Source organism: Micromys minutus (assembly GCF_963924665.1).
Source record: "Micromys minutus genome assembly, chromosome: 19".
Classification (NCBI taxonomy): Eukaryota; Metazoa; Chordata; class Mammalia; order Rodentia; family Muridae; genus Micromys; species Micromys minutus.
Window position 1 is genome coordinate 11464270 of NC_137954.1, and position 121174 is coordinate 11585443.

The 121174-nt window shown below is 44.1% G+C and overlaps 2 protein-coding genes and 1 pseudogene across 5 annotated transcripts; 1 reads left to right on the top strand and 2 right to left on the bottom strand.

Moving 5' to 3' along the window:
• Positions 1–5323: 5323 nt before the first annotated feature.
• Positions 5324–91422, top strand: KIAA2012 (the record flags this gene model as incomplete). 3 transcript variants are annotated; one of them, XM_080933243.1, is made up of 18 exons in its annotated part: positions 5324–5425; positions 6126–6306; positions 7308–7450; positions 11289–11457; positions 13016–13237; positions 16809–16967; positions 19824–19934; positions 36805–36884; positions 61323–61395; positions 75596–75686; positions 77507–77666; positions 78199–78313; positions 79813–80153; positions 82056–82258; positions 82820–82992; positions 83659–83875; positions 85764–85918; positions 91119–91422. In XM_080933243.1, the coding sequence occupies 17 exons, from the start codon at positions 5324–5326 to the stop codon at positions 85900–85902; spliced, it is 2679 nt and encodes an 892-aa protein (XP_080789369.1). In that variant the 3' UTR covers positions 85903–85918; positions 91119–91422. The 3 variants fall into 3 exon arrangements, with proteins under 3 accessions (XP_080789369.1, XP_080789368.1, XP_080789370.1); XM_080933242.1 differs by lacking the exon at positions 91119–91422 and having other exon boundaries at positions 85764–86820; XM_080933244.1 differs by lacking the exons at positions 6126–6306; positions 7308–7450; positions 91119–91422 and having other exon boundaries at positions 85764–86818.
• SUMO1 (small ubiquitin like modifier 1) lies at positions 89058–118534 on the bottom strand. Its single transcript, XM_080933245.1, has 5 exons — positions 118405–118534; positions 105957–106031; positions 99092–99169; positions 96870–96941; positions 89058–89908 (listed from the first exon to the last, which is right to left on the bottom strand). The coding sequence occupies exons 1-5, from the start codon at positions 118414–118416 to the stop codon at positions 89840–89842; spliced, it is 306 nt and encodes a 101-aa protein (XP_080789371.1). The 5' UTR covers positions 118417–118534; the 3' UTR covers positions 89058–89839.
• LOC308432984 (ubiquitin-ribosomal protein eS31 fusion protein-like) lies at positions 91991–93131 on the bottom strand (annotated as a pseudogene). The gene is made up of 2 exons: positions 93006–93131; positions 91991–92443 (listed from the first exon to the last, which is right to left on the bottom strand). The product of its transcript is annotated as a ubiquitin-ribosomal protein eS31 fusion protein-like (transcript).
• Positions 118535–121174: the final 2640 nt, after the last annotated feature.

Genomic DNA, 121174 nt, shown 5'->3' on the forward strand with positions numbered 1-121174 from the left:
CTAGTGAACACGAGGAAGCAGCCCCAGTATTGGTTTTTCTCTGTTTTGTTTCCAACATGGATCTAGTTCTTGGGAATGGTAAGTGGGACTAATTGATCATGGGGCACCAAGAACACCCAAGGCACGTGAGAAAGGGTCCATGTCCTCTCTCCGAGCTTTCTAACCCCTCGCACCTTCCAACTGTCCACTTAATGTCTGTTCAAAGCCAGGACTACTGCGAGTTGGGGAACTTGTAGTTTCCCCAGAACTCTAGATTGGTTACCATGCTCGACATCAATAACTCCTGACCTGCCCCTCAGGACACATCAAGGATTCTGTGTTGCTCCGGAACAGTCAGCTTGGGATACCCAAGAATCTCAGGCCACAACAGGATCTTTCAGGTGTACCCCAAAAATACCACCTCCTGCCTGTCATCCCTTCATTTTGGATTCAGAGATCATCTTATGTACAAGGTACCTGTTGATTATTTTTTCATTTTTCATGTATGTGTGTGTGCTGAGATGTGCAAGTGCATATGCATGCTTGATTGTGTGGGGGCACTTGTGTGTGGGTGGGGTGCTCATATATATGTGTGTGTGCATGTGTGCTGAGGCCTGAGGCGAATGTTGGCAATCACTGTCCGTGGCTCATCCGCCATTTCCATGGAAGTAGGTCTCTCAATCAAACCCAAAGCTCACTGAACTGGTAGTCTTGCTAACCAGCTTGCCTTGGAAATCCCTTGTCTATAGCCTCTGAAGTTGGATTCTAACACGGCTGCTCTACCCACACAGTGTTTAAGTGAGTTCTAGGACTTTGAACTCTGATCTTGACATGTCTGGCACTTTAACCACTGAGCCATCTCCCCAACCCATGCCTGTTAATTTCATGATTAGTTCACAGATACTTGAATTATTTTTAACAGCTTAAAGTTTTCAAAAGCACTTAGGAGGCAGAGGCAGGGGGATCTCTGCGAGTTCAAGGACAGCCCAGAGTGTGTTCCAGGACAGCCAAAGCTACAGGGGGAAACCCTGTCTCACAAAACCAAAATAAAGCTTCACAGAATAAGATCCAGGGAAATCTGGTTCCAGCGTCTTCATTTGTAGGACAAAGGCCTCAGTCTGGATAGAGTGACGCCTGTGATATCCAGTAGAGTGGCCATTAATCACATATTTCTAGTGAGCGCTTGGAATGTAGCTACTGCAACTGTGAAACAGTTTTTAATTTAATGTTGATCCATTTACATATAGATAGCATGTAGCTACTGAACAACACAGGTATAGACCTTAGTGTTTAGACTTCTGAAGTTTATTCTATTCTAATATCCTTTTGTGTCTGCTGGTTGGTTTGAGACGGAGTCTCACTATAAAGCCCAGGATAACCTAAAACTCACAGTCCCCTGCCTCAGCTTTCTAAATGCTAGCGTTAAAGATGTGTGTCACCATCTAACACTCTGCTTTAAAACCACATACACTTCAGAACCATGAATCTGTTTTGCAAAGTCTCTTCATTGATTTGTGGGATGAAAGAGCTTGAACAAGTCAGCTAACCTCTTTGAGTTGAGCTTCCATTTGTCCATCTGTGTAATGGGCATGTTAAGATTACTCGGAACTACACAGAAAAATGGCCTATAAACTGTTCAGTAGTGTGGAGACTTTACCTGCTACTGCTTTTCTTGCGAACATGTGTCACTGAAAGAGCAGCTAAGAGATTAGAAGAGATAGCTCAGAACAGAGCTTAGCACCATATAAAGGTATTTTTCTGAAATCCAAAAGGACTTTTCCAGAAACAATGGCAACATCAGATTAAGCCCTCTTCTTGGGAAAGGATCTTGTCCAGATTAGTAGGGAGAGTGTGGAACGTGGCAGGTCCTCAGAGGCTGGGGCCACCAAGCACTCTAACTACACAGTCACTTGGACCAAGGCTCTAGTGCCACTGAACCTGTCCCACGTGTGGCTTGTCTATATAAAACACAGTGATCCATCGATTGCTTTCTCATAATATGTTTATACTTTTGTCTATAGCATAAGTCTCTATGTGCTTTGTGAACATGGGTATTCCATAAAGCAGTAGATTCTGGAACATGGATGAAACCAAGTTTCTAGACAATCAATCCATGTTCTGGGGACTGGAACCCACCTAGGTAATGTCATGTGGGGCTGACTCCACCCTTCCCTGGTGGAGGGCTACCTCGTCGGTGTCTCATGAAGTCTCTCCTCATACACAGTGCTGTCTCCAGTTGGTAGCCTGGGATTCTGATGCTCTGGGATCCAAGACAGTGGGCAGTGAATTGCAGCATGTTGGCTGGGGAGTGGGGGGTGGTCTCAAGACTTCAGAACTGTGGGGTCTGTGACTTCACTGACACCATCTACCATGGAGCTGCTACTACCAGGCAGAAAACAGAGACAAGCTACACAAGGACATGTGGTGCAGCATGAGATTCAAAGCTGTCTGATGTCGCTGGGCCTCAGTTTCCCCATTTATAAAATGGACAGACCATACCACAGGTACTTCATAGTGTGTATGTGGGAGTTCAAGGCGATAGTACAGTCCTTGGCATATAGCAAGTGCTCAATAAATGTTAATTACAGACCTCCCTAGATTTTTTTTCCAGCATAATTACTAATTGCATTACCCAATTGCCTGTGATTATGGGGAAAAGGGAAAAAAAAAAATCTATGTTAAAGGACTATATGGTGCTCAGAGGCTGACATTTGGACCCCACTGTTTTCATCGGTTTTAACTTTATTTCCCCTTAGATCCCTCTGATGGCCTTTTCTATTTTCAGAAGTTGGGAAAGTCCTGGCTGTAAAGCTCAGATCCCCAACAATGAGCTATTACCAAAGCTCTGCTCCCTGCTTCCTCAGTTTACTTGGCTGTAAAATGGGAGCAATGGTGTCTGCAGTCTTTCCCCTGTGTACGTTAGTGGAAAAAAATGATCAGGAGGGCTGGGGAGATGGCTCAGTGAGTAAGGGCACTTGCTGTGTCAACAAGAGGACCTAAATTCAACCTCCTAGTACCCATCTAAAAACTAAATGGAGTGCCTGGAATGCCAATGGTTAGGGATGGAGGCTAGTAAAAAACCCAGGGCTTACTGGCCAGTTAGCCCAATCAAGATGGCGTCTGAACTTCAGTTTCATTGCTATGAACAGACACCATGACCCAGGCAATGCTTATGAAAGACAACATTTCATTGGGGTTGGCTTATAGTTTCAGAGGTTCAGTCCATTACCATCATGGTGAGGATCAGGGCAGAGTGCAGGCAGACGTGGTGCTGGAAGAGCTCAGGATTCTATATCTTGATCGGAAGGCAGCCAGGAAGAGACTCTCCTTCCGTACTGGGCAGAGCTTGAGCACCAGGAGCCCCCAGAGCCCTCATATGCAGTGACACACTTCCTGCAAGACCACACCTTCTGATACTGCCGTTTCCCGTGGGCCAAGCGTATTCAAACCACCACGGCGGGCTTCTGGATCAGCGGGAGCCTGTTCAAAACCTAAAACAATAAAGGGTCCCAGAGTTAAAGGGCAGCCCTCTAATCCCAGTATTGGTGAAGCAGAGGCAAGAGGCTATTTGTGAGTTCAAGGCCAGCCTAGTCTACATAGCAAGCTCTAGAACAGCCAGGATTATGGGGAGAGATACTATCTTTTAAAAAATTTTTTTTAACTTTAAGAATTAAAAAGAAAAAATGTCTGGTGGAGGAAGACCCTTGGTAACATCTCCATGTCCAGGTGAGGGGGGTGGGGGAGGAGGGGAGGAGGAGGGAAGAGAGAGAGAGAGAGAGAGAGAGAGAGAGAGAGAGAGAGAGAGAGAGGAGAAACCATAGAGGAGGGCAAGGTAATAGCTCACCCACAGTTCGAAATTGCTAGCTTGAAGCACGTTTACTGGGATAGTCCCAGTCCATACTTGATGTATAAAGACAGGTAGCTTTGGTCCTGTTGAGCATTAATTAGTGAGCCAGGCGATACTGTGTGCTGAGAAATATTGCTCTCACATAGATTGAATCACATATTCAATCCCACTGTAATACAGTCGGAGAGCAACGATCTACCCAAAGTACTCCTGCCCACCTACTTCTGACCTACACAGCTGCTGAATGATTGTCCATCTGGCTGGACTTTTGCTTCCTCCACCCTCAGAAGTGTATCCGAATCTAAATGGATCTGACTAGGAAGGATACATCGTCTGCAGTCTGGCTTAGAATCAAAAGGTCATTCTAGAATTCCCCCAAAGCTCTTTAGTGCTATAGTCTCTGTCTGGAGTCAAGGTCCTCTTGTGGGTGACCTCTGGGCTATCCATCAAGTTCCCTGGGTCATAAAACCCAGGGAGAGTTCTGAACTTGAACCTGAGCTTGTGTCTTGTCTATTAACACTTCCAGCATCTCTTCAAACCAGAGCACCCTTCAGACAAAGGAAGGGGAGGGGAGAGCGGCATCCCCACCACCCCAGGCCAAAGATACTAAGGATGAGAATGACCAGGGCAAGTGAGGCTGGCTGTGGAGACGCACAGGAACTCCCAGACACCATTCTCCACCTCCCACAAGGCACCTGGAGGCTTCCAGAGCCCCTGGTTGAAAGACAGACCCACGTTGTTCCACAGCACTGCATGCTGGGAATGGAGGCATAGCTGCATGCTGGGAGGGGAGGCATTGCTACAGCTTGGCTCCTAACAAGGAAGGCTTGCCAGACTCTTTCGGCAATAAATCTACTGTGAGTAGGTGATGAAAACAGCCGCAGGACCCTTTAAACCATCGGTGAAAGATTTGTTAACTAGGCCACAGTCATCTGTTGACTCAGATCCTTCCTGCAGGCTGCAGACAGGGTGAATTCAGAGTGAGGCAGCTGTCTCACCTCCCTGCATTCTGACAGAGGGGTACCCCCAAGCAAACCACCAGGAGACACCCAAAAACCCTAAGGACAGGTTCCCATTCAGGACCCCAGTGGCAGAAGGTCAGGGCTGCAGGTCACACCACACAGCCACACCTCCACCATCACCACCACCACTGCGTCCCTTACACTTCACACAGAACGGTCACTGTCCTGATCTGACCTGAGGCCCAGCCAACTCTGTAAAAAAGCGAAGGCAAAAAACTGGGGTCCCATCTCACAAGTGAGGACACCAGACCTGAGGGGCCAAGCTTCCACCTTGAATCTTCTGAGAGCCAGGACAGCCCTTCGGCTGCCATTTTCATGGAGGCAGAAGTGAGGGAGCAAGACGGACAAGGGCCTGGGCCATCGTTGCTGAACAAAAGCCAGAAGGAAGGAGCTGCAACACCACGCCTTGTCTGAGGTCCCCAGCTGACCCACTGTCACCTTTGCAGGTCTGGATGAAGGGGAAGTTGGTTCATACATGGACCAGGGCTCTGTTGCCCACACCCACAGCAATCAGGATCTTCCTCATCTGGTGTGTCTCAGAAAGCAGCCATGGCAGGAAGATGAAGCCCGGGCCGAGGTACAGTCTCTGAGGGCTCCCTCTGCCCTTCATGACTTTGGAGGGGACTCTCACTCTTTATTCTCCAGAGATAAGAATGGTATTTTGACTTCAAATACTGTCTCCTAAACTGTCACCCGAGGACCCCTGACACTGCCAAGTGCTCCTTTTAAACTCGGGTTTTCTGCACCTGAGAAATGCTCTCTCTGTGCGTGCGTGCGTGCGTGCGTGCGTGCGTGCGTGCGTGCGTAGGATAGGAAGGGATCAGTGAGGGTGGGGGTGAGAGAAGGGTGTATGTGATACATACCTGTGTTAGTTTCTCAGAGCCATACAGTATCTATTCCTATATTAATAATCTTGTTTGGCTTTTCAAGTTCATTTCCAAGGAGGGCAGAACCATGGGAAAGAGCCACACTACAGATGGGAAAGAGGCGATTTTATGGTGTAAAGACCAAGGTTTAAGCACTTATATTCTGATTCTTAACCCCTCCTGCGACACCACAAGTAACACATGTCAGCTTACATGTGTTACCTGTAGCTGCATGTCATTCCTTCTGTGGTCAATAATGGCGCGTCTCATCGTAATAGACTAGAGCATGCTGCTGTGACCTCGTCTCCCCATTCCTCAGAGATTTCATCCTGGGATTCACAAGGTCTGACTGACAGAGAGCAGCTCATCCCTCATGTTTACACAACTGTGTGTCTGTCTGTCGTTCCCTAGGACACACTGAGGGAGAGTCACTTCCGTGTCCACGCTTCAGAGAAAAGTCACAATGGAAAGAATCAGCAAGCCTCCTGCAAGGTCCTTGGGCATGCCTCATTCAGTCACCTTCAGTTTCCTAGTGACAAATCCCTCTTCACCGTCTACTGTGGAGTCTCCCCAGATAGAAAGGCGGGGCCTAGTGGTAAGAAGCCTGAGGTCTCTGTTGATCCGAACACACCTAATGCAGCGTTCACTTGAGAACTTGGCCTTGTCAAATGTCACTTCCTGCCACTCACCCTTGAGAATAGCAGAGTCCACTTCGTGTGGAAAGGAGATTTTGACAGGTTCCCCCTTTGCCCGCTGCTTAACCACACGAAGTCTGCCATACAAGGACTGAGTATGAATGACCACCCACCTACCAGCAAAGTGTTCGATTTTACCGAGGCCATTTCTTATTCTGTGGATTGAGAGAACCCCGCTATGAGACTACGGAGATTGCATGGGTAGATACATATTAAGCACGGTGTGTATAATTCCCTTCCCATATTTAATTCTCAGGCCGCTTGGGTTACCATTGCTGTTCTTCTCACCACCACCTGATGCAGCCAGCAAGGGACCAGATAGTGAGACTGAGGGTCCCCTGCCTGCCATAACAAGGCCATGGCCATCTCAGTGTCCCCCATACTCATTGATTTTCTTCTCATCAGCCAAATTTTCTGTTTTCTATTCATCTGTATACATTAATTGCCTATTAGTTCTATATGCAAAAAAAAGGGCACTCAGATTAGGGTATGGTGGTCTATATTTGTAATCCAAGCACTTGGACTGGATCCCAGTTTAAGACCATCCTGCATAACATACTGAGTTTCAGACCAGCTACCCTGGGGCCACAGTATGGAACCCTGCTCAAAACAGAGAAACAGCTCAATGGTTAAAAGTACTTACTGATCTTTCGGAGGGCCCAAGTTCAGTTCCCAGCACCCATGTTGGATGGCTCACAACCATCTCAACTCTCTGTAACTAGATCCAAGGGATCTGATACTCCCTGACCTCTGCAGGAATGCAGCACGTATCAACACACGCTCACACAAATAATAAAAACCAATTTCTAAGAAAAGAAAAAAAATACCAAGAGTTAAAACTCAGAAACTCACCTCATCCCTACAACTGACAAGTTTTCAATCCTACCTGTTTCTACAGATAAACAAGGGAACATGAAACCCCACAAGGCCAGAGGCAGCTGCTTGTCACAGGAGCCTCCTGTTGAAAGATGCCTTTTTCCTCCTATAGCATCTGCCATTGGCTCAAAACAAAATACCCTTGGAGAAACAAAGAGAAAGAAGGTAAGGGGGTGGGGCACAGTGAGAGAGAGAGAGAGAGAGAGAGTGTGTGTGTGTGTGTGTATGTGTGTGTGTGTGTGTGTGCATCTGTATGTGTAGTGTCTCTGTGTATGGTAACTGTGTCTGTGTGTAACTGTGTGCATTTGCATGTGTCTATATGTGTGTTCATGCTTATGCATGTATGTCTTTATGTGTCTGCCTGTGTGTGTGTGTGTGTGTGTGTGTGTGTGTGTGTTTAATCCCTCCCTAGAAATAAAACACTCAGAGGGCTGTCTCTGAGCTTACAAGCTAGAGTTACAATGCAGGTGCTGTAGGAATTTACTGTTGGAAATCATGGAGTTTCAATGGCCCGAAATCATTCCTTAGAGTCGCAGAACCCTTTGCTCTGTTAGGAGCCAAGTAGTCTCTCCAAACAAGTAAGGGCAGAATTTGAGCTTGTGAGCAACTGGTTCACCACCAGTTAAAAGTGCCGGGGAAACCGAGTCCAGCAGTGCTTGCCTAGTTGAGGCTCTGTCACCTTGCAGTGTAAGGAGGGCAGTTTGTCAAGCGTGTGGACTCCTCTCAGGAGTCAAGAACAATATGGTATACAGCCCATGATGACTCGTGCCACCAAGCCTGATGACCTGACTCGATCCTGGGACTCAGGTGACAGAATGACAGTACTAACTCCCACAACTGTCCTCTGACGTCCACAGGCACATAGTGGCAAGTGTCCACTCACATATAAATAAGTAAGTAAACACATGTAGTAAACACTTGAGAAGTCATGAACACCTCTCCCTTAAGATGACTCTAGCCATCGCCAGCCTGACCCTGCCTCACAGTTCTGTACAGAACTGTGGTGTTTAGGAAGCATCAGTGATGGTATGTGGGCAGACCACGCACATCTTCTAGGCCACAGAGAGCCTGTCTGGAAGCAGATAATGATGTGAACCTCAGAGCTGACAGAAGGACAAGAGATGTACTTTTAGGACTTTCTTAAAGTCCAGTTGGAAAGCACTGAATAAGGGCTCACAGTGTCTTAAGAGGCTCTGTAGGACCAGAGGCCATCCAAGCATTCCTGGAGCCAGGAATGGATGCTGTTTTCATTCATTCAGCACTGTCTGGGTGGTCTTGAGTCTGAGCTGTCTTCTCCTGTTCCTTTGGGCCAGGAATAAAGAGCAGACCTGAACCCCAGCATCACCTCAGGTTCTACACAGGCCTGTGGAAAGCCTGAACGCTCCTGCCAGTCCAGACCCGTGCTGAGCTCAGAGGAAAGGGACGCCTTTGAATCCCATGCATTCATTAACATCGGAAAGCGATATTTTCCACTGTGTTAAAACCCTGTGTCAATTTCTAATTAGAATAAAGAAATTAAGGCTTGGCTTGTCAGCCATTCCCCCATGCAAGCAGTCTGAGTTCCCGCACAGCTTTCTCAATGCAACCCTTGTTAAACAGACCCTACAAGGTCTGTATTCAAAGCAAGGCCATTGGCAGGCATCACCTGCATGGGAGACTCTCCAGAAACAAATATGCTATGTGAGTATGTTTGGCTGATCATTTTCCTAATGTCTCAAAATTATAAATATTTCTTTGCATAAATGGGATAAAAATTTTCTTCCTCAATCAACCCCAAACATGTTGGATGCTTCTGTGTGTTTCTGATTTCTGGTTTTGTTTTCTTTTTTTTTTTTTTTTTTTTTTTTCTTTTCCTTTTAAGCACTAAGAGAAAAAAAGAGGATCTTTTTATTTTAATTCTTCTGAAATCAAACTCTCTGAACACCAGCATCTATACATCTCAGAGCACTAAATTCATAGGCCAAATGCTGCGAACATAAAGCAAAGTGCTCTGTTGTGTGTGGATGACTAGACACTGGAGAATCTATGGTTTCTGCCAACCCCCCAACATCTTACATACATATGACATCATCCTGCATGCACATATGTGTGTGTGAATGTATGTGTGTGAGCATGTGTGTGTGTGAGCATGTGTGTGTGAGTGTGTGTGAGCATGTGTGTGTGTGAGCATGTGTGTGTGTGAGCATGTGTGTGTGTGAGCATGTGTGTGTGTGAGCATGTGTGTGTGAGCGTGTGTGAGTGTGTGCGAGTGTGTGTGAGTGTGTGTGAGCATGTGTGTGTGTGTGAATGTGTGTGTGTGACTGTATGTGAGTGTGTGTGACTGTGTGTATAGCAAAACCCAAGCCAAATGAATTGTTAAAGCTAGCACTTAGAGATTCTTTTTGGTTGTGTTCATGTGGCAAAAGTGATCAGAAGCTCAGATTTTTCTGCTGGGGGGGGTCCAACTGGATATTAAATGCTAATAAGAAAGTCTTTTTTCAAACAAATATTTTAAATACCAAGTGTGGCGGGGCACACCTGTAATTTCAACATTCATGAGGCAAAGGCAGGAAAGCTGTGAGGTCAAAGCCTGCCTAGATTATATAGTGAAACTCAGTAGTAAAGTGTTTGTCTAGTACCCTCAGCAACATACATACAAACAAACACACACACACACACACACACACACCACAGATACAGATAAACCATACATGTAGACATACCGTATACACATATACACCACACATAAATACCACATACCACAGATTCACCATACATGCAGACATACACAAATATGCCACACACCACATAAGTCATAAAAATAATCCACATCCCAAACACTACATGTCACTACACGTTAAGTACTCCGTATCTCCTGGCTTGCGGCATAGGAAGTCTGACTAGACCCTTGTTTCAAGGAAGAAGTTGAGGCCTAGAAGTTATCCCAGGACACCAGGCACAATGACTAGTCCAGCCCTCTGCTCCTTCTCCCTGAAGCTGAAGTGTTTCACACCCTGCTCACTTTGCTAGTCTCCTTAATATATTTGGAGATTCTTCATTTATCAATAAACAGCAACCCCAGCCTTGTCACTGAGATCCTTGTCATTCTCCCAGTCACATCGTGGGGAGAGAGGAGTTTGGAGCAGGGTCTCATGAAGTGTAGGATGGCTTTGAATTTGCTGTTTCACTTTACAGGATCTAGAGCTCGTGATCCTCCTGCCTCCACTTCCCGGGTGCTGAGATTCTGGATGTGGACACCACACCTGGCTCTCTCTCAAAGACTTGGATTTATTGTGTTGATAAAACTCAGAATGAGCAGGAAGGATGAGGACATGCAGAGCTCCCTAGAGACACACACCACACACACCACACACACACCACACACACCACACACCACACACCGCACACACCACACACACCACACACACCACACACACCGCACACACCACACACACCGCACACACCACACACACCACACACACCACACCACACACACCACACACACCGCACACACCACACACACCACACACACCGCACACCACACACACCACATACCACACACACCGCACACACCACACACACCACACCACACACACCACACACACCACACACCACACACACCACACACCACACACACCACACACACCACACACACCACACCACACACACCACACACACCACACACACCACACACCACACACCACACACACCACACACACCACACACCACACACACCACACACACCACACACACCACACCACACACACCACACACACCACACACACCGCACACACCGCACACACCGCACACCACACACACCACACACACCACACACACCGCACACACCACACACCGCATACACCACACACACCACAGCAATCAGCTTGGCTCCCAGCTGATTGCCTTCACTTCTCCTTAGCAACTATTTGCACAAGAAGTGAGTAAGATGAGGTATCATTTCCCCTCGGCAGGCAGCAGAGTTTGGGTATCTGCCATGTTGTTTTTGTGTTTAAACTTTCTCCAGGCACCGAGGGCTCTGAAATTACCTCCTGTTTCAGAAGAACCACCCAGAGTCCTCAGACCCCTGAGGAGCCGGTTTAAAGGCAGTGAACCCCCAATGGAGCTCTTTATTTTCCCGATGGAGATTCATTTTCATGCCCCACAACCCACCAAAGAAAAGGACAGCAGAAGAGGTGGGTCCCCTGCCGATGGAATTTGGACAAGCTAGAAATGACTGAGAGTTAGGGTCCCTACCAGTCCTACCCATCCCAAAGTGTTGGGTGGGCTTCCTGGGGTCATCCCCAGGAAAAGAGGATCTTTTCCAAACAAAGGAAAAGCAGCAAAATATGTAGGTCTCTTCTGTTCCTTTCCAATTCACTTTTATAATTATCTGCCAAGCCCTTCATTATGCAATCCATGTTACTAAACTTAGAAAAGACATTGTATATGTATATGTATATATATATGTATATGTATATGTATATGTATATGTATATGTATATGTATATGTATATGTATATGTATATGTATATATATGATGTATATGTATATGTATGTCCTGGTACCATAGATATGTGCAAGAATGTTCAGGCAGCTTGAATATAATACTATAAATCAGCTAAGAATGAAATTGAAAGAAAAAAGTGCCCTAGTTAGAGTTACTTTTGCTTGTAACAAAAACACCACAACTAAAAGCAACTTGGGGAGGAAAGGGTGTATATGGTTTATATACACAGAGTCATTGTCCTGGAGGCAGGAGCTGGCCAGGGAAAGGTGTTGCTTACTGGCTTGCTCAGCCTGCTTTCTTATAGAACCAAGGACCGCAGGCCCAGGGATGGCTCCTCCCACTATGGGCTCAGCCTTCCCACACCAATCACTAATAAGAAAATGCCCTGCAGCTGGCTCTTATGGAGACATTTTCTCAACTGAGGTTCCCTCCTTTCAAATAACTCTGGCTTGTGTCAAGATGGTGTAAAAACCAGGCAGGGCTAAAGCTTTGATTAAAAATATTAGATATTGATGTCAGATAACTTGAAGTTAGTGCTTTAGGTAAACACTAGATTTATTTAACTCAGTTTCCTAGCAGCCCAGGTACAACTATTGGCTATTTGGACCTTCAGTTTATAACAAGAAAAAAAAAAAATGCCTAAAAGAATCCTTTTGGCTTTGAAGATTATCTTGTTGTCTAAAAGACGATCCCTACACTTTTTGTGAGGAGAAGGATTCCTAAGTTCTTCTGCTGGCTCTGCCTTGTGCAACATGGGTTCTTGGCTCCTGGGACTTCACTGCTCAGTCTGGGCCAACAGATGACTCCCATTTTAAGGGAGTCAGAGCTTTCTAAAAAAGGTCAACAGAAACTACCTCTGATTTCTTACAGAGTTTTGACTTCTAGAAATTTTACAGGAGGTTATTTTGTCCTGGGCTGTTTGGAATTCTTACAAAGTGTTTGGAATTCTTGCAAGGACAAATGCTGCATCCTCAGCATCACCCAAGGGGAGAGGGCAGGGACGAGGGGAAGGGGGGGCAGTTAGATTCGGATCATGTCCCTGCCCTGGAACCAACCATTATGGCTAGAATAATGAAGTCTTTTTAAAATCCAGGCTCAGCCACATGGCTACTCCTGTAGTCAGAGAATGAACACAGATTTACAAACCCCATAGTACAAGCAAAGGAGAGATAGGTCTCCAACAAGACAGGACACCTGGCCAAAGCAGGGGGGGGGGGTAGCTTAGCTTTCTCTTTGCCTTCTAGGTGTTCAGCACCTCGAGTCTGAACCAGAAGAAGCCACACCTTTATGGCGGCCTCCCATGAAGCATCTGTACTTAGAAAGGCCAAAGGGGATAACAGTGCATCTCCCAGTGGACAGCAGTCAGGACACACCCTCACCTCAAGGTAGTTCCTCTCTCCCTCCAGCATCCCACAAGACAAGGCACAGAAGGGTCCTCAGTGGAGAGAAAAGAGGCTTCCAGGCAGGTTAGTCCATCCCCAGCCTCCCAAAGGCAGCATCTGCCTTAACCCACATGCTTCCCTGCAGCTAACAACGCCTAGCTCCCAAAGACTTACCCACTGAATTATCCCTTCATAATATTGTCTGCTTACCGATGTAAACTGGCGCTAACTTGACTAAAAACTTGCTGCATGCCCTGTTACTAATCCTGTTTTTAAGCAATGAGATTCCATTTCTAATCTTGTATAAATATGTACTTACCCATTAAGCAATGAATTATAATATTGATTAAAAGTCTTCACATTTCTCAAAATCTATAGTCATTAGAAGTTATGTACCTAGGACCAGGTGTTGTACTGCACACACCTTTAGTCCCGGGAGGCAGAGGGAGACGTATCTCTGAGTCTGAGACAATCTGGTCTACACAGCAAGACAGGTAAGGGCTACACAGAGAGAGACCTTGTACAAAAATTAAAAGCAAAACTTTTAAAAATAATAAAGAAGTTATACACACGGGACACATGAGTATGTTAAATGTATCTTTTAATGCAGTAAGTAGGCTGGAAGTTATGAATCATATATTGAAGCCTGAGCCTTCTTCCAAAAGACTTGTGAGGATAGGTTCATGAGTGACAGGTGGTCACCGGGCACCCCAGAAGGAAGAGGGAGAGGTGCTCGTTGACTTGTACCGTTTCTCTCTGTGCCAGGCTCTGTTCTCCTTTTTGTTGTGCCCCTCACAACAACGCTGCCTTAATTTTACGGACCAGAAAATGGCAAGTCAAGAGCTAAGTAACTTACATGAGACCACATGGCTCCAAGTGGCCTGGCTAAGACTAGAGGCCAGGACCGCCCAGTGCTCAACTTCCTGTTTTGCCCTTTACCAAATGCTCTTAGAACAGATGCAGCGAAGAACCTAGGGCAGGATGCTCCTGAAGGGTATCGTCAGGATACAGGCTTATTTAATCGGCCTCTTATGTGAATGTCAATCACCTGCTTGGCAGCTTCTCTCGATCTAGGACAGGCGAGGGCCGCCCTCCATCCCTTTCCAGTTCACAGCCAGAGCCACAGAGATAGACAGCTCTGTGTAGTTTCCCATCGGCATTGCCCACCACGTGCTGCCCTCTACCCCCTGTGGCCTACAATATTTACCCACCGGGGGTTGAGAGACAACAGCTAGCCCATCTTTGGCCAAGTAGAAGTCTCAGACGAGTCAGGGTGGGTTAGTTTAGTGTATGACCCAACCTCATAAGAAAGGGAGCCCAAGGAAGGTCCTCAGCTCAAGGCCATCCCCAGAAAGTGGAGCCAACTCAGGAGGCGTGGAGAAGGCAAGCTTTTTCACACCTTATATCCCCACAGAGCTGCTACAGGGCATTGAGAGCTGGTGAGTCTCTGTCCCACGGCCACTACGGCTGCACATGCCCATTCTCTTGCTCAGCCCTAGAACACTTCCTCTTTAACAGCCTGGAAGTGAAGCCATATACCTTCACATAGCTACATATGTGCATTTCCCTATGTGGGGGTAAGTTGCAGATATTAGACATTCTATCAGCACAATATTCTCATCCCAACAACACACATTTAAGAACTTTAACATTGGTGCAGAAACGTTTTCCAATATAAAATCCTTATTCAAATTTTTCTCGTTATAACAATGTTCTCTGTCATTTTTGTTTTTTGTTTTTTCCCCCAAAACCAAAATTCAATTCAGGCCCAGGCATTGCATTTAGCTGTCAGCTCTTCTCGGGGTCTTTTAACCCTTAAGAGTTCTCTAGGCATGGTTTGGTGTTCAGGTTATTGTTGCTGCTTAGTTTCATTTCGTTTCATGTAGGTTAGGTTAGGTTTGGTTTGTTTTGTTTTACTAAGACAGAATCTCATGTAAAAATATAGCCCAGGCTGGGTCCAGACTCACTGTGTAGCTAAGGGTGACCTTGAACTTCTGATCCTCCAGTGTCTGTCTCCCAAGAGCTGGAATGACAGGCGGCCAAGGGTACTTCAGGTTCCAGGTCACTTTCTTATGACATCAGTGACAGTGTGTTCTAGGAGGTGATGCTAACTGCACTAGGCCGGATTTCTCCAGTGTGAAAATACTTCTGTCAGGTGAGGTGGCTCACACCTTTAAATCCAGCACTCAGGAGGCAGAGGCAGGTAGGTGGATCTCTATGAGTTCCAGGACAGCCAAAGCTATGTAGAGAGATACTCTGCCTCCGGAGGGGGATAGGACTTCTTTTTGTACTTTTCTGAGATTATGTATGAAGCCAGCTTTAAGCCCGAAAGGAATGCTTGGGTCAGATATAAAATATAGTTCATTGTCTCTGAAGACAAAGCCAGGCTTTTGGAGGTGATGTCCCAGGTCTGTCTTCTTAGGACAGAGGATGCTGGGTCTGAGAGGAGAGAGTGGAGGTGAAGAGTAAGAGGTGTTCTCTGGAGTCTTCTTTATCAGTCCTGTGGTCCTTTGTCTACCATCTGGGGGGGTGGTATGGTTGTCCCTCCTTCCCAAAGTGCTCACTCTACATTCACAGATTCAACCACCTACAAATCAAAAGTATTTGGGGGAAAAAAATCAACTGTACTAAACAGCCCCTCTTTGGGGGCTACTTTCCCCAAAACAGTACAAAATAACAACTATTTGCATAGTGTTTACATTGTATCAGCCATTATAAGGAACCTAGAAACAAGTATACATGGGAGTGCATGTGGTTATAAGTAAACACTATGCCATTTTATATAAGGAACTTAAGCACTGGAGAATGTATGTATTCACAGTCTGTCCCAGAATCAACAGGCAGCTGTATCTTAATACCCTGCATAACTTAAGAAGGGAATGTGATCATTAGCTTTGCGTAAAACAAAACCAAAAAAAAATTGCTTTATCAGAAATCTGTATCTTGGCTGGAGAGATGGCTCAGCGGTTCAGAGCACTGACTGCTCTTCCAGAGGTCCTGAGTTCAATTCCCAGCAACTACAGGGTGGCTCACAACCATCTATAGTGGGGATCTGATGCCCTCTTCTGGTGTGTCTGAAGACAGCGACAGTGTACTCACACACATGAAATGAATAAATAAATAAATTATTTTTAAAAAAGAAGAAAGGAAGGAAGGAAGGAAGGAAGAAATCTGTTTCTAGCTGGGTGTAATAGCATAGGCATGTGATCCTAGCATTTGGGAAACTGAGGCAGAGACACCACATGTGAAAGCCAGACTGGACTGTAGAATGTTGTCTCTAAAGAAAAAAACAAAACTGTCTCATAATCAAAATCCCCAGAGCCCTAGTACTCAGAGCCTTCATCCTGGGGCTACAGCCACTCGGTCCCGTTCCCATCTCTGGGTCCCATCTATAAGATGACAAGGGCAGCTATCACTTCTCCATCCCTCCCCACTCTGTGCAAGTCCTCAAAGGAAGGGTCATGTTCTAGCCAAGAGCAACGTCACTAGGCCGCTACCTACTCCTGAGCAGGTCTGAGAAAGAAGAACAGAGCAGAAAACAAGTCGAGTCATCATGTCTAACACCTGTACCGATCAGCCAGGCCAGAAAAGATACGCTCTGTCTTCCTGATTTACAGGTTTTTCACTCATGATTTTTCCCCTCATTTTGCTTTAGAAGATAGTGATATCCAGGCCCAGAATGTGAATCAACCCCTGGGTCTTCTGCCCCCAATTAAAGGAAAGAAAAGTCCAGAGATCCAAGGAGACATGGACAGAAGCAGGACATCAGACTTCAGTAGTCCCACGGGTCACCCAAAGGAGAGGGTCCCACCAGGTAACCACTCTGGAGTGCATGGAGACTCTACCTCACTGTCTTCCTATTGGCTTTCCTGTGGCTCTAGTACAAGGTTGCCAGGCAGCCATGAGCTAGCTCCTAGGGTGCCCATCACTGGGTGATGTAGACATACTTAACGCCACTCCAAGCCTGAACCCTCCCAGGGCACAGGAACCAGTAGACCTTGCAGGAGATAAAGTTAGCTGAGGGAAGCCATACTCCAGCCCAGGGCAGAACTGACGCCTCTTCACGGGAGGAAAAGGCTGTGTTCCTATTGGAAGATGAAACAGGGCAAGCCATGCCCTCTGTAAATGAACCCCACTTAGACACTGGCAGGCACCGAGGGACCAGGATCCAAAGCAACACTTTGAACACTGTGCAGTAGCCGCTGATACAAGGTCTCTGAACTGTAGGCAGTTCAGAAAGCAAGTGGCTAAGAATCTCAAGAAAGACGCCATGCTAGAAACTGACAGGCAGTTGTCAAAGTGTAGTGGGGGGAGGGGGAGTGGGCTCAGCAGTAAAAAGCATTTGCTCTTTCTGACGACTGCTGTTCCCAGCACAAGTTCACTCACAATCATCTGAATCTGTTAACTCCAGATTCAGGGAATGTGACGCCCTCTTCTGGCCTCTCCTTGGTCACTGGGCCGATACATAGAGCATTTGCTTCTGTTCATTCTTACAAACTCCCATACACAAAAAGTGAAAATAATGAATAATAGATATTAACCCATTCACTGCTCCTCCCCCCTCAGAGCCCTGAGCCACTTCCTCCTCTGGGGAGCACCACATGAAGGAGCTAGCAAGTGTGGAAGAGACAGGTTATGCAAAGCAAGAGGCGTCCCTGTTCACAGAACAGCCCGTACCGAGAGAACTGGGGACCCGAGAGCCTCAGGAGACAGCAGCTAGACTCCTTTCCTTTCATGCTACTGAGAAACAGGCTGCCGCTATTTAAATCAATCACACTCCCCTACCCCCACCCCTCTCCCCTTCCAGCTCTCATTCTGTCCTCAAAGCATGTGTGCCTAAGTTCTTGTGAGCATAAACTAAGTATGTAAGTCAATAACTCCATTCCGTGTTTGCAGTTTCTCTGTTTAGGGGTGAAGTAGTCAAAATCAAAGCCCTTCTTTCCCACCCCTCTCTTTCTGTCCCAGTGCCTTTGAGCATTTTCTCTCAGCCTCATCCCCCTACATGTGATACAAAGGACTCAAGTTTGACTAGTGTCCCTTCTTCAACAAGGGCCATCCTGGAGGTCAGTAGCCCTGGACAAATCACGGTACATATAGACACACAGTCTTGGGTAATCTCATAAAGACAGAATATAGTTAGACTTGGGTGGCTCAGGCAGGACGGAGACAAGAAGCCTCGAGTGTATATATTGGGGGTGTATGCATGTGTGCAAAAGAGTGACACACGCTCATGGATCTCAGAGTTGTGGTGGTATATGTAAGCTTATCTGTCCATGTAAGGACAAGCATGTGCTGTGTGTATAATACATCCCAGTACATGTCTAAGCATGTCTTAGCACATGCCTAAGATGAATTCAAGCCTGTGACAGAGTGCATGTTTCCGTGCACGTGGGCCATTGTTTATGTGTGACATGTATAAAAGCTTGCATGCATGCCTGCGTGTATGAGGTTGTGTATGTTAGTCTTTTGAGAGTATGCACATATATACACATGTGTACGTATCTTTATTCGTATTTATGTTTGTAAGCATCCACTCTAGCTGGAGGCCTGCCTTATTACTGCCCCTTTGCCTTGGAAACAGGAAACGTAAAAGTAATATAATATGAGCTACATTCAAGCCTCTGTCCCTGGTTTGTGTCCCAGACCTAAAACCCCGTGGAGTTTCCAGATAGAAGTGTCTCTTCTTACACAGAGGATGCCTCTTTGATACTAATGTAGTTTATGCTGATGACATCACAGGTGCTCGGAGAGGGCTCAGTGGGTCCCAGTTCCTGTGCATCTGCTGGCTGCCAGGCTGAGTTCCTAAGTGTCTGTGAGCAAGCTCTGCGAGCGTCCTAAGAAAGTATCAGACTCGAGGAGCGACTCGTGGGACCCCACTTTATAACTAGTTGGTTGGAAGCACAGACCACAAGTGGGGACTTGCAGTCCACTGCTGCAGTGGGGACAGCCCTGTGGAGCGGAGCCTCTAACCTGAGGACTCTGACAAGGACTCCAGGTAGCAATGTCAGCATTGAGCAGAAAGAAGTACAGGAAGCCCCACTGTTGTCAGCGACAGGTGTGTCTTGGAGAGAGGAAAACCTCCACACATCTGGTCACAGGCATGATTTGTGTTGAGACAGAGCAGAAAAGAAAAAAAAAAAAAAAAAACCTGTTTTTCTTTCATAGTAAGTTTACACAAACACCTTGAGTTTTTTCGAGTGACCAAGGGACAGACAACTTCCCGGTGCAGCCTGGGAGTTCCTGTGCAGTCTCAGGACTTGGTCCTAGTCTACACATGGAATACCTCACTGAGGCATCGGCCCAGAGAAAAGGCAAAGGCAAGGGGCACCAAACCCTGTACCCAGGGACTAGGTTGCACTTAACTGGAGATGGACCCCCCACTGGCTTAACCCCAGCTTCAAAATGCCCAGAGCTGCCACCTTCTCCAGACCCTGCATAGGTATGGTGTAAGCTCATGGAAGTCTTCCTTTCTCCATCTTGTCCTGACCCCCAGAGGACAAGGCACAGACAACAGAGCCCTCTCTGCCAAGTGCCTCTGATCTCTGGCAAGCATAGAACACACCAGCAGAGTCACTCCAGCGCCCACCTGGGCTTAGGGGAATGCAGCCAGGCTCAGCCTCCCTCCCCTGCACTGGAGCTAACGAGGCCCCTACTTGTGTTTGCTTTCAAGAAGACTCCAGAGATCCTACACTGAAACACAGCTTGCTGAGTCCAGACGGTGAAAACGTCTGCCTGACCCTCCCAGGGCTCACCGGAATAGAGGCACTGCCACTGGAACAAGGTAGGATAGCAGCAGCCTCGTTCTCAGAAGGGCAGGCTTTACCTTCAGTTACCGAAGGTTCCCAGCAGCAGCGGAGGCATCATTAAAAACAGACATGAAACAGCCAGGTTTTCCCACTCCCTGACACAGAGGTTCCTCTGTGGTCCAGACACAATAACCCTATGTTCGAGGAACAAGTTCTCTCTTGCAGCAACATCTGGAGACAGGAGTTGCAGAGGAATAGCTTGGAAGAGATCTGGTGTGCCAGGCCGGTGCCTTGATCAGGATGATAAAGCCCTTTTGGTATTTGCCCAAACTAAACACTGCCTTTTCTCTTCTTTCCAACCACACTCCTGAGGTGGAGATGGCTAATTGGTAATCCAATCGGGCATTCTTGTTATGTGAGTTGGTTTCCCTGCTATGAGTCACCTGGCTCCTAACAGACAGCAAGGCAGTTTCCAAAGTTTCCTTTTGGCACAGGAACGTTTTTTTGGAAAAGAGCTGCTGGCTCTGGACAGTAGCCATTTTGCAAAGGAGAAAAGGAATTGAAGTCGGAGGGTGATGAGTATCAACCACCCAGAAACCATCAGGATAGGCTTGCAGGAGCCGCACAGCCAGCAAGCCCCTTGACGGAAGATTAAAAGCTGTGCGAATTGGTTATGTCACGATTGGCTTAATGAGGAGGACCTGGATTCAGGGCCAGGTTTCCATAGCCTTGGCTCGTCCCCTGTGTGGACTGATGATGTTTCCTGTGTCCATGTTTCCTCACCCAAAATGATGAGATATACCGGGTGGGGAGGGTGTGGGGGGAAATCCCTTGACTGAATTTTATAGCCTGCATCTTTTGCTGTAAGTTCCCCCCACTATAGGGATTCTGGGGAATGTGATAAATTTGATTCTAAATCCAGCATCACCATTGGGTTAGACCAGAAGATGGATTTCTAAATGTCTTGGGTCTGAATCTGTTGGAGCAGGAATGAGACAGTTGGAAGGACTCTGTGGTACAGCTGGTGGGCCAGCAGGAAAGCAAATGGGACAGTCACCTGTCTCACATTTGTCTGTGCCATCCCTGAGGAAGTGGTTTTTCTTTGGATGATGTAGAAACAAGTAGCAGAAACAGAAATATTTAAGTATTGAGTTTGTCAGACACATCATGGTCTCCAACACCCATCACAGCTACCAACACATATAAATGTTCATGAAAAGAGTTCAGAGACAGGAATGGATGGTAGGTAGAGTGCCTGGCGTGCACAAGGTCCTGAGTTCGAGTCCCAAACCCCCGCCCTCCAAATTTCAGAGAAAGAGAAATAAAACATAGGCTAAATCAATGGAGAGTTACCCGCATCTTCTCCCAGTCCCAGGGATCACACACAAAATCCCACCTGCTTCTCAAATTCAAAAGCATTCATTGTGCTGAAGGAGTCAGCTTGGCATTCTCTCTCCGGCTTTTCCTTGGAACAGCTGCTTGACCGTCAGCCTGGATGGAGATGCAGTGGTACCTTAGAAAATGAGGAAAAATCTTAAACTCACCTCTTCCTACAATGACCCATAAAACAAGTCAACCTTTCTACGACGCTCCACTAATTGAAGCGCAATTGTTTTTAAATTATACTCATGTACATTTTTTTGTGTCTGGGTGTTTTGCCTGCATTCATGGCTATGCAGTGCCCACAGAGGCCAAAATAAGGATCATATCCTCTCTTACTGGAGCTTCAGAGAACTGTGAGCAACAGTAGGTGGCGAGTTCGAGCCCAGGCTCTCTGGAAGAGCAGCTGGTGCTTTCAACTGCTGAGCCATCTCTTCAGAATACCTGAAGGGTATTTTTGTTGTTGTTTTGTTTTGAAAATCATTTGTGGATTTAGGGGGTCTTTGGACCTTTGGTTTGATCTGACAGAGAGTATGTTAAAAGCCCCTTTGCCCTTTACAAAGGACCTGCTCTGCCACAACAGACTCTTAGAGCCGTCTTTTAGATTTTATTTCACTTTTATTAATTTTGGTGCTAGGAATGGAACCCAGGGCCTCTCACACACTAGGCAAGCAAGCGGTCCACGACTGAGCTACATCCCAGCCTCGGTGACCCTGCCACCGCTGTTTCCACACCCCCTTCCAGGATGTCTCCCATACATTCCAGTTCCAGTGGCTCCCCCTCACCCCCCAAAGTCTGGCCCAAATATTCAGCTTCATCTTCCCTCTCCTGGCCTTTCCCCGAATCATCCCCCATACATTTAGATAAACTCTGAGTTCATCTTTTCTATTTCGCTGAATAACTTTACCTCCCTCTGGACAACTGCCTAGATGTAATCTCACCCTTTCCTCTCTCTCAGCCCCACCTTTGGATCTATCTGCATCTGTTTTCAGTTTGGCTCCCTAATATATGAGTCCTAGGGAACACCTTCTCTTTATCGAACGTCCAAGAAATGCGTGTTGATTGACTGAATACCCCAGGTGCCACACACAAGAGTTCTTTGGGGAGCATAGCTAGGTTTTTTTTTTTTTTTTCCTTTTAATCTTAAAAGAAAAAATTCTCAAGTAAAAGCGGGAATATGATCTGTCTGATCTTTCTGAAACTTTAGGGCTCTGTCAACAACTATTTGGAAATAAATTCTTAGGCAATTAGGTCATGATAGTTTGCTTTCAAGCAGCAGAGGGAGATGGATATAACCTTTAGGAGAAGATGGGGAAGACATGAAGAATAGAGCTGGAATCTGACCCTCTCACTCAAGTCTGGCTATTGCAACACTCCCAGAATTCAAAGGCTTACGGAGGGAAACATTGGCTTGGGAAGGCCCAAGTCAAACCCCAGCTATGCTTTCTGGATCACTCACTCATTCCTGACACAAATCCTCGGCTTTTCTTCTCACCCCAGAGCCAGCAGCACACATTCCCTCTCAGGAGCTCGTCCATTCACAAGCCTCGCGCTGAAAGATGCTCAGAGATGTCGGTGCTGAGCATTGAGGTTTGGACGTCAGGGTCCACATTGGTTTGAGTTTCCAATCTCTTCCGGAGTTCTTAATTCCCAATCAGCCTTGCCCCAAATGGATCTTAACACAGTATTTCTCTGCTGCTCATTGTTTGTTTTACTCTTGCTGTTTTATGCTGTCATTTAATTAGCATCCTTAACCCAGCAACGCTTTCTGGGGTGGTGATTTTAATACGAGTGCACAAATTGCTTGATGAATCTCACTTCAAAGGGACATGGTGACGTATGTCTAATCAACACTGATGTGGACAGAGTGGTGAGGTATCTAGCTTTGGACACAGGGTCTGTCGTAGCCCACTATCTGTTTCCATAACGGAAGATGTGATAATGTGTGATTTGTAAGGAATAGAGACCTATTTTGGATCATGGTTCTAGAGACTGAGGAATCCTAGCAGCATCCTCAGCATCCTCAGCATCAGCATCCTCAGCATCCTCAGCATGTGCTGTTGGGAAGTGACTTTAGAACGAGGGAAAGGTACAACGGATGCAAGTTAGTAACCCACTCTTACAATGCCCTCATTCCTTCAAAAATTAGCCCACCCTAGGGGGGCAGTACTCCCCTTTACTCTCCGAAGGCAAAGCCCAAACACAACAGAGATCAAATTTCAGCTTATGTAAGACATTTTGCAGAAGGATTTTTTTTCCCCGGTTTGGTTTGGTTTTTTTTTTTTTTTTTTTTTTTTTTTTTTGGTTGGTTTGAGTTTCTGTGTAGGCCTGGTTGTCCTGGAACCCACTCTGTCGTCCAGGCTGGCCTGCTGGGATTAAAGGTCACTGCCAGGCAGAAGGAGTTTTCCTTGTTATTTTAATTTGGTCTCACTGTCCTGACTGGTTTGGAATTCACAAGGTCCTCCTGCCTCATCCTCCCAAAGGCCAGCACCCAGCTTGGCCTTTAGATTACAAACTCCTCCCTGACATTGCAACTGTAACGACTTTTACCAGAATCCCAGAGCCCTGTCACTCCTAGCTTCTCGCCCCAAATCTGATAAGAAAGCTTTCTTGCTTCAGCTAACTGTGGGGATAATTTATGTTGCAACAACAGATAACTAATTTCCTCTGTTGAGCCTGGGTTGAGCGAGGGGGTCTTTCCATGTGGGTGGATGTGCCACAGAGTGTGCTTTCCTTGAGTAGCTTATCTCTTAGCATCTGTTGTCATAAAGATGTTGTCGTAGAAAAGTAAGGAATGTCTTTCAGTGACTATGAGGAAAGGGAAGGGGCCCTGAATTAACAGCCGGCAATCTTGGGTCTTGTGACCAGCACTTACCACCTGTGGCTTTGGCGATCATGGGCAAACAATTTCACTCCTCTGAGCTTCAGCCTCTTTAGAGGAAAAGGAAAGCTGGTTTGACATCCAGTCCTCCCACACATGTCCCATGGGACACCGATGCCTGGATAAGGTATGGACGGCTCACAAAAGGGAAGAGTTTCGAGAGCCAATTTGGTCAAATGTATTTGGGAAAAAGAAATTAGAGTTAAGTAAATTCCTGTTATAGAAGCACTTGATCTCTGAATGACTTTTGGGTTTTTTATTTTGAGCAAAGTATCATATGGATCTAAATCATTTTTGAAACATCCTTTGGAAAATGCTGAGCTGATGGTTTCTAGGGTGCCTCCCCACAGTGTCTGTTTCTACATAAGCCGGGTCCCCAGGGGGCTCCCCCAGTGGGGCTGGTTCTGCTCTCTAAACCCAAAACACAGTCACAGCATTCACTGTTCTTGTTTGCCATCTGAAAACCTCAGTTCTGAATCCCACAATCCACAGAACATCTACCTCTGAGGAGAAGGCGGCAAGAAGGAGGCCCGTGTGGTAATAATTCACACTGCTCCTCCTGCCCAGTCAGTGTTTGCTAATGACGCGTAGGAAATGATGTCATCAGTTCTTCTGGTCTCAGAGTAAAAATCTGAATAGAGGGGCTGGGGAGATGGCTTAATGGTTAAGAGCACTGACTGCTCTTCCAGAGGTCCTGAGTTCAATTCCCAGAAACCACATGGTGGCTCACAACCATCTGTAATGAGATCTGCTGCCCACTTCTGGTGTGTCTGAGTGAGAGACACTGTACTCACATACTTAAAAAATAAATAAATAAAATCTTTTTTAAAAAAATCTGAATAGAGGAAAACAGGGCAGGATATGGTTGTGGGACCTCCAACGTTTCTGTATTGCAGAAGCTAGATGGGCTAAAACTACATTTCCCAGATAACATTTTCAGCAAGGGAGTTGAGTGTATATTGTGCTTGCCAGTTAACCTTGATCCTGTGGGATTTTGAGGGTGGAGGTGAGGCTGAGACATATGTTCAGGGGCTACTTATGTTAGCAACAAGCTCCGGAAAACAGCGTAGTGAAAGGCAATGTCGTAGAGTGTTATTGTTATAAAGAGGCAACTCTGTTGCTTTCTTCTTTTTGTTTTTGTCTTTTTTGGTTTGGGTTTCTTTCAAGACAGGGTTTCTCTGTGTAGCCCTGGCTGTCCTGGAACTCACTCTGTAGACCAGGCTGGCCTTAAACTCAGAGACCCACCTGCCTCTGGGCAGAGCCATTGGGCCTGACTTCAACTTCTAAAACCTCAAAGGCCCCTAGTGACACACTTACTCCCACACCAACCCAACCAGGTCACACCTCCAATAATACCACTCCCTATGAGTCTATGGGGGCCATTTTCATTCAGACCATCACTAGTGGGAAGTTTCAGCCGGTTGGCAACTTTGTTTCTTCCCAGAATCCCCGAGTAGTTTCTGCTGTTTGGAGAACCCTAGTTCTTACAGAGACTACAAGAAATTCCCATCGGCTTCAGCGGGCGCTGAACCAAACCGTTCGTCTCTTGTTCCACCTTGTTGAAGGCATCAGAGGGACAGCTGTACAGCAGTCTGTCTGTTCGGGTTTCAGAAGGAAGCTGGTTCCTTTTCTCTCACTATCAAGAAACCACTAAGGGGCTGCAGAGATGGCTCAGCGGTTAAGAACACTGGCTGCTCTTCCAGAGGTCCTGAGTTCAATTCCCAGCAACCACAGGGTGGCTCACAACCATCTGTAATGGGATCTGATGCCCTCTTCTGGTGTGTCTGAAGACAGCTACAGTGTACTCATAAGTAAAGTAAATCAATATATATTTTTTAAAAAGAAAAAGAAACCAGTAAGGCCTTCACAGCCACAGTGACCAGCATCAAAAATTCCTGCAGACGCTAAGGTCTTTCCTGCCTTCCTCCCTTTTTTCCCTTTGTTCCTGTTTTTCTTTTTTAGCAGGGTCTTAGTTCAAAGCAGGCCCTGAGCACTAGATCCTGCTACCTTAACTCCCAGTGCCAGGACCGCAGGCCTGAGCCACCACACCTGGCTGCTTCCTCTCATTTGGCAATGGTCTCCATCCTTCTGTAACACCCAACCGAAAAAGAAAAAAGTCAAAGACAAATTTAATGTTTTATTCTTCTGAACCTGCTAAAAATGTTATTTACTGTGGTTTTAAAATCTTGCTGTGTAGCCTGAACTAGCCTCAAACTCACAGCAAACCCTCCATGTACTGAGATTACAGATATCACCACGAGACCTGGCTCAGACATTCCTTTTTTTTTTTTTCAAATTATTTATTTAATGTATATGAGGTCACTGTCTTCACACACACTAGAAGAGGGCACCAGATCCCATTACAGATGGTTGTGAGCCACCATGCGGTTGCTGGGAATTGAACTCAGGACCTCTGGAAGAGCAGCCAGTATTCTTAACCACTGAGCCATCTCTCCAGCCCAGAAATTCCTTCTTTAAAGAAAAAGGACATTAAGTGCTAAAGCACGATTTTCCTGTGGCTTTTTAGTTTTGGGCTTAGTTGGTTGGTAGGTTGGTTGCTTGGTTGCTTGGCTTTGTTTTGTTCCTCTTCTGCAGATGACAGCACCTGTGTCACTTTTTGCAGAGCCGATGAGAGCACAAATTCTATCTCCCCTGCCTTCTGGAGTTTCTAAAGTTAAAGAGAACTCTGCAGATTACCATCATCAACATTTATGCAAAGGAAGCACTTAGTGAGAGAACAGACACAAGCTGAGTTTCCTAAGGGAGGTCGACTTTGTCCTCATCCCAGTCCATCCACAGCTAACTCTTCCCTTCCTCAGTTGGCTGGATTGCATTGCACCCATGCTAGGCTGCTTGAGCCCAGAAAAACAGTTTGAAACCCTCTCATTTTAGATTAAGAGAACTGGGACGTGTGTGTGTGTGTGTGTGTGTGTGTGTGTGTGAGTTTTTTTTTTTTCCAGTTATATAACTTCTGTGTGGTAAATCTGGACCACAATCTCCTATACCCTGTTAAGGCAAAGTTGTTTTTACTATATCATGTTGCCCTCACCCCCACCTTCTGTTTTGTTGTTTTGTTTTTGAGACAGAGCCTTGCTATTTATCCCAGGTTGGCCTTGAACCTACTATCTTTCTTTCCTGGGTACTGAGATTACAGATGTGTACCACATCTGCCTCACTTTCTGAATTTTCTAGACTCTTGTTCTTTCCTCTTTTAGAATTAAAATTCCCATGGACAAGTTTCTCTGATCTACTTCCGAACATTCCAGAAAACAGAGGTCCCCCTACAGAAAATGATCATAAATATTGGTTGAAGCTATAATCAATCATAGAGCGTTCAACTTTCCCCAAATGTCCATTCCTCCATTGTTAATTAGAATCCTAATCCCTGAATGTTACTTGGATATACAGACACCAAATTGATGATGATATTTCCCAGCATGCCTTGCCCCTAGTTCCTGCTGTGTGCTAATTGTGAATGGAAATTATGTGTGTGGCTTCCAAGTCATTTCCCTGCTCTCTCTTCCTTTCTTTTTTACCTTTGCTGCGATAGCAAAATAGTTTCAACCCCGGGGGAAGAAAACGGTATTCTACAGGATGACCAAGCAATGTGTTATAAGAACCAGGTGCTCAGAAAACATCACTGCAGCAAAGCCACACCGATTCGCCCACTTAACCTGTGGACTCTCATGTTTTAGAGAAATAAATGAGTATCTCCAGGACACCACATTGTTCCAGAGCCCTCCGCCTTCCCCAGTTACACACCTGAGGGCTGACATTCTCACTTTCCCGGTTTCCCAAGGCTCTGGACCCAGCACTGTAGCTACCACATCCAGGTGGAAAACAGACACATAAGCAACTTTGCTTCGAGGCAGAAGGAATCTAGACCAGAGCAACAGGACCCGAACGGCATTTTGCACATGGTGGGATTCCAGTTTGCGTGGTCCCTTGAGACATCAGTAGACGTGAGGAAACAGAGTCGTAGGGGATATACTGATGGGGAGCTTGCATGAACAGGTAGGGAAGCAGAGAGCACGTGGTCCACTATATTTGGACTTACAACCTGGTCCATGATGATTGCTGGGACTAAAGGCTGGCCAGGGCCAGCCCAGAGAAGGTCTGTGTGCCAGGCAGAGCTGAAACGCTCCTTTCAGACGACAAGGAATCACAGATGATTGAGGAAGGACCCAATGTGTGAGTGTCAGCTTTCATGGGGAAACCACAGGGAAGAAGCAGAGGGCTCCAGCCACCGTTCATGCAGACAGCAGCCAATGGGCAGCCGGTCAGAAGGCACTGGGCAGAGAGCCCCACATGTGAGGATGAAGCCTAAGCAACCAGAGACAAGCCTGTTTGTAGCGTCCACAAAATTGACTACAATTACCCTCTCCTGTTTTTACTTTCAGTTAAGAAATTACCAATGTGGGGTGGGGGTGCCGTATGTCTGGTATATTGTAATTAAGATAAAACAATTAAGGCCTGGAGCCCACAGTGTGCAGCCCCCCCAACCCCCGGCAGCACCCACAGGACCACTTGATGGCTTCCTTATTCCTAGTCACATTCCCCGTAGCTCAAGAACAAGCAGGCCATGTGCGTGCTGGAAATGCAGTATAGTTGGGATTTTACTGCAGACTACGGTCTGGGCTTCCCAGCAGTCAACTGTGTCAGTAATGAAGTGTCCTGAGAGCAGATTTCTTAGGAGACAGAGACAAAGGGAGCATAACGGAAAGTGGTGTGTGTGTGTGGGTGTGTCTGTGTGTGTGTGTGTATGTCTGTCTATGTGTCTGTCTGTCTGTGTGTGTCTGTGTGTCTGTGTGTCTGTCTGTCTGTCTGTCTGTGTCTATGTGTGTATGTGTGCATGTGCGTGTGTCCGTGTCTGTCTGTCTGTCAGTGTCTGTGTATTATGTGTCTGTGTGTGTGTTTATGTGTGTATGTATGCATGTGTGTGTGTGTCTATGTGTGTATGTGTGCATGTGCGTGTGTGTCTCTCTGTGTGTTTGTGTGTCTATCTGTGTGTGTGTCTGTCTATGTGTGTGCATGTGTCTGTGTGTGTGTGTGTGTGTGTTTATGTGTATATGCATGCATGTGTGTGTATGTGTGTATGTGTGCATGTGTCTGTCTGTCTGTGTTTCTGTGTATGTATGTGTACCTGTGTGTGTGTGTGTGTGTGTGTGTGTGTAGTCCTCCTGCATCCTCCCACCCCAACTCCCACAGAGGTTTCTCTTTCAGGACTATTCTAGCCCCCTTTTCCCCGTTCAACCACCGGACCACTCAATTCTAGGAGGGAAAATTAACATTCATTATGCAATTTATCTCTCTCCTTTTAATCCAGAGTGTCTGTCTCCAAGGTCCCTACTCAATAATTAATGTTTGTTCTCATTTTCCATTCTCCAGAGTATCTATTCTTGAACTAGAGGGTCAACAATTAACACTAATTATGGCTTTTCCCTCCCTCCACCGTTGGCTCTGTGGATTCCAGGTTTGCTTTCTCAGCCTGGGTTCTGGGCGTGCCCGTGACTGCTTGTGTGTGCTTGCAGCAGACGCACAGGAGCAGCACTGCAGCTGAGCAGATCCGTGCCGCCCATTGCTTGGCAAACTCGGGTGTACCTGTTGTCACTCACAGATTAATGAAGCAAGACGAACTTTAAAGGGGAAGCACTTGGAAATGAGTTTGGGTGGGTGATCTACCTGGAAGATATGCCTCTTCACGCTTAAACTTTCTTTTTTTTTTAATTTATTTTCTGTATATGAGCACACTGTAACTGTCCTCATACACAGCAGTAGAGGGCATCCGATCCCATTACAGATGGTTGTGAGTCACCATGTGGTTGCTGGGAATTGAACTCAGGACCTCTGGAAGAGCAATTAGTGTTCTTAACCACTGAGCCATCTCTCCAGTCCAAGCTTAAATTTTCTAAGCTGCTCTTATTTTATTACTTATTACTATTTTATTCCCCTCATGACTCCCACCTCTTCCCTCCCCCCTCCTGCTCCTCTTCCCTCCCTTTCCCCCACCTCTGTGCCTTCAATCTCAGGTCTGCCATCTTTATCGTCTTCAGACACCCTGGGTGACTATAGCAGATTGGAAAAAAGAAAGAGAGAGGAGGAGGGAGGAGGAGAGGGAGAGGAAGGAAGGAAGGAGGGAAGGAAGGAAGGAAGGAAGGAAGGAAGGAAGGAAGGAGGGAGGGAGGGAAAGAAGGAAGGAAGGAAGGAAGAAAGGAAGGAAGGAAAATCTGTGAAAATGTCTGTCTCTGGGGCCAGAATCCCTCTTGTCTGCCCTGGTCCCAACCTCCTTTGTTTGGAGGCTGTGGCTGGAGACCAGGGCCTAGGGCTTCATCACACCCTAGTAGCTTCCAACACATGGCCAACATCAACCAGTTCTCTTGCTCATCAAAGACTCTCTGATGTAGTTTCAGCACCGTGAGTCCTGCATTGGCTTTTGAATCCTAGACCAGCCTTCTCTCCACAAACATCCACACGGTTTCAAGGCTACCCGACCCACTGGACTTACATTTCCCCCGATGTAGGGTAAAGAAAATGAAGGGGTTTTTTTCCCAAGTGTTTCATACTCTTAGATTCTTTATTGGTTTTCAGTCTGTGAATCTGTCCATTCTAATCTCCATTAACCCTGAAAAGTCAGCTTTCTCTTTTAAAAGTCACCCCGGCTTCTCAGTGCCGTTCGACTCATGAACACATTATGTCATGCCTGGACCACCAGAAATACAAAGTCCTCCCAAATATACCACTGAGTAGAAAACTTCGGTGAAGATAAGGTGACTGTTGCCCCCTACAGTGGGGCACAGTTCACTTGCACAGCTACAGACTAAGAAGCTGTATAGAAAACCCTCTGTAGCTTGTGTTTTAACTGGAGAACTGAGGGAAATTCTGCCTCTTCTAAAATTCCTTTTCTGTTTCCTTCTCCCACAGGAGAGATACGAACCTTCGAATCTCTCCCTCCACCCACACGGCTGCCTGTTTCAGACCAGGGTGAAGGGATGATTACACACAGGCTCTTCTCCTAAAAATAGTCTTCGGTGAAAAGGAAACCATGTGTGGTCTTCCTTGTTGTCCATCTGGGGGAGGCAGTGATGAGTCCCGGGTGAGGGACCTGCTGTATTAACAGGACGCAGCAGCCTGAAGCGAGGACACAGAGGAGTAGGAGGGATTGCTTTTCCTAGGGCTTGGGAATGTGAGAGAAAAGACACAGTCACGTCCTCATGATGGCGAGCTCTACAAGCAGGAAGCTGACTGGGTCGCTGGCCCCATCTACACTATCTCTTGCCAGCGTCCTCGGTGGGGAGTTTATTCAACGCTTACACAGAAGTGACCGACACAGCTCTTAAATAGGAGCCCTGTCCTAAAATGACGGAGATAACTAAGGTGATGGTGACGGTGCTCATAGAATGGTTGTGGTTACAGGTTTCTGATGAGCCACACACTGGGGCCTCTCTCTCATTGTTCCCCTTGTTCTCATCCAGTACCAATTCTGGTTTTCAGAGCAGGAGAGCTCTGCTTGGCTCCTTGATTTGCTCACTGACCATAAGAAGTTCTTATCTTTTCTGGTGCCTGACACTCGCTACACGCTTTGTTTTTAAGGAGGGGGAGAGAGAAAGAGAGAGAGAGAGAGAGAGAGAGAGAGAGAGAGAACACTACCCTGAGACTAGGAGATGCTCTCTGAACTGATTGCAAAGAAAAATGCAAAGCATCCGTTGTTAGTCATCTATAACATTGTCATACAGTTTTGGTTTTCTTGGCACTTTGTTTTAATGACAATTTTTAGATTAAATGGATAGGATTCTAAAAATAGTACACAGTCGAACACAGTCGACGGGCTTTGTGGGTAATTTATACACCAGAAAGTCAGTTTCAACTCTTTCAAACTTAAAAGTCAGGGACACAGTGAGCAGCAATAAAAAATAAAAGCGTACACAGTAAGACAGGCCAGGGACATTATTATTGAATGATAATTATTCTTTAAAGCATAATATTAGAAAAAAAGTCAGGATCAGGCTGTGGTTTTCTCACCTAGCAGTAAATAGAGCACCCATGGGTGCAAGGAACCCTCAGCATGGTCCTTCCCGGAACCTGGGATGAACCTGGGATCTGCTGTGCTAGCAACACCAATGGACACAAGGGATGGGACCCACAGAGAGGAGAACTTAACACTATGTTTTAAGGCTCACATAGATTTTGAAGAGAAGGGAATTTCTCTTATGATAAAGTTTAAAGCATTAGCTTTTCTTTTGCTGCAGTGACTAAAAGTTTTTACTTTCCTTAGCCAGAGATCCATAAATACCGCTTTCTGTTCCATTGCCCTTTGGGACTCTGTGTGCCTGGAGCAGGAGATTGCTCTGGGTTGCTCTGTCTTTGAGGGTCCCTTGTCCTCTAGGTCTCTGTCTTTCCTGCTTCTTCCTTACGTTGATTCCTCCACAGTTCCTCACTTGAAAATCAACGTAAGCACCAACATAGGAACATGTTCCACAAAGAGTGTAAGTACGGCTATTTTACAAGGCACAAAGAAATTGCTCATTCATTAATTCAGCCAACACCACATGACATCCGCTAGCAACAAATACCATGCCAGGTACAACAATGTAACTGAGACAGAGCTATGCCTTAAAGGTGACCAGTAGATGAATGAGTTGGGCTAAGCACAAACTAAGATGTATGGAAGTTGTTGCTTTTGGAAGGGAAGAGAAAAAAAAACATAGCAGGGTTTCTACAGATACTAGTTCCATAGGAAGTAGCCAAATGGAAAAGAAAGGATTCTAGAGGAAAAGAGACTTCAGGAGTGTTAGGGAACATAGCAGAACGGAAAAAGTATGAGCGAGCAACTTGTAATGCCTGGGTAGCAGGGTACATGGGGTTGGGGGGAGGGGAAGTGAGAAATAGACCATTCCCAGCAACCAAAGACAGTATCCCAGAACATGCTTAGGAGTCTTAAGACAAGTCTTCACTAGAGGGTTTTGTAAGTCGTTGATATTTATTGCCACACAATTGAAATTTAAATTCTATAGTGCAGTTTGGATCCTTTTTAGGCTTGGAAAACTGCCTTGAGCCTTTGGACTTCTCCATAAAAGCAAAAATTATGAACTTTTGAAAGAAGTGCGTATTCCCCGGACCAAAAGCTAGACTCTGTGAGACTGAGCTAGGTCTAAGAACTAAAAGGACCCACATCCCTAATCAGAAGAAAAGCACCACTCTCTCATTTGCAAGGCACATCCTTATTTAAATTCTAAGTGACTCATAGTTTCTAGACTGGCTCCTCAGCTGGACCTCCCGGGGGTGTCTTTGGCCTGAAGGCCTTCTCAGGTCCCTAGCGATTGTTTAATATGCCCGCCTCACTCTCCTTCCCAGCCAGAAAGATTTAAAAGGAAAGTGTGCAGCATAAACAAAGCCTTAAATCTTATCCTCCAGATCTGATAACAGCATCACCAACAAACAGACTTGAAATTTATTATCCCTCTCCATAGGTCATAAGCATCCTGAGTCACATCATATAAAATATTTTTAGACATTTTTAAGGAAAGGTCAACCACACTACAGTCTCTCCTTCCTTTTATAGTTACGTTTACCCTGGGAAGAATTTTTTTTAAATAATCTGGAATTTGCATTTGCATTTTCCATGTATGACCAAAACACAAAACCTTGATGGTACCGGGACTGACACAGGGGCTTTCTCTTTCTGGTTTCTGCTGGGGCCAGCAAGGCTCTGCACAAAGCTGCTGAAGGCGAAGGCACTCTGAGTCTGTGTAACAGCAGATACATCACCTGCGTGCCGATGACCCTATGGGATAGGAAGGAAACGCTATGACAGCAGGCTGGTGATCAAAGGGTGTGCTCTTGAGAAATGGAGTGTGGAAAAGGCCCTGAACAGATTTCAAGAGGCTCCTGCCAGCACCTCCAACAGCTTCTACCCTGGTAACCATTTGGCCACTTCGGAGCCTGCAGGGCCAGTGTTTACCAAGCCCAGACACGTACGCATGAAGAAGGAGCCAGGTGGCCCACCTGTCCTGATAAGGCAGTTCCTTGGAGTTAGGTTTCTATTCTGCTCCCAGATGAATCCCATCAGAGTTCCTCCCACTCTGGAAAATAAGCACTCTTCAGCAGTAGGGAGTAAATGTAATTGTATTTCATTTTTATTTAAAACAGCAATTTGGGAATTAAACATCGTCAACGCAGATTTAAATAGACAGAACTCGAAAGGCACCAAGTTCCACACTAAAATCAGATGCTCTCTCCAACCTTCTGGTGTCTGAGTGTTCAGAGAAGACAGAAGGGCCTGAGGATAAAATCCGTCTAGGCAGGGTTACCTCTGAATAGCCTAGTTATCTGGGGAGGAACGCTATCTCCTCACTAAAAGCCGGCGGTTAGATTAATGGGAGCATTTGAAATATCTGCTCAGTCTTGCTGGTGGGCAGCCAGAGACTGTGTTTTCTGTTTACATCTATAGTGGCAGACATGTTCATCACAGAAAGGCAGTGTGTGATTTCAAGCAGCCGGAAAGTTAGAGCTGAAGTACTATGAGGCCTTTGGTTGTACTTACCAGCTCCAGAAACAGGAAGAAGGCCCCACCCTCGGTAGACAGCCAGTAGCCTGGGTGGCAGAAGAGGTAGATCTCCCCCTTGTTGCCCTAGAAGAGAGTTTTACCACCCCCAAGCCCCCCATACCCCTATTGCTTTATCTCACAGGAATGCAGCTGGAGTCTCAGCCCCTCCTCAACAGCTTGGACCTCAGTAAATTACCAAGGTCTTGACCCAAGAGATGAGAAGCCCTAAGTGATTTTTCAGTCTCCTATCTAAAGATGTGTTTACATTTCTTGAACTCTGGCTGACTGACTCACTCTCCTCCTGTTGCAAGAACTTCCCTTATGCATCAGGATTTATACATTTCATCTCTAAAAGGCCCAGGCTCCTTTCCAAGCCACTGTGAAGTGAACCTCATCACAACACAATTCTGCTGGGTGGCTCTGTCCAGAGGATGGGTCCCGGCCGGGCAGCTGTGACGTGGCGTGGCAAGGCTAATAAGAGGCGGTGTCGCATGGGAAGAAAGCACAAGACACAACTCAGGACATCTGGGGTCTGGTTTTAAGGTGTAGGCTTGAAGTTACAGAAACCCATTCTTGGGCCTCAGTTTCCCCAATCTGATCTAAACTTAAAATATGTTTTAAGTTTATGCATGAGCCATTCTCAAACAGTTCAGGAAGAAAACAATAGCTGAGGAAACACAGAAAAAAAGATGAGCCTATAAGATACAGATACTGTATTAGAATTTTTTTTTTTTTAAATGAGGAGGAGGGGGCTGGAGAGATGGCTCAGAGGTTAAGAGCTCTGGCTGCTCTTCCAGCGGTCCTGAGTTCAATTCCCAGCAACCACATGGTGGCTCACAACCATCTGTAATGGGATCTGATGCCCTCTTCTGGCACACAGGTATATATGCAACCAGAACATGTACATATAACAATTAAATGAATCTTAAAACAAAAAACAAAAAAAAACAAAACAAAAAACAAAAAAACAAAACAAAAAAAAAAACACTCATCAGTAGAGCCATATGCACAGCTAAACTTCACTCCCTAAATAAACATCTATTCATGAACATTACCATTACCCTGTCTCACAGCACCATAGAGTTCGAATCCACAAGGTCAATCCTTCCACAAAACTTTGCCAGTTGGAAGCTAGGTATGGTGGCAAGTGCCAACAGGTTCAGCACTTGGGGAATAAAAGAAGGAGCATCAGGAATTCAAGGTCATCCTTGGCTACACATCTAGTTTGAGGCCAGCATGAGCTACGTGAGACCCTGTCTCAAAACACCAAAGAGGAGGGTGAAGGGGATAGAGAATGGTCAGTGGTCATCAGAAGCACTTGCTGCTCTTATGGAGGGCCCAAGTTCAGTTCCCAGCACTCACATCAGGTGGTTCACAACTGCCTATAACTCCAGCTCCAGGAGGGTCTGACACAATCAGACCTTTGTGGGCACCTGCATCCACAGACTCAGACCCATGAGCATTGGCGCGCACACACACACACACACACACGTCCATCAGTTGTATGGCCAGTTGTGCCTCTGGGGTCTTAGCTTGCACAGCTGTGGTAAGCTGTGACAGGGACAGGGACAGATATTATAGGCTAATGCCATGTTGGTTCCCGTGGCGGGTGACATCATGCCCCAGAGCCACAGTGGTCATTTCCTCTCCCTGCTGCATTGTCTAGCTATCCTTTTTGGCCTCCACCTCTGAGGAGCAGGGGAAATCTCTAATCTCTCCCTGGAGGCTTTCAAGAGCATTTTTCTATTTCAGCAAAGTGTGATCATACAAAATTTATATTCAACAGCATCAGCAGTTTTTCCCCATCAATATTTCCTTTTTAATTTCAGCTTTATCTGAATTCCAATAGCACAAAGAGTCTACTTTTGTTCTTTTAAATACCAATCAAAACAAGAAAGCCTAAATTTGAATATAAAGCTTAACCCCACTCAACAAGGTGTTTAGACCTGTCTCCGGAGACTATGGTGGGCGCGCGGTGATGCCGTAGGTGTGTGTTTCTCTTTAATGCGAGTGAGCTGGGCAGGTATGAATATGGGTCTTAGCTTGCACAGATGAACATTCCTGACACCTTGATGCCCTTTCTCTCTGACTTTCACCATAGCGAACACCAGAGCCAGAGCCTGTCTTCATGGGAATCTTCATGAAACCTCCTCACGTTTGGCTCAAGCAGCTGAGAGTCAGGTACAGTGTTTACCCTGAGTGAGCACAACCCTGGGAGTCAAGACCTGCCCGGGGTTCTTGTCCTAACTTGCCGTGTGACCCTGGGTGAGCCTCTTCATCTCCTTGGGCCTCATTTGTCTCATCAGTAAAATGAGCAGGTAAACCGTACCGTCACCAGCTTCCTTTACTCTCAAGCTTGGAATTTGGATTGTGTTGTGTGTGTGTGTGTGTGTGAAAAGTCAAAGCAGACTTTTCCCAGACTTCGGCCAAGTCAGAAGGAGAGTAAGAATGCAGCCACCAGCCAGAGGATCACATTTCCTTCCAAATCGGGAGAGAAAACACGATGCAGTTTCTTGTTGCTTGTTGGTTATAAGTCATCGAGGACAGGAGCTGGGGTTCTGGCTCCGTCGATAAAGAGCCTGCCATGTAGGTCTGAGTTCAGATCCCCAGACCCCACATAAAAAGCTTGACCGGTACAAGGGCGTACATCTGTGACGGTGGCTCTGTGGGAGGTGAGCAGGAGACAGGCGGGTCCCTAGAGCTCAGTGGGCAGCCGGCTGAATGGACGAGCCCCAGGTTCAGGGAGGGAGCATTTCAACAAGTAACACAGAGGACGGTAAAGGGAGACACCAGATGTCAACCTCTGGCCTCCATACACGTGCACACACACCCACAAGCACATACTCCACACATGCACACACACACACACACACACACACAAGCACATACTCCACACATGTACATACATACCCATGAGCACATACACCACACATGCACACACACACCCACAAGCACATACACTACATGCACACACTCACCCACAAGCATATGCACCACACATGCACATACACATGAGCACATACATCACACATGCACACACACATGAGCACATACATCACACATGCACACACACATGAGCACATACATCACACATGCACACACATGAGCACATACATCACACATGCACACACACATGAGCACATATATCACACATGCACACACACATGAGCACATACATCACACATGCACACACCCACAAGCACATACTCCACACATACACACACACACACAAGCACATACACCACACATGCACACACACACCCACAAGCATATGCACCACACATGCACATACACACAAGCATATGCACCACACATGCACACACATGAGCACATACATCACATATGCACACACACATGAGCACATACACCACACATGCACACACACATGAGCACATACACCACACATGCACACACACACACACAAGCATATGCACCACACATGCACACACACCCATGAGCGCATGTGCACACAGCTAGGATAATTCTGAAGAAAGAAAGTGATAATTTGGATGCTTGGGAATATCTAATGCTTCAGGGCGTGTGTGCAGAGTTACTGGAAGTGGGCCTCTGTCTGAAGCTCTGAGGATGACATTCTCTTCAGTCTCAAGAGAAGCTAGTCCAGAATTCCTAGAGCTGAATCCAGGGACTTCGAACACCTGAGGCAGATGCTGCAACGCTGCTCCTGGGGATACCCACCCCCCCATGTCTGGCAGCCTCAGGGATACCCAGCCCCCATGTCTGACAGCCTCGGGGATACCCACCCCCCATGTCTGGCAGCCTCGGGGATACCCACCCCATGTCTGACAGCCTCGGGGATACCCACCCCCCATGTCTGACAGCCTCGGGGATACCCACCCCCCATGTCTGACAGCCTCGGGGATACCCACCCCCCATGTCTGACAGCCTCGGGGATAGCCACCCCCCCATGTGTGACAGCCTCGGGGATACCCCCCCATGTCTGACAGCCTCAAGGACAGGCTTTCCACTCCTTTATCTCCAACTTCCTGCTGCTGCTGGCCTTTCCTCTCTTCCCAACTTGTTCTAACAATCAGAGCAGACATGAGTCTGTTTGCAGATATGTTTAAACTGAGCTCTCAGGTTAAAACGCCAGGCCCAACCAAGTCAGGCCTCCACTGAAGCAAAGCATAGCTAGGCCTGAAAAACCACAGAAACAACACACACATACACACACACACCTTAACTACTAGACATGTGTGTGTGTGTGTGTGTGTGTGTGTGTGTGTGTGTGTGTGTGTGTGTGTGTTGTTTGCCTCCAGTGAAGAAACTCCTCATAAAGGGTCTGAAGACCTTAAGTAATATCAGTAGCAATAGGAGAACTGTGACTGAGAAAATACATTTTGGAAATACCACAGCTCCAAAGGCCATGCAAATATCGCGGTATTCCCCGCACCGCCCAAACTAATGCACCCTATTATGGCTTTACTGGAGAAAGCTTCAAAGAGTGACCCAACCACAACAAATTAACTATAGACTAAATTATGAACTTTGCAGTCAGACTGAACTGTGGGTCTTAAGCTCCAACCCTGGTTCATCTGCAAGGCCTTGGTAAGTTCACGAACTCTGGGAAAACCTTGTGCCTCCTTTGCAACATGGAGAAAGGATTCCCTTCTGAGCTTCTTGGTTTGGTGGTGTCCCCATAGCCTGCCTTCCTTTGAAAAGAACCCCGAGAGGAGAAGCCTTATGAGGAAATGTCTAGGGAGCCCCTGCTAGCCCCCAAGCCAAGAAAAAAAATAGGGTGTAGGGTACAAGGGACCCTCTTTCCTCTCTCACCCTTCCCCCTTCTTCTTGAGGCTAAGGGCCCTTTATTAGGTTAATCACTGCCTCGGATTTTAACTACTTCCTCAACCTACTCCACATAAATGACTAATTTTATGTTTACTATAAAGCATCTGGAAAGGATTTAGAAACAAATTTCTACCCAGCAGACTTCAGTTACCTACCTTGATGGGCCATCGGCCCAACCCGTGGCCTCCCTGCCTCTGCTGGGGCCTTTCTTGCTCTGAAGCACAAAACTGACTTGCAGCAGCAGCTGCAGATGCTGCAACAGAAGTAGCAGGAGCAATTAAGCCCTTCTTTCTTTTCTATTAATCCCTACTGAGTCAGCTCTTCCTTTAGGGTCTGGCCCTGTAAGTTCACTCACACAAAATACGTTGTGTTTTGTTGGTTTGGTTTGGTTTGAAGTCACTACCTGAGAATCCCAAAGGTGGAACCTTTTGGACACAACAGACCTTTGAGAAGTCACAGGCCTAGACTAGGAATTCCGTATGAGGGAGAGGAAGAATGCCAGGTATTGCCTGCTGTCCAAGTTCAGCCCTGGGGTCCGGAGGCTGCCCCCGTGCGCCCCCTCCCGGCGGTACTGAGAAACCTCCACTCCGAAAAGCCAGTGGCTGCCTCACTAATGGCGGAGCCTAGAGAGTGGGGCCTCCTGCCTCCTGGTCCCATTTCCAGGAAAAGGCACCGAGGCACCCTTTCTACCCCTAGCCAGAGGGCCCGGGCCTCAAAGCCAAACCCATCAGTAAAATGAGCGCTGCAGCTGCCATCAGCAACTTTCTTGGAGTTAGAAGAGAGGATAAGTCAGAGGAGAGGCGACTACACAAGGGGGGGTACCGTGGAGATGAAAAGAGAGATGAAAAAAGAGGAAGGAGACAAGCAGACATGTTTCAACTCCAAGCTCCCATTTCCCCTTTCAAATGAACGGCCTCCCCACTGTGAGCAGAATCAAGTATTTATGAAGGCATTTTTTGCATATTAATAACTGTGCAGGGGATGAAGCTGTACCAGCTCTTAAGTCCTAAAGGTATGGTGGCCTTTTGAAAATACAGGTCTTTCCAGCTCCTCAGAGAATCTGGTTTTTTCCTCAGATTTATTTCCCCTTCTGCCTGGTGGGTCCTCCTGAGGCCCTACAACTGATTAAGAGAAATTAGTTCCTGGGCTGCCTTCAGAGCCCAAGACCGCTCTTCCCTCTGCGGGTCGGCTGACATCAATCGCAGGCGCAGGCTTCTCCTGTTCCCCAGGGCCTCTAAGGAGAGCCTTGAGGGTGGGTGAGGTGCCCAGCACCTAAGAAGAACGTTAAAACTGTAAATGAAACTTTCAGAAGGAGATACTAATTCATCCGTGTGGTGAGAGAGAAGAAAGTAAAAAAGAAATAAAAAATGCAATCATTTCATTAATGTTCACAGTACTGTCTGTCCTCGGTGGAAATTGCATTTCATTTTTAAAATGAAAACATAAGAGAGTTAGAAACATAAGCAAAAGACAAAACGATTTATATAAAAATAATAGTAACAGGCAAGAATGTGGGCTATAGTTTATGCTTGACTACCATAGGCATGGCCCTGGGTCTGATCTGGAACACCCCCCCACACACACACACACAGAGGCACACATACACAGAGGCACACAGGCACACACACACACACACAGAGGCACACATACACAGAGGCACACAGGCACACACACACACACAGAGGCACACATACACAGAGGCACACAGGCACACACACACACACACAGAGGCACACATACACAGAGGCACACAGGCACACACACACACACACACAGAGAGGCACACAGGCACACACACACACACAGAGGCACACAGGCACACACATGCAGGTACATACACACAGACACACACACACACACACACGCACACACACAGAGGCACACACACAGAGACACAGGCACACAGGCACACACACACACTCGGGCACACACCCAGGCACAGATGACTAGGGCTTGGGGATGTAGTTTAGCTGGTTGAGATCTATCTTAGAATACACATGGCCCTGCATTGGATCCCGGGGACCACATAAAACCAGGCACAGAGACACACAGCGCAGTGGCAGCCCTCGGAAGGTAAGGCTCAGAAAGTCAAAATGCTGCCCAGGTTCCACTCGCTGTGTTCACTGTGACAACCAAAGTCTTTCCACACATTGCTAAATGTTCCCTGGGAAGCAAACTGAACCCATCCCCTCTCTTTTTTTCTTCCTCCCCCTCTTTCTCCCTCCTCCTTTCTTTCTTCTTTTTTGTAGGTATTATTGTGTTTGAGACAGAGTCTTACTGTGTGGCCCAGGCTGGCCATCCTCCTATTTCCATCCTCCGTCATAGGCAAATGCTACCACAGCCTGTTTGACTGAGTATCGAAAGTGCAAATCAAAATCAGAAGTCAATCGTGACTGCTTCTATGGTTGTTGATTTTTGTGTTTTTTTTCTTAAGCATCCATAATGGAGCTCAAGATTAGGGTGCTCTGGGTTCAAACTTCTCTTCCCTGGGGTTGTTGTTCCTGTTCTCCTAGTTTTCTTAAAGATTTATTTACTTTATTTTTATATATAGCTGTCTTCAGACACACCAGAAGGTATTGGATCCCATTACAGATGGTTGTGAGCCACCATGTGGTTGCTGGGATTTGAACTCAGGACCTCTGGAAGAGCAATCAGTGCTCTTAACCACTGAACCATCTCTCCAGCTCCTCCCATTCTTCTTTATTCTATGAAAAAAGGACAGATAAAGAGTTTGTTAATTTTCAAGATGACGGTGACATACTCATGTAATCTCAGGACACTGGAGGCTGAAGCAGGGGAGTTATCTACTTCAAGACCAAACTGAGTACCTGAATGAAAAAAAAATTTTTAAATAAAATAAGTAAATACGTTTAATTTTTTTTGACAGGGCCTCACTATATAGCCAACGCTGCATGCACTCTGACTCACAAAGATCTGCCTTTGCCTCCTCAAGTGCTGAGATTAGAGGCATGACCATGCCCAGTTAAATAAATAATCTATAAGACCGGAGTCCCCATGTCCTGCCCAGCAGGCTCAGCAGCAGCAGCAACATCTCTCACCACTGTCCTTTTAACAAACTGAACGCTAACCTGACTGATGCTGCGCTGTTAAATAAATAAAATAATAGGGATCTCAGCACCGACCTCTCAAGGACCTCAACTCTTTCAACATCTTAGCCTCCTAAGACTCCGAGAGTCAATGAGTTTGTCTCCTATTCTCAGGTATGAACTTCTCTCACCCACTGAGTTCCACGTAGATGGGGCAAGTGGGTCTCTAAGCTCTGGCCTCACAGAGAAGCCAGAGAGGGTGCCAGTAGGTTATCAAAGAACAAACTGAAACCTTAACTACATTTCCCAAGAATCACTGCATTCCTTTGTTTTAAATAAAACAGCCAGGCTTGGCAATGCACACCACTAAGCCCAGCACCCGGGAGGCAAAAGCACGAGGATCTCTGTGAGTTCAAGGCCAGCCTTGTCTACATAGTGGGTTTTAGAACAGCCAGAGCTATGCAGAGAGACCCTATCTTAGACAGACAGACAGACAGACAGACAGACAAACAAACAGACAGATGCATGCATGCATACATACATAAATACATAGATAGATGCATAGATACATAGGTACATAGATAGATACACAGATATATAGGTAGATAGCTAGCTTGCTTCACCAGTCTTTTCCTTACTCAATTTCCTTCCTCTATTCAAACCACCTCCAACTTAGAAAGAGCAAGGGCACTTTCTCACATGCTGCTTCTTGGGTATATTGGTCTGGAGTCTTGTTGTTCTCGCCTTGTAGCGATCAGAACTTTGGAAATGCCTTAAAAGTCTCCTTAATCTGAACCGACGCCCCCTTCCTCACACCACAGAGTCATCTCTATTTCTGCCTATCCTCACCTGAGCCTAGCTTAGGTTTCAAGAGTTTACTGCAGAATGAATTTGCATTGCATCTTATGTGCCTTACGTTTATCATTTGAGGATTTCAAAGGGTAGCCTGTCTCATTCTATAAAGGGATTTGGGTAGAAAGAAGACTATGTGTGCCTCATCTGTTTGAGGCATGTCTGAAGTTCTTACTAGTCTTCCTCCTTCTAGACAATAAGCCCATACATGCACCTGTAGACACACTGTGTTTTGTACAGGGGTTTGAAAGAAACCTTTTTTAACAGGGTCCCACTCAGACACCTCATATCTTGTCTTCTGGTTAATGTTTTAGCTAAGATTCCAAGCTTTAGACCTGATTTATCTTTAGTATTCTGTTGTCTCACACAACCCACATGAAAGCCACCGAAGAGCCTTCATTGGCGTGAAAAAGTTTGTGTCACAGAAAACTCATAGACCGTAGAGATACACAATTCATAGGAAAAGCCCACAGTCCTTGGAGGAGAACTCCAAGGTGCGCTTGTTTTACCTCCATGATAACAAAGGTGGACCACCGTTGTCCCACACCTCCTACAGCCTTCAGAGCTGCAGGATGTCAGCAGCCATTTGGACTTGGTGTTTATGCTCTGGCAAAGCTCCTGGTCATGTGCACATCTGGAGATGCCTCTTGGCATCCTCCTTAGAGATCCTCATGAGAACATAAGATGAGTTCTCGCATTGGTACCAACAATTAACCATCTGTCGTTCCTACCGAAGGAGGAGGGAACATCCCTCCCCTCTCCCTCTCCATCGCTCTCATTTTTTAATAAATAAATCTTTGGTTGTGGAACTTGATTCAAAGAATCTCTAAAGGACCTAAGCAAAATTCCTTTCTGGCCCAAGTCTACCCAAATCTGCCCACTCCCAAATGCCCTAGACTGTTCAAACATGATTTCCTAGAAGGTCTTACTTTCTATTTTTATTACAAAACCAAAGTTTTATGTGTTGGATTTATGTGGCAATCATTATTCTAATAATTCTGTATTTACTGACCTCTTGGTTGTTGGTGGCACATAATACCTGCCTACTAAAGGCCTTGTTCTTTTTTCTGTTTGTGATGGACAATTTCAAACATATGTAACGTGAAGGGAATAATGCAGCAAACCTCCACGCTGCTGCAAATTTGAACAATTCTCTCCCCGTTATCTTGAGAGGGTCTTTCTGAATAGTAAGTAATGGCAGCCGCTAGTGTGGGGGTTCATGGGAAGGACTTAGGATTATCTCCCTCAATCTTTATAACAGTTTCATGTGGGTACAGTTATGGTCTCCATTTTACACACAAGGAAATGGATGTCAGGACCACCAGGGCCCTGTTCACACATGACCTGTCCCCTCCCCCAGAGACCTGGCAGATTGGGGAACCAATAAAGCCACATTTAGATCCCATCTTCTGCTTCCTGGCACTGTGGTCTGAGGCAGGTTCCTTAACCTGAGACTCAGTTTCCTTCTGTGTAAAAGAGTGTTTCCCCTTTGGGGTCTTGCAAGGATTATAAGAAATGGGAGAGTTTGTACAGCACTGGGCACAGGAGGCCTCTCAATGGATTAGAACTGTTACTGTTTCATTCCCCTGTTGTCTGCCTTGAAAGCTGTTACCAGCTAGGACTTGGAGCTTAAGGAAGGAGGCAGGGAGCTTGGGGACTATAAACAGATTGGGCTCCCTACCCCAGGGCAAATGCTGCCAGGGAAAACTGAGAACTTAGGGAGAGTGGGCAGGAGAGGAAAGAGGACAGTTTTTGTTTTCTCTCTCTTCTGTCCCACCATTACTAGAGCTAGTTCATCTTCATAGCCTTTCTAAATTATGGGCTAGATAAGCTTTTATGGCCCAATCTGGGACTCAAAGCACCACGGGTAACTTTATCTCTCTAGTGACTGATTTTAAATGACCCTTTGATAGTGGAATCAAGTTGAGGTCCCCTGTCAGTTGTCAAAGTGGAGAAGTCACCCCAGTAAAACAGAGTTGGGGTGGAAGTCCCCAGTTAGAAGGAACTGGAGGGGGTAGTATCTGTTTCCATCCCCTCCCCCATCCTTCTAGCTTCTGTCCAAGGCACACCCACCTAGACACCCCCTCATGGAAAACATTGGGCTCCACCTCCCGGGGTAGAGCAGATTTCTCTTTTGGCTCAAAAGTTTTCTCCTCCAGCTCCAGCTAAGCCAGATAAACAATGATTGTGTTGTGTCAACAAAGCACTTAATTAAGCTGAGGACAATATCAATTAGAATTCCTGGGATAAGATTTGCTTCCAGATAATGGAAGGCCTGGAGCTGAAGTGCCCTGTGGTTCATTACTGGAAATCCTTGAGAACAATGAAGGGAGCACTTTTATGTAGGTGGGGAAACTGAGGCACAGGAGGCTTGGTGACTTAGCAAAAAATAAATAAAGCATCGAATTAACCCTCACAAAGCTAAGGACCAGAATTGCTGGGTTTCTCCTGGACCAGGGCTAGGTAGCTAGTGAGCTAATTTCATACACACTGAGGAGAATGCCAACAATTGTTATAGACTTTAGACATGAAAAGTAGGTAAAGGATTTGGAGAGAGCCTTGCTTTGCCTAGCGTGCTTGAAATCCTGGTACGAGCCTTACCCTGCAGGAATCAGTGTGGTGGCACATGTCCTAACCCCAGCTCAGGAAGCAGAAGTTCAAGTTCATTCTCAGCTATGACGGGAATTCAAAGACCTCATCTCCAAAAAAGGAAGGGGAGAAAAAAGTGTGGGGACAAAATTTTTAACAAGGAAAACAAGGTTCCTCTTTAATGCCTAAAGGCCAACTGTCCCCAAACCTGCCCACTGCTCCTAAAAGTCCCACACCATACATGTTGTCAGGCACATACATACACATACATACATACATACATACATACATATACACATATACATATACACACATACATACACACACACACATACACACACACACAGCAGTAGCACCTCAGGTGGCAGAATTGAGTGAGACGAGGTCACATCCCAGTGAGAATGCTAAGCACATGGGTGGTGAGTGAAAACAAGCTATAGGCTGCAGACCCTTTGTCCCCTGGGAGGCTGGGGATCTTAGGTAAGATCTTCCGGGTCCTCTATGGCCTGTGCATGAGACTGCGCTCCTCTCCCAGGCAGGAGAGACCTGGACAGAGACAGGTAGAAGCACTCAGGGGCAGTGGGAGGTAGTTGGCAGTGTCTGCAGTGACCACAGCCCTCACAGATCTCTCTTTGGAGAATCCAGATCACCAGGGGCTGACAAAATTCCAAGGGCAACCCAGCCCTGCCGCTGTTCCCAATTCTACCAAACTTTAGTGCCATAGGCTTCCAAAGGAAGAAACAACTAGGCCCTAGAAGGCAACACTCTTTCAACTGCACTTCCCAGTCTCAGGATTTGGTCATGGGGAGGGAGGTTCAAATCCCAGCCATTCTCCTGTACACCTAGTGACTGAGTCTCCCTCCCTCACCAGGGTCCAAAGCTCCCAAAGGGTAGGAGGCTAAAGCCATGGAGGGTGTGTGGTGGTCAGGACTCTCACTTTTGTTTGCTCACAGGAGGGGACAAATGCTCCTAGTGCACAGAGGTTTGATGGGACAACCTAAAGGGCTCCACAAGGTTTTAACAAAGGCATCTCCGCCACTCTGATCCCTCTGTTAAGATAATGGTGGGGTGTGTTCCCCCCTCACACCCTTCAAATCTTGGCTTTCCAGGCTCTCCCTCCCTCTTCCTGTTCTTTCCCCAAAGCTCAGTTTGCCCACAGGTTCCCAGAGACTTTTGGCAACCGGCTCTCAGGCAGAGTGGAGCTGTGAGCTGCGTGGGAGGTGAGGCAGTTAGACACCAGAGTGTTGCAGCCTACTTAATGAGGGACAGCAGCTCCTGTTGGAGTCATTAAGCGGCAGCTACAAAGGTGGGGAACCCCAATTAGAAAGGAGTGGGAGACATCAGGAGGCCCCGCAGGACAGATCCTGGTCTTGGGTGACTCTGTGGGACTCATGGGTGGAGGAGACGTAGCTGTTTGGGTTCACAGTGTCATTTTAAAGGGACATATCCCAAGGTGTGTTTGTAGAGCAACTTGTAATGCTTTAAGAAATCTCAAGGGAGGAGGAGAAATGACGAGGGGGTGGTTCTCCCTGAGTCTACAGTTCAGATATTACAACCCAAGAGTACTTACAGAAATGATAAGGTATTTACTTAATGTTAATGAACATCCTCTTTCAGTTTGGCTCGTGTGAGTTCCTATGAATATTTGCATTCAGCCAAGAGCTCCCTTCTGTTGATACCTCAACCGAATCGTATTATGTTTACAGCAAGATAGTAATCCTGGATTTTCCATGGCTGGTTCTGTCAGAGTATAAGATTAGCTCTTGAATTCATTACCAGTCCGTCTCCTTTTAAATGTCAGATAACTGTTTAAATGCCAAGCGCTTTCGCAATGCCTTCTGTGCAATTCAAATCAGCTTTACCAAATTAACTCATTCGTCTTTATTGTTTCGGTTACTGCAGAGTAAGGCTCCCAGGATTTTTAGCAGAGCCTCAAAATAGTCAAATATTTACAGTACAACTCAGGGAAAGGGGCTTGGTAAATTGTGATTTTTTTTTTCTCTGAAATATGTCACCTTTCCATCCGTTCCACCAAAGTGTGCACACGAAAAACAAATCCAGCTTTGGGCCTCTTCTTCGTTCCAGCCCCACCCCACCCCTTTCCCTTCCTTCTACATAGCCCTGAGTTTTCTTCTCCTTCCTGACTTTTAGAGAAGGTGACCCCGGGTTTCTCTCAACATACCCTAGAGCTACAAGGACCAGTTTTGATTGCTCTACCCTGCAAACACAAAGGGTCGGGGTGGGGCCCAGAAAGCAGAGGCAGAGTGGGTTTTCAAAGCAGGAACTCTACTTTCATTTTCAAAGACCCCCTGCCTGAGTTGGACCTCCAAAATAATCAGACCATGGAGGAGATACAGGCTGTACTGAGTGGGAAAAGCAGGGTCTGCACCAGGCTGGCGGCTGCTTGCTACCCTGTGTGGGCTCCACTGTTGCCTCCTCCGAGAGGCCCCCCCTGATTGCCCCAAGACATATTGCCAACTGCCCCACATCAGTTGCCAGTCTATTACTATTACAATGTCTTCATTGATGAGTCACCAGCTAAAATCACCTGCTGACCCATGGTGGCTTATCCGGCACAAGGCAGCCATTATAAATACCCATCTGATGAACAGACACAAACCACCCAAGCGCATGGCCTGCTTTTCTGCTTCTAGCTCTCTGATTTTTTTTTTTCTCCCGCTTTCACCTCTCAGAATAAGCTTTGTATGTTTAATGCTCTTTGCTCCCAGTTCTCTCTTTTACTATCATCCATTTTTGCACAACCGCTTGAACATCATCATCGTCAACAACAGTACTTCTGACAGCATCCCATCAGGCTACAACTGGTGGCTCTTAGATAACAGAGCAAGGAGCGGAGTGGTCACAGGGAACTCTTAGAGAGAGAGAACCATGAGTCAAGAGGTGTGGAGGAGCTTTTCTTGAAGGCCCTGACTCCCAACTCCACACAGGAGTTGAAGCAACTGCAGCCATTGAACCTAGTCTTGGCTGTGCCCTTGTCTATGGTCATGAAGGACCTTGAGGCTAGACTGCTGGAATCCTGTCAGATCTAGCTTGAACCAGAAGCTTTCACTGGAGCTAGAAGAGAGGCAAGAGAAATCTCTGCCTGAGAAACTGAGCAAATATATGTCTGAATGGCTAACATTTAGATAAATATTTTTCCAGGAAAAAAAAAAAAAAAAAAAACAAACTTTTTCTTTAGGCATGTTTCAAAACAAAGGAAGTGGATGTGGTTGTTCACTGGAATGGCAGCCACGCGTGAGGACTCACTGACTGTTAATTCCTCATAAATGCTTACAAATAATGTAAGTGTTATGGGAGGGATGGTTTATGGCTGCCAGGAGAGACAGACATCTGAGAGTTGGCCTCCTAAAAATATGGAACTGATCAAATTCCCACCCAGGGTGATCTCATAGCACATTAATGTGTATGACCCCGGCAAATTGGCACACACACCCCAAATAAATAACTTTTCTCCTTGCAAATGAGGGACCAGTGCCTTGGGAGGTCAGGCCTGATGGGGTCAAGGAACATCTGTGAAGGTTGCTTCTTGTCCCCTCCCCATCTGAAGTGGGGTGGTCTGGACACACTGTTTGTCACTCCTCCATTCCTCACTCTTCGGCTCAGTAAGTTGTACAAGGATCATTCCCAGTCTCAGAGCCAGGCATTGCTGGGACAGGGGAACAAGGCAGCCTTGGCTCCTGCCCTCGAGGAGCTCATGAGGAGCTCACTGTCCTGCTGGTGCAGAAGAAACTCCGCAGCCCCCACATCATTGCAGGCTGTGGCTGAGAGTGCTTGATCCTCATCCCTGAGAGTCCACAAGGATGCAGGCAAACCAGACCTGAGGATGAAGAGGAGTCAGAAGTGAAATGGGGGTCCCCAGCAGAGCTTGGCCCATGAAGGCCCCGCTGCAGGAACAACCCGTGTTGACCGGAATCCTCAGCTGCCCTTCAAAGCCCTTCTGCTGCTTTTTCTTCAGATGGAGGATGAATCATACTCCGGCATGGCCTCCATCTTTATTCTTTCTTCCTTCTCTGCACACTTCAGTGTGCTCTTCATGGAGGGAGGTGTTGACGTCATCTACACTGTCTCTACCTACTCTGCTGTGCACAGAAAAAGACACCCAATAAATATTTGTTGAATGACAGAAAGAAGCCAAATAGACCAGCGTCAGGCAAGAAAAGGGCCTCGTAAACGTTTGAAGTTGGTTGGCCTCCCTTCATTCCAAGGGCAATGGCCTTTGAGGAAGGGCGTGGTCATTTCCGCTTAGATCACCCAGGTTGTGGTGGGAGGCATGGGCTGGAAAGGCAGCTTCAGACCGAACTTGCAGAACTCTGAAATGTGACACCACTTGCTCATTTTGGTGACCACAGGGAGGATGGCCCAAGAGATCATAGAGCCCTAGGGGTCTCCCAGACCCCGATCTTGGCCCACACTCCATTTCCTCTTTCATGTTTGTTCAAATAGCTCTTCTCTTCCCAACACAGCAAACACCATCTTAGCTTGCAAATAAAACCTAACTCTTGCTCAATTATACATATTGCAAGACAGACTTGATGACCATTTATGGGAGTTATGGGGATATTTATTTTTAATCACATTTGATATGAAGGTGTTGGCTTATCACCTACCCCAACACTTTTGGAGAGTTTGAGGTCTGCTTGCATTACACGGTGAGAGGCTGTCACAAAAAGAAAGAAAGAGAGAGAGAGAGAGAGAGAGAGAGAGAGAAAGGAAGAGAGAGAGAAAGAAAGAGAAAGGAAGGAAGGAAAAGAAAAAAGAAAGAAAGGAAGGAAAAGAGAGAAAGAAAGAGAAAGGAAGAGAGAAAAAAGAAAAAGAAAGAGAAAAGGAAGGAAGGAGGGAAGGTAGGAAGGAAGGAAGGAAGGAAGGAAGGAAAGAGTTTTATTTTGGGCCATGGTCTTAACTCTGCCAAATGCCATCTACCTGGCTTTGGACAAGTTGGTTCCCAGCTTCGTGATATGGGGGCAGCCAGACTCGCCTCCCAGGGTTGCTAGGAGTGGTAATGAAATAATTGCCAACCTGGGAAGGTCCATTTCCCCATGTCTCTGAATCCTATTAGCTAGTCTGATTGTTCTCTACATGTATGTATCCCCGGTGTCTTCAACAGTAAAAATAGATGTTGCTATTAGTGTTGCCATGATGAAAGAAAATGTTTTTTATAAATATTAGGGGGTTTGGAGCAGCTCTTGTTGCCCTGTGTATCATTCCTCTGAAAGTCGGGCTTTCTGCCTCTCACAGGGAGCCCCACAGTCCTTGGAGGCGGCAGCTCAGAAGACGGGAGAGCCTCAAAGTTGTATAAATAAAGGGCTGATATGTTCAAACGAAAAAGAATTTTACACACGCAAGCTGCACATCGACATGACGCCGTTCCTGAAGGTGATCTCACACTGAGAAGACAGGGGGTTTATAGACACATACACAGGAATGCTGGTTAATACACTTCTGCATGCTACAAAAAAACAGCTCAGAAGTCCCTCTGCGCTCTTACTTTATCAGAAAGGACAGAAAATAGGCAGGTTGTAGCAGATGAAGAAAGAACAAATTAGGACAGTAATCCCAGCCAGCCATCGGGGACAAACCAGTTGGGTGTCTGGTTCAGGTGGTGGGGAACAGTAGAACAGAGAGGAGAAGAATAACTTTGAACTGCCTCATAAAACAGGTAAATGGGGTTCATTTCATCTTGACTGCAGCTAGCATAATTGCTACTGTTTGCTACCTATAACTTGGTAGAGTGATGGTCCTAAAGACGCTGGTTCTTGGGTTAATTATTTCAAAGTTAGCTGTGGATTCTCTCTCGGATTGTGTCTCTCATCTTCTAACAGTCCACTGATCTCCCAGGCTCCGTTTTGCTTCTGGTTTAAGGGCACTGAGCACTCCTAAGGTGAGGTTGTGGTGGGTCCTCCTTTGCTGTGCTCCCTCCCACTCCAGCATGTGGCAGAGCCCTGGCCCATGGATGGTGTTCCACAGATGCTCCAAACGTTAGCCCACCCTTTCATCCTGTAGCCCTTTAGTTTAAGACCCTTTCCCAGCATCTTCTTTGCCCTCTTCAGAGTACATGGAACTGAAAATTGGCCACAGAGTCAAAGAAACTGACCAAGAACAGAACCAAGATGGCGCCAAGGACTTCAGATTTTTCTAACTAGCCTAGCAGACTCTATCCCAGACCCTTGGTAAGAAGTGACAGGGAAGACAGGCACAGGAGAGAACAAACACTTGAGAACTCATGAGGATATGCTATCTACTGTTGTGGGGACTGGCAGGAACTGGGAATGTCATGAGGACCACTGTCCTAACCTCAGCTAATGCACGATTCTCAGGCCATGCCTCTGTGGGCTTCCCTGAGCTCATTCTGCAAGGTGGGACTTTGACTAAGAGCCATGCAAATAGTTGATGATGTGCGCATGCTTGGAATCTTGGCGACTGGGAAGCAGAGGCAGGAGGATCAGGAATTGGACATCAGTTTCACTATATCGAAAATTTGATATTACCCTTGACCACGCAAGACCCCATTTCCAAATCAAAAGCCAGTTATGTTTATGCCAAACATAGAGCTATTTATTTCTACAGCTTTCCTAAGCTTCATCCTAGGCTCTTGTATTGGATGTAGTAAGATAGCTACTGGCTTTTTCTCCTAGAATCATTTTAAAACTAAAAGATCCAGCTTGAATAAGGTGTTCTAAGCCACTGGTCCAGCCTGGATCCACAGAGAGGGATGGTGAAGAAAATCATGTCTTACAAGGTATTTAAATTACAAGACAGGAAGGTGATTTCTGGACAAGAGATGTTTGCTAAAAGCATCAAAACAACAACAGCAACAAAGGTTTGCCAAGCTGTTAACCTATGTGAGTGAAAAGATCCCTATTCTATTTCCTTTCACGACAGGATTTCTTTGTATAGCTCTGGCTATCCCAGAATTTGTTCTGTAGACCAGACTAGCCTCAAATCTGGAGATCCACCTGGCTAACTCCAAAGTGTTGGGATTAAAAGCTTGTGTCCACCACTCCCAGTTTGAAGCGATCTCTTTTCTTCTTAGCAGCAGTTTTTTCTTTTTCTTTTTCTTTTTTCTTTCTTTCTTTTTGGTTATTTTATTTATTTACACTTCAAATGTCCCCCTTCCTGGTTTCCCTTCCTCGAACCCCTCTATCCCATCTCCCCTTCCCCCTTAGCAACAGTTTTGTGTTTGCCTTAGAGCTTAAAGAATTATGGCTGATACCTTCTGAAGCAGTTATTGATCACTGTTTATCCATTTGTTTAATTAATATTTTGAGTGCCTACTATGTGCTTGGCACCTTCTGAGTATCTAGGCTACATCCATGAACAAAATCCAGATGGGCTGGGGATGTAGCTCAATTGGAGAGCACTTGCCCAGTATGCACAAGGTTCTAGGTCCCATCTCCAGCACATGGGGGAAAAAAAACAAAAACAAAAACAAAAACAAAAGAAGTCCAAGATCCCTGCTCTATTCCAGAATAGTGCAAGGGAAGAAATGCTAACCATGACAAATAAGCAAAGATGTCGTGTGTCTAAGGTGACCGTTGCTAAGGAAACGAAGTGGAATATGTGTTTGGAACAACTGAAAAGCACAGAATTCAAAGTGGGGGATTTTGAAAGTCTAATCTAGATGTGTGCAGAATGTACCCATACTAATCGCTGACCTAAAAGCTCATTTGTGCTCCATCCAGAAGACAGAGAACAGATAAGAAGCTTCCACTCCACAGCTGCTGCAGCCTGTTAGCAGATGGAGCTCTCAAGCCCAAGGTGACTGAATACTAGCCCAAGATCAGCCATGCCCAGAGTTAGAGCAGCCCCCACCTGTACAAAAGCTGGCCCAGGCTTTGTTCACATAGGCAGATACATCCCATCACCCAGAGCCTGCTGCAATCACATCAGAGAATGCTTCTGTGAATCCAGTGAGGGTAACAAGAAAATAAGCAGTGCTTAGGACACTGACCAAAGATGGAGACCGCTACCTTATGAGGTAAGGCCTCCTCCTAAGAGTCATTTCAATGTGCTTTGTTAAAACTTGCTAGGGGTAGGGCAGAGAGACCGCACGCCAAGCTCGAGATACAACAAATGCATGGGGTTTGGATGATGTTGCCAGGAAACAGATTTAGGATGGCAACTGTTGGCTTCCCAAGAGAAAGAAGCAAGATCAGGATGAATAATCATAATAAGATGTCAAGCCAGTAGTTGTCGAGCCCCAGGTCTTCCATGATCCCGAGTGGCCTCTGGAACACCATTTCCTCTCTGCAAAAGGGAGATGATAAAAAGTCTCTCCCACACCTGCTTCTCAACCATGAGGTGAGAATTACACAAAATAACAGTTTTATAACTATGTTCACAGCTGTTACAGACTCAGCCCAGGGGAGCAAGGAACACTCACTGGTCCCTGCTAAGGCCAAGCCTCTGGCCCATTGAACCTTGTTTTAACTTCCCACCTGCCTTTCCAGCAGGTATTCAGATCCCCTCACTGAAAGGGGGAGGGCTCCCAGAGGCCCCATAGCACGGAGAGCTAGGATGAAAAGCTACATAGTGTGATAGGTCTCTCCATTCTGCTTCTGTGGAGAATTTAATTTCACATCTTTGCTCTAGCCTCAGAACCCGAGAAAGGGCAGCAATTCTATAATTATTTCAAAAGTATCCGCAAAATAACTTTATGATTTTCACAAGTTAAATTTTTATTTTTTTAAAAAAGGACAGGGTTTTTGTTCCATTCAAACACTTGTTATTACATGTATCTATTTGGTGTGTGTGTGTGTGTGTGTGTGTGTGTGTGTAGTGCACCCCCCACAGAACATGAAGGTTAGAGGACAACTTTTCAGTCAATTCACCCTTCTACCATGCGGGTTCTGGGGATCACACTCAGATCTCCAGGCTTAGCAAAAACTGACTTAACTGCTGGTCACTCAGTAGCCCCCTTATTATTTCTATTTCTTCTTTTTGGGTTTGTTTGTTTGTTTGTTTGTTTGTTTGTTTGTAGCCCTGCCTGCTTGGGGCTGCAGAGATTTGTCTGCCTCCCAGATGGTGGGATGGAAGGCATGCACCACCACGCCTGGCCCTTGGGACATTTTTGTCTGTGCCATTGTTTTGCAATACTGGAAATCAGAGACAGACCTGTGTGCATGCTGAGCAAGTGCTTTATCACTGAGCTACATCCTGGACCCTAGAGTCTTTGTAAAATGCCAGAAATACCGGACTATTTTAGAGGTTGAAAAGTCAAACAAGAGACTGACTTTGGAGAGTTGCTAAGTAGGAGCACGTGCTGCTCTAGCTTGAGAATCTGAGTTTCCATCTCTAGCACATTTTAAGAAAGTAGGGCAAGGTGTGTATGAGTATTCGCACACATGCGTGTGTGTGCACGCATGGTGGGGGGTAATTGCTTTTCTATCATTAAGAAAGTGTTGAAAGAGCCAAGACGTGGTAGTGCAATGGGGAGACGGGGGCAGGTGGATCTCTGTGAGTTCGAGGACAGCCTGGTCTACAGAGTAAATTCTAGGATAGTTGGATACATAGAGAAGAGAAACCATCTTGTGAAAGAAAGAAGAAAGAGGTGTTGAACCCACAAGGTGTCCAAAAAACATGTGCAATCCAATTCTAGGGTGTCTGATGCTCTCTTCCAGCTCCTGTGGGCCTCAAAAATTAAATATTCTGCTTTGGGGTATCGTATATCGCGTTTTACGAAATCTCCAAATGTATTTTCCAGGCTGAACATTTGGAGGACTTTATGTAGCTTCTCTTTATGTTTGTTTCTTAGCAAGGTCTTTTGCCGTACAGTAACCTTGAACTGAGGATGGCCTTAAATTTCTAATCCTCCTGCCTCCACCTCTCAAGTGCTGGGACTTAAGTGTTTCCCCCACTGCCCAGCTCGCTCTGTGTATTATTCTTCTCGTCTCTGTGACAGAGGGCCAGAGACATGTGACGAGATGTGAAGAAAGACAGAGCCCCTTCCTACTTCCGCATCCCTTGCTCCCCATCTTGTGGTGCCCTGGAGAAGCCTGGTGCTGCTTGGGCATGGAAGCACCTTGCCCAGATAGCGTGCCCAGCCTCAGGGTGGAGGTCTGGGCTGCTGGAGGTTTCCCAAGGATACGTAGTGGAAGCCGAGGCTCAGGGGTGTTAGGTGGTTCCTGGTCTGTAAGTCACAGGGGCTGCAGCTAGGTCTTGGGAGTCAGCTTTGGACTCTGCTGACCTGTGTGCCATTGGGAACTGCCTCACACACTGTCCCAGAACTGTCTGGGAGCTTACAGTGTTTGTTGTTCTAACCGCTTCCCACCCAGGCCTCTATTTCCACAGCGCTGCCTTTGCTCTGTCTAAAGACAGCACCAGTTTGCTTGAAAACTTTTACCAGAGCCACACAGACTAGTCCGTTGAAGTCTTTCTTGCTTTTGAAGTTATATTTCTTTTACAAGTAGAAAAGTATAACAAATTCGGTTTCTCCAAAACTCTGAATTGTTCCATGCAAGATGTGCCCTCTATCCAATTTACATAGTCTGCCACCGGGCTCCACCCTAACCAACACACACTGCTCCCTTTGCTTGGAACTGCCCAGCCTCCCCTCTCCTCCAAGACTTCACACTATGCCCACTGGTAAACAAACCGCCCGGCCCAATTTAGCTTCACCTCCCTTGAGGTCCTGAGGAAACCTGTTACAATCTATCACAACATTTACACTCTGTCTTACAACAGGTTTCTTGTGAGGTTTGACATTTTCCTACAAGCAAGTGAGCTTACTACAAATCGATCCCCAACCTTGTGTCCCCAGTTCCCAGGGCAGTACTTGGCACATGGCAGATAAAGTCACTAACTGTCCTTTGCAGAAGGAACAGAAGACAAGCAAATGACTTAGCCAGCGTGACAGAGCTAGGATGTGGGTTTTCATCTGTCTTGCTCACTCAACAAGATGAGTATCTACAGTCCCAAAATGTGAAATCCAAAATGTGAAATCAGAAACATTTTTGGATAATGGGGGGAAAATGCCATAAATAGAAAAATTCTACATCTGAGCTTTATGAGAAGTCCCAGTAAAAACGCACTTTAAATGTTGTATAAAATTATCCTCTGGCTATGTGCATACGACATACGTGAATTTTGTGTGGACATTTGAGTCTGGTTCCCAGGATATCTCACCATTTGTATGCAAATATTCCAAAATCGAAAACATGTGTGTGTGTGTGTGTGTGTGTGTGTGTACTTGTATTTTGATCACCCAACTTAGTACAAACGTGTGTGTTTTTGTATTTTATTGCTGTCTGTCTGTCTGGGTTCTGTAGTATTGGAGATCGAACCCGGGGCCTTGCATGCTAAATAAAGGGCCACTGAGCTGCACCCCTAGTTTTTGGTTTGGAGTTTTTCAGACAGGGTTGAACCTAAAGCTGTTATAGTTAATCTCGAATGGCAATTTCATTGGACGGAGAAGAGCCTAGGAGATGAGTAAAGGTTACATCCAGTGTGTCTGTAAGGACATCCCCAGGGAGGATTAGCTGAAATGGGAAAGCCTGCCCTGGTGTGGTGTGGGTAACATCTATCTCGGCTAAGAGTCTGGATGAAATGAACAGGGGACAAGCTCTGCCTCTGAAAGCACAGCCGCAGGATCTGTCTGTCTACTCCCCGGCCGCAGGGATGGGAACTGTTCTGCCCCATGCCTTTCTGCCTCAGTGCATCTACTCCTTGGAAACTAGGAAGCCCTATCTTTTCTCCCTTCAAATTGTCTCTCGAGGGCCTTGGTCACAGTAACAGAAGTTTAGCACTCTTAAGGCCTGGGGGGCCGAGCTTCTCTGGGTTAGCCTCCTGTACCAGGATTGGTTTTAGTTTTCAGTTCAAGTTTTGAATCTGAAATGCATGAAGAAGACTTTTAATTATTTTCTGGGGGCTGATAGGAACGGGATGGTGGCTTCACACCCCCTGTGCAGCTAAGGATGACATTGACCTTCTGGGGTTACCACCTCCGGAGTGCTTGGATTACAGGCGTGTGACACTATGCCTGGCCCTGCGTGCCCTCACTGACATGTAAAAGACAAGGCAGATAAAAAGAAAACTGGATTATCATGGAAATTGGGTGTGTGACTACACATTGCTTGAAGTCGTACTCTTAGATTTCTTTCCTTTCTTTCTTTCTTTTTGGTTTTGGTTTGGTGTGTGTTTTGTTTGTTTGTTTGTTTTGGGTTTTTTTTTTTTTTTAGTATGAAATCAGTTTTTTTTTTTTAGCTCAAAATAAATGCTTAACATTTTGTCAAAATCAAACCAAACTCCACAAAACCTCAGCCACGCTGCCACCTGAGGGTGGTACCCTCGCCTCACCGATTCTCCTTAGGAAGGGTTTTATCCAAACAGGTTAAAGGGGCCTGGTTAAGTCCCTAGTCCCTGTTGCTCTGTAGCAGGACAGTTATTTGTGGTTTTATCCTACCAGGGACAACCCGACAGCCGTGACTGGCAGTAGAGGGAAAGTTTCAGGGAGTTTTTTATTGTTTCTGTTTTTGTTTTGTTTTGTTTTTTTTTAAGACAGGGTTTCTTTGTGAAGCTCTGGCTGTACCGGAACTCACTTCGTAGACCAGGCTGGCCTCAGACTCAAACATCTGCCTGCCTCCCTCCCAAGTGCTGGAGTTAAAGGAATGTGCCACCACTGCCCAGCTGCTCTTCGATTTCTTGGAGTTCTATGTCAACTCAGTTACCTTGTGCTCCCTAAATTACCGTAATGACCAAATCCAGCTGATAGGCCAGGTGGGCTATTTCCAACCCACTGCAACAATGAATGGCCTGAGGTTCATTATTTCACACGTGCTCATGTGTTAAAATGAGAAAGGCAGAGTCTTGGCACTCCTCAGTATCTGAACGAACTGAATTTAAAAGTAAGTTGGTTTCTCTAATAAGGATTCACTCGAAGAGTTTCCAGATCACCGACTCTCCCTGCCTCCACCTTCCCACCTCAGAAATGGGAAGAATATTTCTCACCCCCTGCAAGCATATGGGTGCATGTAGTTGAGACCAGCCATCTTTCTGCATTTGAAATTCTTCCAAATCGGGAAGCTTGTTTCTCTCTTCCCGTCTAATTTCCTGTTAGATTGGAAGGTTTTATAAACAAGGAGGCAAAAACATACTGTTTAGCCTTCTAACTCAGTGATTTATAATGACTTAGGGAGGGTTTGTGCAGTGTTTTATTTGCTTTGGGTTTTTCCAGATTTTGGGTGACTTTTGTTTGTTTTTTTTTTTTTGTTTGTTTTTTTTTTTTTTTTTTTCAGCTTTTCTCCTATTCAGGGGCAATTTTTAAAACTTTTTACATTTTAATTTATTTTTACTATACTGGGCACATCCGAGAAGTCCAAAGGAAGAACAGTTATTAGCTCCTTTAGCATTTCATGTCAGCAGATGTCACCAGCTCTAAGCACTATGCCAGCAAGAAAGAAACCCAGGACAAAGCCAGCCGGTGAAGAAAAACACAAAGGATATTGAGAAGAAAGCCTTAGCACGGTGTTTGTCAGCCTTGCTAACACTGCAACCCTGTGATACAGTTCCTCCTGTTGTGGTGACCCCAACCATGAAATTATTTCATGGCTATGTCAAAACTGTAATTTGCCACTATTATGAATTGTAATGTAAATACCTGTGCTTTTCGATGGTCTTAAGCAAACAAACCTGCGAAAGAGTTGTTCGACCCCCAAAGGGGTCAAAACCCACAGGTTGAGAACCACTACCTTGGCCGGGCATGGTGGCACAAGCCTGTAATCTCAGTAGCTTGGGAGGCTGGGGCAGGATTGTGCTGGAGAGAACCACTACCTTAGCAGATGATAAATTTCCTCTTCCCAGCGTGGGCAGTTTGATAACAAGAGGACTAGTGCCCACTAAAGGGTGGGACTATCGGAGGGACTTCCAAGGCCCCCAACATTCAGTGACTCAATCCAGCTATGTGGCTGTGGGCTTTTTCCTGTTCGTTCTAAGTCCCACCATGTGGTTGGTTACCTCTCCTCAGTTTCAAGCAACTGTCTTCCTCAGAGTTTGGGGGTTGGGTGTGTGGGGGAGGAGTCCTCTGGTGTCTGATCTATCCCAGAATCCCAATCTTTCTACTGAAATGTGCTACCTTCTAATCCTGCCTCAGCTCATTGGCCATCAGGTTTTTATTGGTAGGCAATGCTTCCACACAGCGCACAGAGATTTTCTCTACACAGCTGTACCACTGACAATACAATCCCCATGACAGGCTGGGGCAAAGGCCGGGATCCACCTTACAGGGTTTCTCCTCCCTTGCCAACTCCACATGCTATGGCTTTTTGGTTGCTAAGGGGCTGCCCTTCGGCTGTTAGAGGACAGGGGTTCTTGATCCAACCAATTAATGGACAAGATGCCTTAAAAACCCACTACCCCACAGAGCCCGATTTTGGTTGGTGTTAAATCCTGCTTCTTTTGGTTTGGTTGGTTTAAATTTCTTTACCTCTTCAAGTGATTCTGGTGAGTAGCAGCTGAGATTAAACAGCTCTGTGAGGGGGAATTTTGGACAGTGAAATCGCTCATGTGACTCAGGGAAAGAGGGAAGAGGGTAGCAAATGGGAGAGCAAACCCAACCCATGGTAATCCTGGGAATGCTACCAAAAGCCAAGCTGACCCCTTGACTTCCCGGCTTTTCCTCAGTGGCATCTCTTTGTTGTCAAGAGAAAGGCTGGGCGGCTGTGACTCCTCCTCAGCCTGCCCCCTTCTCTCAGCCTTCACTCGCTCTTACTCTCGCCAGCTCTGCCAAGTCACAGAGGTGCTCGGCGCCCGCCCAGCCGCTGGCCTTAGCAGCGCCACCCTTTGCACCCTCTCTCAGTAGACTTCACAACGGTGCCAGGCACTGAACGCTGCACATTAAATACGGCAAGGCAGCGTCAAGGTCAGTGGGACAAAAGCTCCCATCTGACTCCTTAAAGCTCGTCTCTACACACTTAGGCTGAAGGAAGCTGACAAGGGCACAGGCTGGGATGGTAACCCTGCAGCAGAGCGCCTGCCTGTCATGGAAGACATCCTGATTATAGACCCAGCCGCCCTGGCCAGTGGTGGCACAGGCCTTTAATCCCAGCACTCTGGAGACAGAGGCAGTTGGATCTCTTGAGTTCAAAACTAGCTTGGTCTACAGACTGAGTTCCAGGATAGCCAGGGCTACATAATGACACCGTCTCAAAAATCCAATAATCATAATGATAGTATTTTCCAGCACCACTAAGAAGAAAAGGAGGTGGGGGAGACAGCCAAGGACACTCCAGCCCACTTTAATGGAAGGGCATAGACAGAGAGGGGAGTTTGCATTTATTTTGTCTCATTATTCTTTTGTGTGTAAACCCAACAGGAACGTAGAGACGAACTTGCCTCTCATGAAGAACCACAAGGGACCCGCAGAGGAAATGCCGAAGACAGCCAAGGTAGATCAGCTGGCGATTCGTGTAAGCTGTCACTGACTGCCCAGATAGAGCTCGGTGCTGTTCAGACCCATTAACAGGGAAGTCTTCCCATTCCCCACAGACTGTGAGCCGGAAGTTTAAAAGCAGGGTGCTCCTACTGTCGCAAGCAAAGGCTAGCCACGTGTTCTCTGTTCTTCCCTTACTTGAAGATTTCTTCCCTGTTGTAGACTGCAGACTGATACAATAGTAAAGACTTCAGGACACACACAAGCCCCACCCCCACCCCAAGCATCTGCAATTCTCTGTCTCCTGCTTTCACAGACGTGTGAATCTGCTGGTGAGGAGGCTGGGGGTTCTGTGCCTACTACAGACATGCTGGTGTGAGAAAGCAGGGCCTCTCTATTGTCTTTAGAGACCTAGCTGCTTCCCTGGCTGACAAAAAAGCCTTGATACGCCTGGCACTCAGGAGATAGAGACTGGTAGCTCTCTGGGAGTTCAAGGCTAGCCTGGTCTACTTAGTCCCAGGACAGCCAGCACTACAGATAGATCCTTTCTCAAACAAACAGTATGCCTTGGTGGTGGCTTCCCTCCAAAACAAGTCTATATTTGATTGTGATGGGTGGTGGTAGTTCATTGAAATACTGAGCCTGGGACCACTGGGTGTGGAGCATACACAATTCACAGCTCAGAGGCTGAATTAGACTCTAAGCTCTTTTGTGGGCACCTGGCCATATTACTATATGTAGTCAACTGGGGCTCTGGCAGCTGAACTGTTCTTTATCCTTGTTACTTCTAGTTTTGATTTGGTTTGGGTTGGTTTTTAGATTTGCTTGTATGTTTTAAGACTCAGTGTGTGGCTTTGGCTGTCCTGGAACTCACAGAAACCCCCCTGCCCCACCCCCGCCTCATACTGGCATAAAAGGTGGGTGCCATCTAGCTGTAATCCTCATTTCTTCTTGCAGAAGTGGAAGTGGAAACCACTTACATTTCTAAGAGTGGGTTCCAGGCCAGACTGAAGCCATGCTCTGTACTGAATACTGCTGCTATACTGTATACTGTACAGCAGAGGGCGCACGCGGGCTGAACTTCAGCCAGGGCTCGGAAACCTAGGCAACGTGAAGCACAGAGACACTTTTTCCCTTACCTGCCCCTTAAAGTCCCAAGCGAGCGCACTGCCCAGGCAGACAGCTGCGGGTCTGTGCTACTAAACTGAACCATGTGGTGGACGACAATCACCTTCACCTCTCCGAGCCTGGCATCCTTTTCTGCCTCAGGGGCTGGTAACAGAACCCTGCTCTTTCAGCGGTGATGATGAAAAAAAAAAAAAAAAAAAAAAAGAGGTCCTTTAATGAATACCAATCTCACGTTGGCATTACAGCAACCTAATATCTGCCCTCTTGTGGTCACTACCAAACTGTAAACAGCACTGACTCTGTCCTCTTAAGAGGAAGGTTTTGATCTTTCCTGCTTCTCCTTCCACTGTTTCTTTCCATTGACATCCTACTCAAAAGTAATTTTATACTGATTTTATTATTTCTAAGGATGTATTCATTTCTATTTTCCATGTATGGGTGTTTTACCGGCATGTGTGCCTTTGTACCATGAGGCCAACAATGTCGGATCCCCTGGGATTGTACTTACAGATGGTTGTGAGCCACACTGTGTGCTGGACATAGAACCCAGGGCCTCTGGAAGAGCAGCCCAGGTTCCTAACCGCTGAGCCATCTCTCCAGCCCCATACTGATATTTAATGTTGTCATTCTTTGTGGGTACCTGACAAGAATACATCATGGTAGTGTGAGGCCTAGGCTGGTCAAGATTTAAAGCAAGGATTCATCTAACATGAGGCCCTCTCACCTCTGTCCCCAAAGCTGAGTGACACTAGCCAGGAAAATGTACCCTGACCTTCAGATTATTCCTATTGTAAATCACTGATCCAGAATGTGAGCCCTGACAGGCTCCAGCGTCTGGGCCATGTGCAGCGGAGGGCTTCAGACACCACAGGGCGAGCTCAGCAGTGCTGAATCAGTCAAAACAGACTTCCTGTCTCATGACGCCAGGGCAGGCTCCGGCCGAGTCCTCGGAGGCTGGCCAGACATTCTCGGTGCAATGAAATGCCACTGCAGACAGTCACAGGAGGCCTTTGCCTGTCTCAATGACAAATGTTAATTTTCAGAAAGGCTTTCCGGTCTTGGAAGGCAAGAGGAAGGAAATACCGAGGAAGTGCTTTTAGCTGTTTAAAGAACAATTTTCCCCTTTGGTCGTGATGGTCATGTTGTGCTTCCTACTTTAAATTCAGTAGTGACCTGCGTGGTTTATTAGAAGGAGTGAGCCAGAGAGAGATGATACAGAGGGGCCCTGGGTTCAATTACCAGAATTACATATATTACACACATATACGTAAGTAAATTTTTTAAAAATATGAGTGAGGACTTAGACTTCTCTTGCAGGTTTCCACAAGAGAAGGCCCGCTGGTAACCTCCAAACCTGGGCAGACTAGGGAAACAGCTCTTGTCCCAAAGTCCAAGAAAAAATGAAAGGTCAATTCCATTCCAATGGTTCTTCCTAGACCTCTGGGTCTTAAACGTTAGTGCACCTCAGAAGCACCTACACGGTCTGTTTTGTTTTTAAGACGGTTTCTCTGTGTAGCCCTGGCCATCCTTACATTCATTCACTCTGTAGACCAGAGATCCACCTGCCTCTGCCCCCTGAGTGCTGGGACTAAAGATGTGTGCACCCACAACCCCCCGGAAGCTTTGAGAAAGGTTTCTGGTGGCACTTGCCTGGAATTCTGGCATTTGGAAGGCTGTGGTGTGCAGCATGCAAATTCAAGGCCAGCCCTGGGCTATAGAGACAGACCCTGTTTCCAAAATTAAACAAAGAGGGTTAGAGAGATGGCTCCGTAGTTCGGAGTGAGATTTCCAGCGCCCACAGCAGGTAACTAAACGACAGCCTGCAACTCCAGCTCCGGCATCTCTGTCGCCCTCTTCTGGCCACCAAAGGTGCCCACACACAGCGTACATTTACAGACACCTGTATAAATAAAAAGAAATCTTTAAAAATGTTTTTTAATTATAGGAGACAAAACAAGCAAAACCAACAATGGCGGAAAAAAGATTTTTTTTCGCTTTATTTGGACCTGGGCCAAGGCCTGGAAATCTGGATTTTTAATTAATTTCTCACTTGATGCTGGAGGCCCGGGTCCACACCCTCAAGCCACAGCCCTGAAACTTGCTTCCAGTCTTATTTCTCTGAATTTTGCGGGGCCTTACTTAATCTGTTCTTTTAAAATAGAACAGGGGTTGGGGAAAGGATCGGTGAGCAGGCAGGATTTAGAATATGCTTGGAATACCTGTCTCAGGGAGCCCAGGCCAAGGCTGAGTCAGTACACTGTGAGGCCAACACCAAGGAGGATTCGGTCCCCAGCGCCTCACAAACCAGGTGTGGTGACGGTGTGGTGGCACTTGTCTATAATCCCCGTTCTCAAGAAGTGGAGCCAGGAAGATTGGACCTTCAGGGTCATGCTGTCTACATAAGAGTTTGAAGCCAGCCTTGGACAACAAAGAGAAACACCTGCCACACAGCACAGGCTAAAGAACAGTTGGCTATCAGTCCATGTTTTAAGTTTTATTTTTAACTTTGTGTGTGTGTGTGTGTGTGTGTGTGTATGAGTGTGTGTATGAGTGTGTGTGTATATGTGTGTGTGTATGTGTGTGTATGTGTGTGTGTATGTGTGTGTATGTGTGTGTATATGTGTGTGTGTGTGTATGAGTGTGTGTGTATGAGTGTGTGTGTATGAGTGTGTGTGTGTGTGTGTGTGTGTGTGTGTATGCACACACATCTGGGTTAGATATACGCATATGAATGCAGGTACCCACGGAAGCCAAGGTGACTCAGGTCCCCCTAGAATTACAGAAGCAAGCAGGTACAAGCCGCCCAAAACGGGTACTGGGACTCAAACTCGGGTCCTCTACAAAACCGTGAGCACTTTTAACTGCTGAGTGAGGTCATCTCTCCAGGCCCCACTCTGTCTTGTCAGAGCCTTGATTATTTAGCCATAATTTGTATCCTGTCAGATGCTTGCAAAAGCATTTCTTTCAACCACGAGGGTACTTGTTCTTTGATGGACTTACTTTTCTACAGAGCTCCTTCTTTAGCTGAAGTCCAGACATCACTGTGATTAAGAACACAGAGTCTTACTTCCTGGGTTCAAATCCTCACCCCACCACTTGCTAACTGTGTAACCTTGAGGAAGTTACTGAATTTCTCAGGGCATCTTCCCTGGCGTGGTTGTGATAAAGAGGACTTGATTGGACAGTCTTAGACAAGTAGTTATCCCAGATGGGATATAGTATATCCCCAGGATGTACTATTAGCAACTTTCTTTAATTTGTATACTTTGGGGTTTTGAGATCTAGGCTGGCTTCGAGCTCCCTGTGCAGCTTAGGATGACTTTGAACTCCCTGTTACTGTGCCTCCCAAATGCTGAGGTTATCAGCGTGTGCCATCATGCCCAGCAACCTATTTAAAAATAGACAGAAGAGACACCTTTAATTACATAGCCATAATTGGTGTTAATACCTTATCAAGAGAGCCTTGTGCTAACGTGATAACGACTTTCCAAGCCGGTCTCCGAGGCAGGGCGCTTGGTATTGAGGATGGGGATCCTGAGATGAACGAGGCAGCCTCTGCATTCCGTACAGAGGGCGCAACACCACTCCTGGAGAGTCGTTGGAATCCCGGCGCACAGGCAAATGGCCACATAGATGGCTAACCTGATCTAGATAGTGAGGGCTCTGTCTGAAGAAACAAACGAAAGCATTTCTTAAAATGTGGTAGAGTGCTTTAAGATTCATGCCACACAAGAAGCTTGGGCCCTCGTGCACACTAGGCGAAGCCTTAAGGTAGTCGGAGAAAGATTTCATATCCCGCATGGAAAACGAGCCTAGAATAGTAATGGAGGGGAACCTCAGAAAACAAGGAGCCACTTCCTTAACTTTATTCAGGAAGAGAAGGCCCAGGGCCTGCTACCTCATCAAGAGATATGTGGGGGCGGGGGCTGGAGAGATGGCTCCGTAGTTTAAAAAAAAAAAGCATTGGCTGCTCTTCCGGAGTACCTGGGTTCAATTCCTAGCACCCACGTGGTAGCTCACAACCACCTGTAACTACAGTTCTAGGGGTCCAGTGCCCCCTCTGGCTTCTACAGGTACCAAGCGTACACCTGGTGCACAGACAAGCGTGCAGGCAAAACACTGTACACATAAAATAATAATAGAGAAGAGGGATGTGCAGTCCAGCCCTGCTGTTCTAACAAAGAGAAAACATAAGCAGGATGGAGGGCTCCTTTACTTCTGCCTTGGGAACAAAGCTGACAGGCAGGTAGGGGGCAAGGAGTTCCACACGAGGCTTCCAGAGCCCTGGGTTCCTCATCAGTACTTAGAAATTGGTTCCCTGTGCAGTTATCCTTAAACATGGCGTATACATTGCCCTTATACATTCAGTGCCTTTCTCCCTCTACAGGTCAGCGGAGGAAGCGTTGGTATCGGGTGCACTGCCACCTTTAAAAAATTGTATTATTTGTTTATTTACTTACTGACTTACTGGGGGGAGCCGTGGCACATGCCACAGCATGTGTCCAAGTCAGAGGACAACCTGCAAGAGTCACTCTCTCCTTCACCACGTGGAGTCTAGGGATTGAGCTCAAACTGTCAGGCAAATTCCTGTTTTAGGATTACTATTGTAATAAATACCAAGACCAAGTCCCTGGACCCACCTATAGAAGGTGGGAAAGTCGGTCTTGCTGGCTGAACCAAGCTAAACACAAGGGGGCGCTGCTACCCACAGGCAGAAGCAGGCATGCGTACACTGAACCAAGCTAAACACAAGGGGGCGCTGCTACCCACAGGCAGAAGCAGGCATGCACTCAGAAGGGAAGAGCATGGCAGTTCCTGCTCACTGTGTGGGGCACTAAGTACAACATCCTTCACAGAGTGTCCTGCTCTCTCCACTTGTCATTCCTTCTTCACAGAAATGGGCAATGGAGAGGCCCCAGATCTAACTGGCCTTCCCAGGCTCAGTTTGACTCATTTCCTGGTTGATAACAGCCATCCGAAGGAGAGTTCACAGGTCCAAGCTCTTGGGTAGAAGAGGATAGAACAGAAAGGTACACAAGAAATAGGAATTCACACACACACACACACACACACACACACAATTCCAAATAGACAATTAGAATGAGGAGATCCTTGGGGTTGTCTCTTCATTTTGTTTGGTACTGGAGACCAAACCCAAGGTCTTGCACTTGCCAGACAAGTGTCCTTCCAATGAGCTGAATCTCCATCTTCAGCACAGAGCTCAGGCCCCATTCCCCCATCCGTCTTTCCCTTTGAGAAACAAAGCAGCGTGGTTAGTTAGACCTGTCACTGGAGGTAGATGGCCCCGGAGCACAGGGTTACAGCTCCTGATAAAAAGACAAGCCCCCGTGGGGACTTCAAGACCCCAGGCAGGAGTGTCCCTGTGGGCTGGCTCTCTGCCTTTTGTTTTCTCTTAGAGTAGCCCAGGATGCTCCGTGCTGGGACCACCTATGGATTTCATGCAGGTGGACCTAGGAGACAAGGCGAGGGGCAGATGAGCCACTAGGACAATTCAGATTTTTAAATTCACACAGGTTTTGTTTTGTTTTGTTGGGGGGTGGGGGTCTGTCTGCCACACCATCACTGGAAGAGAGGAGAAACATAATTTGAGGCATGTCCGGTATTTTGTGTGTATCTGTCTCGTTTTAACCTCATCATAACTAGAATATCTAAAATTTTAATCCCTGCTTTAAAAGGTGAGAAAGAGGAAGCTCTGCGAGGAAGGGGAAGAGCTGAAACACAAGGCATACAGTGCAGCTTTCGACCAGGCTCTTGAGTCTTAAAGCATTGCAACCATCCATGTGTTCTGGATAGAGAGAGTAAGAAAGTCAGGACACATGCCTCCACAAGCACACATGCGCACACACGTTACACGCACACACAAAATGTAGCCTTTTTTTTTTTTTTTTTTTCTCCTAAAGCCCAGCATGAATCTTGGAGATTGTTTAGAATCCTGGGAAATTCTTTTCTATTGCACGTTAAGGAGGCTGTCCAGAGTTGTACAGTCCCTGCTAATTCATAAAACCACGGTCTCTGGAGCTTGTGGGCGTCTAGTTGAGTTCCAAAGGCTTTTCTGGCTACAGCTCCGGCTTGCAGGAGCAAACAGCAGAGAAAGAACAGAGCCATGCTGGGAGAGGCTGCTGGAGGAGAGGGAATGGCTCCCGCTCAGCTATGACGGTGGGAAGTGCGAGCTTGGGAGCCAGGATGACTTGAGAGTCTGAAAAGAGGTGGACCCATGCAAGAGCAGTCTCTTGGTCACCAGACTCCCTGCTCCCGGCTGTCCCTGTGGGATCTGCAGACACACATTGCCAGATCCTGCCACCTGTGCTCAGAAGATTCGAGATGAATAACACACCCCCGACGGCATTCTACTTCATAGTGGGAGCGAGGGCACAGAACACCCTGAAGGCTGTTTCCTGCACACTCCCACTTGGCCCTGTGTGGGAACCAAAAATGTCCCCAGAACACAGCTGTTGCCTTCAAGTCTGAAAACACCTTCACCCTCTAGAAAAGAACACTCATTTCCCACAAAGATCCTACATTTGTCAAAACAAAGAGCAGCTGAAACTAGAGGTAAAATCAGCATAAGAAAAGAAAACCATCAGGCATGATAGTGTAAGTATAATCTCACTACATTAGAGTTGAGGCAAGAGGATTACCAAATTCAAGGGTAGCCTGGGCTATATATAGCAAAACACTACCTCAAAAACTGGAGTGGTAGGAAGGCTGGCCAGTTTTATAGTCAAAGATGGGTAATCCCTAAGACAGTAGTTAATTGAATACTTACAGTTAAATTGTAAAAATAATAATAATGATAATAATAACAATAGCAAAAAACCAGTAACTGAAATCAATTTATCATAGGAATTCAAAATAGCTAGCTTTGGGGAAAGCCAGGCTGGGGGTATAGCTCAGTGGCAAAGTGCTTGCCCAGCCCACGTGAAGTACTGGGACCAGCACTATAAAAACAAATTAATATGTATATAAAATAATAAACTCTGGCTATCCTGAAACTCCCTCAGGAGGCCAGGTTGGCCTCGAACTCACAGAAATCTGCCTGTCTCAAAAAGACAGCCTAAGCCACACATAGAAATCCTATCTTTAAAAAACAAGAGGGGGGTATTGAAAGAAAGAAAGAAAGAAAGAAAGAAAGAAAGAAAGAAAGAAAGAATGGAAAGAGAAAGAAAGAAAGAAAGAAAGAAAAGAAAGAAAGAAAAGAAAGAAAAGAAAGAAAGAAAGAAAGAAAGAAAGAAAGAAAGAAAGAAAGAAAGAAAGAAAGAAAGAAAAGAGCAAGATAGGAATAGAAGAGGAGGCTTCCTGATCCGGATAAGTACTATGAAAGCTCTCCGGTAACTGTGAAGGATCACACTTGAGTAAAATTTCAGAAACTATCTCATGCAGACACCCTCGGTCACTGACTCATCAGTATTGCAAGGAAAAGAGGCAAGAGATGGCCAGAAGGAGGAGATAGTGAGTGGACCGGAAGGAAAAGATGGTGAGTGGACCCGAAGAAGTAGATGGTGAGAGGACCGGAAGGAGTAAATGGTGAGCGGGCCGGAAATAAAAGATAGTGATTGGACCGGAAGGAAAAGATGGTGAGTGGACCGAAAGAAGTAGATGGTGAGAGGACCGGATGGAGGAGGCGGTGAGCGACCAGAAGATGATTCTCAGTACTCCAGATGATGTTATCACTTAGGACTGTGCCGATCTTCGGCAGTTTTGTGTCAGTGATAAAAAATCAGAAGCTTTAGTTGGTACTCAGTTGCAGGGGGTTCAATTCCTGGTCACATGTCTCTTGCTTTGGACTGCAGAAAGCAGAACATCATGGCAGAGGGCGTGAGGTGGAGCAGAAAGTAGAGAGAGAAAAGAAGCAACAGGAATCTCAATGTCTCCTTCAAAGGCGTCCCACTTTTCTTCCACTAGGCGCAAATCCTAAAGGTACCACTACCTCCTAATATCAGTACAGGCTGGTGGCCAAGCCTTTTTAGCACATAACTCATGAGAAGCATTTACTAACCAAATTATGACAGACAAGACATGAAAAGCTATACACGGATTTTAAAAATCGATTGGATAGTCTTTCAAGACACAAAATGTAAATGAATTACTTGCCCTTTGCTTTGTTGTTTTATTTTGCTTTATTTCTTTAAGACAGGCTCTCATGTTCCCCGGGCCAATTTGGAACTTACTATATAGAGGAGAATGACTTTGCCTCCTGCCTCTGCTTCCCAAAATCTGGGATTACAGGTGTGTGTCACCAGGGTGGGTATCTTAGGGTTTCTGTTGCTGCAACAAAATACCACGACCAAAAAGCAAGCTGGGAAGGAAAGGGTTTATTTGGCCTACACTTCCATGTTGTGCATCATGGAAGAAAGTCAGGACAGAACTCAAACAGGACAGGAGCCTGGAGGCAGGATCTGATACAGAGACCTTGGAGGGTGATGCTTACTGGCTTGCTCCCCGTGGCTTGCTCAGCCTGCTTTCTTAAAGAACCCAGGACCACCAGCCCAAGGACAACTCCACCCACAACGGGCTGGGCCCCTTCCCCTTATCACTAACTAAGAAAAGACCTTCAGCCAGATCTTTTGGAGGTATTTTCTTAATTGAGGTTCCTTCCTTTTAGATAACTGTTGCTTTTGTCAAGTTGACATAAGACTAACCAAGACAATAGGCATAAGTTAAATTTAAAATTAATCATTGTTATGGAAAAGCATAAGTGTTTACAAAGGCACCAGAACAGTTCCGAGAGTAGTGCCCCATTGGAGAATAGCTCAGAGAAGCAACACTCTCATTGGCCAACATTCTCCATAAGACACCAACTCCATCCTGTCTTCCTTATCACTTTTAAATTGCTTCCAGGCTTCTATCATTTAACCCATGTATACCCACACGGTTCTAAAAAATAAATAAACAAGAAAGGACTCCTGACATAACTGTGAGGTAATTTTTCATGGCTAGTTTCATCTCAGCTTGACACAAGCTATAATCGCCGGAGAGGGGGGATGTGAGTGGCATTTTTAAATGTTATTTAATAACTATTAGTTATTAATATGACCTGGCCACCTTAGCACAATTACACCTAGTCTATTTTTCTATACAATAGACTGCTATCCCCCCCCAGCTGTGCTCCCCAAGTACTTGCTGTTTGAGTCTTGCCTGGGTTATTTTCTCCATCAGGGAACATATCATTTGGCCATGTGCTCCTAGTCTATCTCATCTAATGTCTTCCTTTCTCTTCCTTCATTCTCTTTCTCCTTCCTCCTCCTCTCTCCTCGTGGTCCCTACTTGAGACCCTCAACCCAGGAACCAAAATCCACCTACCTTTATTTTCCCCAGTAATTATCCGTAGTTCCTTTTATTTAACCAATAGCTTTAAATTGGGGAGCAAGGTTTGCACAACAAACGTATGTGAGAATCTGCTCGCCAGTGGCAACCAGGTCTTGGGGTTCAGAATTTGGCATTTGTATACACAGCACCAGACCAACTCTCAACAAAAAATGCCTCCATAAAATCCAAGCCTATAGGGTATTTTCTTAATTGGTGATTGATGAGAGAGGGCCCAGCCCATTGTGGGTAGTGCCATCCATAAACTTATGGTCCTGGGTGCTATAAGGAAGCAGGCTGAGCAAGCCAAGAGGAGCAAGCCAATAAGCAGCACCCCTCCATGGCCTCTGCATCAGCTCCCGCCTCCAGGTTCCTGCTCTATTTGAGTTCTTGCCTTGGCTTCCATTATGGATATGTAATAGACTCAGGATATGTAAACCAAATAAAACCTTTCCTCCCCAAGTTGTTTTTTGATCATGATGTTTCATCACAGGAGTAGAAACATAACTAAGACATCATTGCACCTAAAAATCCAAAGACTTCTTAAATATGACTGATGTTTTCATAGTTTTCAAGTTCTTAATTGTTTTACAATTGTAACTTTTGAATTGATTATAATTAATTAATATGACTTTTATGTGTCATTTAAATTATAGGTTCCACTCTATCTCTGAAATTTCCCTTTTAGTTTATGCTCAGAAAACGAGGCCACTTGGTCCTGTTTCTGTTTGCCATGGTGTTGATTTTGCTGTGTGCTCCTGTTGTGGCTTCTTGTGTTTCATGGCTTTTCTGTTTCCTGTTCTTCAGTTCTCGAGTCTAGAGACTTAATCAGATTCAGGTTTCATTCTTCCGTTTGGAAAGGCCAGTCCTGTGTCTCTAAGGACACAGGATGTTCACTTGTCTCTTTATAATGCCGGTAGTCATTGTTCCATCAGTCCTGGGGTTGGCAAAAATGATGTCAGATGGAATTCTATCAATATTTCCTCAGTTCCTAGTTGGGAAACTCCAACAAAGAGTTCCCCTTATCCAATTGTATAGTTCACGTAGGGAGGCAGGACAATTGGTCAATCTTTCCCTTTATGGATCAGTTTTCAATGAGCTGGTTCCCCAGAAGCTCCCTAAGAGATCTAATTTTTGAGAGTATAATTGCTAATTATTAACTTGTGGACTTTTACATGGAAAAATATAATTTAAGACAGTATATAAAAGTGATTTTATTTTAATAAATAAAAATAGACATGGATAAATATAATCTATATAGCCCTGGATTTAGCATCCACAGACAGGAAGAGCTGCTATCATAAAGATGACAATACTAAACAGGGTGTAGTGGCATTTGGGACCAGCCTGAAGAACCTAGCAAGCTTCTTTCTTTCACTATTTTTATTTAGTTCGTGTTTGTTTGTTTGTTTGTTTGTTGTTTTGTTTTTCCAGACAGGGTGTCTTTGTGTAGCCTTGGCAGTCCTGGAACTCCATCTGTAGACCAGACTGGACTTGAACTCACAGAGCTCTGTCTGCCTCAGTCTCTGAGTGCTGGGATCAAAGATAAGCCACCACAGCCCAGCTGCAAGATTCTTTCTTAAGAAAGGAAGAAGGGGGGCTGGAGAGATGGCTCGGAGGATAAGAGCACTGACTGTTCTTCCCAAGGTCCTGAGTTCAATTCCCAGCAACCACATGGTGGCTCATAACCATCTGTAATGGAATCTGATGCCCTCTTCTGGTGTGTCTGAAGCTACAGTGTACTCATAGGTGTAGAATATATCTTTAAAAGAAAGGAAGAAGGAAAGAAAGACAATGATCCATAAATTAACCTATCAGTTTGAAGCAATCTTAAAAGTCCCATCAGATGTGCTGACACACGCCTTCAATCCTGCACTTGGAAAGCTGAAACAGGAAGACTAAGTTCCAGGCAAGCCTGGGCTATACATAGACCAAACCAAAGGCAATTCTATCGCAGGGACACCTTGTGAGAGGCTCAGTGTAGTTCCCTCAGTGGGTCAATTGCCGTGAGAGCAGGTTGTTAGAAATCATATTCAGCTTTCCTGGCTTGCTCTCTTGCTGCATAATACCACTGGCTCTTCTACATGTCTCTACTTCTTCCATAAATAAATACTTCATTTCTTCATTGGGAGAATGTGAATCAAGTATGGGAGAGAATTCAGATCTCACACGATTAAATGGGAAGTCCCTGGGTAATGAGGACACAATGTTTTTGTTATACATTCTGCATAGTTATGATCTTTAATAGATGTCAAAAGTCAATGCCTAAATACCAAGTTATCTTACTAAGGGAAAGAAACCTCCTTCTCTGCCTCACACAGCCATTCTAAAATTCAGTTCTGAGCACTAACAGTGGAGTAACACCAGCAGAAGCCTCCACTTCTGAACAGTACAATTGCTCCCTCTCGTGGTCATCTTGTGCTCTGTACCCAAGTTACTAAAATAGTACAAGGCAGGGCATCACTTGAGTGAGAATGTATCATGTCCCATCCTGACTCCTTCCCTACTCCCGAGAGGCCATGTTCAAAGAAGAAATTCCCACAGAGAATGTCACACACAGAAAGCAAAAGAAACTCTCAGGTATATTCCTCAGTCCCATTGGACATTAACAGTCTCCCCACTCCAAAGCCTGGAGGTGATGTGTAAGAGTGCCACCTGGGCAGTGCTGAAGTCACTGGTGGCCTGGACCCCACACAGGTGGCAGGCAAGGCCTTGCTGGAGGCCCCTCAGTAGGGCTCAGGTTCCCATTGACCAGTTTGACCCGGTTTGAATAAAGCAGCATGTTTGGATCAGGAAAAAAGAGAGAGAGAGAGAGAGAGAGAGAGAGTGTCACCTGAATGTGTGAGAATGGCTAAGGGGATCCCCGTTACAGCGGGGAACATGATCAACTGGAGGATGCTTGGCCATGGTATTAGAAGGTTGGCAGTGTGGTGGTGCATAAGCCTCCCCTATAAGGATGAGATTGTTTAAAACCATTTGCTTTTAGTGTTATAACCACACTGGGCTTTTAAAAGAACAATTTAAACATACTTAAACCTTCTATTCTAAAGTAATATTCTCTTGTCTATTTTCTCTTCCAATCCTTAGCCATCTAGATTTCTGTGATTGTTGTTTGATTTTTGAGACAGGCTCTGAAGGGTACCTCTGGCTGGCCAGGAGTGTGAAGCAATCCCTCTGCCTCCTCTAGAGTTTAATGAGACCCAGCGTTTTTCTATAGTCTGTTTTATTGTTGTTATACCATAAATACTTTCCATACTTTCAGTGTTTATCATTTTAGCCATAACTTACTTCCTTTTTTCTATTCTTTCCTATGAGTGGTACCAAGGTTTGAACACAGAGAGAGAAGTTCTCCCTCTGTTCCTATGATAGCCCTTACCTATGATGTTAAGTACCACAGTCATGTATAAGGAAGTCACTTCAAAGTCTGTTAAACTGTCTCTAATTTTTCATTGCCAACAAATAAATAAGTTTTTCTAAAAGTTGACTTGTTCTTTTGGATTGTTTCCATCTGATAAATACCCAGGTGAGAGTCCTGATTAAAGGCTAAAATAGTTTTCTGGGTCAGACACATATGGTCCTATCACTGTCCTAAAGGATATTGTAGTAAGTTTAATGTCACTTGCCACAAGCCAGCAAGGGTCCCCACACAGATTTGTCACTCTCATCTGTATTGCTCACAGCTTAGTGTAGACATTTCCCCTTGCCTGATTTCCTTCTGGGAAAACTGCCTGGATCATTTGCTGATGGAGTCTCTGTTTTCATAGACCCAGAACCAAGGAACATGACCCTTGACCCCTTCAGTACTTCTCTGGCTGAGTACAACCAGCCCTCTGAAGCTGACACCTTAAAAAACATGTAAGTGTGCAACTTGTAGTGACTTGGACTTTTGTTTCATTAATGTGCTTTCTGGTTTGTGTTTCTTTGGCTTTGGTTTAGTTTCATGAGATAACATGCTGATCGTTGAGTTTAAAGAAAAGAGGCCCCTGGGTAGATTGCACATTGGTAAGTGAGCACATTCCCCATCTTGGGGTGGGGGGTAAATTTTAACCATCTAGAAGCAGCTTTTTTGTGTGACCATGCACCTGAGGTTTACTGAGACTCTGGGAGGCTTTGGACAATCAACTTGCCCTGATTCCTCCCTTCAGAGTTCATTAACTCTGGGTAGACTAAAGTTGGCCAGACACCACTGTGACTTCTCACCCCTGCCAACATGGGAACACCCTCCTTATGTGCTTACCATGGGCTCATTGGCCAACATCCCAAGCAGCCTGGCACAGTCTTTTGTCCTCAGTCACCTTTGGTTGTGCCCTTTGCTGTAGACTTCTTTGCTACCAGCTGGAACTAGACCATATTGTGGATTCCAAGAGCCAGGGTTGACTTGAGAGCAGCGGTATAAAGACTCTTAGAGCAAAAGGGTTTGCACAGAAACAGGAGTGAAAGGAGGAGGGGGCTGTGATGGTCAAGGTAGCTACTAAAGAGTTGGTGTCAGTTTTTGGTTAATTTTCTATCCCTTTTCCCTCAACATCTTTTAAACAGCTTGTTATAACTCTTCTTCCCCTAGCCAAAACCAATAAAAGAATCAAACAGAATTCTTTTTTTAATCAAGAGGACAATAAAAAGGATAAAACACTCCACAAATTTCATCACAGTTATTGTGACTAAAATTCAGATTTAACACAGATTCCCAAATGAAACAGAGAAAAGCAGCAGTGCAGTCGGGTCCACGGTGTTCATTTGCAGCCTGCTTATTCCTTAGGGAAAACAGGTTTCCTAGCACCAAATCCTAGTCCAGACTTCTGTGAGCTTTTATAGAGTGGCACTGAGTGATTTAAAGACTCATGTATTTACAGGAAATTCTGTCTACCTCATTCAACAAATATTTTTGTAAGTCTCCACAGTAAAGCCCTGTGATAGCAAACTGCAGTAAATACATTGATTTAACTAAAAAGAAAGAGACTGGGCCAAGCACCCAGCAGGCACACAGTATGACTGCCACCCACAGGCATAGGTCAGTGATAGCAATGACAACTGGGGCACACAAGACAGGGCACACACGACCTTGTAGTAGCTGAATCCCATTAAGAATGAAACTCGGGGATGCCAAGGGAATGACTGGGACACTGCATATTTTCAAGCTCATCTTTCTGAAAGGCCACCTCTCCTTTTCCAGCCAAGCCTTTGATGGAAGACATTTCAGTTGTGTGGCTCTGTTGTTAATTAAAGGCATAGAATGTGAGTGTGATCTGATTTTGACACATTGCCCACTAACTGATATTCAGGGTTGATTCAGTTGATCTGACTGGCTAAGTGGGTGTTCCCTTCCTCCTTCACTGTTCCATGTGTAACCCTCCCCAAGCTGCCAGACCCACTACTGAAAACAACTTTCCCCCAATAGAGGAGAGTCTGTTTTTCTTTGGTCAAGGCTATCCAGGAGTCACACTTGAATTTCCCCGCTAAAACCTCCAGACAAGCTCTCAAAAGTGTAAACATACAGTGAAAAGAAGCAAACTATTTTGCTGTCTATGTTTTAAGGCTTATGCAGGAGCAAGTTACCTGCGTATGTCAAATATCCCAATAGCCCATCACAACTGCTTGTGGGAGATTGTTCACCTGCCCTCTTTGCTCCCACTTGGCTTTCTCCATTCAACTCATCTGCTGGCTTGCTCTCTTCAAAGGGACAGAGATTACGATGTGCACCACCAGCACAGAGAACGTCTAAAACACGAGCCTACAATCCCAAAGAAGTTGGGTTCTGAGACTACATCTCCTCTTCCAAGACAAAAGAAAAGGAGGCCAAAATTGTTCAACCAGAAGACTCTAGTTGCCATCAACCATGTGAGTGTGAGAATGAAGAATCCGGCTCCATGTAGATGTGTGCAGGTTGGCTTAATGGATAAGAGCACCTGACTCGAGGGGCAGTGAGGGTTGAGGTCCAGCCATGGTCTGCTCACCAGGCCCTGCACCTTGCACCAGGGCTGCATCTTCCTGAAGGACAGGGGCCCCAATGCCAAACAAAACTGCAAGTGGGTAACCATGACCCCATTCTGCCATCTTTTTTAGGGAGGACCTCCATGTTGTTCCCATCCCACAGAGAGAGGTGAAGGCTGGCATGGCTCTTGCTGCCTGCCTGGGCTTGTCTCAAAGTTAGCACATGATTTAGGGTCTAGTAAAGCTGGCTGTGATTTCTGTCAGTGCTGCACTGTCTCACAAACATGAAAACAACTTCCTTTGCTTCAAGCTCTGCAGACCATGACTTAACATCAAAAGAGAAGGCCACAAAGGCCTTTTCTTTATTTTTCTACTCTTTTTCTCCTCTGAAACTATTCCTATGTGTATTATAGTCCTCTTCCTAAACTTCTTCCTTTAGGGAAGGGATTTGGTTGACAAAGCTAAGAGGAAGAAAAGAACCAAGGCACACCAGGCCAAAGCTCCCAAGAAAGAGAGGGAAGGAAGGAGCCTGGAACAAGCAGAGGCTGGTGGAGGTAAGAAAGTATGCCTGTGAGGGACAGCCTGTGAGCGACAAAAGTGTGTCTGAAGCATTGACAAATTGCATACTTAGACTTGAATACTGTCCCCAGGGCTTTATATTATACACATTTCATATATGTATAAGTATTCTAAAATCAGATATTATCCCCAATCTGAAATGCTTCTTGTCCCAAACATCTCAGAAAGAAGATGCTCAGGTATTGTGAGCATTCAGAAAGGGAATCGGAATGCTTCTGACACCTCCCAGTCCTTCTGCACCTCACAAAGATACTTCGGAAGTCCTGTTAGCCTAAAAACTCACACCTACCCTTTGTTGCTCCCAAGGTTCAAAGACCCTTTAAACAAGTCACGTTAATTCAAGGGCAGCACTAGATACATCTCTGGGGTCGATCTGGTTTTAAAGTTTGCTTTTTAAACTCTTGCTGAATCTACATTTGTCTAGCCCTTAGCATTGGCAGGAATAAGGAAAACAAGTGCCTGGACTGGAAAGATAGCTCAGTGGTTAAGATCATTGACTGCTCTTCCAGAGGTCCTAAGTTCAATTCCCAGCAACCACATGGTGGCTCACAAACATCTGGTATGAGATCTGATGCCCTCTTCTGGTGTGTCTGAGGACAGCTCCAGTGTACTTATAGATAATAAATAAATAAATCTTTAGAAAAAGAAGAACAAGTGCCCTTGACCCTCAGAGAATTAAGCTGTGACCTCAGGGCAGGACTTTCCAGTATGCTGAAACTCTCCCCTGGTCAGGGTGAGATGGGACCTTTCTTTGCTTCTGGGGCTGGGATTTGTAGGTCAGGGTGAGATGGGACCTTTCTTTGCTTCTGGGGCTGGGATTGAACCTAAGGCCCTACTTACTAAGCACATGTTCTGTCACTTAGCTGTATCCCCAGCCAGATAGGCAACCTTTGCAGTAGTAAGAGACTCTGCTGAGTGGTTGAATCTTTTTTTAATTTATTTTTATTTATGTACATTGATGACTGCCTGTATATCTTGGCGAGGGAGTCAGATCCCCTGGACCATGAGTTACACACAGTTATGAGCTGCCATGCGAGTGCTGGGAATTGAACCCAGGTTCTCTGGAAGAGTAGCTGGTGCTCTTAACCGCTGAGCCATCTCTTCAGCCCCGAGTGGTTGAATCTTTATTGATCTAAATATATTGTTGCGACGCTTTTCGTAAATCATTATTACATTGCAATTCTATTCACCCATAATCTGGGGGGGGGGGGACAGTGAGGGGGATTCAGGAATATGCACACCAACGTATCCTACTGTATGCTTAATCTTAAACGTTATTAAAGAGCTGGGCGTGCTGGCACACCCCTCTGATGCCAGCACTTGAGAGGCAGAGGTATAAGGATCTCTGTTCGAGGCCACTCTGGCCACCCTGAGCTAGATAAAGAGACCCTGTCTCAGAAAAAGTTACTCAACAGAATTAGTAGAGGTCATACTTCTACTCAGCCACCACCTCTGTCGCAATTGTTTCTCCCAGGAAAGCCAAAGCATTCAAAAAATAAAAAGAAATCAGAGCTAACTCCAAAAGAAAAGAAGCTGGGAACGAAAATGAAAAGGGCGCGTAAAGAAAGGAACGCGGAGCTGGCAGATGTTACCAACTCCAAGGAAGCAGGTGTCAGCTCACATCGAGGGCTCCTCCGCTCACACTCTGCCGCTGGGCGACGCCACTCACACTCTGCCGCTGAGTGGCTTTCTCTTGAACTCGATGCTCTGGATAGTCAGGTTGCTATAGATGGAAGATTATCACCCACCCAGGCCATAGATGTCACTAGTGACATGGAATCTGAAGAGGAGAGAAGCCATGGAGATCCTTCCAAGGTGTGGACAGGTTTTCTTACCAGTTCTACCCTCACTTGGCAAAAATGTCCCTACATAGTCTGTAGTTTCTGAAACAGCCCTATCATGTGGTGATCTTACATGTTCTACTTTGGTACCTTCTGACCGTAGTTAGAAGCGAGACCAGATCAAAGACACAAGGAAAGAGGCTTCAGCTCTCTGAAGCAGGTGAAGCATTTTTGTTATGCCCCAAATTGCTAGGGAATGTGTCCAACTCTAAAGAATAGGAGGAAGGTATGGCAGCCATCTGTGTGAGGTACAGGTCTCACTAGGACAGAGAACAGTAGACACACAGGCCATATCCTCACCTTGGCCTGTCATATCACAAAGGGTATGGTACACAGCGGGACCAAACAGTTCACTGACAGCTCTCACAGGGTGCTTTCTATGAGTTGCTTTGTTCCGGTGGCCTTGATTCTAAGGCGCAAGTTTGAATAGAAAATTTGAATGAGGAAAATTAATCTTGGGATTCTCAGTAGTTAGTCAAAAAGAATGACATCCAGATACATCATCTCTCAGCCCTTGTTTCTTCTGCTGTTGGAATCTTCAGGACACACAACTGCACTTTACAGCTTTTGTACTCTAGAGCACGCAGCCTCTATAAGTACACACAGTAAACACTACTGCGCCTCATTCACCTTCACATCTGCATTTATGAACCAAGTGTGATCAGCCTCAGTTTGCAGACCTAGAGACCAAAGCTACAAGTTACGTACGTGCCAATTGCTAGATGCTGCACAGCCATTCAGTGGTTGAGTCAAGATTTCACCTCAGGTTTGTTGATTCCAAGTTCAAAATTCTTGTCACTATTTTAAATAATTGCTTATTTATTTAATAGCACATTTCCCCTCCAAAAGTTTCAGACTCCTTTTCCCCTTGGTATCCTTAGACTTTCTCAGCTAACCATAGAACAGAATTCTGTTCTGCGTCATGGATGATGATTTTGGTCTGTGAGCAGAATTTTCTAGATCATTAAAATTTGTTAGATTTGTTGTCAGTCCACATAGCATACTGAGTCTGTAGAACTCGAACTCGGCAGAACTGGAGTTTGGACTCCAGTTAAGACGGAGTTCTATGGAGGTGCTGTTTACCTGTGCTCCCCACCTTGAAATGTGACTGAGTAAGGGAGTTGCACTGCAGAGAAAGAGAAGATACACTGTATAAGCTGAAAAATGAAAACTTTTCACTGGATGGTAGGTAGGTCAGCTGAGTCTGACTTCTCTTGCCAGACTAGTTAAAACAGTCTCTCATCGGGACCCTACCCTCCAGCCCCAGCTTTAAATTAGGAGTTTTTAAAACTCCAGGAGCAGCTCCTCCCCTTCCACCCAGAGATTTTTATTTGTTGCACCAAGTGGAGCTCTGGCATATTTTAAAGATCCTTGGGCAGTTCTGAAATGCTGCTCAAGTTGTAAAGGCCAGAACTTCTGATACACTGGACATTGCGTTGGCACATTTGTTATCCCAGTGTGTGGTGGGCACAGCCCACAAGGAAGACTGTACCAGAAAAGCTGTACTCTTGATTTTAGGTCAGTCCAACCCCATAGCCAGGCAGACAGAAGCAGTTTATGCCATTGAGGTGGTGATGCGGAGTCAGCTTTAGGATTCCATCTCCGATTAGAAAAAGACGGATCAGGGCTGGAGAGATGGCTCTGTGGTTAAGAGCACTGACTGCTCTTCCAGAGGTCCTGAGTTCAATCCCAGCAACCACATGGTGGCTCACAACCATCTGTAATGAGATTTGATGCCCTCTTCTGGTGTGTCTGGAGACAGCTACAGTGTACTTATATATAATAAATGAATAAATCTTTAAAAGAGAAAAGAAAAAACCCGATCCAGCCTGCATCCAGGTCTGCCCCTTACACTGATATCATTCTGGTCTCTTAGGCCCTCCAGGATAAGAAGCAGCAGGAGAAGGCTTCTCAGGACAGACTTCGAATAGAGAGGGCACAGATGAGGTGGCTGGAGGTGGAGCGGAGGAGAAGGGAACAGGAGAGGCTGACTCGGCTCCATCAGGAACAGCTGGAGAAAGCAGAGAAGATGAAGAAAGAGCTGGAGCTGGAGCAGCAAAGACGCACTGAGGAGATCCGGTGGGCCAGCAGCCCAGAGATTCAAGGCAGGGCAACCCTTCCCCAGGGGCACAGCTCAGAGCTAGGCTCACGACCTGACACCAAATCACGGGAACAGCCTGGACCAGAGATAAGATTAAGATGCTGTCTTGATCATGTGGGTTACTCAAAATAGATGCTTAGGGGGAATTCCTGGAAAGGCTTTAAGGTTCGGCCCAGTCTACCAAGCTCCTCCCACTGTCTGCACTGAACTTGTCCTTTCACTGACCTTCACTCTAACTTTATCTCTACAACCCCACAAGGCAAGAATTTCAAAATCCACACTTTAGGAAATGTTTTTTTAAAAGAATAGATAAAGAAAGTGCAGAGAATTTAAGGCTTTTAAATCCTGGGCAGCAGTGCTAAGCTGAAACTTCTAGGTTTCTTTTCCTAGACCCATCCTTGCCTCTTTGCAGTTCAATCCACACTGTAAAGAATCTGTTCTCTGAAGGGGCACTTCCTGGGGCCTGAAGGCTCTAAAGTTAATAGGCAGTTGGTTTGACCAGTTTTCTGCCATTCCTCTGACACATCCTGTGTTCTCAGCCTAAGAAAGCAGAGGCTGGAGGAAGAACAGCAGCAGCAGGAGGAAGCAGAGAGAAAACGGAGGCTCCAGTTGCAGGCAGCCCGGGAGAGAGCCCGACAGCAGCAAGAGGAGCTCCGCAGGAAACTGCAAGAGACGCAGAGAAAAAAGCAGCAAGAAGAGGCAGAGAAGGCTGGTGAGAGAATTCCTGAGCTTTTTGTATCTCCCATCCCTTGGACCAAAAATAATTTAAACCCAGTTCAAGCAATTTTATTCCTATCCCAGGGCTTAGTACACAAAGCACTCCATGTGTAAGCTAAGTTTCATTCCAGAATAATGATTACATCTGGACACAGTGGGTTGAAATAAAGGGATGGAATATGAATGGAAGACTCATGTGGAAAAACTTACAGGGTAGGACTCCTGCTTCAATAGTTGCCCTTGTCAGCTCAAACTTCTCTACCTGCTCCTTCCTCTTGCACGTACAGACAATCACAAATATCTGAGAGCCTCAGACATAGCTTCAGGTGTGGATCAGATAATCTTCCCGCATACTTTTCAGGATAAGGGTAGATGGTTCAGCAGATGATGCTGTGTCCATTCCTGGTATTTCCTCTAGAGAATCTAGTTAAGTAAGCACTCTAGACGCTGACCTGATACTCCTCCCTACACAACAGCACACTATCCCGTGAACTCATGACCCCGGAAAAATCTTCCCTAAGATTTTAAATGTACATTGGTGCTTTGACAGGGGACTTGGATTAGTAAAGCCACAGAGGATCTAGCAGATTAAAAGGGTAGACCAGAAATATCAGCTGCTCTAGTGATGCCCTGGCCAAGCCCAGCTCTTTCTATTCTGCAGAGTCAGAGAAGCAAAGGCAGAAGGAACTGGAGATGCAGTTAGCAGATGAACAGAAACGCCTGATGGGAATGGCTGAGGAAGAACGGCTGGAGTACCAGCAGCAGAAAGAAGCAGAAGAGAAAGCTAGGCAGGAGGCTGAGGAAAGAAGGAAACAGGAAGAGGAAGCATCAAAGCTAGCTCTGGAAGAAGCCACAAAACTAGCCCAGGAGCAAATCAGGTACTTGGACAGGGGGACAACTGCTTCAGGGGTTGTTCTGAGACTTGAAGGTCCAATGCCAATGCTGACCACTGCCTTTAAGCAAGCCGTTCTCTCAACCCCTACATGGCTAGAATGATTACAACACAGCCATTCTTCAGGTACAACAGTGCAGGGTTCTGTCTTAGTTTATGGAATTTGTATTGAAGCTTAACGGAAATTTAGAGATCATGTATCTTGATCTTTTGGTTTACAGATAAAAGTGAATCCCAAATCAAAACAAACAACAAAAAACAAATACCAGGTCTAGTGTACAGCAGGGTGGTAGACTCTGCATTATATGCTGAGTTTAACTCCCCAGTGAAAGAAAGATCTCTATCAGGTTGAATAAATGAGTTATGGCCAACACCAAGACCGATTATGCAAATTATAGACTCTAGGAATTTAGAAGTGGGTAGCTACATTCTCAGGTTCTGAATGAAGAGGTACTGAAAAAGAAACTTTTCCTTTTTAACCTAGCAACAAAATGCTATGCAGAACCACTTTACATTGTGACAGGAAGCTTATTTTAGATTGGTAGCCCAGAGCAAGGCTATGTCATAAAGGGAATGTCATAAAGGGTGAGAGTTTAATAACACAAGAGTTAACCACACAAGAACGGAGGTAAGTATTTCAGGGAACAACAGTAAGTGAACAGTATCAGAAAAGCAGTGAGACTCAACACTGATGGATATGAAGCTCAGCCTTGCTGGAATGAGAGTGAACAAGGGTTCCTTGGGTGAAGAAGTCAGGGAGGCAGGCAGAAACCACACCTAGTGAGTTCTTATTAGGACAAACTATACAAAGTTAACTTACCTGGGGACAAAAGCATTTTCTTAATCTGTTCCAATCATAAACACTGGAAGGTAGCTGGGTGTGGTGGTACAGGCCTATAATCCCAGCACTTGGGAGGCAGAAACAGAAAGGCTCTTTACTTGGAAGACTACTGGGAGAGCCACAGTAAGATTCTTTCTCAAAACTGACAGAAAGATAAAACCTCTTGAAAGATAGAGGGACAGCCTGCAAAATCATGTTTCCCACATAAAACATAAACACTTCTCCCCTTGAGTTATAATTTTCTACTAATTAAACTATAATATTCTTTAAGAGACTTTTCATTAAGCTTGAGTTGTTCATTCCTTGAACTTTCTTCAGCTGTTACAGGAATTACAAAATAGACCATTGGAAGAATCCTAATTAGGCTTTAACAGTTCAGACAGCACGTGCCCTGACAGTAGTAGTGAGACAAAAAGCAAGCCACTAGAACCCCAACTTTCCAAGAAAAACTGACAGTCGTCATGGAGGTACTGAAGTGATTATATAAAACTAGTCCAGGTAGCTGAGAAAAGGAAACCAAGTAACTAAAGGAACAGTGGGTGGTCTCACTCCACAAGGACTAGAAATCAGTACCAACTGACTTTCCTTCATCTGCATCTATGACACCTGTCCCTGTATGTTAACTGCTGTTTCCTCAACTCTGAAGCAATCTACTTTAATCCCAGCACTTAGGAAGCAGAGGCAGAGACAGAGACAGATGGATCTCCATGAGTTCCCAGGCCAACTGGTCTAAATAACAAGTTCCAGGACAGCCAGGTTTAGACTGTTTTATCACAAAACAAACAAAACTTAAAAAAAAAAAAAAAAATAAAGCAAGCAAGTCTCTTCCAGCAACACAAGTTTAAGAACTGAAAATTATGTCTTCCTTTTTACTTTTCTAATAGGACTCTCATGATGCCCCCAAATGACCATCCACTAAAACCCACAACCAACAGCCTAAATTCAATAATCACCCAACCCAAATTTTAAACTACCAACTTACAATTCTGGATACTTAATCATTTTTTAATTTGGGGTGGGGTTGTCTCCTTAGGCAAAAGGCTGCTTTAGAGAAACACCTTCATTTTCATCAAGAACTCTTTAAAGAAGCCAGTGGGCTACAGTGGACACAGAACATTTCCAGACCATGGGTCTACTCGTATTTCCAGTCCCCACAAAGCCCCAAGCCGTAAGACTAGAAGACAAAAAGTAAGTTGAGAAGTGGTGACAGAAAAAAAGCTATACTTCTGTAATAAAGCTCCAGCCCTGAGTGGTGGCAGTGGCACATGCCTTTAATGCCAGCACTCAGGAGGCAGAGGCAGGTGGGTCTCTGAGATCGAGGCCAGCCTGTTCTACGACAGCCAGGTCTACGCAGAGAAACCCTGTCTCACAAAAGCCAAACCAAACAACAAGAAGGCAGCAGAAGCTCCAGCCCGAGCTCTGTTAGTTCCATTTCATCTCAGCCATACTAGGACTTTCTTTACCCTGAAACCTCTATTCCCAGCATCTGTGCACTCCACATACTGATCCAATTAACTTTTCACTTACTTAAGTCATTTTGTTTTCTTTAGGACTACATAATTTCAAAATGGTGTCTCAAACTACTGTTACATAGTTCAGTTGGAGATACTAAGTCTTAGGATATTCTCTGTGTTTCAGTGTGTTCAAGAGTTGATGGTAAATAAAAATTGTCATGCAATAACTCTGAGTAAGAGAAGTTAATCATATTCCTGTATAAGGTAAAACCACAACTTCATCCTGAAAGTCTAACACAGACTTCAAAGGCATGTTCAGAATCACTTGAATCAAGTTCAAGTAACCCAAATGAGCTGTTCTTCTGAAGAAATTCTCTCAGACCTCACAGTGCAGATCTAGAGCAGCATGTCTGAGTAAGGGAGCCACTGCTAGTGTGTAGCTGTTAAAGCTAAAACATTGTTCCATCATACTAGCCATAGTTAAGTGCTCAATGGACATATTTAGTTGCTGGGACTCCATCTGCAAAGAAATAGAACTATTTCATCACCTCAGAAATTCCATCATTTTTATGACCCTTGAGAACAAATGAGATTTTATTCCCAACTGTGCCTTGAAGAACCTACTCATAAATCTGTAATCATCCTATCAGAATTCTCAAGTCATTTAACAATTCTTATGTCTAATAATCATCTTTTAACAAAGCATCACAGGATGATCATTAGTAGACTGTTAGAAATAAAAAAGGATGTTAAATTAAGCAGTTTTTGGTTGCTGTTTATGGTTTGTTTTGTTTTTGGTTTGTTGAGACAGGGTTTCTCTGTGTAACAGCCCTGTCTTTCCTTAAACTCTCTTTGTAGAACAGTCTGGCCTTTGACACCCAAGGGTTGGGACTAAAGATGTGCACCACCACGCTGTTTATTTTTCCCAACTTTTAATCCACACTTAAGTCTTATTACTTCACCGAAACATACATACATACACATCTATAAAGTAGCTGGTCACACTGTATCAGTAGTCAGGTAAAAGATGAATGCTGATCCCTGTCTCACTTTATCCTTTTCACTCAGTCCTGGACCCCATAGAATGACAGGGCCCACACCCAAGTTAGGAATTCCCACCTCAAATCTTCCTAAACACACTCAAGTCTTCCCAGAGTGATTTTAAATCCAGGCATTTAAATTTTCCATTCTATACTGCAGGAATTGAGTAACTTCTTGTTTCATGTAAAATAGAAATAAAATAGCCAAATACTATAGATAAGACCTGTGAACTTAAATATCACCCCGTTTTCTGCTTGCCAACCTATTTGCAGTCAATAACACTTAGCCAGACAATCAATACACACTCGAGAATCCACATGCAAGGAAACTGCCACTGCTCATTTTCTTCCTTCTTTTGCAAATCTAGGATGTTGCACTCATACACCACATAGAATGGCTACTAAATATTACTTAAGGTCCTTCCCAAATATCATCTATTAAAGTTTACTTCCAAGTGTCTATTTTAACAGCATTAATATATTGATTGAGCATATTTTAGGCCAACAGTCAAGTGAAATTACTTTAGAAGCACCCCACCTCCACACACAGAAAGTTATTTCTACAACTTAACTCCACTACCACTAAATGCTGAGACTTCACGCAAACAAAATTATAATGCTTAACTAATACTCATGAACTCTGGATAGCGCAAATAACGAATCAGTTCTGTTATTTGATCTTGACAAATGATACAACTCAAAATTTTTCTACAATTGAACCTACCAGTTAATATTTAAAATTATAATGATAAATGCCAGGTGACAGTCTTAAAAAACTCCAACTTGTACAATATGAAAAACTTTAAAGCTAGAATCAAATGTGTTTCTCAAGGCCATCTGCCTTTTGAGCAAGTTACCTGAGAAGGGTATGTAAGCTTCCTGGCTTATTAGAGAATGGCATAGTCCTATTGAACTCAGAATGGCGAGAGCCTCCCCAAAGAGTCCCTCACCCCTTAGGCTCTAACTCCTGGCTCATAGGAAGACTGGTCTTAAAGGAGATAGAGTCCTAGCCTCTTAAGATAGAAGCTTTAACAGTTTATAAAATGTGCATGCAATAGGTTTTACTTGAAGTAGTCAGATGGCACTATATTTTGGACACCAGAAAACTGGATGTGTACATATATATACTAAATTCTGTGAGTCACTGGGACTTAAAAAGTACTCTAAGAGAAAAATAAATAAAACCAGTAATGATATCCTATGTTCTTTCCCCCTAATTGATTAGAATACAAGACACCAATCACTGGGTGAGGAGGCAGGACTTATGGGTCCGAGATTGGAAGAAGGCAGGAGGGGACTTTGCTTTTGGACTGCGGGAACAAGGCGACATGATCTAGGAGGCTGGAAGCTGTTAGTTGAGGTGGCAGATCCACCACCGTAACATTTCTAAAATAGATTAGTTGATAAATTTAAGATGCCAAGGTTCTGCACCCAGCGACTGTGTTATCTGTTAATTCTAAATTAAGATTATCTGTTGTCTTCCTTCTTGTAGCAATTCAACTGAACTCCAGGGAAAAGTAACCTCAGCAGAATGTGTTTTCGAGAGTGCTCCCCAGCTAGCTGCAGAAATTTGGGAGTGCTGAGCAGGTTCGGCAGTAGCCAGTCACAGGGTGGAGAGAGCCATTTCTGGACTCTGGAGAGGCAGAGCTTGGTGAAACAGGCTTTGGCAAGGGAAAACATTTCGTCTTGGGATCAGTAACTGGCTGGAAACAGACCAAGACCAGGCATAGCACAATCTAAAGATATAAAACAGTGAGTTAAATACTAATGCAAGAAAATCCTATCTGGGGCATTTTCACTTTTCTCTCTCTACATGGCTAAAATAAAAGGAGCTTTTAGTACGGTTTTTACAAATATTGTTTATTTTAATGAAGCTGGTACAGACGATGTCCCTTGAAAACCCATGTCCTAGGCCAAAAAGTACAAACAGAATCAAAAGGAGCAGTGTCTGTTGCGTACATTTCTGTATGAGTAACTCTATTATTAACTGCTGATGAAAATTAGAACTTTCCTGGGATCTTCTGACAATACTGTCTTGCTCAAGACACTTTCTTTCTCTTCAGTGAAGCCACCTTCGGAGTTGGCTGTTACTCTCACTGTATCTGTCATCTTGACTACAAACATGATGTTCTTCTTTTGGTCCAGACCCTCAGATTTTAAAAGTAGCTTCAAGCTGAGGAAAGGTCATTTTCCACATTTCAGTTCTCTGAAAAATTTCCATCTGCCACTGAAAATCACAGTCCAGGAGTGAAGCAACCACATGCTGGAACTTCAGGGCCAACTGAAAGGTCATAGGAAAGCTCCCACTGGTCGATCTTTTTATCATCACAAACCTGAAAATGCACAGTCCTGGAAAGGGTGGCCTCACTGCGCACACATGAAATTTCTTAAAAGAAGGGCAATATTAAGGGAGCTGAGGTCTGATCACCAAAAATCAGCACAACAAAAACAACCAATAATGAATATTGAACACTAGAATTCAGATGACCAGCTGTTCTAAGAGATGGAGTGCCAGTGTTCAATTCTCATTTCAAACACCACATTACAAAAGAACTAGTTTTAAAAATAAAAAAGGATTGAGGGAAAAGGAAAAAATAAAAAATAAAAAGAATTATCTAAACCGTCGAGTGGCCCCCCGTTTGTTCCTGATAAACTTCAATCACATCTTCTTCCTCCATTCCCAGCTAGAAGAAAAAAAAATATGTTAATACTAGACTATAAAAGCATTGTTTTTATACTGGCTGCAATTATGTGGTCACTATTTTAAGGTACAAAAAGAAATATCATCTATAATTAATATCTTGTTCTACTATGCTAACACCTGGGCAGTTGAAGTAAGAGGATAAGTTCAAAGGCATCTTCAATTAGTTCCAAACCAGCCTTGGCTACATGAGATTGTCTCAAAAAACTGGAGAAAGCCAGGCATGGTGGTGTGTGGCTTAACCCCAGTACTTAAAAGGCTGAAGCAGACAGGCAGATTTCTGTGAGTTTGAGGCACCCTGTTCACACTGTGAGTTCCAGGGCAGTGCAGGCTACATAGAAAACACTGTCTCAAAACTTAAGAGGAACAACAACAAAAACAAATACAGGCAAACAGAAAAATAGGACTTGCATAGCATGTAAAGCCCATGAGATTGTCCTGGCACAGACTGTAAGGGAAGGAAATGAGGGAGAAAGGAGGGCAGGAAAAGGAGAGGAGAGAAGGGAGGTGAGAGGAGCAGGGAGGGGAGAGAAGAGAGGAAGAGGAAAGGGAAGGATGTGAGGAAAGAAAGGGGAAGGGGAAAAGGAAGGAGGAAGGGGGGAAGAAAGGAAAGAGAAGGGGAAAGGGAGAGGGAAGAAAGAAAGGGGAATAAAAGGGGGAGATAGGGGATGGAAAAGATGAGGAAGGAGAGAAAGGGAGGAGAGGGAGGGAAAAGTGAAAGAGGGAAAGGAAAAAGGGGAAAGGTTAAGGGGACGCACTGGCTGGTTTTGTGTCAACTTGACATAGCTGGAGTTATCAGTGAAATGAGCCCCCAGTTGAGGAAACGCCTCCATGAGATCCAGCTGTAAGGCTTTTTTCAACTAGTGATCAAGGGGGGAGGGCCCAGCCTATTGTGGGTGGTGCCATCACTGGGCTGGTAGACCTAGGTTTTATAAGAAAGCAGGCTGAGCAAGCCAAGGGAAGCAAACTAGTCAGTAACATCCCTCCATGGCTTCTGAATCAGCTCCTGCTTCCTGACCTGCTTGAGTTCCAGTCCTGACTTCCTTTGGTGATGAACAGCCATGTAGACAGTGTAAGGTGAATAAACCCTTTCCTCCCGAACTTGCTTCTTGGTTGTGATGTTTGTATAGGAATAGAAACCCTGACTAAAACAAATTGATACTTCTGTGGCAACCTGACCATGTTTTGGGTAGGACTGTGGAAGGACTTTGGAACTTTGAGGCAGAAGAACCATTGGATGTTAACAGCCCTATGGAATGTTCTGTAGAAGCTTGGAAGATAATGTTGAGAACTGCAAAAGATGGAGGCCTGGCTTGTGAGATTTCAGAGGGAAGATTAAAGACTCTTATCAGGGCTGTTGCTATTTTGATTGTAAAGATTATATGGTTTTGGTTAGCTGGAGCTGAAGAATCCATTGTGATTAAAGATACCAGAACTAATAAAGCAAAACCTTTGCATTACTGAGACTATTGATGCTGGTCAGTTGAAGCTAAGAAATTAGTAGTGATTAAGAAACCAGTATCACTGAGGTGAAATCTTCTGGGAAGTGCTTTCTGAGAGGACAAGAAGCTGTGTTCCAGAGATAGCCAAGGTTGTACCTCCTGCTGTGGCTGGACTTGGTAATGTGTAAGAGTCACCCAGGTGGTACGGGTTTGAAGGCATGAAAGGGTCATAAAGAACAGCTAAGGCTCGGCACTGTGAGAGGTCATGGAAAGCCATTTGCAAAGGTGCAGCCTCAGTTGCGATTGATGGCCCAGGACTGAAGAGGTCATGTAAGGGAACTGAGACTTGGCACCATGAAGAAAGCCTAGAAGAGGCTACTGGTAAAGCCTTGTTACAGTGTTAGACAGCAGTGACTAGAGATGCCAGTGCCATGAGATGACCACCAAGAACAGCAGCGGTGGAGAACAGGCAGGTGGAGCCTAGAAGACAAGGTGTGTGCTACAAAGGGCAGAGCTGGAGAAGTGACCCAAGCCCTTGGAGGAGCCCAGAAGTTCATGAGTGGATCCCAGATATTGGACGATTAGAGTTTGATTTTGCCTTTTTTTTTTAAAGTTCCTTTTTATTAAAACATACCCAACTACTTGTCTTCTGGTTTGTTAATGCAGTAAGTCAGGCAACACTTGCCACAGTAATGCCTGTCAAAGTGACTACCCATGAAAACTCCAGCACCACATTCATCAGAAGGACATTCTCGATGAAGTCGGCTGATTCTTTCATTTTCATCCACCTTATAGTATTTCATCACAGCCAATTTAGCCTTTTTCCTCTTATGCTTATTCTCCTTGGGAGTAGTGTAAGACTTCCTTTTTTTAGCACCACCATGAAGTCTCAACACAAGATACAGAGTGGATTCCTTTTGTAGTCAAAGTAGACATCTTCTAGCTGCTTACCAGCAAAGATCAACCTCTGCTGATCAGGGGGAATTTCTTCCTCATCCTGGATCTTAGCCTTTACACTTTCTATAGTGGCCGAGTGTGATGGTCTTTCCTGTAAGCATCTTCACAAAAACATGCAACTCCACCCACAATGGCCAATCAAAAAGCTAATTTTGCTTTTGATTGTGACTGTTCCCTGATATTTTTCCCTCTTGAAGAAAGTGGAGCCCACAGTTAAGAGACTTTAAATTGAAAAAAGACTCTGAATTTTAGAAGAGATTGGATGTTTTAAAGGGATTGCAATTTTAATATGGGAGATTTTGTAAAGACTGTGGGACTCTTAAGGTAATTTGGATCTTGGGAATGAGTAAGAAAGTACGGGTTGATGCTTAATAGTGATGTGTTTGTGTGTTTAGTTGACAAGGAGTTAACTGTACTAGCTCATTTTGTGTCAACTTGGAGCTATCACAGAGAAAGGAGCACCAGTTGAAGAATTGCCCCCATAAGATCCAGCTGTAAGGCATTTTTCTTAACTAGTGATCAAGGGGGGAGGCACAGCCCATTGTGGGTAGTACTATCCTGTGGGGCAGACAGGATGTGTTTGGAACCCTGATTCTCAAATGAGACCTGTTGAAAGCCCCAGGAGTGAAAAACAAGACAGAAGAAGCTCCCCACATTCTGAGAGATATCAGAAATCCTCACATTGCCATAAGTAGTACAAGATCTTAACACTGCCACAAGCAGTGCGTGGCCCCACAAGGCACTGGCCACACCCAAAGTCCCGCCTCCGTAGGAGAACATGACATGTACCCCAGCCAGATCAGCCATGCCCCAAGTCCCTCCGCTGCATGTAGATGTGACTGCATGTAAGCCTTAGGCAAAAGCAGGACCACCGCAAAATATGTAGAGAAGCTCTTCCCAAGCCCTGAGGCCAAGCCAATACGAAGCTGGTTGTCAGACCCCAAACCATTTAAAAAACTGTACTTATCCGAAGGCTGAGCGAGGAAGTAGGGAGATGTGTGTAGAAATCATTCCTCCGCCTGAGTTCCTTTGTTATAAAGGAGCTGATAGCACTTCTATTGGGAAGAGATTTCCTCTCCCATAGTTTCTTGCATCCTGTACCAGAGCCAGCTTGGTTCAGGATAGTGGTGTTCCGCCAAAGTCTGCCAGAATCAGCAGCAGAGTGCTGTTCTTAAGAGCCCAGGCCAGAGTTCCCACTCCGAGCTTTGTTCTCATGTTTCAAAGCCTGAATTTGCACACGCCAGCCAGATCTAGTCGTTAAAGTAGCAGAGGCTACCTTTCCCCAGACAAAGACCTGTGTGGGACTCCTGGAACAAGGTTCCACATTATTCCTGGGCTGGTAGACCTGGGTTCTGTAAGAAAGCAGGCTGAGCAAGCCAAGGGAAGCAAGCTAGTAAGTAACATCCCTCTATGGCCTCTGCATCAGCTCCTGCTTCTGGACCTGATTGAGTTCCAGTCCTGAATTCCTTTGGTGATGAACAGCAATATAGAAGTGTAAGCTGAATAAACCCTTTCCTCCCCAACTTGATTCTTAATTGTGATGTTTGTGCAAGAATAGAAAGCCTGACTAAGATGGGGGTTGGGGGAGAGAAAAGGGGGAATGGATGAAAGACAATGTAAGGAGAGGAAAAGGAAAAGGGAGGGGAGGGGAAGGAAGGCACAGGCACAAGGTCTTTTCTATTGTTTTGTCTAGTCAATTATTCATTTTACTCCTGAAACACTTTCACACTCCAGTTTATTCATTCTACAGTACAGAAATGTTTTAGCAATCTTTAAAGCAGATGAAAAAAATTTAAGTTCAATGGCATTTTTAAAAACACAATTGTTAGATGCAATTGATACTCTCATTTAATAATAACAACAATAACAAGAACAACAATGATGATCCCAAATATATAGTTTTAGTTAGATAAATGCTGCCCTAAGGATCCATTCCTAAGTGGAATTTTGTCATCTACAATTCTTTCTGGCATCTAATCTGTGGTTTGTTTTTGTTGTTGTTGTTTATTTTGAGGTTTTCTCTACATAACCCTTTTCTAAAACTCATTCTGTAGACCAACCTGGACTCCAACTCAAGAGATTAGCCTATCTTTGCCTCCAGAGTACTGGGATTAAAAGTGAGTACCACCACCACCACCTAGACAGCTACACATTTTCAAGAAATCTTCCCTGTTGCAGTAAATATTTACAAAGACCCACCAACCCTCGTTATCATCAGCACCATAGAGCCATATGGCATTTGCAGGGTATTTTCATCTCAGTTAGTGGGACTCGCAGATTCTCTGGCTCTTGAAACCTTTCCACCCAACTCGCTAAATTCCAGATTTCCATCCCAGTCTTTCCCTGGCTGCTTTTCGATCCCAGCAGTAGCTACCTTCCTGCAGACTCTTATCACAATAAATTCTCATTCCACAAAACATCCCCACAATAAACTCAGCCAATTGATAATATCTGCCCACCTAGATGAGACAAATCGCCCCATAATAATTCATTCCTATTAAGACATTCATAGCTACCTATGGCTATCCAAAGCCACACAGAGATGAACCATCCTCTTCCATCCTGGCTTTTCTTTCCTTTTGGCTTTCTCTGTCTTTCCAAAACTCTATCCCCACCTATCTTTTTCACTGCCCCATCACAGCCCTTGCCTTATCTTGTGCCTGGCTTCAGCTGCATATTAACATCAACACTTCCCAGGTCACTGGTTAATCCAAATGGAAAGGGTACTGTGGTGGCTGTTCTTGGTTGTCAACTTGACATCTGGAATTTACTAAAACCCAATCAGCCAGCAACACCTGTGAGATTTTAGTCTTCTGAAATAGTCATTTTAAGTCTTTAATCTGGATCTTGGTTTGGTTTTGATTTTTGTTTTGCTTTTAGTTTTTTTCCTTTTCCTTTTATGTGTATGAATGTTTTGCTTGTATGTACACCTGTGCACCGAGTGGAGGCCAGAAGGAAGTGTTGTAGCCCTTGGAACTAGAGATTATAAGGCTCCACACAGGTGATTAGAACAAAACCTGTGTCCTCTGGAAAGCAGTCAGTGCTCTTAACTGCTGAGCCATCTCTCCAGCCCTTGTTTATTTTTTGAGACAGCATTTCTCTATGTAAGCCAAACTGTCCTAGAACTTGCTATATAGACCTACACTGGCCTCAAATTCAGAGATCGCACTATGTCCGCACTATGCCCAGCTTAGCTTAATCTGGATCACTGGAGGTAGAAAGATCTACCTTTAATATGTGCCACACCTTCTGGTGGTACCTCATATAAAAGACATAGAAGGAGGAAACTTTTGTTCTTTGACTGCTTGCACATGCTCCCTGTCAAGTTTATTCCTTCACTAGCATTAGAGCCCACTTGTTCAGAATACTCAAAACAAGCTGAGATATCCAGCCTTATGGACTGAACAATTACTAGATTTTTGGACCTTAGACAGCCATTGTTGGAATAGCCAGACCACAGCCTGTAAAACACTATAACAATCTCCTTTACATCTGTATTTCTTAACAACTCCATTCATCTAGAGAACCCTAATACACAAAAGAATCTGTCAATCATCATTTAACTGTGTCAACAAAGTTAATATTACTCTTAATGGAAGGCAGGGGTAGGGGTTGAGGAGCAGAGGCAGGCAGATCTCTGAGTTCAAGGCAAGCTAGGGCTCTAGAGACCCTGTCTCCAAAAACAAAAAAAACAAACAAAAAACAGTGGTGACACACGCCTTTAATCCCAGAACTCAGGAAGCAGTGGCAGGTGAATCTTCTCAGTACAATGTCAGCCTGGTCTACAGAGTGAGTTCCAGAAAAAACCACCCCCTCTCCCCCGCCCCGTGTGTGTGTGTGTGTGTGTGTGTGTGTGTGTGTGTGTGTCTTACCTACATATATGTATATGTATGTTTGTGCCTGGTGGCCAAGGAAGTCAGTCAGAAGAGGGTATCCGATCCCTTAGAACTAAAGTTACAGATAGCTATGAACCATCCATCATGTGGGTCCTGGGAACTGAAACCAGGTCCTCTGCAGGAGCAAAAAGTACTCACAACCTCTGAACCCCAAGGGAAAAATATTTTTTTTGCTCATAGGCTATTGATATAGGCACTGAACCTACGCTCAGGATGCCCACAATATAGAGAAATGGCTCCCACATATGCATCATGACCCTTATGGACTCCATGTGTGCATTTAGACATATATACACATTAATAAAACTATCAAATATAAATTTTAAAAACTTTTAACCTTTTTTGGTGCTAGGGATCTGTACACATGCATACTTAGCACATGCTCTACCACTGAGCTAGAATCCCAACCCATTTTATCTAAAATCTTTTTTTTTTTTTTTTGGGTAAGATTTATTTTAATCATGTGAGTACACTGTCTTCAGACACACCATAAGAGGGCATGAGATCCATTATAGATGGTTGTGAGCCACCATGTGGTTGCTGGGAATTGAACTCAGAACCTCTGGAAGAGCAGTCAGTGCTCTTAACCGCTGAGCCATCTCTCCAGTCCCTTTAATTAAAATCTTATTTCAAGCTTTTTCATACTTACTTCTTTCGGAGTATGATTATCAGCAATCCTCTGACCTTCAAAGAGAAACCTGAGTGAATTCATTGGAACTCCCTAAAAGAAGGAAAAAGAAAGTGTGTATAAAAATCTTAGGTTATTAGTAACTATGATAAAACCAAAAGAGGGGGGAAACAAAAAGCATGAAACATAAAAGGTTTTAACAAGCCTCATGTACCAAGTGAACATTTATATAATGTTCTTCACAAAGATTCAAGAAGGTTATCTCCTCATGTTCATTTTACAAGTAGGGAACTTAAGGCCTATAAATAAGAGGTGGCCAAGAAATACAGCTCGAAATAATTGATAAGATTATTCTCTTAACCACGACTGTGTTCATTCTCCCCTTAAGTCTGAGCTAACATAAAAGAAAATAAGGACCTGGATATGGATATGTTTTCTGGCTTCTAACTGTACATTCAAAACTGATTTTAAACATTAAATCCAAAGAATTTGGTAATGCAGAGATATCTAGATAAGACACAATAATATATATGTACACACACACCAGGTTAAGCCTAAATGCTACATATGATGTTTATATTTTTTAACTATTTTAATGATAGCTAAGGGGAAATGACTCTTTAAAAGAAAGTAACTTCACAAGAAAGTATGAATCAAGAAGGGCCAGAGAAATAACTCAGTGGTTAAGAGCACTGGCTGCTCTTTCAGAGGACTCATGTTCAATTCCCAGCACTCACATGCAGCTATCTTAATTCCAGTGTTGAGGGAATCCAATGCCCACTTCCAGCATCTGAGGGCACTATGGACATAATACAGACATACATGCAGGCAAAACACCGTAAGTAAAATTTAACTAAAACAACAAAAAACCTAAAACTTTTATCTGTGGATGTTTAAACACTATAACTGAACAAACTACAAAGAAATTAAAATATGCCAAGCATGGTGACAGTCAGAACCCAGGAGGCAAACGCAGAAGGATATCTGGGTTCTGGGCTAGCTTGGTCTACATAGTGAGTTCCAGGACAGCTAGGGCTATGCAGAGAGGCCCTGTCTCAAAACAAACAAACAATTCAACCTTGGTTATCTCTATGTATTGTTTTTAACTTATTTTTATTTTAGTTTTATGACAGGATTTCATACAACTCAGACTGGCCTCAAGTTTCTTATATAGTAAAAGATAACCGAGATCTCTTGACCACATCACCCTATCAGTGTTGGGATTATAGGTGTATCCCACCACACCCAGCATAAATTACATTCTTACATCCAATTTTATTCACATATATATTTTTTATTTTATTTATATTTATATCTATTTATGTAATGAGACAGGGTCTTACTATATAGCCCTGACTGTCCTGGAATAGTTTATGTAGCTAAAGATAATATAGAACATTGTACCCAATTTTTATTAATTATTTGTAAGTATAAAATGTGTGAATGTTGGGCTAGAGAGTTGGCTCAGTGGTTAAGAGCACTGACTGCTCTTCCAGAGGTCTTGAGTTCAATTCCCAGCAGCCACTTGGTGGCTCACAACCATCTGTAATGAGATGTGATGCCCTCTTCTGGTGTGTCTGAATAGAGCAACAGTGTACTCACAGAGAAAATAAATCTTTTCTAAAAAGTGTGAATGTAGACAAGTAAACAGATACTTTTAAAGGAGTTAATTCCTAGAAATTATCTTGAAATATTTGAAAACATGATATATAATTTGCTGTGATCTATAGTATGTATAAAGAAAGTAAATACTTTGTGTGTTTTGCCTGCCTGTGTCTGTATACCATGTATGTACAGTGCCCACAGGAGGCATCAGATCCTTTAAAACTGGATTTGCAGATGGTTGAGAGCCACCAAGTGGGTGTTGGAAATTGAACCCAGGTCCCTTGGAAGAGCAGTCAGTGCTCTAAAGTGTCGATCCCTATTTCCAGCCCCGCCCCAAAATATATTAATTATAGATTTACATTTGAAATGTGGCCTAAAGCTCATGGTTAGGAGAACACGGAAATTTCACTGTAATAACCTAAAAGGATTACTTTACAGTTGTATACCAGATGCAAACCATCCAGACAAAAATACTCATCTGAGCAGTCAGTAAAAATGAGTTACTTTCATACTATTTCTATGTTCTATTAATTCAAATTCTGAAATGGGTCACAACATTAGGCTTTTTCCTTAAGTTCCTAATGGTGAAAACAGAACTTTTTGGCAAAGCATTATATTTAATGTCACAATATACAAACCTGTCTTTGACAGTATGATTCTTTGAGTTTCTTGAGATGTGTTGTCATTTTCACTTTGAAATGTATCTCACTGCTATCCTAAGGAGATAAAGGGAAACATTATTTGTCTACACTACTTAGTTAACTTGAACCAAATTATTTAATTATACCCTGTCAATTAAAGTTTTCCACCAAAATATTCTTTCTAGCATTCCTAACTAGTTCCGTTAAAGCAATCTAATTAAATTCCAAGTAACTTTTTAGCAACCCATTATAAAAAAATTAGTAAAACAGAGATGTTTTGGTATCAAATTATTAATATAAATTTGTGTTTAAAAGAATGCATTCCTTCATGACAGCATATCCATCAAAATAAATACTGTAAAAATAAAAACGAACCATCACAAACCCTCATAAGCAACCAAAACAAAACATACTCTCCCATTCATACCAACTAGTATCCCTGAAGGTGGTCAAACCTAGAAGAAAAATGTAAACTTTAAAAATAACATAGAAAACCTTTTTCTACTCTGAAGTGAATCACTGAAACTGGTTTCTCTTTGTTATTTTGTCTTTTTTTCCTCCAGAGCTGAGGACAGAACCCAGGGCTTCACATTTGCTAGGCAAGTGCTCTCTACCACTGAGCTAAATCCCCAATCCCAGTCTTTTGTTATTTTGTCTTTTTTTTGGGGGGGGGAGGGGGGAGCTGGTTTCTCTAACATGAATAAAAACTTTAGTAATTCAAACTGAAGGTTTGGGACTAAAGCTGCCAAGTGGAATACTTGTCTTAGATTCAATCCCCAGCATCTTTTCTATTGAAAATACTTTTCTTCTATCCAGATTGTCAAGCAAATTATCAGAAAAAAAATTAGCATTTGCCTTATCATAAAATTTCAAGACCAATTGAATGCACACCACATTCACAAATGTATGTTGTTAGCATATTTAATATATTCATAATAATTTTATAAAAAGATAAAAATATTTACAGCATACCTAACACAATATAATTCCAAACTAGACATGATAGTGCATGCCTTTAAACCCAGCACTGGAAGGCAAATGCAATTGAGTTCAGTGCAGCCTGGTTTACAGAGAATTCTAGGGTAGCCTGAGTTACACAGAGAGATCCTGTCTAAAACAAAACAAAAAACAAAACAATTTCTTGAAATGTAATACAATTACATCATTTTTCTCTTTTCTCCATCCAACCTCCCGTATACCTCAAATTTATGTCCTCTCACTTTTTTTCTTTACAACTTTATTTTAAAAAAAAATCACTGTTACACAAATGCACACACAAATAATCCTAAGCATATACACAGACTCTGCTCAGTCTGTATAGTGCTGCTCATATCTATATGATTTTTAGGACTGACCACTTGGTATCGGATAACCAGCTGAGGGGAGGTGAGTTCTTCCCTGCAAAAGACTATTTCTCTCACTCAGAATTACTTATTTTCCTAGTAATGGAGTCTGGTTATATAAAAACAAGTAGGACATTTTCTTGTAATTTCATTATTGGACTATTTAATTTTCCTTGTGGAAATACTTTCCAATACCTTTTAACAGGTTGATCATTATCCTAAGTATTTGCCTGTAAAGGCAAATATTTCTTAATTCTATTTTTGTAAAGGTATAGTTTTTTTTTTAAAAAAAAAAAAGCACTTTAAAATCAATCATTATAAACTATCCTTTAGGTAATAAAAAGAGAAAGGGAATTCCAGGCTGTAAAGAGCCCATTGACTGAATCACCTTATTTATGACTCTTAAATTTGTTAACATTGTTTATTTTACAGATTCTTTAATGACAAAATAAATAGAAGAATTTCACGGACTGGTTGATTCGTCAATAAACTGAGCATCTAGCTGCTCTGTACTGGCTGTTCTAGTGCCTGTAATTTTTCTAATGTCAAGGGTCATTGTTCCACCCACACAGGTTTGTCAGTTAACCATTTTAAAGGTAGACTGATTTGTCCCTTTGAAAGACCAACAACTGTTATGTTCTGTTTATGTACAACCTGAATGGTCTGTGACTGTAATGTATTTTATGTATGAGTGCTCTATCTTCTTGTTCACGTGTACACCTGACTGCCAGAAAAGGGCATCAGAGTACATTATAGATGGTTGTAGGGGGTGGTTCTGATACTAAGGTCATGTTCCCCAATTGGTTCTTGATGAATCATAAAGAAGTTAGGGGCCAATTGCTGGGCAGAAGCAAAGGGGCAGGACTTCCAGATACCTACAGGCAGGCTAAGACACAAGAAAGAAAGAGGGGCAGGGAGGGTTCACCATGCTTCAGAGAGAGAAAAGGTTACCAGGCCATGGCGAGAGATTAGAAATGCAATTAAATTGAGTGCAGTTTTGGGTTGTTGAACAAGAAGGTGTCCAGGACACTAAACTAAGGGCAGATTAAGAGGTGCTGAGCTAAAAGTATTAAGAAGCGCATGTTCGTCACAAGAGACTAAAAGCACCCAGCAATTGAGCCAAAAGGGTAGGTTTAAGTTAAGCTACGTATATGTGCCTGTATTTTTCATCCACAGTTCTAATATTCTCTGGGCAGGGGTTGTTTGTACAGTCCACCCAGAGCTTAAAGCAGGGCAGTAGGAACTACACACAACAGATGGTTGTGAGCCACCTTGTGGTTGCTGGGAATTGAACTCAGGATCTCTAGAAGAACAGTGAGTGAGTGCTCGTAGCCACAGAACCATCTTTCCAGCCTAATAATACCTTTTAACATTTTTCTCAGAACCATTCTTTATTTTACAGTTTGTTTCTGAGATATAAAGAATATTAATCTGTGTTTTTCCATTGCTGCAACAAATCACATCCCCATACATTCATGGCTATATTAGCCACATATGGCTTTAATTTTCTTATTTGTCCTTCTGGCCCTACACATTTCACCCATTTTATACTTTGCTTCAGCTGAAATGAAGTTTCAATCCATAGAAGCTGAATATTTACCTCCTAAAGAGGCCAATCTGAATGCCAAGAATTGATGAAATTATTGTTACATCTGTTCTTGTGTCAACTAAACCTATTTCAGTGCCATTTATTTGTATCTTTAGTTTTAGTCTCTGATCATTTGTAGCAGTTTGCCAAAACACATGCTTTCTAGTCTCTCCTGAATTTTCTGTTTTTATCTGCTAAAGCTGTTCTGTCCTTGATTATATCCAGACCAATGTTTTTTACACACGGTTTATTTTTATGAGCATTGGTGTTTTTCCTGCATATTATGTTGTCTATATTCACTAGAACTGAAATTACAGACAGTTATGAACTGCCATGTGGATGCTGGAAATTGAAACAGGGACCTCTGGAAGAGCAGCCAGTGCTCTTGACTGCTGAGCCATCTCTCCAGCTCTGAGCAGTGTTGTTTTTAACAACCGGCATTAAATCTTTTAATTGATCTGTGGATAAGTTTCTCCAATGCTATCAGAGAATTGAACTTGGAGGCCCCTTAGGGCATTTCCCAATGGCAAAGCATTACCTTGCCTGTCTCTTCTGCTTTTATTAGTTCAAAGCTGGCCTTGGCTGATGTGTATATAAAAAAGAAAAGATGAATGTCCCAGGTTTAGGCACCAATGTTAGAAAAAAGATGAAGAGAATGGGTAGGAGATATGGCCATGGAGGTGCAGCGAGGATGAGAGCAAAGGGGATGCCTCTGGGGGACCCATGTTAGGAGTCCCTTCCTCCTAAGGGATCAGCCACACAATGGTACAGTACAGAATAGAGTTTATTCAGGTCATGGGGAGAGTTAAGAGGGTGGCAGAGGCAGAGAGAGAGAGAAGAGAGGAGTAGGGAAGTGGAGACCAGTCATGAGCACATGGAGAGGGGGAAGGGAATGGGGAGGGACAAGGGGGGAGAGCAAGAGTGAAAGAGCAAAGGACAAGATAGAGAGGAGGGGGCAAGGAGAGAGGAGAGCAAGAGAGAAAGGAGGGGGCAAGCAGCCCCTTTATAGTGTCAGGTAACTGGGGCAGAGCATACCTGGCTATTGCCAGGTAAGTGAGGGGTGGGGTTTACAGAATCCCAACATTGGCCACACTTTCTGCATACTCCAGAAAGCTGAGGACCTTTTGGATTATCTCTAGAAAAAACAGTGTTTCAAGGAACATCTTGCCTACAATCTCTTTTCAAATGACTTTGCTTACCACAATTAAAGCAACTACCTCTTTGATTTTGCTTAAAACTTTTAGAAATTACTTCTCCTAGAGTACCATCATAAATGTGAGATCCAATATCAGCCATATTCTAATCCATTCATTTATTGGTGCTGATTTTGCCCTTAAAGGTCTAATCACTCTTTTTTCATTCTGAATTGGCATCTTCAAAAGCCAAAGATTCAATTAATATATGTCTAACTTCTGATATTGTTCTATTTACAGCTGACATCAATCTTTTCAAAAAGTTAGTGAAGGTCTCTTTTGGGTCTTATAAAATAACTCGGATCTCTTTCCTGATTCTTCAACCTTTCCAAGCATTTAAAGCTACTAAATGACAAAGTGCCAATGTTATGATCATCAAATTCAAGCTGCTTTTGTAACTCAGCATATTGACCTTCACCTAGCAACTATCTTGAGAAATGTTAATACCTCTACAGCCCTATTTCATTGTTCTAAGGCCCTGGCTTCCTCTTTCCACCATGTTCACAATTGTAACTGAGGACCAGTTTCCAATACTGCTATTATCAAATTATTTCCAGTCTTGGAGGATAATTCTATTTTGAGTTGCTCATGAATTTAATATTTGTTTCACATAGGATAAATGCAAACCATATTAAAAAACAAACAAACAAACAAAAAGAACAACACCCACTTCCTTAAACCTCCTCAAATCTTGTCTATAGAATTCCATTTAACTTCTTTGTAACCTTGGAGGATGGTGCCTATCATCTGCTAGTAGGCCATGTAGATAAACTAAGATAAACTAAGGTTGGTTTTCTAACAACCAACAACCTTGGGACACCCCTCTTCAGTTTCATCATATTTGACATAATTATCAAACCATCTTTTTATATGTGGCACAAAAACCCACTATGGCTATTAAGGATAAAATATGAGTTACCAGACTGATGGTAATGATAATCGCTATTATGTCAATCTCAAGTCATTTATCATTCCATTTTCTACTTCTATTTTCAAGCCATCTAAAGTAGCACTATACAAGATCCCACTGTCCTGTACCAATATTTCCCATCTTTAATGTGGGAATACTACTTTTAATACTGCTTAACTTTCTACTTGGGGACTTCCCAGGTATTACCAAATCTGGTGGCTTCTCAGTTTGTCTACAGCTGGCATAATTTGTCTACGTGATTGTGTCACGAATTGAGGCAATTGTATGTTTTTACCAATGAAGACTCAGGAGCCAGATGTTGGAGTAAGCCTGCTAGCTCAGAGAGGCAGAGAAAGCACCCAGCTGACCTTCCTCCTTAGCTGACATCCCACCAGTAATCCCCCTCTCTCACATTGTCTCAAATAACCTCCCTCAAACTGAATATGCTTCCCTTCTTCCTGTGCATCTTCCTATCCATCCTCCTATCTCCCTCTTGCTCTCTCTGGCTTTTAATAATCCTGTCTGCTTCCTGTTAACTGGTTGCTTGCTCATTTCTTGACACGAGTTTGACTTTATTTACATTTGCTTTTAATCCCAGCACTGAAAAAATAAACAGAAGCAGGCAGATCTCTGTAAGGCCCACCTGGTCTACTGAGTGAGTAGTAAGCGCCTGACAGGGCTTACACAGTGAGAATTTGTATCATAATAATGATAATGATGGTCGTAATAGTACTGTCAGCAGCTGGACAGATAAGTCAGTGGTTAACAGCACTGGTTTCTCTTTCAGAGGACCTTGGTTTGATTTCCCAGCAACCATATGGCAACTCACAAACATCTGTAACTACAATTCCATGGATGCCAGGCATGCAGGTGCTACAAACATAAATGCAGCCAAATACCCATACACATAAATTTTAAAAATAAAATAAAAATATTTGAAAACAGAGAAGAGTGGAGGGGGGAAAAAAGGTTCAGTGGGTAAGATAGTGCAAGCACAATTTTAGATCCCAGTACAAACACTAAAAAAACAAAAGCCAGAGCCGAACTCCAGTACTATGGGAAAGAGGAGGGAACCCTGAAACTTGCTGACCATAAGCTAGCTCCAGGAGCAGTGAGGATCCCTGTGTCAGGGAATAAGGTAAAGAGTAAGAGTAGGCATCTAAGTATCCTTCTCTGACTCCCATTATGTGAGCATAAGCACACACAACTGAGCATATACACTGCATGCCCACCTTTCATACTCAAAGTAATAATAAAAAGAGAAAAAGGATGGCTGGGGATAAGATTAAGTGGTAGAACTTACCTGGCCAAGTGCTGGACCCTAGGTTCAATTCCCACAACCACCACCACCACCACTACTTCTACAGCACACATACATGCTAAGCAGACTCCCCTCCAAAAAAAAGTTCTAATGATCAAGAAAATATATAAATAAAATTCTCACAGTGGCAACACTAATCTCACAGTTGAAAGAATGTGGAGAAGTCTCATAATTTGATGGTAAGAGTATATTTCACTAATCCTAACTTTAAAAAAAAAAGTACTAACACTCTAGGTGTGGTGGCACATATTTTCATTCCAGCACTTAAAGGGGGGAAGCAGTCTATAGTTTAAAGCAAACCTAATCTACCAAAGTAAGACCAAGCAAGGGCTACATAATAAGACCCTGTCTCAAAAACAAAGAAAACAAACAGTATCACCTCTTTTACTTCCAACAAATTTATGTACAATAAGTGAAAATGCAATTTTTAAACAGCTTGCTTTATCTAGTATTTTTTCTATGTGTTCGCATACTGAAACGTCAAAGCAGAAAAATAATAAAACTTACCTGTCCAATAACTTTGAGTTTAATGTATTCTCCTTCCTTCTTATCCCCTAAGTCCTCAGTTGAAGGTTTTGCCTCCTAAAAGAAATTTCCAGATTAAAGATGAAGATTCCTAAATACTATATTATTAATTACGAACACCCATTATGTTCCCCCCAGGTAAACGACCCTGCACCTGAAAATACAGAAAACATTTAATTCTCCCTCTACTACCCAATTATTATTCAAACTCCCCATTCACTAAAGAAAGTTAAACCAGGCGGGGATGTAGTGAATGCCTTTAATTCCAGCACTTAGGAGGCAGAGGCAAGTGAATCTCTTTAAAAAGAGAGAAAAGGAGAAGAATGAAGGGAAGAGAGAAAGGTTTTTGTTTTTTTTTTAAATCATCATATCCTACAGTAAGAATCTAAAATGTAACCACGTATTAGTCACCTGAAAGACTTAAGAAATACTGATGAGCCCCTACACTGTGAATTTGTTTCTAACAAGTTACCGGGGAAACTATTGCACTATAATCAATTCCTCTTAATCAGGAGTTCATCTCTTAGTAAAACATTCTGAATCCAAGATTTTGTTCTCACAGCCTATCCTGAGACTATTAGTTGTATCAAGATATGTAAATACATCACAAGCAAAGGTTATTTAGAAAGGATAATCAAAATACTAGTCTAAATACTGGAGTCTAAAGAAATCAGTTTTGGGGCTGGAGAGATGGCTCAGTGGTGAAGAGCACTGACTGTTCTTCTAGAGGTCCTAAGTTCAAATCCCAGCAACCACATGGTGGCTCAGGACCATCTATAATGGGATCTGATGCCCTCTTCTGGTGTGTCTGAAGACAACTACAGTGTACTCATATATAATTAATAAATAAATTAAAAAAAAAAAGAAATCAGTTTTAGGGCTGGACGGATGGCTCAAGGGTTAAGAGCACTGACTGCTCTTCCAGCCTGAGTTCAAAGCCCAGCAACCACATGGTGGCTCACAACCATCTGTAACAGGATCTGATGCCCTCTTCTGGTGTGTCTGAAGATAGCTACAGTGTATTTATATATAATAAATCATTTTTTAAAAAAAAAAGGGGGGGGCTGGAGAGATGGCTCAATGGTTAAGAGCACTGACTGCTCTTCTGGAGGTTCTGAGTTCAATTCCCAGCAACCACATGGTGGCTCACAACCATCTGTAATGTGATCTGATGGCCTCTTCAAGTGTGTCTAAAGACAGCTATATATATAATAAATAAAGTTTAAAAAAAAAAAGAAAAAGAAAAAGACACACACACATCCAAAAAGTTAATCCAGTCAGGGCAGTGAATTCCTGTGAGTTTGCAGCTATGCTGGTCTACATAAAAGTTCTAGACCAGCCAGGGATACAAAATGAAAGCTGTGTCAAAAAAAAAAAAAAAGCTAATCCACAAGCACTAAGAATTAGCACATTGTGGGCTGGAGAGATGACTAGGTTCACAACCAAAATTATAAGAATTAGCACACTGGGCCATGTATGACAGTGGATGCCTTTATGCCTTTTATCTTAGCACTGGGAGGCAGAAACAGGTGAATCTCCGAGTTTGGAACCTAGTCTACAAAACAACTGCCAGAACTGACTGTTACACAGGAAAATCCTGTTTTAAAACAACAAAAAAGAATTAACACACTGAATTTTCCTATTCAAAAAGCAGAGAAACTACCTATACAACACATGCCAGTAAACTGAAATTTAAACTACTAAATTCTAAAATAACATTTAGAAATGTGCAAAACACAATTCCAATAGCACAAGAAATAATCCCAAGAACTGACAAATGGTATTAGATGAAATTAAAGTTTCTGCACAGAAAACTATCAATAGAGTGGAAAGAGCCTACACGATGGGAGAAATCTTTGCCAGTACATCCAAAAGGCAATCACTACCTAGTATCTTAAAAAAAAAGTCAATCAACCAATGGGTTAATGTTTTCTCTCAAATGTATAATCTAGACTGAGATTCATGTTTATATGTATGGAGGAGACTATGAAAAGGATGAGAAAGATCTAAAGTGGGGGAAGAAGAGAGGGTAGGAGTTTATGTACTATGTAAGCAGAAGGGGAACTGTGTGTGTGGGGAGGAAGCAAATATAAAGATGTGTACTGTAACAACAGAGTGCAGCCCAGTTCTTTGTATGCTGTTAGGTATGGAGAGCAAGTGAGTAAGCACACTAAGCTCCACGGAACATCTCACTGAGACTCGGTCAGTCCAGAGTCTAAGGAAATACTTAATGACAGAAAAGACAGTATGAAGCAGTATACTTGATTCTTATTCTGTGTGCTTTCAATGCTTGAGTACTGTGGCAGCAGGCAGAACTAACCCTCTTTAGCTGGGCAGTATTTCCTATGAAAACTAGACTACCTTCAAACATTGTCTCGCACTTTTCTATGAATTTACAGTTTGAGTTGCTTCTTCTTGTAAGTATCTAGAGAGCAAAGGGTTATCCTCTGTAATGAAGGGCAACAAAAAGCAACCACATCTCTCCATCCTGGAAGGAGAGGGAGTAAGAAGTTTGTTTAAGTTAGCACCAAAAAAAAAAAAAAAAGAGATAGCAGCAATATACCTCCATACAAATGTTTCCTAGGTTAGGGTAGCTATAGAGGACACTCAGAAACAAAAAATCCCCCATCCTCTAATCAATCATCCATAGAACTTCAGAAACTTCCTTCTGAAGCACAGCTTTCTTGGATCCTATAATACTCAAAAAGCATAAATGATTTCCAATATCTTAATTAAAGTCTAAACACAACCTCCACAACATTTCGATCACTAAACCCATTTTCATTTTCCTTTTGAAACCCAAGAAATCTGTTCACGACTTGCTAATGCCTCTCATCTTAAGATATTGTTCTACTGCTTTGATAAAACACAACAAAGGCAACTGATAAAATTGATGGAGCAAAAGGTGGCAAGAACAACATCTCAAATCACATGCAGGAGGCAGATGTGTACTGGGAATGGCTAGTTATAAAACTTCAAACCCACCCTGAGTAACACACTCCTCCAAAAGGGCCATACCCCCTAATCATTCCCAAAGAGTCACCAACTGGGGACTAACTGTTAAATATGTGAGCCTATGGGGGCCATTCTCATTCGAACCACCACACTCCCAAGTATGACTATCAGCCTTCTATCCTCAGCCCTTTATGGCCCCAGTTTCCTTTATCTGAAATAAAGGTAAAGCCTTTTCCAAAATCTGCCCATAGGTCAACTGAATACTGAAATGCCTTCTCAGAGCAAGAGACCTCTCCCAAACACTGTCTTCCTTCAATGCCTCTACTTGCAACTCATACATGTCCTTCATGGAAATATTGGCCTTCTTGACCTGACTTCTCTACTGTTGTCCTTATTTTTCCATTGTCAAAATTTCACAAGTCAGTATTTGCTGCAGGCACTTTGCTCTCTACTAGCTGTAATCTGGGGCATGCATCAACATTCCATTCAACATTGCCCTCACCAGGGAGTTCCAGCTGAACTGCTTACTGCTAAATCCAAAGGACACTCAAATTTCTCCATCTCTGCCTTCCAATACTCATTGACTTCTCATTTCAGTTGTTTCTTTAAATACTGGCCTTCAACTCTCTGCTTTTCTTCCTTGCCTCAAGGGTAACTAACTACCTCTTAAGATACCATGCTGTCTTTGGTTAATTTGACACAAACAGGAATGTCCTGGTAGAGAGAACCTCAACTGAAGAACTGCCTCCATCAGCATGACCTGTGAGCAAGTGTATGGATGCATTTTCTTGATCCAGGAGATCCTAGACCATTGTGGGCAATGCCACCCTTGAGAAAATTATCCTGGCTTTATATAAAAAAGCAAGCTGAGTAAGCCAGTAAGCAGCATTCCATTCCTCCAAGACCTCTGCTTCAGTTCCTGCCTTCAGTTGCTGCCCTGGCTTCCTTCAATGAACTGTGACTTGGAAATGTAAGCAAGGCTTGGTTTGGTCAGTGTTTTATAAAAGTAACAAAAAGCAAAACAGGACAGACACGAATACCAAAACAAATAACAAAATAATCCTCTTCAACCTGACAATTTCAGGGTTCACATACTTTTATCCAAGGGCCTGAATATCTATAGTTGATGTCCTTTGGGCATGTAAGTATCTACAACTAAAGGCAATATTTCTAATTTCTGTTAGCCTTAATTCCTTTTTCTGAAAACCAAAATCAAAACAAAGTATAGGACTAACAACATAGGTCGGGGCAAAATAAATTTGGTGTGCAAAAAGTTCTGAGTTCAACTCCCAGAACTAAGCCAACAATCACAACAGCAATCAAAAAAACAAACTTCGTGGATTCCCAACTACAATTACCATATAAACTCATCTGACTATAACAAACATTATTTGTTATAGTTATCTTTAGCTTCTCTTTTAAAAAATTTTTTTACTTGTTTTATGTATATGAGTATATTGTAGCTGTCTTCAGACACACCAGAAGAGGGCATCAGATCTCATTACAGATGGTTGTGAGCCACCATGTGGTTGCTGGGATTTGAACTCAGGACCTCTGGAAAAGCAGCCAGTGCTCTTAACCACTGAGCCATCACTCCAGCCCAACTATCCATTTTCTACTGACAGTCTAGAAAATAAAAGATCACAGACAAAATGAAAAAGTCTCCAGTAATCTCAGTATCTTGTATGCTCTTTCCTTCTCAGTCTGTTTAAAAAATTAAAATAAAAGGGAAACAATACAAAATAGTACAGCACACTAGTTACAGAACAGTGAAAGCATTCAATCAAGTCTAGGACAGTAGGTCATCAAAGAAAGGACAGTTCCAAAGAGAGCAAATTGACTTGACTGGCAAGAATAGATAGCCAACAGAACAGAAAAAAGTCATGACAATTTCCAGTGCTTAATCATTGAGAGACTGAATCCTCATGACTGGAAAGGTAAAAGAATTTACTAGGAACTAAGCACTATCAACTCTTCTAAGGAACAACTGAACTGAACTGAACTGGAAAATAAGAAAATACAACAGTGTGCCTTTAAAAGTACAAAATCCATAAGGGTTAGAATGCACAATTTCAAATCAAAGACATACTCTGGCATTCAGCTGTACACAGACAATTCAGTCACATAGACAGAGAATCTCATTTAACTAGTCTGCCACTAGTGTCCTTTCAGCCACACAAGGATTGCTAATTCTTACTGGAAAAAAAAAGAGATTAAAGAAAAATTATTTTTTTCTTTTTCAGATTTTTCTTTTTTTGAGACAAAATCTCTTTATATACTCCTGGCTATCCTGGGACTCACATGAAATATCGACTAGACCTGGCTGGCTCTGAACTCAGAGATCCTCTTGCCTCTGCTTCTGAAGCACGAAATTAAAAGGGTATGTCCAGTTCATTTCACCCATACATATACATATAATTTATTTTTATGTGTATAGGTGTTTTGCCTGCACATGTCTATATACCATATGCATGCAGTGCTCAGAGGCCAGAAGGATGTTGGATCCCTGGAAATTAAAGTTACAGTTGTAAGCCACCATGTAGGTGTGGGAATCAAACCAACATCCTCTGAAGAGCAGCCAGTGCTCTTTATTGCTAAGTCATCTATCTGATATCTATTTATTTAATTTTTGAAAATATATTTTTCCTTTTGAAAAGTAGGATACAGAGCTGGGCTTGGTGGCATAGGCCTTTAATCCCAACATTCAGTAGTTTGATTCAGATCTCTGTAGTTTGAAGTCAGCACAGCTAGGCCAGTTAGGGCTACATAGTGAGACCCTGACACTCACCAAGAGAGAGAGAGATAGGAAGAAAAGAGAAGTAAAAGAAGAGACAGAAAATAGGACACAGTATTGTGGGTATATTAAAAGAAAGGGGGGAAAAACCCTTTGCAAGGTTTGCTGTGAAAGTATGAATTATGTCTCCTAGAACTGTCAGAAGCTACATACCCATGGCTGCTCATGTGGATAAGAGGTGTGCTCAAGAGAACTACTAAGGAATGCCAAGAAGAAAACAATAGTCATCCCCAGTAAAGAACACACCAACTTGTTATCCAGTGGGCAGCCCTGAAAACATACATACAAGTAACATTATGCAGACTGTGCAAGTTGTACTTATTATATACTTAGGAATTCACATGCACACACATAACAAAGAAAAAGAGGCTATGAATTTTAAAGAACAAAAGGGAAAGTTTGGAGAAATGAAATGAAAAATTGTAATTATATTACAATTTCAAAAAATTTTTCAAGCCTTATTTACATGTAAATGCCTGAGATTGGCTTAAAACGAACATGGAGTGTTGTCAGATGCTATGGATTTAAAAAATAAGAAAAGAAATGAACATATGAGGTAATATTATATACACATTTACATTTTCCATAAAAATGTTCGCTAAAAATGTATTTAAACTTTAAAAACAATTATGTAGACATCAACTTTTATTTTATTTCCTAATAAAGAAAGCCCAACAAAATAAAAATCAAGCAATTCTAATTCTTCAATCTATTATTAAAATGTAAAAACTGTGTGGGCAAGATAGCTTGGTAGGCAATGGATCAAACTGAATGAAACAGGACCAAATATCTGGATCAGAACCTATCAGATATAACTCACTTCAAAGTTTAAGTTAAGCACTCAAGGTAATTAATTCATTACATCAAAATATATTACATTACCTTACATTACATTATAACCCTGAACTGGGTGGCTCAACACTAAATACCAAAGCTGATCAAGAACTAAAAATTGCTGCTGAAAATCTGCCACTAGTTGTATAAAAATACTGTTTTAGGCCTAGACTGTAAGATCTCTATAAAGCCTGGAACAAACTGTTTTGTTTGTGTCCAGAAGCATAATCAATCGAATTTGGAGATATGGCAAATATTGTTAATCACTTACACGGTATCTACTTTCCCTCCCTCACAGGGAAAACTTAAATTTGCTCAGCAAAACAAAACAAAAATCATTTCATCATGTGAGGTAGTGCAACCTGTGATCGAAGCACTTGAAAGACAGAGGCAAGTAGATCTGAGTTTAAAGCCAACCTAGTCTAAAGGGCAAGTTCCAAAACAGCCGGGCTGACAAAAGAAAAAAAGTTTCAATAAAAAAACAAAACAAAAGAGAACCATTATTCCCCCATTTGTAACACAGGCTAACCAATGAAACATGAAATAATGTTTTCTTTCTACATTTTCTCTTACCTAGTACACAAATACAAGCTTTATCCACACTTGTTTCATGGAAAAAACAAAAACCTAATGGCCTATTTGTCCAACCTAAACTCTACCAGTCTATTTATTAATCCAAAAGCAATCCTGGCCAAAAAAAAAAAAAAAAAAGTACTATAAACAAGTATCATTTGGCTTATGTTTAAAGCAAGTCCTATACTGGATGGATCCTCATTAATGCAATCTCAATACTTGGAGGCTAAGGGAGGAAGACTGCTACAAGCCAATGTGGGCTATGGTAAAAGAACCTGTCTCAAGGGGAAAAAAAAGCCTACATAACCACTTCAAAAGGCAGACCTCTCCGTACAAATGCCTTGGAGTAAAAACAGACTAGAATGTAATATAGCAATGGCATTCAATACACAAAGGCGGCTAGAGAGATAGCTTGGTAGTTAAGAGAGCTTAGGCTTATGCAAAAATACCAGAGTTCAATTCTCTCACAACTATTGTAACTCCAGCTCCAGGGAATAGGATACCCTCCTCTTCTACCCCACCTGGAAACCCAAAACACACATGGCATTCATTTATAAGACATATAAGTGGGGGGAGCACTACTGTGTGTGGACTAGAAAGATGGATCAGTGAATAAAAGCACTTGCTGCCAAACTTGACAACCTGAGTCCTGAGATCAATTCCTGAAAATGACATAGTGGGAACAGAGAACAAACTTAGTCTTCTAAGCTCTGAGTGAAAGCATGGCCTGTGTATGTAGACACATACCCACCAAAAAAAAAAAAAAAAAAAAAAAAATTGTGGGGTTTTTTATTTTTTCTCCCTCCCCTTTGCGAGGACTAAAACAGGATCTCACTTAGATTATAAGCATTTGCCAACACAGTTTTGAACTGCCAACTACTCAACTGTGAATACTCTGACCAACCATAACTATCATACTGTTCAATATAAAATAGTTATTACAATTGAAATGCTTCACTATAATGGGCTTGTAATATCCACTAGCAACATCTCACTCAATCAGGATGACCAAATATAAAGCACTCCTCTCCTAGAATACCTAAGGATCTAACACAAAATAGATGGTAAAGTTAACTGCTATTGTTTAATATGTTCTATGATGTGAATGGTATACATAACTATACATTTTAATATACAACCATTTATCTTCCTGCAAACTCAAACTGTTACCAAGAGCAGCAGAGATTAATAACAAGCTATCAGAACACTGTAAAAACTAATGCTATGGGGCTGGGGAGATGGCTCAGTGGTTAGAGCACTGACTGCTCTTCCAGAGGTCCTGAGTTCAACTCCCAGCAACCACATGGTGGCTCACAACCATCTGTAATGGGATCCAATGCCCTCTTCTGCTGTGTCTGAAAATAGCAACAGTGTACTCATATACATAAAATAAATATTAAAAAAAATACTAATGCTATCACAGCAGATAAATACAAGTCACATGAAAAAACTAAAGACAACTTCAAGTTCTTTTTAACTCTTATTGAGAAATGAGGTATGTCTTTTCCATGAATCTGGGGTGACCTTTGGGATTTGACTAATATAGGACCTACTTCCACAGCCAGGTTCTAGAAGTGTTATTCCCAACTGGGTTGATTTTGTTTTGTTTTTATTATACTAAAGATACAAGTTGCTTTTGATGATTTGATATAAAAAGGAAAACAGTTTTCACTAGACTATAAGAAAGGGAAAATAATGGTTCAAATTAATCTTATTTTGATATTATGCTTCTAGTTTTGATGAAATGTGAAATTAGGCTAAACAAATTTCTACTAATGGTTATAGAATGATCCTCAACCTTTGGGCAATGTACCAATGATGAGACCTATAGTACTTTATTCAAAAAAAAAAAAAAAAAAAAAAAAAAAACCAACTGCATAATTCTTTTTTTAACTGCATAATTTCAGTGAATTCTCAAGGTTTAGGGATTAAATTATGATCTATTTTAGACATAAAAGTCCACTCACTTTAAACTGAAATTATGACAAGACACAGTGGTATATGCCTGTAATCAGGACCCAGGAAAGTAAAAATAGAAGGACCACTGCCAGCCTAGATACACAGTGAGATCATCTCAAAACAAAGAAAAAAGCTGAAACAATCATTCGACTTGACTATGTTGAGCACAAGGTACAGAGCTTCTAAATGTATGTGTACTAGAGTTGGACCCAGGGCATCCTTTTATTCAGGTCAAGCACATTATAACTATCTACACCCCCAACTTGAAAAATACACTCCGAGGCTACCTTCTGAAGACAGCTCAGTCTCATGCTGTTACTATTTATTACATACAGTACTTGGGGATTCCTACTCTCACTCATTAACCCTCTTACAGGCAAGGATTCATTTAACCATTTTCTCTAAATCTTTAACACTCAATAATGAACTAGTTCTGGGAACTAATACTAATAGTCAATCAGCCTAAAGCAGCAGCTCCTAAATCTAGTATAACACTTGCAATGATTTAAAACCCTATCAACCCAGTTGTGAGTCATGGTGGAATACACTCTGGGAGGCAGATCTGATGCCAACCTGATCTACATAGCAAGTCCCAGGACAATGAAGGCTACACAGAGAAACCCTGAAAAAATAAATAGCCCCTAAAATGTTAGTGTACATTTTTATTACTTTTTTATGACAAAAAAAATTAGGAGTAGTAGCCCTATTTCATATGCAAATTGCTTTAACGTGTAGCCCAATTAAAGACTAGTTTTATCAGGTATGGTGGTAGAGGTCTTTAATCCCAGCACTCAGGAGACACTGTGAGTTCCAGGCCAGGATAAGCTACATAGTTAAGACTCTGTCTCAACAGGCCGGAGGGATGGCTCAGTGGTTAAGAGCACTGGGTTATGAATCAGGGGACCTGGGTTCAAGTCCCAGCAAGTACACAGTGGCTCATGATACAATCTATGATGCTCTCTTCTGTCATCAGACTTTTGTAGAATAGAATATTCATAGACATCAAAAAATAAGTTCTTAAGGAAAAAAAATACTGTCTCAAAAAAACTAAAAATTTCATTGAACATGCATGAATGAGAAACACACACACACACTAGGAGTGGCAACATAACTGTAATCCTGCAAGGCTGAAGGAGTCCAGAGTTCAAGTTCAAAGACAAGTTGTGTTATAGTCCAACCTAGACAACTTAGTGAAACAAAGTAAAAGAAGTGAGGATGTGGGGCTGGAGAGATGGCTCAGTGGTTAAGAGCACTGACTGCTCTTCCAGAGGTCCTGAGTTCAGTTCCCAGCAATCACATGGTGGCTCACAACCATCTGTAAGATATGATGCCCTCTTTTGGTGTTTCTGAAGACAGCTACAGTGTGCTTATATAGAATAAATAAATACATCTTAAAAAAAAAAAAAAAAAAAAAGCACATAGGTCCAACACCCAATAACCCCAGTGAGGTGAGTCCTACAGCAAGCAGCATAGTGTGACTATGCAGATCCCCTGAAAACCTGCGTCCTAGGGCCCTCTTCCTTTCTTCATATCTTTATATAGCAAAACTAATCCTAAAACTTAGAACTTTCTGTGTGTTGCCCTCTCATCAGGCTAACACACTTTCTTCTAGCTCCTTCCAAAATAGAAGGCTGATGAAACCTAAGCATTTACAGCTGATCTTGCCTCTCTGGTAACTAAGTAAACAACTGTCATAAACAAATTATTCATAAACTCATTTCTATCCTAAAAAGGATTGATCCAGATTATTAATAAGTAAATTCATCCCACGAGTCTACAGTGTGGATAAGCTAAAAAGTAGAACCACCTTAGCCAGTCTGTGGTGGCGAAAGCCTTTCATCCCAGCACTCAGGAGACAGAGACAGGTGGATCTCTATGAACTGGATGACAGCCTGGTCTACAGAGGGAGTTCCAGGACAGCCAAAGCCACACAGAAAACTCTAAAAACCAAAAATAAAACAAGAATTTTTTTTTAAAGTTCAACTACATTGTGAAGTTGAATGAAAAAGTTTACTGAATAATTGTCACTAAAGTAAAAATCAAAAAATACTCTGAAAATTAAGTCATCTGAGCAAACAAAAGAAAAGCCAGACAAAAACTGTATGTATGGCTTGTTGGTGGTGGCACTCTTTAGTTTGTTTCTCGGTTAGTCTGAGTGCTCCTACAACTGGAGAGTTGATGGACCAATCAATCCCGAGTAAGAAATAGAAAGTACAGAGGAAGAACCAACCGCTCCGCACCACCCCGCACCACGGGATGGAAAAAGTAGCCCCAAAGGTAGTAACTAAAATAGGATGAAGAAAATTTTAGGTGGCAAGGAGTCTCTCCCATTTGAATGCAAATACCATGCAAATCCTTGACACTAATACCGAGACACAGCATTTTATTACTAATTGGCAGCTCTCTGAAAATATTCTGCAATTGTACAACACGGACAGTTTTTTTTTTCTCGAAAATTAGTCCAGGGACTCCTGGAAGAGAGGTTTGGGGGTGCACATAATCTAAATGCGTCACTTTCACTTATAAAATCGATCGTCAAAGAACAAAACATGTACTATTTTTTTTAAAGTGCCAGTCGCCTGCAGGTTAAAGGCCAGATGAACTGACTTGTTGGTGGGTGGCACTCTTTAGTTTGTTTCTCGGCTAGTCTGAGCGCTCCTACAACTGGAGAGCTGATGGACCAATCCCGAGTAAGAAATAGAAAGTAGAGAAAGAGCCGATCGCTCCGCACCCCGGGATGGAAAAACAGACTCAAGTGAGCAGAGTCGGACTGACCCTCCGGGCAAACACAACGGAAAAGCAGCGTCTCCTGGGTTCCCAGTCGCCTCACACAAGGCTCCCTGGCCGCCCCCCACTCTCCGGGACCAAGAACCCCCCAAGTGGAGCCGAGCTGCTTTTCAGGGCCACCCAGCCTCCCAGTCAGGGATTCCCTCCCGTTACATAACTGGGCCTAGGGCCTTGCTTCTGCCATCGGTCCTCTGAAGGGAAACGGTCGTTTTCCCCCAGGTTGCTCTCAGGGACAAGGGAGCGGGCCTGGGCCCCCGGCGAGCCCGAGAAACCTGGGAGCTGTCGAGAGACCCGGCGCCGGGTGGCGTGGGGGTAGGGGCCTCAGAGAGGGCCTCGGTGGGCGCATGGAACCCAGATCCCCTCGGTCCCAGGCGGCTCGGCCCGACTCTGCCAGGCGCTCGGCGTCCCTCGCGGCCCCCTCCCGACGGGCAGCCCCCTCCCCCAACCTCATCCCCCCTCCCCCGCGCCTCAGCCCAGGGCCCCAGCCAGCAGCCGACGGCCCTGAGCCCCAAGACCCCAGCCCTGTACCTGGTCAGACATGGTGATGGTGGATTCACCCGGGGGTCTCCGCACCACAGCGGGCTCCGGCAGGCAGAACCGCACTCTGAGGTTTACAAATCGGTCTCTTCTCCACAGCACAACACCGCGGCTGCAGGGACTTCCGCTACGTCTTGCGTCACTTCCGCCGCGCGCACGGGAGCGTTTCGGGACGACGGGAAAAGGAAGCGGGAAAACGACTTGGAAGGCCGTGGGGTGAAATCCGCGAGGTTGGAAACTACTTGTAAAGCAAGAAAACCAAGCCCACAGCGCTTTGCCTGTAGGCTGCGCGTTTGGGGTCAAACTGACGCTTAGACTCCTCCCTGTTAGGCACCTTGCGCGCTTCTGAGGCCTGAACCAACCCTCCCTGAATATAGTGAATTACCTGTATAATATTTTTATGGCCCCCTCTTGCTGCTGCCACACTCATGGCTTTGATTACTGGAAGCACAGTAACAATTTTCTATATTCTAAAAGAGAGAAAGGGAAAGAGGTTTGGAAGCCACTGGCATGTAAGTGAATGAAGTTAACCACAACGTGCTGAGATATGGTGGCGCACTCTAGGTGAGAGAAGCAGAGGCAAGCAGATCTCTGAGTTCGAGGCCATCTTGGTCAGCCAAAGCTGCTTAGAAGAATCCTGTGGGGGTCTGGAGGTGGGGGATGAATAAACGACCCTTCAGGACACATCTTTTGTTCTGGTTTGTGTTTTAAGGCAGGGTCTCACTAAGTAGCCCTGACTATTACAGAACATTGCTATGTCATCTAGACTGGTCTCCAACTCACAGAGATCCTCTTGCCTCTGCCTCCCAAGTACTGAGATTAAAGACTGGGGACACCGCACCCCCAGATCTAGAACAAAGTCTTAGTGGTTATAGATGGCTAAAATGCTATTGAAAGTTTTGAAGTTGTAGGCAGGAGCTCCCTCCAACTCATAAACTAGTTGCCTTGTGTCATAAAAAGACCTAAACTTCTTCCTTTGAATACAGTGACCTTCTTGCACAAGCATTCCGGAAGAAGTAAGGTTATAACAAATAAAGGGGTAAAAATGAAAACTAAAGCAAATCAAAAACATTTCATAGTATAAGACATTAGTAAAATAATATTTTCTGTAATTAGTAATGAGAGGGCTCAGGTTTGATCCCAGCACCCTTTTATGCATTCAAAACTGCCTATAACTCTAGTCCCAGAGACTCTGATACGTTTTTTTTTCAGCACCAAGCCAAGCCTGAATGGGGTTCATAGTCACACATTCAGACAAAATACACATTTAAAATTGAATAGGAACATATAATGAAAATACCAAATGAGCATTCACATGCAAAAGGACAAGGAATTTGAGTCCCTATTTCACTGCATATATGAGATTTAAGTGTTTCAACAATGTTTATGTGACACTGTCTTAGGGTTTCTATTGCTGCAAAGAAACATTATAACCAAAAAGCAAATTGGGGAGGAAAAAGATTATTTGGCTTATGGGACAGGAACTCAAAACAGCAGGAACTTGGAGGCAGTCCCTTTAAAATATCCAATCTCTTTTAAAATTTAAAATCAAATCCAATTGAAAGTTTCTTAACTGTGGGCTCCACTGAATTATTTTCTTCAAGAGGGAAAAAAGATCAGGGCACAGTCAAAAGCAAAAGCAAACTCTAACCATCCATTATCTGGGATCCACTCATGAACTTCTGGGTTCCTTCAAGGGCTTGGGTCACTTCTCCAGCTCTGCCCTTTGTAGCACACACTTTGTCTTCTAGGCTCCAGCTGCCTGTTCTCCACTGCTGCTGCTGTTCTTGGTGGTCATCTCATGGCACTGGCATCTCCAAAACACTGCTGTCTTTCACTGCATCTATGCTTCACCAATAACCTCTGTTCATGGTTCCAAGCCTCAACTCCTTTGCATGACCCCTTCAGTCCTGAAGCATTCATTGCAACTGAGGCTGCATCTTCACCAATGGCCTTCCATGGCCTCTCACAGTGCCAAGCCTCATCTGCTCTTCATGACCCTTTCATCTTTTCAAAACCAGTACCACCTGGGTGACTGTTACATATTACCAAGTCCAGCCACAGCAGGAGGTACAACCTTGGCTATCTCTGGAACACAATCTCTTTGTGCTCTCAAAAAACACTTCCCAGAAGATGTTACATAAATGATGCTGATATCTTCTTAATCACTACTAATTTCTTAGCTCCAACTAGCCAGCATCAATAGTCCCGGTAATGCAAAAGTTTTGCTTTATTGGTTCTGGTATCCTGTTAATCACAGCTAATTCTTCAGCTCCAGCTAACCAAAACCATAGGATCTTTACAACCAAAATAGCAACAGCCCTGATAAGAGTCTTTAATCTTCCCTCTGAAATATCACAAGCCAGGCCTCCATCTTTTGCACTGTTCTCAACATTATCTTCTAAGCTCCTACAGAACATCCCACAGAGCTCTTAATATCCCAATGGCTCTTCCAGCTCAAAATTCCAAAGTCCTTCCACAGTCCTCCCCAAAACATATTCAGGTTGGCACAGAAATAACCCACTCCTGGTAACAATATGTCTTAGTGTTTCTATTCCTGCACAAAACATAATGACCAAGTGTTGCAGTAAATATTAAAAAATATGAAACGGTTTATCTCTTTACTGGCCCTGAGATCTTCTTACTCAGGCCTGGTTTTAGTTCAGAACCCCAAGCTCCTCTGGCAGCCGTTCCGAACCAACATGGCCCAACTGATCCGTGCAATTGCCTTCTCTTCCACCTGTTCTCTGCCTCTGTCCCA

Bases quoted from the DNA above. Each gene is read 5' to 3' on its own strand.
- SUMO1 (XM_080933245.1), bottom strand. The intron at 99,170-105,956 runs GTAAGTTTTATT...TTATCTCCTTAG, and splicing joins AACTCAAAGTTATTGGACAG to GATAGCAGTGAGATACATTT. The intron at 96,942-99,091 runs GTTTGTATATTG...TCCTTCTTTTAG, and splicing joins AATCATACTGTCAAAGACAG to GGAGTTCCAATGAATTCACT.